This window comes from Pristiophorus japonicus, chromosome 6 (genome assembly GCF_044704955.1).
Source record: "Pristiophorus japonicus isolate sPriJap1 chromosome 6, sPriJap1.hap1, whole genome shotgun sequence".
Lineage (NCBI taxonomy): Eukaryota > Metazoa > Chordata > Chondrichthyes > Pristiophoridae > Pristiophorus > Pristiophorus japonicus.
In genome coordinates this window covers 102,275,467-102,404,905 of record NC_091982.1, presented here as the reverse complement: position 1 = coordinate 102,404,905, position 129,439 = coordinate 102,275,467, and the positions used below count along the sequence as shown (strand labels likewise).

The 129,439-nt window shown below is 46.4% G+C and overlaps 1 protein-coding gene across 1 annotated transcript; it reads right to left on the bottom strand.

The window, feature by feature from the left end:
- Positions 1-29,818: 29,818 nt before the first annotated feature.
- LOC139265192 (fatty-acid amide hydrolase 2-like) lies at positions 29,819-100,520 on the bottom strand. Its single transcript, XM_070882117.1, has 11 exons — positions 100,201-100,520; positions 89,816-89,898; positions 88,813-88,949; positions 83,916-84,125; positions 78,458-78,577; positions 76,397-76,532; positions 63,278-63,395; positions 62,117-62,236; positions 56,376-56,487; positions 33,043-33,237; positions 29,819-30,865 (listed from the first exon to the last, which is right to left on the bottom strand). The coding sequence occupies exons 1-11, from the start codon at positions 100,384-100,386 to the stop codon at positions 30,690-30,692; spliced, it is 1,593 nt and encodes a 530-aa protein (XP_070738218.1). The 5' UTR covers positions 100,387-100,520; the 3' UTR covers positions 29,819-30,689.
- Positions 100,521-129,439: the final 28,919 nt, after the last annotated feature.

Genomic DNA, 129,439 nt, shown 5'->3' with positions numbered 1-129,439 from the left:
AGAGAAAGATGCTAGTTCAGGGCTAGGGCAGGGGGGGACCTTTGGGGAAGTTTGTCCCGGTGGGCTCGGGGAAGGGAGGGAAGCAGCAGACGCAGCTGAACGAACAGTCTCAATCTTAGTGACAAAGAAGTCCATGATGTCCTCGCATTTGTTGGAGATGAGGGTTTAAGGGTCAGGGGAGAGGGGTTTCAGAAGATGGTTTGTAGTGGAGGGGAAAAGCTGGGGGTTATCTTTGCATTCCAGGATGATCCTGGAATAGTGAGCAGTTTTGGCAGAGAGGCAGAAGGGACAAGGGTATCAAAGGTGAAGGTAAGTGCTGGGCTGTAGGCTAGACAAAGTTACCTTAAAACTTAAGCAACTGAATAGCAGATCAGAAACACAGCAGCTGAGCTTTACACATTCAGCAGGACTGCCTGCATGGTGCTGGAAGTATCACTTCATGAAGAAGAAAGCTGAAGTGAAGCTTGCTCAATGCCAATGATGAAGGTGCTAAACGAGCAACGCTTCGGTGGAACTTTGCATCCTCCTACAACAACACAAACTTTTAAGATTCACCACCCACTAATCAAAACCTTGAGGTGGTCAGTTAAAATCTTTCCCCACACAAATTTGGAGTTCTTAATCTTCCGATCTCTTGCAATTGCACATATGATGGTAAATACTCCACTTCTGTGCCCCAGTGTACACTGGGAATCGTGTGAAAGGAGCCACAATTTTCTGTCAATAATAGGGAGAAAATCGTGGCCTAGGCATGTGATTTCTTGAAATGGGTTTTCGGCAGGAAAGGCTCTGCACCAGATAAGTACAAAAATGTATCCTATCATTTCTAACTTCCCGTCTGAGCCGGAATGCAAACATTCTACTCCTTGGGTTCACAGGGGCACCAAGTGTCAACCAGTGGATTGAAAACACTATTATATTTGTTGATTTTTTTAAAAATACTTGTACAGGACACAACCTATCACATAAACCAGGGGTTCCTAATTACACTGGGACAACATCCAGTTACCTTAGTCATTGATCTTACCAAGGTGCAGAGGAGGTACGACCTCACTCCATGTATTGACATACATGCAAGCAGCAGCTTTTTGACCCACGTGTCCGCTTGTTAGCGTTTGACAAAAACAATCAACGTCTTTTACACACCAGGATTGGAAGATGTTATTATCAATCAATCAGATCAGTTGAAAGTGAGACGAGTCAGATTGGTTGGAGATTGGGACCGAAGGCTGTTATAACCAGTTATTGGCATTACATTCTCCCAATGTTGGTTGCACATAAACTTGAAGCAAAAACAGCTTTAAGATGAGCTGATCATTTTGGAGAGTTCCAGTTACATGTGTGTTTATTTATTGTTTGCTTCCCCCCAAAAAATAACCTGCAAAAATTGAGCATTTTTTTTTTAAAGTTTTTTTCTTCCTCAAAGGAACTTTCTGAGACATGCCAAATATTAGATTTACGGGAAAGTTTATTTTGTTCCAAGACTAGTTTAGCTACGTTTTTGAGATCAGGAAGATGCTTCCTGGTGTGAATGCATTAACTGGCTTTACTTAAGCATTCCCGCAACTGCACTTTTGGAATTACAGGGTCTGGAAATAAGATGGGGAGTAGAATTGGAAATGAACTTTACTTAATATTTTTAAATTACACTGATATTGTCATAATTGAGATTTTGGTACAGTGTAAATGGGCCATTGGCTTAGTTGTGGTGAGATGTAATGCCTGCTTGTATTCTGCAATTTTGAAAGCTATTTTCAGTTTGTTTACTTGTTCATAGCGGAAGCCTTTTTGTTACCAGGAAGAAATTGGGGCGAAACACACAAAATTTGCATTGGAGTGGTCAATGCTCATGAGGAAATGGGAAGACTAAAATCTTCAGACTAAAATAGATTGTAAACCCAAGTCTGCCAGCTGCAGCTGAGAGCAGAATATTTAGCTTCTGGTGACTGTTGGTTTAAACCACAATTTCGTGCACATTATCTGGATGATTGCCGTGTCTAATCATTTTTATTTTCAACACTAGAAAATAAACCTTTTTGACAGGGCCAAATAAACCTTTTTGCTTTGGCCCTGAAAAACCCATGTCCTACTGCACTCTCAGTCTAACTCCTTGTCTTCACATAAAATAAGAGTTTTATTTAGATTGTTTTGATGTCAGTTTTTTGGGGCTGTGTCAGGTTTTTTTTTTAAGCACTATTAGTTTTTTTTTTAGAGTGACACTTGTATTCCTGGGGTAAATAGAAACACTTTCATTTACTTGATTACTGTGCTTGTATCTTTCTTTCTCTTACTCTGTTTTTCTCTGTTGCTCTGCATCACACTGTTTTTCTCTCTCTGTGGGACTGAAATTTCTTTGTTCACTAACTCAGCCAATAAATATGCAAGTGTAACGCAATGTTCTCTCCGGAAAAGACAGGAAATTTCAGGACAACCACTCCGCGATCCCCATATCCCTTTGTTATTCTCTCCCTTCCTACATCGCTTCCTTTTTCTCTTGGATTCTCCACTCGCTCTCTTTCTCTGTTATGCTATCCCTATTTCTCTCTCTGTACCTTCTTCCATTCGAGAACACATCATGGTGTTCAATCACAGGAAGTTGCTTTTGAGCTGTCCAATTTGGGATGTCAGTCTGTCTCAAAACATGAGACAATTTAGCTACACGTTGAGTTAAGCTCTGATTGGATATCTATCTTTAATGGCTTTATTAAGCCAAATGACCATTTGAAAAAGGTCAGGAAAACTAATTCAGTGAAACGGGGACCTCATTAGCATTTATTTTAATCATTTGTATTTTTAAAACAACATGGCTGTAAGAATTTTTTTTTCCTGCATTCTAAGTATTCTCACTTTAATATCAATAGCAAAATCCCCACTGGTACAAACACAAGTATATTTTTCCTACGTAAAGTACCCAAACAAAAAAGGTTTGATAGATTTTTAAATTTGATACATTTACATTTCATAAAATCAGACCGCACAGAAGGAGGCCATTTGGCCCATTGTCCTGTGCGCACCTTGAATATTGTGTACAGTTTTGGTCTCCTAATCTGAGGAAGGACATTCTTGCTATTGAAGGAGTGCAGCGAAGGTTCACCAGACTGATTCCCGGGATGGCAGGACTGACATATGAAGAAAGACTGGATCGACTAGGCTTATATTCACTGGAATTTAGAAGAATGATGGGGATCTCATAGAAACATATAAAATTCTGACAGGACTGGACAGGTTAGATACAGGAAGAATGGTCCCGATATTAGGGAAGTCCAGAACCAGGGGTCACAGTCTAAGGATAAGGGGTAACCATTTAGGACCGAGATGAGGAGAAACTTCTTCATTCGGAGAATTGTGAACCTGTGGAATTCTCTACCACAGAAAGTTGTTGAGGCCAGTTCGTTAGATATATTCAAAAGGAGTTGGATGTGGCCCTTATGGCTAAAGGGATCAAGGGGTATGGAGAGAAAGCAGGAGTGGGTGACTGAAGTTGCATGATCAGCCATGGTCATATTGAATGGTGGTGCAGGCTCGAAGGGCTGAATGGCCTACTCCTGCACCTATTTTCTATGTTTCTATGTGCTGGCTATCCAATTAGTTCCACTTCCCTGCAAATTTTTCCTTTTCAAGTTTTTATCCAATTCCCTTTTGAAAGTTACTGTTGAATATGCTCCCACCGCCCTTTCAGGCAGTGCATTCCAGATCATAACAACCCGCTGCTTAAAAGATTCCTCCTCATCTCCCCTCTGGTTCTTTTGTTAATGATCTTAAATCTCTGTCCTCTGGTTATCGAACCTCCTGCCATTGGAAACAGTTTCTCCTAATTCACACCATCAAAACCTTATATAATTTTGAACGTGTCTATTAAATTTCCCCTCCGCCTTCTCTATTCATATTTATGTATCTATCATAAAACCCAAGTGAAAAAAGATCTAGGGGTCGAAATTTGGTTTCATACGCTGCCTGTTACCGCCGGAGAGGTGCGGCTAACGGGCGGCTAAGTACTTACCATCGGCGGTGACCGTCTGTCGGAAAATTTAGCTGGGCGGTGGGAGCAGTGGCAAGATGTACCGTTGCGCGCTCGGCCACCACCCACGCTGTGACGTCATCGAGCGTGCAACACCCTTGCCGCCACCGCTGGGAAACTAGCTAAGTACGATGGCCTTACCGGCAGGTGTCCGTTCAGCCCGGGAAAGATGGAGGAACATCGGGGATCCCGGGCTAGTAGCATCCAGGGATCAAGGAAAGTGTATACGTTTATTTTTTTTTAGCATTTACATATTAATGGGAGCAGTGGGAAAGTGTGGGTGAGGGAAAGTGTGGGTGAGGGAAAATGTGGGTGTGGGTGAGGGAAAGTGTGGGGAAACTTTTTTTTTCCAACTCGCAGCGTACCATCGGGAAATTCAGTAGGCCTCCTGAGCTGCTGCACTGTGGTCGCCCGAGGATGCGTGTGCACTGTCACTTTTAGCACTGCTCTCACCTTTGGGTGGCAAAACTGCATTTTTTAGTTTGAGGCGGCACCTACCGCCTGGCATTAAAATCAGGTGACATCGTGTCAAAAGCAGTGGGACCGAATTTCGACCCCAGAGAGTGCATCCCATCTAGCAAAATATAGGAAATAGTGCTGTGCACAATGTAATGTACATCACAATGCTTCCCGATCTTGATGGCAAGCTATTCAGAAAAAACCCTGAAGTGTATTACTCAAGTTCTCAAGTAGCTGCTGCGTTTTCAATCTCTTCTCTTCGCAACATTACTATCAAAGGGCGATCACACAAGAATTTCACTATGACAACAGGTACCCACAGAGACATCTGACGCTGGTTTAAAAATAAAAGAATCGGTAGGCTGGCTTACCTATTGTGTGAAATGATAAACAAGGGCAAGCATTTAAATGCTGACGTGCAACATTCAGGAGCTCCGATATCCAGAAGAATAAATGCCACGTTGCCTATGATGACAATCCTTGATAAGACTATCATTCTTCCCTCAAAATCCCACAGTAGCCTTTTCTTTGAGATGGAAAAATTGCTATTAATCTTATTTCGGGCTATACTATTTTGCAAGGCCTGTTTTTATAAAGTGAGAGCAATTTGGTACTAGTTAAGTGAAATATCATACAGTAAAATGCAAAAAATACACAGTCCATAAAACATGATACAATGTAAAGAAATAACTTGCATTTAATATAGTGCATTTCCTCAGGACATCACAAAGTGTTTTACAGCCAATTAAGTACTTTTGAAGTGTAGTCACTGTCGTAATGTGGAGAAATGCAACAGCCAAATTTAGAATCCGAATACACCCCAACAATCAATATGGAATTAGCAAAGTGTATAATATTCAGATAACAGCATACTTCGCTGTACTTCATTGACTGTAAAACGCTTTGGGACAACCCGATGTAGTGAAAGGCACTATATAAATGTAATGTATTATCAGATGGTTTGGTATGAGCATGCTCAGTCTGCTCTGGCCGAATAAACAAGCACATGGAATAGCAGCTCATCGTGTCGCTGTCCTTCTTTTGTTCGACCCACGTATATTACATTTTAGCGATGAAGATGGGATTACAAAGCCATTTTTAGGGATCACGGAAGGACACAGGGTTCAACATCCGAGTGGACAAGTTTAAGGTGAATTTGTGACTGCTAAACTGAATTTTTTTGAGATGTTTTACCGTTAATGCTCATGAACCAATCAGTTCTTGCATTGAGTGGATGGAGATGTTTTTAAGGCCAATAACATGATTGAGACCAAAGGTGCAGGTGAGAATGTTTAAGCTCAAAATAAAGTAATTTGTGAACAGAAGAAAGCAATTTTCCTAGTGGAGATTGGGTCAGATATCTGTGGAACGTTGACAAACCTACTCGTGAAGGATGCGTCATTTGAAGACATTGTCGAGAAACTCGAAGACCATTTTGATCCAAAGCCATCAGAAATAGCAGAGATTTATGAGTTTAATACCAGAAACCAAAAACAAAGTGAAACCATCAGTGAGTACATGTAGCTCTTAAGAACCTGGAGCCAAAATTGTCCCTTTCCAAAAGCTCCGTTGGTGTCTCCGGTAGGGGTTAACGGGACGCGAATGAATTACCGCCCGGGGGCTGGAAACGGAAGCAACCCATCTGGAATTGCCCCCGGAATACCGCAGGCGAAAACAGGGTATTGTTGTGCCCCGTACTTTTTCTCCCAGGCAGGGGCACACGCCGATGCAATCGTCGGCCCCTTTGCGCCCCGCGGGGGAAATTGCCCTTAAAGGGGAGGGCCTTGCATCGCCGCCGGCATCTTCTTTTGTCGGCCAAATTTGCAGTTGGCCCGACAACAGCAGCTGCTGGTTCGGCTGCGCCACCCACATGCAGTCCGACACTCCCGATGCGGCATTTCTGCATCACGTTGACATCATCAGCGCCCCACTAACGAGCGTCGCGCCATACTTCCACCTCTCTATCGCTCCGCTACCACCCCATGGAGGTGAATTACGCCTCCGATACCGCCCTGTAGATTTCTTTGATTCAAAGTCCCCAATTCCAGGACATTTAGCTGACAATCTCATCGGGTGCTAAATTTTCATTTGATTCAAATCGTGCGCCCCAAATGGTGCACGGTGCAATTTTGCCCCCCACCCCACCATAGATGGGCATTGTGTACGGATTGTTAACAGCTTTATTGGGATGAAGTGAATAGTGTAGTGACTTCTGGATTTCATCCACTCCAACGATATCCCTTGTAGGGGGTTGCAACAACGTAATCCGTCTTCCCTAAGTTCCCTCTCTCCCCTCCGATCCCCCCCCACCCGTGTCTCTCTCTTCTCCCCCCTCCGTTCCCCCCACCCGTGTCTCTCTCTTCTCCCCCCACACTCTTCCTCCCTCCCTCCATCCCCCGCCAGGCTTTCTCTCTTTCCCCCACCCCCCCTTCCAGACTCTCTTACTCTCTTTCTCTCTCCCACCCCAGGCTTTCTCTCCCCCCCCGCCGGCCCCTCCCCACCCCACCCCACCCCCAGGCTATCCCTCTCCCCATCCCCAGGCTCTCCATCCCACCCCCAGGCTCTCCCTCTCCCCTCTCCCCCCCCCCCCCCAGGCTCTCCCTCTCCCCTCTTCCCCCAGGCTCTCCCTCTCCCACCCCCACCCCCAGGCTCTCCCTCTCCCCCCCCAGGCTCTCCCTCTCCCACCCCCAGGCTCTCCCTCTCCCACCCTCAGGCTCTCCCCTCTCCCCAGGCTTCCATCTTCCCCGAGGTTCTCCCTCACCCCCCAGGCTCTCCCTCTCTTCCCACCCCCAGGCTCTCCCTCTCCCCCTCCATCACCCCCAGGCTCTCCCTCCCAGGCTCTCGCTCTCTCCCCCCACCCCCAGGCTCTCCCTCTCTCCCCCCACCCCCAGGCTCTCCCTCTCCCCCTCCATCACCCCCAGGCTCTCCCTCCCAGGCTCTCGCTCTCTCCCCCCACCCCCAGGCTCTCCCTCTCTCCCCCCACCCCCAGGCTCTCCCTCTCTCCCCCCACCCCCAGGCGCTCCCTCTCCCCCCCCCCACCCCCAGGCTCTCCCTCTCTCCCACCCCCAGGCTCTCCCTCTCTCCCCCTCCCCCCAGGCTCTTCCCCCTCCCAGGCTCTCCCTCTTCCCCCCCCACTCCCAGACTCTCCCTCTCCCCCCACCCCCAGGCTCTCCCTCTTCCCCACCCCCAGGCTCTCCCTCTTCCCCCCCCCCCACGCTCTCCCTCTTCCCCCCCCCCCCACGCTCTCCCTCTCGCCCCCCCCCCACACTCTCCCTCCCACCCCCAGGCTCTCCCTCTCCCCTCTCCCCTCTCCCCCCCCCAGGCTCTCCCTCTCCCCTCTTCCCCCCCACCCCCAGGCTCTCCCTCTCCCACCCCCAGGCTCTCCCTCTCCCACCCTCAGGCTCTCCCCTCTCCCCAGGCTTCCATCTTCCCCGAGGTTCTCCCTCACCCCCCAGGCTCTCCCTCTCTTCCCACCCCCAGGCTCTCCCTCTCCCCCTCCATCACCCCCAGGCTCTCCCTCCCAGGCTCTCGCTCTCTCCCCCCACCCCCAGGCTCTCCCTCTCTCCCCCCACCCCCAGGCTCTCCCTCTCCCCCTCCATCACCCCCAGGCTCTCCCTCCCAGGCTCTCGCTCTCTCCCCCCACCCCCAGGCTCTCCCTCTCTCCCCCCACCCCCAGGCGCTCCCTCTCCCCCCCCCCACCCCCAGGCTCTCCCTCTCTCCCACCCCCAGGCTCTCCCTCTCTCCCCCTCCCCCCAGGCTCTTCCCCCTCCCAGGCTCTCCCTCTTCCCCCCCCACTCCCAGACTCTCCCTCTCCCCCCACCCCCAGGCTCTCCCTCTTCCCCACCCCCAGGCTCTCCCTCTTCCCCCCCCCCCCACGCTCTCCCTCTTCCCCCCCCCCCCACGCTCTCCCTCTCGCCCCCCCCACACTCTCCCTCCCACCCCCAGGCTCTCCCTCTCCCCTCTCCCCTCTCCCCCCCCCAGGCTCTCCCTCTCCCCTCTTCCCCCCCACCCCCAGGCTCTCCCTCTCCCACCCCCACCCCCAGGCTCTCCATCCCACCCCCAGGCTCTCCCTCTCCCACCCCCACCCCCAGGCTCTCCCTCTCCCCCCCAGGCTCTCCCTCTCCCACCCCCAGGCTCTTCCTCTCCCACCCTCAGGCTCTCCCCTCTCCCCAGGCTTCCATCTTCCCCGAGGTTCTCCCTCACCCCCAGGCTCTCCCTCTCCCACCCTTAGGCTCTCCCCCAGGCTCCCCCTCTCCCCGTCTATCACCCCCAGGCTCTCCCTCCCAGGCTCTCCCTCTCTCCCCCCACCCCCAGGCTCTCCCTCTCTCCCCCCACCCCCAGGCTCTCCCTCTTCCCCCCCCCCCCACCCACCCCCAGGCTCTCCCTCTCTCCCACCCCCAGGCTCTCCCTCTCTCCCCCTCCCCCCAGGCTCTCCCTCTCCCCCCCCCCCCCCCACTCCCAGACTCTCCCTCTCCCCCCACCCCCAGGCTCTCCCTCTTCTCCCACCCCCAGGCTCTCCCTCTTCCCCACCCCCAGGCTCTCCCTCTTCCCCCCCCCCCCCACGCTCTCCCTCTCGCCCCCCCCACACTCTCCCTCACACCCCCAGGCTCTCCCTCTCTCCCCCCACCCCCAGGCTCTCCCTCTTCCCCCCACCCCCAGGCTCTCCCTCTCCCACTCCCAGGCTCTCCCTCTCTCCCCCCACCCCCAGGCTCTCCCTCTCCCACTCCCAGGCTCTCCCTCTCCCACTCCCAGGCTCTCCCTCTCTCCCCCCACCCCCAGGCTCTCCCTCTCCCCCCCCCCCCACCCCCAGGCTCTCCCTCTCTCCCACCCCCAGGCTCTCCCTCTCTCCCCCTCCCCCCAGGCTCTCCCCCTCCCAGGCTCTCCCTCTCTCCCTCTCTCCCCCCCCCCCCACTCCCAGACTCTCCCTCTCCCCCCCACCCCCAGGCTCTCCCTCTTCTCCCACCCCCAGGCTCTCCCTCTTCCCCAACCCCAGGCTCTCCCTCTCCCCCCCCCCCCCCACGCTCTCCTCTCGCCCCCCCCCCACACTCTCCCTCCCACCCCCAGGCTCTCCCTCTTCCCCCCACCCCCAGGCTCTCCCTCTCCCCCTCCCCCTCAGGCTCTCCCTCTCCCCTCCCCCCAGGCTCTCCCTCTTCACCAGCCCCAGGCTCTCCCTCTCCCCCCCCCCCCAGGCTCTCGCTCTCCCTCTACCCCCCCCACTCCCAGGCTCTCCCTCCCCCCCCCCCCACTCCCAGGCTCTCCCTCTTCCCCCAGGCTCTCCCTCTCTCCCCCACCCCCAGGCTCTCCCTCTCCCCCCCAGGCTCTCGCTCTCCCTCTTCCCCCCCCACTCCCAGGCTCTCCCCCCCACCCCCCCCCCCACTCCCAGGCTCTCCCTCTTCACCACCCCCAGGCTCTCCCTCTTCCCCCCACCACCCCCAGGCTCTCCCTCTCCTCGCCCCCCCCACCCCCAGGCTCTCCCTCTCTCCCTCTCTCCCTCTCTCCTCCCAGGCTCTCCCCCCCCCTCCCCCACTCCCAACCCCAGGCTCTCCCTCTCTTTCCCCCCCACCCCCAGGCTCTCCCTCCCCCCCACCCCCAGGCTCTCCCTCTCCTCCCCAGGCTCTCGCTCTCCCTCTACCCCCCCCACTCCCAGGCTCTCCCTCCCCCCCCCCCCACTCCCAGGCTCTCCCTCTTCCCCCAGGCTCTCCCTCTCTCCCCCACCCCCAGGCTCTCCCTCTCCCCCCCAGGCTCTCGCTCTCCCTCTTCCCCCCCCACTCCCAGGCTCTCCCCCCCACCCCCCCCCCCACTCCCAGGCTCTCCCTCTTCACCACCCCCAGGCTCTCCCTCTTCCCCCCACCACCCCCAGGCTCTCCCTCTCCTCGCCCCCCCCCCACCCCCAGGCTCTCCCTCTCTCCCTCTCTCCCTCTCTCCTCCCAGGCTCTCCCCCCCCCTCCCCCACTCCCAACCCCAGGCTCTCCCTCTCTTTCCCCCCCACCCCCAGGCTCTCCCTCCCCCCCACCCCCAGGCTCTCCCTCTCCTCCCCAGGCTCTCGCTCTCCCTCTTCCCCCCCCACTCCCAGGCTCTCCCCCCCCCCCCACTCCCAGGCTCTCCCTCTTCACCACCGCCAGGCTCTCCCTCTTCCCCCCACCACCCCCAGGCTCTCCCTCTCCTCGCCCCCCCCACCCCCAGGCTCTCCCTCTCTCCCTCTCTCCTCCCAGGCTCTCCCCCCCCCTCCCCCACTCCCAACCCCAGGCTCTCCCTCTCTTTCCCCCCCCACCCCCAGGCTCTCCCTCCCCCCCACCCCCAGGCTCTCCCTCTCTCCCCCTCCCCACACCCTCAGGCTCTCCCTCTCTCCCCCTCCCCACTCTCAGGCTCTCCCTCTCTCCTCCCCCTCCTTCCCCCCCCCCCCCCCCCAGGCTTTCTCTTTCTTTCTCTCCCTTCCCCCCCGCCAGGCTTTCTCTCTCTCAAAGCTCCCCTCCCCGGCTCTCTCTCCTCTCACCACCCAGTCTCTTCCCCCCCCCCCCCCAAGACTTTCTCTCACTCTCCTCTACCCCAGACCCACCGTCCCACTCCATGCTCTCTCTTTATCCGCCCCCCCGCAGGATCTCCCTTCCACCCCAGGCTTTCTCTGCACCCCTCCCACCCCAGGCTCTCTCTTCCCCCCCCCCCCTCCCTCCCTCCCACCCCAGGCTCTCCACCCCCCCCCCCCCCCCCAGGCTCTCCACTACCCCCCCCCCCCCACAGGATCTCTGCCCCTCCCCCCACAAACTCTCTCCCACCCCAGGCTCTCTCCCCCACCCCCCCTAATAATTTTTTTAATGACACAAACTGTAAAAGCACAGCCTGCTTGAAGCGTCACGTTGGGTGAGCAGTACTTTATTGGCATATCCCATCGGCAGGTCCGCGGCACATGTCCGGGGTCTGGCACCAGGTGGCAGTGTTGTGGAAAGGATTGACTACTGTCAAGAGATTCCCAGGAAAATAGGTATCCGGGAGGCACAGCAACCAGATTATTTGGGAAATGATCGGGAGCCACAGCAACCAGATCATTTGGGAAATGGTTACCTCCCGCAGACTTGAGCCAGACAATGCTGTTTTTTGAACTAAGAAAACGTACTCTTGTTTCCCGCTGTAATTGGCTTAAGTCCGAACCACAATCCATGTTACTGCATTGTTGCAAATATGATACCGTATGAGTACAGAAAGATTTAACATTATTTTTTAAACTGTGACAACAGTCTACTCCTGATAATTCAAAGTCCTTTTTTACACTAATTGTGAGTTATCCAATAATTTGAATCAAAGATAAATAACGACGGTAGGCATTTAGTGCTAATGACGTGAATGATTTGAATTAATCAACTTTGAATAAAAAGTAGATAGCACACAATGCCACTTCTCAAAGGGAGTCCGTCCAAATTGGGCAAAAAATAGCTTTCCTCAAATGTATTCTAATTTGGCATAATTTTAAAGAGATTCCTAAATAAATTCTGGATACGAGCGTCCCATATGTGATTGTAATTGTGTTCAAAATATAATGACATGAAAAGACAGCTATTGAGAAAAGTTGGGTGCATTTGAAAGAATGTAAGTAAGAAAACAATATTTTTTATTTTTCTACTTTTCTTTATTTCTTCCTCAAATTCTTTCAAAAATCACCCAATATTCCTCATTACCTGTCATTTTTGGTTTAAAAAGACTTGGAACGCCGAAACTCTCTTAAAGGTACTCGGTGTCAGATTTCCCAATGGACAGACGAACACGAGTGTCCCCCTCCTCAGTTGCACCTTACCTTTAAATCCAGCATATCCATTCTAGCAAACAGTGTCCGATCGCTCTCTTTGGCCGAGCCGGTGTCGATTTCGGCAGAGCCTGGTCCTTAAGGTGCCCTAGTCTCATCGTTCTGCATTTCCGTGAAGCGGCCTCCGCCTTTGTGCGTGTTGTTTATGTTCCTGGATACCAATCAGAAGGTTCAAGCTCAACTCCAAAATACCTGGAGGCGGCACCCTGTAGTGCAGTTGACAATTGATTCTCATTATTGGCCCATCCTATGTATAGAAAATATTACGGCTCAAGGTCACTCTTGTGGTGTTTCAATAAAGTAACTTTTTTAAAGCTAAAATCCACATACCCCTCATCACAGACGGGTTTGTATTTCTCTCTCACATATACCTCTGAATTATTGAGTACAACAAGTTCAACCACTTTATAGTGGGTGCGGATATACGCGCTTTGAATGTTATAGTTGTATTCAACTGAAATGCCGAGAATGTTGTTTAGGGCTGGCCTTTAGTTGTTGCTGTAATGCAATGCCCAGAGGGCTTAGGGTAATTACAGATGTAATGAAAGAACATGCATTATGTAGAACGGTATCTCATTCTCAGGACATCCCTAACCACTTTTTAATTGCAGTCATTTCTGTTGTTAAGGCAAAGTGTCTGCATTTTTCTGTTGGCACTGTTATACTCTTGTCTTGCAGATAGAGATTGTGGATTTAATCCTTACTTACTCCAGGATTTGTGTGTATAACCACACTAAGTTCCGTGCAGCATTGAAGGAGGGTTCAGTGTCAAAGGTGCTGTCTTTTGGATGACACATTAAACTTATTTAATGTGATATGATCTGGCACCAAGCTTAAGGTTGACAGGACTGTAGTGATACCCGCCCTCCTGTATGGCTCAGAGACGTGGACCATATACAGTAGGCATCTCAAATTGCTGGAGAAATACCACCAACAATGTCTCCTCAAGATCCTGCAAATCCCCTGGGTGGATAGACGCACCAACGTCAGTGTTCTTGACCAGGCTAACATCACCGGCATCGAAGCACTGACCACACTCGACCAGCTCTGTTGGGCAGGCCACAATGTCTGCATATCCAACACAAGACTCTCTCAGCAAGCACTCTACTCGGAACTCCTACATGACAAACAAGTCCCAGGTGGGCAGAGGAAATGTTACAAAAACACCCTCAAAGCCTCCTTGAAAAAGTGCAACATCTCCATCGACACCTGGGAATCCCTGGCCCAAGACCGCCCTAAGTGGAGGAAGAGAATCCGGGAGGGCATTGAGCACCTTGAGTCTCAATGCCGAGAGCATGCAGAAAACAAGCGAAGACAGAGGAAGGAGCATGCGGCAAACCAGACTCCCCACCCACCCTTTCCTTCAACCACTTTCTGTCCCACCTATGACAGAGACTGTAATTCCCGTATTGTAATTCCCGTTCAGTCACCTGAGAACTCACGTTTAGAGTGGAAGCAAGTCTTCCTGGATCTCGAGGGACTGCCTATGATGATGATGACATTAAACTGAAGCTTTGTCTGCCTGTTCAGTTGGATTTCAAAAAATTATTTGAAGAAGATCTCATGGGACCTACAGATTTTCTATAGCAGGGCATCTAACAGCATTTGCCGTTGGTTAGATGTGCCCCTGCACTCTTCAGCTCAAAAAATGTTGTCCACTAATTTGTTGAAAGTGCAAGCGGATAACAGTGCAATGACAAAAACAGGGCATCTGGAACCTGAGTGAACAGGGCAACCAACGGGGTATTTCCCTAACCAATGAAATTTAAAGATTGAGAAATAAACAGCGGAAGGACTGAGAAAGGGTGAGCTCAATATCAAATCAGGTACAGAAAGAGAAAGAGAGGGAAAGGAAGATTGCATTAAGAGAGAGAGAGAGAGAGAGAGAAAAGAGACAGAAAGGAAAAGTAAGAAAGAAATTAAATTAAAAATTTGTCACTTTAAAATCTCCAAGAGCAATTCACAATCTGAAGTCATGGAAACCCACACATATAATAGTGAATTTTCAGTGCCAGAGAGGTTGATTGGCAGTAACTAATCATTATCACGTTGTTAAAAGATTACTTACACTTGTAATTATGAGCCATAAATATCTGTGTGGATTTAGTTTGTATCTACCACACAAATCCAGCAACATCACAACATTCAATGCATGTCAATGATGAGGGAGACAGCAAAATACCTTTTTTGCAAAGCAACTCAGCCAGCAACTTTTGGATATTCACATTTAACTGCGGATCTGTCCCTTGCCTGAAGTTGCTATACCATTTATACATAAATAACGGCGAGCGCCATTAGCTTCACAGATATTTTGACAGTGAAATCTGTCCCATGGTGTGTGCCAGAAAGCAGTTGTAAATGTATACGTTGCCACTTGGGAAGATGATTTCCTCTTAGTGTGGCTTTCAACAACTAGAGAGCGTTCGATCATTGCATAGGAAATGTCCAAGCAAAGCACCAGAGAAAATAATATTTGTGCTGTTCCAAATTTAGCTTTCACTTCCAAAAAGCAATCTAAACCCCAATGAAAATCATTACAAAATACAGACAAAAGGAAATTTAGGCCATGTCAATGGCCAATTACCTGATAACATTGCATTTTACTGTGAAACTAAATGTTTTTGAGATAGGGATGATATTTAAGCATGCTTGATGATAATTTCACCAGAGCACTGCAAGGTGAGGGTACTACAGAATATATAGAAACATAGAAATCTACAGTGCAGGAGGCCATTTCGGCCCATCGTGTCCGCGCTGGCCGACAAAGAGCCACACGGCCCTTGGTCAACAGCCCTGAAGGTTACATATAAACCTATGAATAATGAACAATGACGGAAAGGCAAAGGGCATCCGGCCCAATCAGTCCGCCCCAAACAACTGCGATACCCCATGCATCGCAAAACTTTACACTCTACCCCAACGGGAGCCATGCGATCTCCTAGGAGAGGCAAAAAAAGATAAAAACCCAGGCCAAATGGAGAAAAAAAATCTGGGAAAATTCCTCTCCAACCCATCCAGGTGATCGAAACTAGTCCAGGAGATCACTCTGGCTGTATTCGATTCCCTGAATTACTTACCATCGTATCTGTGCAAGCCAACAAGAGTTAGCCAGTCTAATCCCACTTACCACCTCTAGGTCTGTAACCCTGCAGGTTATGGCACTTCAAGTGCCCATCCAAGCACCTTTTAAATGTGGTGAGGGTTTCTGGCTCTACCACCCATCCAGGCAGTGAGTTCCAAACCCCCAGAACCCGCTGCATCAAGAAGCTTCCCCTCTAAATCACCTCAAAACCTTCTACCAACTACTTTAAAACTATGTCCCTTCGTAATTGACCCCTCCACCAAGGGAAATAGGCCCCTGCTATCCACTATATCCAGGCCCCTCAAAATGTTATACATCTCAATGAGGTCTGCTCTCAGCCTCCACTGTTCCAAGGAGAACAAACCCAGCCTATATAATTTGTTCTCATAGCTAAGATTCTCCATTCCAGGCAGTATCCTCGTAAATCTCCTCTGCACCCTTTCCAGTGCAATCACGTCCTTCCTATAATATGGCGACCAGAGCTGCACGCAGTATTCCAGCTGTGGCCTAACCAAAGTATTATGCAATTTAAGCATAACCTTCCTGCTCTTGTATTCTAAGACTCGGCCAATAAACACAAGCATTTCATATGCCTTCTTAACCACCTTATCCACCTGGCCTGCTAATTTCAGGATCTGTGGACAAGCACTCCAAGGTCGCTTTGTTCATCTACACTTCTAAGAGGCCTAAAATTTAATGTGTATACCTTTCCCTTATTAGCCCTCCCCAAGTACATTACCTCATACTTCTCCGAATTAAATTTCATTTGCCACTGTTCTGCCCACCTGACCAGTAGATTGATATCCTCCTGCAGTCCATGACTTTTCTCTTTATTATCAGTCACACAGTCAATTTTAGTTTCATCTGCAAACATTTTAATCATACTCCCTAAATCTAGATCATTGATGTATACCACAAAAAGCAAGGGTCCGAGTACTGAGCCCTGTGGAACGCCCCCTGGAAACATCCTTCCAGTCACAAAAACATCCAGCAACCCTTTGCTTCCTACCTCTGAGCCAATTTTAAATCCAACTTGCCACTTTGCCCTGGATCCCATGGGCTTTAACCATAGTGACCCGTCTGCCATGTGGGACTTTATCAAAAGCTTTGCTAAAGTCCATGCACTATCCTGGTTACCTCCTCAAAAAATTCAATCAGTTTAGTGAAACACGGTCTTCTCTTAACAAATCCGTGCTGACTGTCCCTGATTAATCCTTGCCTTTCTAAATGCAGATTCATCCTGTCCTTCAGGATTTTTTCCAATAATTTTTCCACCACTGAGGTGAGGCTGACAGGTCTGTAATCACTCAGCCTATCCCTTTCTCCCTTCTTAAACAAGGGTACCACATTAGCAGTCCTCCAGAATCAGGCCTGAATCCAAAGAGGACTGGAAAATGATGATCAAGGCCTCTGCTATTTCCTCTTTTGCCTCGCTCAGCAGCCTGGGATGCATTCCATCTGGGCCTGGGGACTTATCCACTTTCAAAGCTGCTAAACCCCTTAATACCTCCTCTCTCACTATGTTTATTTCATCCAGAATTTCACACTCCTCCACAATAGCAGTATCTGCATTGCCCCTTTCCTTTGTGAAAACATACGCAAAGTAATCATTAATAACCATACCAACATCTTCCACGATGCCATGTATCTTACATTATTATATATATAACCGTATCCTAACATGCTATACATGACTGTAATAAGATATGACCTGTAGCCACCAGCATACCTTACCACCAGGGGTGCACTTGCAAGAGACAGGTATATAAGGACAGGTCTCAGGCAAGTTCAGCATTCCAGAGCGGTGAAATAAAGGTGCAGGTCAAGAGTGACCTTGACTTCACTACATGCCTCATGTGAATCTATACTGAGGGGACAGGACTTTACAGTGGCGACGAGTTACGGGATTACAGAATCCACAGAATGGCGAACAATGGATCAGATGAAAAAATACAATGCTGGAGACAATTGGGAGGACTTTATAGAAAGGCTCCAGCAAAGCTTTGTAACCAAAGACTGGTTAGGAGACGACAAAGCAGACAAAAGAAGAGCCCATCTCTTGACCAGCTGTGGCTCGAAAACATACGCTTTACTGAAGGATCTGCTGGCACCTGAGAAACCAGCAAGCAAGTCGTTTGAAGAATTGAGCACACTGGTAAGAGACCACCTGAAGCCAGTGAGCAGCCTACACATGGCCAGACACAGGTTCTACAACTACAGACGCTGTGTGGGCCAGAGCATACCCGACTTCGTGGCGGAACTTCGGAGGTTGGCTAGTTTATGTGAGTTCTCCGATGAACTGAGGAGAGAAATGCTGAGACACTTTTTCATTGAAGGAATAGGCCACGCAGGCATATTCCGAAAGCTCATAGAGACCAAGAACCTGACCTTAGAGGCAGCAGCACTGGTTGCACAGACATTCTTGGTAGGGGAAGAAGAAACAAGGTTGATTTACAATGCAGGTACGACAACTAACGAACAAGAAGTTCACAGCATTAAACAAGCTGCAACCCTTACACAGAGACAAAACTGAGAGAACAGGCTCTCGACAGCAGGCAGTCACGCCAGAAGCCATCAAGGGCCACAGGAACGGCCGTTCACACCTCATCAACCCACAAAGCGAGCAATCAACTACAAACTGAGAGAAGCTCAAGAGAGATCAGCCAGACGCAGCTCATTCTTTGCAAGCAGTCTGTGTTGGAGGTGTGGGGGTGGGCACTTGTCAAGGGGATGTCGATTTCAGCAGGTTGTTTGCAGGATCTGTGAATATACAGGGCATTTGGCCCGCATGTGCAAAAAAACGGCAGCTCGGCTGGTATACGAATCGGATGGGTCGGAAAGCGGACCAGAAGACGATGGGGACAGTACCCGGGACACCGATGTACAGCGGGTCAACACGTTCAATGGCCGCTGCTCCTACAATAGGACGCCTCCTATAATGATGAGGGTCCTACTCAACGGGATACCTGTCAACATGGAGCTGGATTCTGGAGCGAGTCACTCTCTCATGGGCGTTCAACAATTTGAACAAGAGACAGACCAAAACTCACAAGGGTCGAAACTACACTAAGGACCTATACCAAAGAAATCGTACCAGTCCTCGGCAGCGCCATGCACTCTGTCACACACAAAGGGACAGTGAACCGACTTCCCCTGTGGATTGTCCCCGGAGACCCCCCAGCACTGCTGGGGAAAAGCTGGCTGGCAAAACTAAACTGGAAATGGGATGATGTCCATGCCATGTCATTAGAGGAACGGACCTCCTGCTCAACAGTTATAAAGCGATTTGAACATCTTTTTTAGCCAGGTGTGGGCACTTTCAAAGGGGCCAAAGTCAAAATCTACATCACACAGGATGCTAGACAGGTCCATCACAAGGCCAGAGCTGTACCCTATGTGAAGAGGGAAAAGATTGAACATGAACTAGACAGGCTTCTGCAGGAAGGCATTACATCACCTGTGGAATTTAGCGACTGGGCAAGTCCCATCATCCCAGTCATGAAGCCTGATGGATCCGTACGAATCTGTGGGGACTACAAATCTACCATAAACAGAGTCTCCCTACAGGACCAGTACCCGCTGCCCAGAGCGGAGGACTTATTTGACATATTGGCTGGAGGTAAACTTTTCTCAAAACTAGATCTCACATCTGCGTATATGACGCAAGAACTGACCGAAGATTCTAAGCTACTCACCACCATCAACACACATCAAGGCCTTTTCATGTACAATCGATGCCCATTCGGCATCAGGTCAGCAGCTGCCATATTCCAGCACAACATGGAGAGTCTACTCAAATCCATCTCGGGGACGGTTGTATTTCAAGACGACATACTTATCACGGGCAGGGACACCGACTCCCATCTCCGTAATTTGGAGGAAATACTAAAGCAGTTGCATCGGGTAGGCCCATGAGTCAAGAAATCCAAGTGCCTGTTTCTCACACCCGAGGTTCAATTTTTGGGCAGAAGGATTGCCGCTGATGGAATCCGCCCAACAGAGTCCAAAACAGAAGCAATTCGCCTGGCACCCAGGTCCCAGAATGTCTCAGAACTGCGCGCCTTTCTCGGGCTACTCAATTACTTTGGAAACTTTATGCAGAACTTAAGCACGCTGCTGGAGCCTCTCCACGTGCGACTCAGGAAGAGGTGCGATTGATTTTGGGGGGACGCCCAGGAACGCGCCTTCAATAAGGCACGCAACCTTCTGTGTTCCAACAGTGTTTTGACTTTCTTTGATCCGGTAAAAAGCTAGTTCTCACATGCGATGCGTCAGCGTATGGGGTCGGGTGTGTTTTGCAACATGTCAATAGTGCGGGCAAATTACAACTCTTAGCTTATGCCTCCAGGTCACTTTCGCGGGCAGAGCGCAGGTACGGAATGGTAGAGAAGGAGGCACTCGCGTGCGTGTACGGTGTCAAAAAGATGCACCAATACCTTTTCGGGGCCAAGTTCGCGTTAGAAACTGACTACAAGCCCATCACATCCCTCCTATCCGAGAGCAAGGCAATAAACACCAACGCCTCGGCGCAAATTCAACGGTGGGCACTCATGCTGGCGTCCTACGACTACACAATAAGGCACAGACCAGGCACAGACAATTGTGCCGATGCGCTCAGCAGGCTACCCCCGGCGACCACGGAAGGGTCTGACGAACAGGACTGTGAGATAGTCATGGCAATCAATGCCTTTGAGTCCACAGGTTCGCCCATGACGGCTCGCCAAATCAGAGCCTGGACGGCCAGCGACCCCACGTTATCCTGAGTAAAAAGATGTGTCCTAACCGGTGACTGGGCAGAGGCTCGCGATGCCTGCCCCGAGGAATTAAAACCCTTTCACAGGCGCATGCATGAGCTATCACTACAAGCAGCCTGCCTGATGTGGGGCAGCCGAGTAGTCATGCCTCTGTGAGGCAGGGAGGCATTTGTCCGGGAGCTCCACCGAGAGCACCCGGAGATCGTTCTCATGAAGGCCATAGCCAGATCCCATGTCTGGTGGCCTGGTATTGACGCGGACTTGGAGCTCTGCGTCCGAAGGTGCACCATTTGTGCCCAAATCAGCAATGCCCCCAGGGAGGCTCCCAAGCCCCTGGCCCTGGCCTACCAAACCGTGGTCGTAGGTGCACGTAGACTATGCAGGCCCATTCATGGGCAAAATGTTCCTCGTAGTTGTCGATGCATTTTCAAAGTGGATCAAATGCACCATTTTAAACTCGAGCACCACCTCCACCACTGTGGAGAGCCTCGCAACCATGTTTGCAACGCACGGAATCCCTGACATATTGGTCAGTGACAAGGGTCCGTGCTTCACCAGCGCAGAATTCTAAGATTTAATAATTGACCACGGCATAAATCACATCAAGACAGCACCGTTCAAGCCGGCCTCCAACGGCCAGGCGGAGAGAGCAGTGCAAATCATTAAACAAGGCATGCTTAAAATCCAAGGTCCCATGCTGCAGGGTCGCCTGTCGCGACTGCTGCTGGCATACAGATCTCGTCCACACTCACTGACTGGGATCCCCCCCCGCGCAACTGTTGATGAAAAGGACTTTAAAGACAAGGCTCTCATTAATCCTCCCAGACATGTACAAAATCGTTGAGGCAAAGCGCCGTAAGCTGACTGAGTACCATGAATGAAATTTGAGGGGGAGATGGAATGAGATAGGGGACAAAGTGTTTGTACTAAACTATGGCAGGGGTCCCAAATGGCTTGCAGGAACAGTAACGGGCAAGGAAGGAAACAGGCTACTGGTAGTACAAATGGACAATGGCAAAACCTGCCGGAGGCATGTAGACCAAGTCAAAAGCAGATTTACCAACAACACTGCGGAACCAGAGGCAGACTTCAATGTGGAACTCGCACCACACCTGGTGGACAGACAGAGGGAACAACCTGAGGAAAGGGCAATCTCAACAGACAGCCCAGACGAGTCAACAACAATCACACCAATCGAAACAGACAGCCCAGGCGAGATACCAGCAACCACACCCAAAGAAAAACAGACACCAAGGCAAACAACTGAACCACAACTCAGACGCTCCACGCGAGAGCGTAGACCACCTGAGAGACTGAACCGATAAAGACAATAAGACTTTGGGGGAGGGTGATGTCATGTATCTTACATTATTATATATAACTGTATTCTAACATGCTATACATGACTGTAATAAGATATGACCTGTAACCACCAGCATACCTTACCACCAGGGGTGCACTTGCAAGAGACAGGTATATAAGGACAGGTCTCAGGCAAGTGCAGCATTCCAGAGCGGTGAAATAAAGGTGCAGGTCCAGAGTGACCTTGACTTCACTACATACCTCGTGTGAATCTGTACTGAGGGGACAGGACTTTACACACCTCCACAAAGAAATTACTCTCATGGTCTCTAATAGGCCCTACCCTTTCTTTAGTTATCCTCTTACTCTTAATATATTTATTGAACATCTTTGGGTTTTCGTTAATGTTACTTGCCAAGAATTTTTCATGCTCTCTCTTAGCATTCCTAATATCCTTTTTAATGTTAACTCTGAACTTTCTATATTCCTGCAGAGATTCTATAGTATTTAGCTGTCGGTATATGACATCCAGGGGGCTCTGGAATTGTTATTACCACCCATTTTCTTTAAGGGCACATGTTTAGCCTGAGCCCTCCGGATTTCCTCCTTGAATGCCTCCCACTGTTTCGACACTGATTTACGTACAAGTAACTGTTTCCAGTCCATTGTGGCCAAATCACTTCTCAACTTAGCAAAGTTAGTTTTTCCCCAACGTGCCAATTTTATCCCTGGTCTATCCTTGTCCTTATCCAGAAGTACCTTGAATCTGACTGAAATATGGTCACTGGCACCCAAGTGCTCTCCCACTGATACCCCTTCCACCAGCCCAGCTTCATCCCCAAAACTAAATCCAAAACCGTCCCCTCCCGTGTTGGGCTTGTTACATACTGACTAAAAAGTTCTCTTGAACGCATTTTAAGAATTCCACACCCTTCACACTATATTTGTCCCAATCAATATTAGGATAGTTGAAATCCCCTATTACTGCCCTATGGTTTTTGGACTTCACAGCAATTTGCCTACATATTTGCTCCTCTATCTCCCTCCCACTGTTTGGGAGTCTATATTACACGTCCAGCAGTGTGATTGCCCCTTTTTTATTTTTCAGTTCGATCCATATGGCCTCATTTGATGATCCCTCTAATATATCATCCCTCCTTACGGCTGTATTAGTTTCTTTAATCAATACCACGATCCCCCCTCCCTTTTTAACCCCACTCTCTTGTCTAAAAATCCTGTAACCAGGAATATTTAGCTGCCAAACCTGCCCCTCTTTCAGCCATGTTTCTGTAATGGCTATAATGTCATACTCCCAAGTGTCTACCTGTGCTCTTAGCTCATCCACCTATTCCCCTAATTATTGAATCCCCTACCAATACAGCTTTAATTCTTTGTCCCTCCCCACTGTACAGCTGAACCACCCGTGGTGCCTTGGACTTGGCTCTGGCTGCACTCCCCAGAGGCACCATCGTCCTCATCGGTGCTCAGAAGAGAATATCAGTTTGAAAGCGAGATGGACTCACAGGGGAACGCCTGCACTACCTGCCTAGCGTTCTTCTTCCGTCAGGTGTTCACCCACTTCCCCTCTACCTGCATGCTTTTAAGCTGTGGGGTGATCATCTCCTGAAACGTACTACCCACGTAGTTCTCAGTCTCGCGGATGCACTGTATTGACTCCAACCGCCGCTCAAGCTCCGAAACGTGGAGCTCGAGTAGTTGAAGCTGGAGACACCTCCTGCACACATGGTTGTCTAGGCTGCACGAAGCAGCTAGGACTTCCCATATGCCACAGGATATGCACTCCACAGAACTGAGCTGCCCTGCCATCCCTCTAATTAGACTTAATTAATTATAAAAGAGAACGAGAGATACTTACCAATCAAACAGCCAATCACTTACCTGCCCGGACGAGGGCTGTGAGCTCCTCGTCAGAAATGAACTCCTCGCTGACCTCTGGGCCTCCTAATCCTCGGACTCCTGACCTCCCGAACTTTCAGACCTCCGGGCCTCCCGAACTCTCGGACCTCCCGAACTCTCGGACCTCCCATCATGCACTCACATCATGAGGAACTCACATCATACACAACTCACATCATACACATCCTCATGGTGCTGGGATTGTAGCTCAAGGGGATGGAGGAAGATGATGCCAATGGTGCAGGAGGCATGCCATGGCATATTAGGGGATATATTAGAATTGTACATGGGGTTCAAATATCTTGGCCTGACTGAGGTGCAATGTAGCAAGATGTTTAGCAGACATTGAGATGTGTGATTTCATAGTAGAGGCACAGTAGATTCTACAAGCCACATAGAAAGACTTGCATTTATATAAGCACCTTTCATGACCTCAGGACATTCCAAAGCACTTTAGAGCCAATAAAGTACTTTTGAATTGTAGTCCATGTTGTAAGTAGCCAATTTGCACACAGCAAGGTCCCATAAACAGAAATGTGATAACTAGATAATCTGTTTGTGATGTTGTAGCTCTGCCAGTAAAAGTATTCACTGCAATGAATTTCAATGTAACCAGTACAATTCAAACACCCGCAGGAACATTTCCTGCGTTATCCACTACGTGGTGCAATGCCAGGTAAAAGATGACACAGAAGTCCTCAAACGACATGTGGCAATGTATATCAATCCTAGCCTGAACCCAAACTAACAGTAGCAGCAAAAAATAATAAAATTTTTCCGAGTTGCTGAGACAATTGACACAGGTGGCACCCTGTTGCAAATTTGCAGGTTTTTTTGCAAATATATGCAAAAAAATGCAAATTTCAACCTTTCACAAGGAATTCCAATTTATTTTGGATTTTCTGAAGTCTCAGTAGCATCGGAGCACGAGACGCCAACAATTTTAACAATAAAGTTAAAACAAAGGAGGTCTCTATGGTATTACCCATTGGGCTAGACTTTCCCCGAGAGCCCCTCAACGCCCGATTGTCCGCCCAGAAAAACCGCTAACATTTTCTAAGTAACACTGGCGAAAATTTCTATTAAGTTAAAAATAATCGCCGGGCGAGAAAATGGATCTTGCACCATTATTCTTGGCAGTTAAAGGGGAAACTAAGTAAAACGAGCAGTTCTTACATTTTTTTTAAAATTTAGTCCGAGGCTACGGTTGGAGGGGGAAAAAATTTTTTTTTTTAAATTTCACAAAAAAAAAATTAAAAGTTAAAAAACATACCCAAGACACTTTTAAACCAAATCACCGTTTTACAATTTAAAAAAAAAAGAACCTTTAACTTACCTTTCTTTGCAGAGTATTCACCTACCGCCCTGTTTAAGCAGCTTTTACAAGGCGATTCTCTCGGCAATCTGGACAGGCTTCCATTGAGGCCAAACTTACGCCCTGGCGATTTTCTTGGCGGTGCACGTTAGTGGTTTGGCCCCGGCAGGCGTTTTGAGATTTGGGCAGTACCATTCAAAAAAACTAAGGGGAAACTTTCGCCGGGCGAAAAAATAGCTGTACCACGAAGAAAATCGCCGAGAACCCGCTGAAAATGAAGGTGAAAGTTTAGCCCATTGAGTTTGCTTTTCCTGTTTATCCTATGTTTAAAATATTTCATATAGTTTGGATTGCAGTAATCAGAGCAGTACTATTTGAAGCAATTTAAGGATAAACAGCTGTAAGTAATCTACAGGCTACATAGTGATGATCTTCACCTAATCTCAGCTGCTTACTTTAAATGCCTCCTTTATTGAGAAAACTACACAAATGCCAGTATTGCAGGTCACCAGTAGATTTGAAAAGAAAGAGAAGTAAATTAATAGATCGTGGCCCCAAGCTGGGCATTTAAAAACCTGAAAGTTGTTGGAGAAAATGAATCTCTAAGTTGCAGCATGCTTTGAATTATGAGTCAGTGTGATACTGTTTGGAAGCATGAGCTGATGAATAATTGGAAGCAAGTCATTCATTTCAGTTGTGGTAGTGAATCATGTTTTAATACATGTAAAATATATTCTGACATATTGAAGCGTCACGCAGCGGTGAGAATCATATTGCAGGTAGAGCAACATGTTTTACAAGCCTAGATATTTCTGATGCCAGTTGTAGCATGCAAGCATTCATGACGATCTAAAGAAATCAATCAATCAAGCCATGGGATCGTTTACATCCACCCGAGAGAGCAGTCGGGGCCTCGGTTTAACATCTCATCCGGAAGCCAGCACCGACTGAGTGCAGCACTCCTTCAGCACTGCACTGTTAGCCTAGATTTTTGTGCTCAAGTCCCTGGAGTGGGTCTTGAACTCATAACCTTCTCACTCAGAGGCAAGTGTGCTACCCACTGAGCCACAGCTGACACTCATGGGTTAATGCCACCACTGAAACAGGGAAAAATTATATAAACACATTAAGCATTTGTTGGCTAATATTGTCAACAATAATTCATAGGCTATAAAGACTTGAAAGGAAACTGCAATATTTTAAAATGGGTGAAAACAGATTTATGTTTAAAACCTTCAGGCATGTATTTGGAACAATATCGTGCTGTGTTGTAGAATCCAGTCTGTAGATGTAGGACATTATTCTGCTAATGACCAACACACAATAGTTTCCTGGATCGTTACTTTTATTTTTGCGACAGAAAACTGACATTCCCCTGGACAGACAGTCGTGAAAATAAATGTTATTCTTTAACTATACATCTACCAGAAAATAAAGTATTGAAAAAAATTCAGCCCATTGAACCTGCCTCCTCCAATGGAGCATGTACAATTTTCACCGCCAAATGCTCACATCTTATTAATATACTGAGGGAGGTGAATTACAAGTACAACTTCCATGAATACTAACATTTCAGTGACACCAAAGCCAATGGAATAAAAACTCAATTTCTTTCTGGTATTATATCTATTTTGTTTTGTGTACACTAGGTTCTCTGACAATAGGGTTGAATCAGAGGCAACTGTAGCAAGGAAGAGTTATGCTAGTGACTGAAAACCATGAAGGAAATTGTACTTGGTAGCAATGAGGTCACGTCAGATTTCCCATAACCTCTAACGCAGCTCCAGGGATCCTGGTTTAACTAGTGAATTTTCTTTTTAATTTAGAGGTAGAATTATAGGTGATAACAATCTACAAGTAGAAGTGGTAAGTGAAGCGTAAATGCTACTATTCATTATATATGACCATCTGGATAGATTCAGAATGCTATCTCTGCATTCCACAAATTACATTCTAAAAAACTTACATTTATATAACGCCTTTCGTGACCACTAAGCGTTCCAAAGCGCTTTACAGTGAAGAAATTTTGAAGTGTAGTCACTGTTGTAATGTAGGAAATATGGCAGCCAATTTGTGCTCAAGCTCCCAAACAGCAATGTGATAATTACCAGATAATCTATTTTTGTTATGTTGATTGAGGGATAAATATTGGCCAGGGCATCATAGAAAATAGGTGCAGGAGTAGGCCATTCGGCCCTTCGAGCCTGCACCACCATTCAATAAAATCATGGCTGATCATTCCCTCAGTACCCCTTTCTTGCTTTCTCTCCATATCCCTTGATCCCCTTACCCGTAAGGGCCATATCTAACTCCCTCTTGAATATATCCAATGAACTGGCATCAACAATTCTCTGCGGCAGGGAATTCCACAGGTTAACAACTCTGAGTGAAGAAGTTTCTCATCTCAAGTCCTAAATGGCCTACCTCTTATCCCAAGACTATGTCCCCTGGTCCTGGACTTCCCCAACATCGGGAACATTCTTCCCACATCGAACCTGTCCAGTCCCGTCAGAATCTTATACGTTTCTATGAGATCCCCTCTCATCCTTCTAAACTCCAGTGAATAAAGGCCCAGTTGATTCAGTCTGTTCTCATGACAGTCCAGCCATCTCTGGAATCAGTCTGGTGAACCTTTGCTGCACTCTCTCAATAGCAAGAACGTCCTTCCTCAGATTAGGAGACCAAAACTAAACACAATATTCCAGATGAGGCCTCACTAAGGTCCTGTACAACTGCAGTAAGACCTCCCTGCTGCTATACTCAAATCCCCTAGCCCATTTGCCTTCTTCAGCACCTGCATGCCAACTTTCAATGACTAATGAACTATGACACCCAGGTGTCATTGCACCTCCCCTTTTCCTAATCTGCCGCCATTCAGATAATATTCTGCCTTCGTGTTTTTGCCCCCAAAATGGATAATCTCACCTTTATAACTCCCCTGCTCTTCTTTGAAATAGTGCCATGGGTTCTTTTACATCCACCTGAGCAGATGGGGCCAGTTTAATGTCTCATCCAAAAGATGGCATCTCTGACAATGCAGCACTCCTTCAGTACTGCACTGGAGTGTTAGCTCAGATTTCTGTGCTTAAGTCTCTGGAGTGGGACTTGAACCCACCCCCTTCTGGGTCTATGCCAATTAACCCTTTCAAGTTCTGAAAGATTCGACTTGACCCTTATTGGTGACCGAGTATACTTTATTCAGTGTAAGCGAGACTTGATACATTACTAGTATCTGAGCAGTAGTTAATAAGGCACAATCAAGTGTTATATTACCAGTTATGTGCTGGGGAGAAAGGTTGCGATCTCCACGAGTAAACCCCCACCCTCATTAGACTCCTCGTACGGTCGGTGTCACACATGTGGGACTGGAATTTGCAATGGCTTACCACCCGGTTTCTGGCCAGTATTCCTTACCCGAGTTACGCCGGCGGTTTCAAGGTAGCGCTGGGGAGCGGACCGCCGGCATGCACCGTCCCGAGATCGCCCTGGCGCACTATCATATTTGGGTCAGAAGTGACCCGTGGCTGAGTTTTTTTAAAAAACTGCCCACGAGGATCAGTGGAGCTGGGCAGTAAGTTCAAGAAAAAGGTTAGTGATTGTTTTTTTTACAAATTATTTTTAAAATCTGTTGTGGTCAGAGTTTAAAAGTGTCTTGGGAATGTTGTTTTGATTTTTTAAAGTGATGTTTTTAAAAAATATATATTTTGTTTTTCTGCTGTTAGGCCCAACCCTCAGCCTTGAGGTAAATTTTTTATAGATTTTTTTTTATTTATCACCCATTTTGTTTCGGAACCGCCCAATGGCCCCGAAATTGCACTTTTTCGCCCAGAATGGGAGTGCAAGGCCCATGTTTTTCCACACGGCAGAATTTTTTAATTTTTTTGGGGGGCAGGGGGGAAGTTTTCACCGGCAATAATCTTCCCAGTCTTAGCGGTATTTTGGGCGGCAATTGGGCACTGGCAGACTGCTAGGACATTCTAGCCCATGGTCACTCTAGCAACCTGTCCCTCCTGGCCCATCTGTGAATAGCCCCAAGCCTTTCAGCCAAATACCTCTACCACCCTTATGTCGAAGAGACCCGATCTTATATCTCTTCTTCACAGCAAATTCTATGGGGATCAGTTAACCCAATCATGGCTGAATTTCATTTCCCAATTACAGGGACGCCACATACTCACTGATCCCGCCTGCACGTCACCCTCATGACCCCCTCCTCCTCCTGACGCTATCTGTGTTTCACTCCCTCACAGCATAATTCAATTTAAACAAGACATGTCCTTGTCCATCATTTATCGAGCCTGAGAAGTGAAGTGAAGAGTTATGATTTTGTTATGGCTTCGCTATGACTTAGTCTTTGTCCCTTATCAGGGTCTCCGGAATCTTGCCAGGCTGGCCTTGCATTACAGGCAGCTATTCTTTTGAAAAATGCTGAAATGGTCTTTTTAAATTGTGGTCAAAATCCACGAGCCTTTGTTTTCCTCCATCTTACCTCCAAAACTGGGGCTACCCGCATTTCACAACAGCTTTACAAGTATGATTATAAGTGCAACAATTACATAATGAAATCTGTAATCTACAATTAATAATATGAATTAATTATGTTTCAGGTTAGTTAGAATGTGAAGTGGAGACTTTGCCAGTATTCTCACAACCTTCTGACTCAGAGGCAAGGGTGCTACCAACTGAACCACTGGCTGACACAATAGAGCCTTCAGCTGTTTCATGGAGTATTTTATCATTTATGCCAAAACCTATAAAACAGATTATAGCAAGATATTTTTGTGAACTTTGGGACTGGCCAGATAGATCGCAATAAGCTTTTCCAATTTTATCTATCTTGTATATTTCTAAGTTTCTACCTTATCAATGTCTCTTCTGTTCACCCTTTATTACCTTTTTAAAAGGAGTTAATTAGGAGCGCAATACATTTATACAAAATATATTGTGTTATTTTGTATCTCTAGTATTGTGAAGGGAAACAGCATAGCAGGTAATGCAGAATACTGAGCAGTGACAACCAGCTGACCTTCTGTAATTGAGAAGTTTCATATAACCTTGCTCGTTAAACTTCCAAAAGTGTGGCTTAACGTCAAGTGTACCTCAATGTAAGACCTAGTTATGATTAACTGAGATTTCATCAAAGCAAGAATGCAGAAACACCTTTAACGCACGCCATTTAAAGTATCTTTATTGATTACAAATTATATAAACTGGCCATCCGAATATATATATATATATTAAAATTTACATTTCAAAACTTTGTTACACATCAGTGTATAGAGTTAATAGTGGAATGCCATGATGGTACATGCTCAAGATTTCCACAATTTCAATCAAGTAGTTTGTTCAATCGAATTATAATAGTGCACCTGCCCTAGATTTATTTAATCAGAAGGGACAACATCACTCACAATTTTACAACTATTATTGAGCCACAATGAAAAACAGCAGTGTGAAAAACACTTAGTTCTACTGAATTGCACAGGTTAATTACACAAAAAAAATACCCACTTGAAATTGATTACAGAAGTTGGTGGTTAAAGAAAAATGTGCACTTTTAAAAAAATGACAAATCAGCAGGAAATAATTTAGTACACCAGAAAAGGTAGAACAAATTATTCTAAAGTCACACATTCTTTCTCAGAAGGAAACTTTTGTTAAAACCTTGATCACGCTAGATTAATTTTATCTGCGTGTTATTCATAGAATTAAGCTAATGATTATACACAATTTTACACCATTAACAGTCAGAGAAATTGTTCTATATAATGTACAGACTTAATCAGTTAAATTGTTAATAAAAAAAAGTGCAAATATATTGGAGGGAAGTATAACTACAAGCAACAGTGCTATCTTTCAAAACTATATTTCACATTACTATGGATTGTTTGGAAAAAAAGTGATAATCTCCAAGAAATACTGCAACTTGGTGTATATACACACACACTTGAATCACAGCTCTCCATCATTAATTAAAAGTAACAGTGGATACAAAAGAAAAAGTCCTATATTTGTTGAAGCAGGAATCAGATTAATTTGAAATATATTCAGGGTGCTCCTGGATTTCGCCATCCACCGAAGGCACTCTCTAAATGTTGAGCCACACCTAGACAGAGATGGTCATTATGGTGATTAGCTACAAGCTGAATTCCAAGAGGCAGCCCATCTTTGCTCAACCCGAGGGGACACTGGGTCACTGGCAGTCCAATCACATTAAAAATAGCTGGAACATGAAGTTAAACATATTAAGTCATTATTAAATGGCTTGTAAATGAAGCTTACCCAGATTATTATTTCTTAATACACCCAGAAAATAGGATTGGAAAACAAATGGAAGTTAGTGAAAACCTAAAAATGTCTGCAATCATCAAACAAGGCAAAAAGAATGGCTCGAAAATTTCGGTCGAAGGCTTCCTGCGGCAGACGCCTCTGACAGGGATTGTTTTTCCAAGAGTACCTGGTGGTCCCGGAGAAACGTAGCCTTGCAGTCCGAGGCCTAGATGTGCAGTCCAGCGCAGGGGCCCACGCAGCCCAGGAACGTAAGCGCAACCTGGGATCACATGGACCTGGACCAATGAACATGGAGTATTCTCACTGATAATAATGGGAGCTCCATTTGTACGAGATCCCGTTACTATCAATGAGAAAACCTCCAAAAACACAAACACAAACACCTCACATATTTAAAATTAATTGAAATTGAATTTAATTAAATGTTTTAGAAAACAAAATATTTTAAAAAAATGTATGTTTCAATAGGGATAAAAATAAACTTAACTTAAATGGACAGGGTTTTTAAAATATAAAAATTAGTGCTAAAATTAATTTTTTCTATGTTTTAAAACTCTGACGCAGGTAAAAGTCAGCTATACGCCTGCTTTTACCAGGCGTAAGAGTTTGAAGTACATTCGCTGGGCAGGAGTTGGGCAAATAGCCCAAATCTCTGCGCGCAAATGTTCTTCTCCCGGGGATGCGTGCAACGACAGATCGCAAAATGCTGATTCTTGGCATGTGTGCATCGGGGAACTGGCATTTGGAGGCCTCTTCGGGTGCGCGTGCACATCGTATGCACCCGGAGAGGCCACAATTCATGACCCATTATAGATATTCAAAATACAACTAGATGCCATGATGGTGGAATTAATGCATTACAGAGATGACGTTTGATGTTGCCTTTTGGCCCTTTCTCATCCCTGACATTTATGTTAAGTTCTTAAACTTAAGAGTTTAAACATTACTACTAATACTTGTGCTACCAAATAATATTTATTAAATAGAATTATGTTAAGTATTACTAACACTGCTGACAAAAAGTTATGCCATCATAATTCAAGATGCCAACCCCCTTAGAAAACATTAATTTAAAGAACTATTTCAAGTTAAACTGCAACTACAGGACAAGGGAACATATGTGCAAACTGCTGAGAAGTTTAGGACCAGGAAGCACTTCAAGCAGAGAGCAAATATCACTTGGAATAACCTTCCAGATGGGGTACTGGATACAAAAGCTCTGGAATCATTCAAGAGGCTGCTCGATAATGAGAGGGGTAGGAGCACCATTGGCTTCTATAGAAAGATAACCTAGATGGGTTGAGTCGGCTCCTTCATCTATACTTATTTGTGTCAATGAGCCAGCATGTTCCTGTTAAATCCTCAATGGAAAGCTTTCAGGGTCAAAGACTATAACCAACTTCCACAGATATTACTGGGCTACCACTCTGTATCCAATAGTACAGACGAGTCATGAAATCAGGAAGTATTGATTCTAACGAACCAGGTTGAGTCAATTCAACAAGCTGAATTAGAGACTTCCCAAATTACCAATTTGGTGGCACATGTCTTTCAAAATGGCCTTTAAATGATCAAGGGTCACTCCGGACACTGAGAAGCTGATAGAAAGGATAAGGCAGGAAGTCACACTGTGCTTCAACTTGAAACATGGCAAAAACCAAGAATAGCTCATTGTGAAATATATTTTGGCACTTCGAGTAACGCTTGAATCCAAACATGATGCCAGCAAAATTAAAAATGTCAAATGTGCATAAAAATAATTATTTGACCAATGAAGGTGAACTACACAAGTTTGAAGTTGCCAATTTGCCAAATTAATTGCCTCAGTATCTGCCAATAGTATCTGTAGATTTTGAAGGAAGTTGTAAATTATGCACTGCACACTTTAAATTGACTTATTTCAGACCAAGTACAATAGATTCCTAAAGGGATGCTGAAGATCACAATAACTACCAAAACTTTTGAATTGTGTGTTTTAATTTGTTAATTGGCAAGTAAAGCTGTAAAAACACTTTTCTTTATAATAAAAGATTTAAAACATTTACGATTTAAGATTAATAATATTTAAGATTTAAGTTTAAAAAGTATTCAACTTTGTGTGCTACTTACCTGTGTATGCAAAGTTGAAAGGCATCAGTTTAGGGTGATGGTGTCTGGGTGCAATTTTTGGATGGGATGGGTATAAAAATACACCATCATCTCCGAGTAGACTGGAAAACTCAGCTTGAAGATTCTGACACATATTTATCAGCTTAGCATTACTACGGCGATTTACCTTGGCCAAATCCTCTACAATACCAAGACCTATATTAACAGAATAAACTGCATCAGGTATGTCCAGGCAATAGTATTTAATTAACTTACAGTACGATTTACAAGTTTATAAAGGATGTCAATGATACAAAATGTACGTTAAGACTACTATGCCCAATCATGTTGATAGTCTTGCAAGACCATATTATGCCTTATGTTCATGGATTCAGGCACAGAAAGTTCCTCTGCACAACTTCCCAATATTGCAAACTGAAAATACCACATTGTACTTTGTACTGGAGACAATGTCCAAAATCCAGAATCCTCAACCAAATCGTGCCGGGTTTTGATCGGCATGGTCTGAAATCCAGCAAAACCTGAAATCAGGCACGGATTCGGTTGAGAATTCCAGATTTCAGACGATTTTCTTGTCTGAAATCCAGAATCCTCGACCAAATCCGTGCCGGATTTTGCCTCAAAAATAACATAAGAAATCGGAGCAGGAGTCGGCCATTTGGCCCCTTGAGCCTGCTCCGCCATTCAATAAGATCATGGCTGATCTGATCATGGAATCAGCTCCACTTACCTGCCCGCTCCCCATAACCCTTTATTCCCTTATCGCTCAAAAATCTATCTCGGCCTTAAATATATTCAATGACTCAGCCTCCAGAGCTCTCTGGGGCAGAGAATTCCATAGATTTACAACCCTCAAGAAATTTCTTCTCATCTCAGAATAAGGGGCCGCCCATTTAAAACTAAGACCAAGTCCCCTAGTTTTACTTTCCCCTACGAGTGGAAAATTCTCTCTGCATCCACATTGGTGAGCCCCCTCATTATCTTCTAAGTTTCAATAAGATCACCTCTCATTCTTCTGAACTCCAATGTGTACAGGCCCAACCTATCCTCATAAGTCAACCCCCTCATCTCCGGAAGCAATCGAGTGAACCTTCTCTGAACAGTCTCCAATGCAAGTATGTCTTTCCTTAAATACAGAGACCAAAACTGTACGCAATACTCTAGGTGTGGCTTCACCAATACCCTGTACAGTTGTAGCAGGACTTCTCTGCTTTTATACTCTATCCCCCTTGCAATAAAGGCCAACATTCCATTTGCCTTCCTGATTACTTGCTGTCCTTGCATACTAACTGTGTGTGCTTCATGCACAAGGACACCCAGGTCTCTCTATACTGCAGCACTTTGCAATTTTTCTCCATTTAAATTATAATTTGCTTTTCTATTTCTGCCAAAGTGGATAACCTCACACTTTCCCACATTATACTCCATCTGCCAAATTTTTGCCCACTTACTTAGCCTGTCTATATCCCTTTGCCAATTGTGTCCTCCTCACATTTTGCTTTCCCACCCAACTTTACATCTGGTGTTCAGACAATAATTCCGGATTCCAGACGACTCCATCAGCTATGTGTAAAATGTCCGTTTTTTTGGACAATTCCAGTTTTCGGAGTTCCGGATTTGGTACGTTGCACCCATATAAAAAAAAACACTTCACAAGTGGACTCAATTGTTTTAACACAAGCAACAAACTCACTCACTCACCGAATTAGTGCTGTATTGTAACCTTACCAGGATGTGTGCGGCATTCTACTTATGCAAAAGCCAATTAAGGTTAGGTTATCTAAAATTGGTCCAGAGATATCTTTTCCAAGGCAATTTATCCTCCACATTCTTTAGTATAGGCCCATCGAGTCTGTTATGTATATATGTAAACCTCACCAAAATGTAAGACTTGCCACTAGGGGGCACACCTGTGGGAGACCCAAGGGTCACCTGTGCACCCTGGGGTAAGCAGGTATAAAAGGTGATTCACCATGCTGCTTCTCCACTCTGGAGTCTGAATAAAAAGACCAAGGTCACAAAGCTTGAGCTTGCGATACAGTCCTGTGGATTTAATCTGAAAGTAACAAATTGACGACGAGTAACTGATCACGAACTTTCACGTGGTAATGGCTGCCGTTGGTATTCTTGAGATTTGTTGAGGGTGATGATTGGAAGCGCCTCGTTGAGCGCCTCGACCAGTACTTCGTGGCCAATGAATTGGACAAGGCTGAGACGGCGATCAAGCGCAGGGCGATTCTCCTCACCGTATGTGGCCTGCTCAAAAATTTGCTGGCACCGGTCAAACCAACGGACAAGTCTTACACAAAGCTGTGTATGCTGGTTAGGGAACACCTCAAGCCAAAGGAGAGCATCTTAATGGCCAGGTATCGCTTTTAAACACACAATCGCTCCGAGGGCCAGAACGTGGCGAGTTTTGTCGCTGACCTAAGACGCCTTGCGGGACAGTGATTTTGCAGGATCCTTGGGGGAAATGTTGCGGGACTTTGTCGTGCTTGGAATTGGCCACGAGGTCATTCTTCGCAAACTGCTGTCTGCCGAATCCCTAGATCTGAGCAAAGCCATCACGATAGTCTAAGCCTTCATATCCACGAGCGATAACACGAAACAGATATCTTCACAGAATCGAAGCTCACCGGCAAGTACTGTGCATAAAATAATGTTTTCAGCAGGCAGAACGGTACAGGACAGGGCCCACACGACTGCAGAGGCCAGACCTAGGCTTAGAGTGACTCCTAGTCCGCCGTGGGGCGTGAATGCATATCCATTAGCACCATGTTGGCGCTGCGGGGGCAGTCATAGAGCTCATCAATGTCGATTCAAGCCCTGTGTGCAAGGGCTGTGGAACAATGGGTCACCTCCAGCGAATGTGCAAACTACCACTGACTCACCACGTGGCAGAATCAGGAGAGGACGACCGATCCAGCGAGGATCGCGCTGAACGAGCAGGAGGCGCAACTCAACCTGAGGATGAAGAAGTATATGGGATACACACCTTCACCACCAAAAGCCCTCCGATAATGTTAAAAGTTAAACTTAACGGCTCTCCAGTCTCCATGGAACTAGATACGGGGGCGAGTCAATCAGTTATGAGCCAGAAGGCATTCGAGGGGCTTTGGGGCGACAAAGCACAGCTAGCCAAGCTGATCCCAATTCAGGCAAAGCTGCGCACCTACACCAAGGAACTGATAACAGTTATTGGTAGTGCGGACAAAAGAGTATCCCATGAGGGAGTGGTGCACGACTTACCACTGTGGATTGTTTCAGGTGATGGGCCAACGCTGCTTGGTAGAAGGTGGATCGGGAAGATTCGATGGAACTGGGAAGACCTCTACGTACCTTCTCTGGCGAACGTCATCTCCCCTTCTCAAAGGCTGAGCAAACCCCCACCTTCAGCTGAACCAGGCATCAACGTGCAGATCCATTTGCAGATCCCCAAGGCACAGGCCACTCATCATGACCATGAGGTGAAGATCAACCGAGCAGCGGTACAGACGCGGTACCCACCACCCAAAGCCGACGACCTTTTCACGACAATGGAAGAGGCTCCAGGTCAACCATAGAGTGGGACTCCAGCCAAAACGATCCGAATGAGTCTCCCCGACGCCAGAGGCCAAATCCCTGGAGGGGGAGATCGTGGCAGTCGGCATCACGGACACGGACGAGGGCGTCCGGACCACGGGAGGTCACCGCAACGGAACGGGGGAATGTGTCGCCCAGCAAGGAAGACGACTGGGTTTGGGGCAAAGGTAAAGGGGCGACCACTGAGAAGGCCAAGAACCCACTACGTTCTAATAAGTTGTTTGCACTATGTAACCCATGAGCAGTCTTTCTCAGCCAATGATGTACTATTATATGGAGTCAGGGGATCTTACAAGCTAAAGTAGCGGGCGAACACCAACCAGTCGTATATGTATCTGACAAAGTACTTGTAACAAGTGATGTGCTTTCTCACAGGGTCGGGTGTGTTGCACAGCAAGCCAAAGTAGTGGGCGACCCCCAATCAGTTGTATGTGTACCTAACAAAGCATTCGTAGCAAGTGATGTTACACCGCATGGGGTCGGGAGTGTTGTGCAGCAAGCCAAAGTAGCGGGCGAGTCCCAAACGATTGAACATGTATCCAGCAGCCTGTATTCACGGGACAAAAGAGACGTACCAAAGAGTGTCCCAATATTTGCTTGGGTCAGACAAGCTGCCCATCCCAGTTTTGGGAGAGCAGAGGCACCATTATCGATGCGTTGTTTCAAGAATGTCTAACACTGTCTGTGCACTGTAACATGATCAGTCACGGGCCAGGCACTGAGAACAACGCTAATGCCCTCAGTTGGTTACCGTCGCTCACCATCGGGTGGAAACGGCGTAGCCTGCAGTCCCACTTGTGGTCGTGGAAGTGCTAGAAAGCAAGGGGTCAACCGTAACGACCCTCCAGTTTAGGACCTGGACCAGCCAAGATCCCACGTTACCACCTGCCAAAAGTGAACTGCTAAACGGCATGTTGCAACCTATCCGTCGCAAAACCGAAAGGTCCATCCCAATGTTGCAAAGTAAGGCAGGGCGGCTACACACAGTCGGTGGTCCGGGGCCCCCATACTATGGCCCAGGATCTACGGGGGCCACAAGACCTCCCATCATTACCAAAAGTCTCAAGGCCATTGCGGCCATCTTTGGGCTTGCCAGACCTTAGGGTCAGCGACAATAGCCCGGAGCAGGCAGCCCAAATCACAAAGCCAAGCGTGTCATGGTAGACTCCCTACAGACCCGGCTATCCCGGGTGCTACGCAGTCACCAGACAGAATCACTCAGAACCGAGCTGTCCGTATGCTATCAGCAGTGAATGTACCATGATTGCACGGCCCCTCCACGCGACATTAGAATAAGTGATGTAGACTATGTTCAGGGCCTCAGTTGGGCCGCTAGCACCATATTAGCCAAGGGGAGGAATGGAGTGTGTGAGATGAAAACGGAGAGTTTGATTGTGAAATCACGTACTGGGCTAACGCATAAAGCACTTGGACCAGACCAAACTGCGAACTACAGATAACCAGGAACCACTGTGAAAGGACCTGGGCCCCAGCGACCCACCAACACAATCAATCTCGCCGTCAACCACGAGGATGAAACCACCATGTCAAGACTTCAACCCAGGTGATCGATCCGGGGACACGGGGCGGGCAGGGGGAGGTGTGCGTGCGTGTAAACCTCACCAAAATGTAAGACTTGCCACTAGGGGGCACATCTGTGGGAGAACTAAGGGTTACCTGTGCACCCTGGGGCAAGCAGGTATAAAAGGTGATTCACCATGCTGCTTCACCACTCTGGAGACCGAATAAAGAGACCAAGGTCACAACAGTTTGAGCTTGCGATACAGTCCTGTGGATTTATTCTGAACATAACAGAGTCAAAGAAAAAAAAAAGTCACAAGAATGTCTTTTTCTTCCGTAAACTGCCACTTCGAGAATTTTCTCCAGGCTCCATATGTCAGGCAGCGTTTTCATTTTTCAGCATTGAGGTACTGAAACAAACCGTAATATTGCAATGATAAAGCTACTCAAAGCTGTTAAGAGCAGCTTCTACTTATTACACAACTATAAAGCGTGAAAAAGGTTTATTGGAAAAACCTTAAGCATTTCATGTCTGCTCACACCAAATTCTGTCGATCATTCTCTTGTTTTAGGACTTTAATTATAACCCCACCTCCAGATACCCATCCAATAGTTTTTTTCCCATAATACTTTCCATTCAAATGAGTTGAACATGTCTCTTACAATTCTTTCTGCATCATTCCAGCTCTCACTGTCTGACTGAAAATATCCATCATGACTCATTCACTGCATAAACAAACATAATGGCCTAATGACTTCTGAGACAGTTTCCCACAGCCATGGCACCTGGAATAAAAACTTATCTATACAGATAGTATACCAGGGATGGATTCAGAGAAGGATTAGCTTGACTGAAGCACAGGCTGGAACAATTATATTACTGTTCAGCTATATGCAGTTTATGTGCCCAATCTTTTGCCCTGGTCAACACAATGACCATAGAAAGCAAGAAGACAGCACTGTCAAGCGTGCATATGTGGAGGGAGATGGGGAGATAAAGGGGAGTGAGGGCAGAGCTGTCAAGAACATACTGGAAGAATTCTGCTCCAGTCAAATCCACCTAAACCCCCGGTACACAAGAGTATGCTTGAAAAACTACTATGGAAGCAGATTTAGCAAATGGCCTCACTAGAAGAACTAAGGTGCATGTTATGCTTTTGGATCATTTTGACCCTTCATACTCCAGATTTTTTGGATTTGCTAATATGCTACTTAAGACAGGGAAGCACTTTAGCACAGATGCTGATTTCAGACGAGCATGCATAGAGTGTGATCAGTCAGCAGGTGTGCTACACTGCTTACTGTGCCTCAGACTAAAGTCAGCAGCAAATTGGGCAGGGCTTCACTCCCCCATAGCTAACTTCTGATGCTATCAGTGTCTGAGTATCTGCTTTCCCTCAATATTAAAAGATTGAAAAATTAAAATCTCCAGGAGCTTCACTCCACTGCCAGAGTACTTTTAAAATCTTGGATGCTGCATGCATTCTACTTCAGTAAAAAAATCAAATTGGTACAAGACTACCTACTCAAGGAAACTCCACTTTTTGCTTCAATGCAGTCTAAAAAACTTTGCAATGGAATAAAATTAGCAGTATAATTGCACTTTAATACATCTATTTGGATGAAACGTAAATTATCTCATGGCACTATTTCGATGAAGAGCATGGGAGTTATCCCCAGTATCCTGGCCAATATTTATCCCTCAATCAACATAACAGACACAGATTAGCTGGTCATTATCACATTGTTGTTTGTGGGAGCTTACCGAGTGCAATTTGGCTGCCGCGGTTCCTACATTACAACAGTGACTACACTTCCCAAAGCGATTTACAGCCAATGAAATACTTTTTGATGTCCGGTGGTCATGAAAGGCGCTATATACATCATAAAATCATAGAATGGGTACAGCACAGGAGGCGGCCATTCGACCCGTCGAGCCCATGCCGGCTCTCTACAAGTCCCACTCCCCAGCCCTGCAAATATTTTTCCTTCAGGTACTTATCCAATTCCCTTTTGAAATCCACGATTGTATCTGCCTCCCAACACCCTTTCAGGCAGTACATTCCCGATCATAACCACGCGCTGCATAAAAAAGTTTTTCCTCATGTCGCCTTTGGTTCTTCTGCCAATCACCTTAAATCTGTGTCCTCTTTTAATGCCAGGGTCAGCAAAGTCACAGCCCTCTAGGCGGGGTGTGATTGGCTGCGAGGGGGTAGGGAAATCCAACTCCAGCGGTACCCTACTCCTGACAAAATGTCTAGAACACAAACATAGCACCTACACCCTGTTCCGCCAGAGGGACAAATACAAGGCATCGTGGCAACATCCTCACTCCAAACACTGGCACCTGCTCGACTATGTCATCATCCGAGCCAGGGATCGCAAGGATGTGCGCATCACCTGCGCCATGACAGGAGCTGATGACTGCTGGACGGACCATCGACTAATCCGATCCGTCATCAATATTAACATGGCCTAAAGCAGAGAGGACAGAAGCAGTGCCGCAAAAAAGTTAATACCGGGGCACTTAAAAACCCAGCTAAGAGAGCCCGATATAGCCAGCACCTCACAGCCATACTGGCGTGCATTGATGACCCTGAGATGCTCAATGCCCACAGCGCTTGGTCTGCCCTCCAGGCCTCCATGACCAGTGCCTGTGAAGAGACACTTGGTTACTCAACCAGAAAACACCAGGACTGGTTTGATGAAAACGATCAGGAGATCCAAGAGCTAATAGATCGTAAGTACAGAGCAATTCTGAACCTGAAACACTAACCCAATTCGGGAGCTACAAAGCAATATTACAGTCAGCTCAAGGCTAAGGTCCAACAAAAAATCCAGGACCGAAAGAACAGGTGGTGGATGGAGAAAGAACAGGAGATACAACAACTAGCCGACAGCCACAACACGCTAGGATTCTTCATTGCAGTCAAGGCCACCTACGGTTCAAACTCCCAAGGCCCCACCCCACTCCTGGCCAAGAACAGGGAAACACTATCAAGGACACCAAGGCCGTCAAGGCCCGCTGGAAGGAGCACTTTGAAGATCTCCTCAATCAAGACTCTGCCTTCGACTCGAGTGTTCTCAACTCCATCCCGCAGTATGCAACCCGCCATCACATCAGTGAAACCCCAACGCAGCATGAGGTAAGCAAAGCCATAAAACAGCTCAAAAATAACAAGGCTACGGGTGCGGATGGAATTCCTGCCGAGGCGCTAAAATATGGCGGAGAGGCGCTGATACATGACCTCATCTCTCTCATTTGGAGGGAGGAGAGCATTCCGGGAGATCTCAGAGATGTAGTGATTGTGTCCATTTTTTTTTTAAAAAGGGGAACAAATCCGATTGCGGCAACTACAGGGGAATCTCCCTGCTATCAACCACTGGGAAGGTTGTCGCTAGAGTTCTCCTCAACCGTCTTCTCCCTGTGGTGGAGGAGCTCCTCCCGGAGTCACAGTGCGGATTTCGTCCCCCAAGGAGAATAACGGACATGATCTTTGCAGCACGACAACTGCAGGAAAAATGCAGGGAGCAGCGCCAGCCCTTATACATGGCCTTTTTCGATCTTACAAAGGCCTTTGACACCGTCGACTGTGAGGGCTTATGGAGCGTCCTCCTCCGATTTGGATGCCCCCAAAAATGTCAACATCCTTTGCCTGCTCCACGACGACACGCAGGCCGTGATCCTTACCAGCGGATCCATTATAGACCCATATCACATTCGGACCGGGGTCAAACAGGGCTGCGTCATCGCTCCAACCCTCTTCACAATCTTCCTTGCCATCATGCTCCACCTCACTGTCAACATGCTCCCTGCTGGAGTGGAACTAAACTACAGAACCAGTGGGAAGTTGTTTAACCGACGCCGCCTCAAGACCAGGTCCAAGATCACCCCAAACCTATCATTGAACTGCAGTACGCGGACGACGCCTACGTCTGCGCACATTCTGAGGCTGAACTCCAGGATATAGTTAATGTATTCACCAAGGCATATGAAAGCATGGGCCTCATACTTAACATCCATAATGCAAAGGTCCTCCACCAGCCTGTCCTCACCACACAGCACCGCCCCCCAGTCATCAAGATTCACAGCGCGGCCCTCGACAGCATGGATCACTTCCCATACCTCAGGAGCCTCGTCAACAAAGGCAGACATTGATGCGGAGATTCAACATCGCGCCAGTGCAGCCTTCGGCCACCTGAGGAAAAGAGTGTTCGAAGACCAGGCCCTCAAATCTACCACCAAGCTCATGGTCTACAGGGCTGTAGTAATACCTGCCCTCCTGTATGGATCAATGGCATGGGCGATGTACAGAAGACACATCAAGTCGCTGGAGATATATCACCAACAATGTCTCCGCAAGATCCTGCAAATCCCCTGGGAGGACAGGCCAACATCCCCAGCATTGAAGCACTAACCACTCTCTATCAGCTTCGCTGGGCAGGCCACTTAGTTTGCATGCCAGACACGAGACTCCCCAAGCAATTGCTCTACGCGAAGGTCCTTCATGGCAAACGAGCCAAAGGTGGGCAGCGGAAATGTTACAAGGACACCCTCAAAGCCTCCCTGGTGAAGTGCGACATCACCACTGACATCTGGGAGAACCTAGCCGAAGAGCGCCTTAAGTGGAGAAAGTGTATCCAGGAGGGCGTTACGCTCCTCGAATCTCAACGCTGCGAGCGTGAAGGGGTCAGGCGCAGACAGCGGAAGGAGCGTGTGGTAAACCAGTTCCACCCCCCTCTTCTCCCGACGAATATCTGTCCCACCTGTGACAGGGTCTGTGGCTCTCATGTTGGACTGTTCAATCACCAAAGAACTCACTTCAGGAGTGCAAGCAATTCTTCCTCGATTCTGAGGGACTGCCTATGATGATGATGATGGTGTCCTCTGGTTCTCCACCCTTCTGCCAATGGGAACAGTTTCTCTGATCTACTCTGTCTAGGTCCCTCATAGAAACATAGAAAATAGGTGCAGGAGTAGGCCATTCAGCCCTTCGAGCCTGCACCACCATTCAATAAGATCATGGCTGATCATTTATCTCAGTACCCTTTTCCTGCTTTCTCTCCATACCCCTTGATCCCTTTAGCCGTAAGGGCCATATCTAACTCCCTCTTGAATATATCCAATGAACTGGCATCAACAACTCTCTGCGGTAGGGAATTCCACAAGTTAACAACTCAGTGAAGAAGTTTCTCCTCATCTCAGTCCTAAATAGCCTATCCCTTATCCTTAGACTATGTCCCCTGGTTCTGGACTTCAACATCGGGAACATTCTTCCTGCATCTAACCTGTCCAGTCCCTTCAGAATTTTATGTTTCTATGAGAGCCCCTCTTATCCTTTAAAACTCCAGTGAATAAAGGCCCAGTCGATCCAGTCTCTCCTCATATGTCAGTCCAGCCATCCCTGGAATCAGTCTGGTGAACCTTCGCTGCACTCCCTCAATAGCAAGAACGTCCTTCCTCAGATTAGAAGACCAATACTGAACACAATATTCTAGGTGAGGCCTCACCAAGGCCCTGTACAGATGCAAGACCTCCCTGCTCTTATACTCAAATCCCCTAGCTATGAAGGCCAACATACCATTTGCCTTCTTCACCGCCTGCTGCACCTGCATGCCAACTTTCAATGACTGATGTACCATGACACCCAGGTCTCGTTGCACCTCCCATTTTCCTAATCTGTCACCATTCAGATAATATTCTGCCTTTTTTATTTTTTCCCCCCCAAAGTGGATAACCTCACATTTATCCACATTATACTGCATCTGCCATGCATTTGTCCAATCACCTAACCTGTCCAAGTCACCCTGCAGCCTTAGTGTCATCTGCAATCTTGGAGATATTATACTCATTTCCTTCATCTAAATCATTAATGTATATTGTAAATAGCTGGGCTCCCAGCACTGAGCCTTGCGGCACTCCATTAATCACTGCCTGCCATTCTGAAAAGGACCCGTTTATCCCGACTCTGCTTCCTGTCTGCCAACCAGTTCTCTATCCGCGTCAGTACATTAGCCCCAATACCATGTGCTTTAATTTGGCACACCAATCTCTTGTGTGGGACCTTGTCAAAAGCCTTTTGAAAGTCCAAATACACCACATCCACTGGTTCTCCCTTGTCCACTCTACTAGTTGCATCCTCAAAAATTATAGAAGATTTGTCAAGCATGATTTCCCTTTCATAAATCCATGCTGACTTGGACCGATCCTGTCACCGCTTTCCAAATGTGCTGCTATTTCATCTTTAATAATTGATTCCAACATTTTCCTCACTACTGATGTCAGGCTAATTCCCTGTTTTCTCTCTCCCTCCTTTGTTAAAAAGTGGTGCTACATTAGCTACCCTCCAGTCCATAGGAACTGATCCAGAGTCGATAGACTGTTGGACAATGATGACCAATGCATCCACTATTTCTAGGGCCATTTCCTTAAGTACTCTGGGATGCAGACTATCAGACTCCGGGGATTTATCAGCCTTCATTCCCATCAATTTCACTAACACAATTTCCTGCCAAATAAGGATTTCCTTCAGTTCCTCCTTCTCGTTAGACCCTCGGTCCCCTAGTATTTCCGGAAGGTTATTTGTGTCTTCCTTCGTGAAGACAGAACCTAAGTATTTGTTCAACTGGTCTGCCATTTCTTTGTTCCCCATTATAAATTCACCTGAATCTGACTGCAAGGGACCTACGTTTGTCTTCACTAATCTTTTTCTCTTCACATATCTATAGAAGCTTTTGCAGTCAGTTTTTATGTTCCCAGCAAGCTTCCTCTCATACTCTTATCCCCCTCCTAATTAAACCCTTTGTTCTCCTCTGCTGAATTTTAAGTTTCTCCCAGTCCTCAGATTTGCTGCTTTTTCTGGCCAATTTATATGCCTCTTCCTTGGATTTAACATTATCCTTAATTTCCCTTGTTAGCCACTTTTCCCATTTTATTTTTATTCCAGACAGGGATGTACAATTGTTGAAGTTCATCCATGTGATCTTTAAATGTTTGCCATTGCCTATCCACCATCAACCCTTTAAGTATAATTTGCCAGTCTATTCTAGCCAATTCACGTCTCATACCATCAAAGTTACCTTTCCTTAAGTTCAGGGGCATAGTCTCTGAATTAACTGTGTCACTCTCCATCTGAATAAAGAATTCTACCATATTATGGTCACTGTTCCCAAAGGGGCCTCACACAACAAGATTGCTAATTATCCTTTCTCATTACACATCACCCAGTCCAGGATGGCCAGCCCACTAGTTGGTTCCTCGACATATTGGTCTAGAAAACCATCCCTAATACACTCCAGGAAATCCTCCTCCACCGCATTGCTACCAGTTTGGTTAGCCGAATCAATATATAGATTCAAGTCGCCCATGATAACTGCTGTACCTTTATTGCATGCATCCCTAATTTCTTGTTTGATACTGTGCCCAACCTCACTACTACTGTTTGGTGGTCTGTAAACAACTCCCACAAGCGTTTTCTGCCCTTTGGTATTCCGCAGCTCCACCCATACAGATTCCACATCATCCAAGCTAATGTCCTTCCTTACTATTGCATTAATTTCCTCTTTAACCAGCAAAGCCATCCCACCTCCTTTTCCTTTCTGTCTATCCTTCCTGAATGTTGAATACCCCTGGATGTTGAGTTCCCAGCCTTGATCACCCTGGAGTCATGTCTTCGTGATGCCAATTATATCATATTCATTAATTGCTGCCTGTGCAGTTAATTCGTCCACCTTATTATGAATACTCCTCGCATTGAGGCACAGAGCCTTCAGGCTTGTCTTTTTAATACACTTTGCCCCTTTAGAATTTTGCTGTAATGTGGCCCTTTTTGATTTTTGCCTTGGGTTTCTCTGCCCTCCACTTTTACTTTTCTTCTATCTTTTGCTTCTGCCCTCATTCTACTTCCCTCTGTCTCCCTGCATAGGTTCCCATCCCCCTGCCATATTAGTTTAACCCCTCCCAAACAGCACTAGCAAACACTCCCCCGAGGACATTGGTTCCGGTCCTGCCTAGGTGCAGACCGTCCGGTTTATACTGGTCGCACCTCCCCCAGAACCGGTTCCAATGTCCCAGGACTTTACAGTAGCATAGTGCAAATGTTACTGGACTAATAATGCAGAGGCCTGGACTAATGATCCAGAGACCTGGACTAATGATCCAGAGACGCAAGTTGAAATCCCACAACGGTAGCTGGGGAATTTAAATTCAGTTAATTAAATAAATCTGGAATAAAAAGCTAGCATGAAACTTTCGAATCGTCATAAAAATCCATCTGGTTCACTTATGAAGGAAATCTGCCGTCCTTACCTGGTCTGTCCTATACATGACTCCAGACCCACAGTAATGTGGTTGGCTCTTAAATGACCTCTGAAATGGCCTAACAAGCCATTCAGTTGTTAAAAAGCCACTACTGAAAACAAGAAGAATGAAATCGGACGGACCACCCGACATCGGCCTCGGCAACAGACACAACAACGACACACCCAACTCAGTCGGCCCTGCAAAGTCCTCCTCACAAACATCTGGGGACGTGCCAAAATTCGGAGAGCTGTCCCACAGACAAGCAACAGCCAGACATAGTCATACTCAGGGTCCTCAACATTGATTGTGGACCCCATGAAGTCTCCTGGCTTCAAGTAAAGCATGGGCAAGGAAACCTCCTGCTAATTACCACTTACCACCCTCCCTCAGCTAATGAATTAGTACTCTTCCATGTTGAACACCACTTGGAAAAAGCAAGGGCACAGAATGTACTCTGGGAATTAGTACTCCTCCATGTTGAACACCACTTGGAAAAAGCAAGGGCACAGAATGTACTCTGGGTGGTGGGCTTCAATGTCCATCACCAAGAGTGGCTCGGTAGCACCACTACGGACCAAGCTGGCAGAGTCCTGAAGGATATATCTGCCAGACTGGGACTGCGGCAGGTGGTGAGAGAACCAACACGAGGGAAAAACCTACCTGACCTCGTCCTCACCAATCTACCTGTCGCAGATGCATCTATCCATGACAGTATTGAATGCCACACAGTCATTGTCTTCACATTGAGGACACCCTCAATTGTGTTGTGTGCAAACTAGCACCTAAGTGGGATAGATTCAGAACAGATCGAGCAGCTCAAAACTGGGCATCCATGAGGCGCTGTGGCCCATCAGCAGCAGCAGCACTGTATTCTACCACAATCTGTAACTTCATAGTCTGGCATATCCCTCACTCTACCATTACCTTCAAGCAAGGAGACCAACCCTGGTTCAAAAAGGAATGCAGAAGAGCATGGCAGGAGCAGCACCAGGTGTACCTAAAAATGAGGTGCCAACCTGGGGAAGCTGCAACACAGGACTACATGCATGCTATAGACAGGGCAAAGCTCTACTTGGGATATACAACATAGAAACAGTCCATGCCAGCTTTTATACTCCACTCTGTAGACTACATCTATTACTGTGATTGATCCTTTATTATCTTTTATCCCTATCCATATGGATTCTATTTTTGTCTTGTCAATAGCTGCGTCACTTGTTTCTACTGCCATTATGTTATCCCTAATAAGTACAGCTACTCCATCTCCCTTTTTTCCCCCCTCTATCTTTTCTAAACATGTTATATCCTGCTCTGTTTAATTTGCAGTCCTGATTTTTCTGTAGCCATGTCTCAGTAATCTCTATGTCTGATTTCTCGCAACAAATGATTGCCTCCAGCTCCCCTGTTTTATTATGGACACTGTGTGCATTGCTTCTCAACCTCTCCTAAATCCCCGCTACCCGGCACCCTAACATGTCACACCTTCTCTTTGCTGAACCTGCGCTTTCCTCTGGTGTGTGACTATTATGGAAAAAAACTGTCCAGAAATTCTTCACCCTCTGCAGTCCTGCCATATCCAGTCATGAATGATGGTGGACCATTAAACAACTAACGGGAGGAGCAAGTTCCATGAATATCCCCATCCTCAATGATGGCAGAGCCCAGTATGAGTGTGCAAAAGACAAGGCTGAAGCATTTGCCAACCTCAGCCAAAAGTGCCGAGTGGATGATCCATATTGGCCTCCTCCCGAGGTCCCCACCATCACAGAAGCCAGTCTTCAGCCAATTCGATTCACTCCACGTGAAATCAAGAAATGGCTAAGTACACTGGATACAGCAAAGGCTGTGGGCCCAGACAACATCCCAGCTATCGTGCTGAAGATTTGTGCTCCAGAACTAGCCACACCTCTAACCAAACTTTTCCAGCACAACTACAATACTGGTATCTATCCGACAATGTGCAAAACTGCCCAGGTATGTCCTGCCCACAATGAGAAATCCAATCTGGCCAATTACCTCCCCATCAGTCTACTCTTGATCATCAGCAAAGTGATGGAAGGTATCATCGACAGTGCTATCAAGCAGCACTTACTCACCAATAACCTGCTCACCGATGCCCAGCTTGGGTTCCACCAAGACCACTCAACTCCAGACCTCATTACAAACTTGGTCCAAACATGGACAAAAGAACTGAATTCCAGAGGTGAGGTGAAAGTGGCTGCCCTCGACATCAAGGCAGCATTTGACTGAGTGTGGCATCAAGGAACCCTAGAAAAATTGAAGTTAATGGATATCAGAGGGTTAACTCTCCACTGGCTGGAGTCATACCGAGCACAAAGGAAGATGGTTGTGGAGGTTGGAGGTCAATCATCTCAGCCCCAGGATATCATTGCAGGAGTTCCTCAGGGCAGTGTCCTAGGCCCAAACATCTTCTGCTGCTTCCCTTCATTATAAAATCAGAAGTGGGAATTTCACTGATGACTGCACAGCGTTTAGTGCCATTCACAACCTCAGATAATGAAGCAGTGCAGCAAGACTTGGATGACATTCAGGCTTGGGCTGATAAGTGGCAAGTAACATGCGCGCCACTCAAGTGTCAGGCAATGATCTTCTCCAACAAGCGAGTCTAACCATCACACCTTGAACTTCAACAGCATTACCACCGTCAAATCCTCCACCATCAACATCCTGGGGTTCACCATTGACCAGAAACTTAAATGGACCAGCCACATAAATACTGTGGCTACAAGAGCAGGCCAGAGGCTGGGTATTCTGCGGCAAGTGTCTCACCTTCTGACTCCCCAAAGCCTTTCCACCATCTACAAGGCACAGTGATGGAATACTCGCCACTTGCTTGGATGAGTGCAGCTCCAACAATCAAGAAACTCAACACCATCCAGGACAAAGCAACCCGCTTGACTGGCATCCCATTAACTTAAACATTCACTCCCTCCACTAGCAGTGTACCGTGGCTGCAGTGAGCACCATCTACAAGCTGTGCGACAGCATCTCCCAAATCCACAATTCTACCACCTAGAAGGACCAGGGAAGCAGACACATGGGAATACCATCACCTGCATGCTCCTCTCTGTCATGTATGTAACCACAATGTAACACCACTGTATTACTGTATACACTCAACCTAGATGCACACCTTGACCACAAGGGGTGAACTTGTGGGAGACACTCTTTACCTGATCACACAGGTATAAAAAGGGAGGTCCCACGCAGGGTCATCGTCTTTGGAGTCCTGTGAATAAAGAGTTAAGGTCACAGAGTGATCTTGTCCCCAGAATGTGCCTCGTGTGGTTTCATACTGCAGAGTAAGGACTTTACATTGGCGACGAAAAACAGGAATTCACGACCCATGCGAATGGCCACCGGTAGCACAGAGGAACGTTACTGTGTTGGGCAAGACTGGGACGATTTTGTCGAGAGGCTTCAGCAAAGCTTCATTACGAAAGAATGGCTGGGGATGCAGCGGCCGACAAGCAAAGGGCTCATCTTTTGATCAGCTGCAGACCAAAGACTTACGCGCTAATGAAGGACTTACTCGCACCCAAAAAGCCGGCGGACAAAACCTTTAAAGAACTTAGCAAATTGATCGGGGAGCACCTCAAACCGGCGAATAGTATACATATGGCCCGACACAGATTCTACAACCACCAATGTCATGAAGGACAGAGCATACCAGACTTCGTAGCAGACCTCCGGCGTGTGGCCAGCCTCTAAGTTCACAGACGCCTGCAGGGGGGAGATGCTAAGGGACTTCTTTGTCGAGGGCATCGGTCATGCGGGAATTTTCCGCAAATTAATCGAGACCAAAGATTTGACTTTGGAAGCGGCGGCGTAGATAGCTCAAACTTTCATGGTGGGGGAGGAAGAGACGAAAATAATATACACCGCAATTCTGCCTCTAACGCGGCGATGGATCAGGGAGTCAATGCGACTCAGAGACCCGCAGGCAGGCAGGGGCAGTCCGACACTCCCCAGGTAGCAATAGACCCCAGAGTAGGACTTCAACAGAGACAATGGCAGGATGAACAGACATTCACACCATCGCAGTGGACAATGCGGCCTGGGATGGGGCCATTGACACCCACTAATAGGGTATTTAAGAACAGTCAAAGGGATAGTCAGTGCGGAATGCCTGGACATAGTCCCTTTGTTCCCAACAATGGACACTTTAACTCATGCTGGAGGTGTGGGGGAAAACACTCAGCTAGATCTTGCAGATTTAAACAGTTTGTCTGCAGGAACTGCAATTTCAGTGGCCACTTAGCTCGAATGTGCAGGAAGTCTGCAACCAGACTAATATATGAGGCGGATGGACCAGAAGAAGGTTCTTTGAGGCAGAATGACTTTTGGGGCAAATCGATGGACGCCGAGGTTCAGCGGGTCCATGTGGCGAATATTCACAGTTCATACACCAAAACGCCACCAATGATGTGAGTTTTATTAAATGGTATCCCAGTACACATGGAGCTGGACACTGGGGCCAGCCAGTCACTCATGGGCGTTCAGCAATTTGAGAAGCTATGGCCACTTAAAGCCAGTAGACCCAAATTAGCACGTATTGAGACACAATTACGGACTTACATCATTCCGGTGCTAGACAGTGCAATGTTGGCTGTCACACACAATGGGTTAGTGAATCAGCTACCACTCTGGATTGTCCCGGGCAATGGTCCCCCGCACTGTTGGGGAGGAGCTGGTTAGCCGAGATGAACTGGAAATGGGGGGGAATGTTCACGCAATGTCATCTGTGGAGCAAAGTTCGTGCTCACAAGTCCTACAACAATTCGATTCACTATTCCAACCAGGCGTCGGGACTTTCAAAGGCACTAAAGTAGTGATACACATCACCCCGGATGCCAGGCCAGTGCACCGCACCACAAAGCTAGAGCGGTGCCGTATGTGATGCGGGAAAAGATAGTGTGAATTGGACCGGCTGTTGAGAGGGCATCATCTCGCCTGTTGAATTCAGCGACTGGGCGAGCCCCAGCATTCCCATCCTAAAAGCGGATGGCTCTGTCAGGATCTGTGGCGACTACAAGGCCACCATCAATCGGGTGTCCCTACAAGATCAATACCCGCTCCCGCGAGCAGAGGACCGCTTCGCCACACTGGCAGGCAGCAAGCTATTCACCAAGTTGGACCTCATTTCAGCCTATATGACCCAGGAACTGGCCGACAAATCAAAACTACTGACCACCATCACCACGCACAAGGGACTGTTCATTTATAACAGGTGCCCGTTTGGCATTCGATCAGCGGCCGCGATTTTTCAACGAAACATGGAAAGCCTGCTTAAATCCATTCCTGGAACGATCGTATTCCAGGACGACATCCTCATCACGGGTTGAGACACCCAGGAACACCTCCACAACCTGGAGGAGGTGCTACGCCGACCGACGCAAGATGTGTGTTCTTAGCTCCTGAGGTTGAGTTTCTGGGCAGGAGGGTTGCTGCAGATGGGATTTGGCCCACCGAATCCAAAATAGAGGCGATTCGACAAGCTCCCAGGCCCTGCAACACATCGGAGTTGTGTTCATTCCTGGGACTGTTGAACTATTTCGGGAACTTTCTGCCGAACTTGAGTATGTTGTTGGAGCCGCTACATGTGCTCCTGCGTAAGGGCTGCGATTGGTTTTGGGGGGACTGTCAGGAACGGGCTTTTGATCGGGCGCGAAACCTACTTTGTTCAAACAAGTTGTTGACCCTGTACGACCTCTGTAAAAAATTGGTTCTGACATGCGATGCATCGTACTATGGGGTTGGGTGCGTGTTACAGCAGGGCAATGCTGACGGTGAACTACAACCTGTGGGTTATGCCTCCAGGTCGCTCTCTCAAGCAGAACGGGGATATGGGATGGTCGAGAAGGAAGCGCTTGCATGTGTCTATGGTGTAAAAAAAAATGCATCAGTACCTCTTTGGTAGGAAGTTTGAATTAGAGACAGACCACAAGCCATTAACATCCCTGTTGTCAGACAGCAAGGCTATCAATGTCAACGCATCAGCTCGCATACAGCGATGGGCTCTCACGCTGGCTGCTCATGACTACTCCATCCGACACCGGCCCAGCACTGAAAATTGCACTGACGTGCTCAGCAAGCTTCCACTGGCCACCACTGAGGGGGCAGCAGAGCAAAGCGCCGAGAAGGTCATGGCTGTCGATGCCTTTGACAGCGCAGGCCCTCCCATCACAGCCCGCCAGATCAAAATCTGGACAGAGATCCCCTTCTATCCCTGATTAAGAAATGTGTCCTGACTGGGGATTGGGCGCCCGCACACGGAGCATGCCCTGAGGTCAGACCGTTCCAGACGGATGGATGAGCTCTCCATCCAAGCCGACTGCCTACTATGGGGCAGCCGAGTAGTTATGCCCCAGAAGGGCAAGGAGGCCTTCATCAGGGAACTCCACAGCGAGCACTCAGGCATTGTGCTGATGAAGGCCATGCCCGGTCACACGTTTGGTGGCCTGGAATTAATTCAGACCTGGAACACTCTGTTCACAGGTGCACGACATGTGCCCAGCTGGGTAATGCCCCCAGGGAGGCCCCGCTCAGCCCGTGGCCCTGGCCCACCAGGCCATGGTCACGCATTCATGTTGACTACGCGGGCCCGTTCATGGGAACGATGTTCCTTATTGTGGTAGATGCGTACTTGAAATGGATCGAGTGCATAATTCTGAATTCATGCACGTCATCCACCACTGTGGAAAGCCTACATGCGATCTTTGCAACCCATGGCTTGCCGGACATCCTGGTTAGTGATAATGGCCCATGTTTCACAAGCCACGATTTCCAAGAGTTTATGTCGGGCAATGGTATCAATCACGTCAGGACTGCGCCGTTCAAGCTGGCCTCCAATGGCCAGGCGGAATGTGCGGTCCAAATCATTAAGCAAGGTATGCTCAGGATTCAAGGACCCTCCCTACAATGCCGCCTATCGCGTCTCCTGTTGGCCTATAGATCCCGACCGCACTCGCTCACGGGGGTCCCGCCCGCAGAGCTACGAATGAAATGGACACTCAAAACTCGGTTGTCCCTCATTCACCCAGTCCTCACCGACATAATTGAGGGCAAGCGCAAGTCACAAAACGAGTACCATCACCGTAATTCGAGGGGGAGATGTATAGAAATAAATGATCCTGAATTCGTCCTCAGTCACACCATAGGGCCCAAATGGCTTGAGGACACTGTAATTGACAAAGAGGGGAATAGGGTCATCGTGGTTAAACTCAACAATGGTCAGATATGCCGTAAGCATCTGGACCAAGTAAAAAAAGGTTAGCATCGACACGGAGGAACCTGAAGAAGACCATGAGATGGAGCTCACACCGCCAGTGAACGAGCAACAAGAGCAATCAGAAGCAGCACAGTCCCTGCAGTCAGTCCGGACAGGCCGGAATCACCACAGGGGACAGACACTCACGTCAGTGTCCAACAGCCAGAGCCCCAACTGCGGCGCTCCACGAGGGAGCGTAGACCACCTGAAAGACTAAACCTATGATCCCAATAAGACTTTGGGGGGGGGGGGGAAGGTGATGTAATGTATGTAACCACAATGTAACACCACTGTATTACTGTATACACTCAATCTAGATTGACCTTGGTCACAAGGGGTGAACTTGTGGGAGACACTCCTTACCTGATCTCACAGGTATAAAATGGGAGGTCCCACCAGGGTGATTGTCTTTGGAGTCCTGTGAAGAAAGAGTTAAGGTCACAGAGTGACCTTGTCCCTAGAATGTGCCTCGTGTGGTTTCATACTGTAGAGTAAGGACTTTACACTCTACAAGTTACACACCATCTTGACTGGCAGTATATCGTCGTTCCTTCATCGTCACTGGGTAAAAATCCTGGAACTCTCTCCCTAACAGCACTGTGGGAGTACCTTCACCACAGGGACTGCAGCGGTTCAAGGTGGCAGCTTACCACCAGCTTCTCAAGGGCATTTAGGGATTGTCAGTAAATGCTGGCCATACCAGAGATGCCAAAATCCCATCAACAATTTTTTTTTCAACCACCTCTATAGTTCTTGCACCTCTCCCTGCAAATCTGTTCCTCGATACCCTTCCCACTAGTTGGTAGCCTACAGAATACACCTAGTAATGTAATGGCACCTCGATTGTATCTTAACTCTCACCAAATAGATTCTGTCTTTGACCCCTCCAGGACATCCTCTCTTTCCAGCACTGTAATATTCTGCTTAATCAATACTGCCACCCATCTCCTTTCTTTCCTTCCCTGTCTTTCTTGAACACCTTACATCCAGGAATATTTAGTACCCAATCCTGCTCTTTTTTGAGCCAGGTCTCAGTTATTGGCACGACATCATATTTCCAAGTGGCTATTTGCACCCGCAGCTCACCAACTTTATTTACCATGCTGTGTGCATTGACACACATGCACTGTAAACCACTTAGACTTTCTTGTATTCTCTTAGTCTGACCACACCCAATACCTTACTATTTCTTACTCTAGTGTTATCTGTCTCTCCCAATCCTTTGTACACCTTGTTTCTCCTTTCTAATGCTACATCCTAGTGCCCATCCCTCTACCAAATTAGTTTATACCCACCCCAACAGCACTAGCATCCCCCCCCACCGGAGGGTATTGGTCCAGGCTCTGTTCAGATGCAAATCAGCCAGTCTGTACAAGTTCCACCTCCTCCAGAACCGGTCCCAATGTCCCAGAAATCAAAAGCCGTCCCTCCTACACCATCTCTCCAACCATGCATTCATCTGCTCCATCCTCCTATTTCTATACTCATTAGCTCGTGGCACCAGAAGCAATCCGGAGATAACTACCTTGTGAGATCCTGCTTACTAATCTCTTTCCTAACTCCCTAAAATTTGCTTGCAGGACCTCATCCCTCTTTCTACCTATTTCATTGATACCGATATGGACCACAATCTCTGGCTGCTCACTCTACCCCCTCAATGTTCTGCAGTCACTCAGTCACATCCTTGACCCGGGGAACATACCATCCCGGAATTGCGTCTGTGGTCGCAGAAACACCTGTTACCCTAACTACTGAATCCCCCATCACTATTGGTTTCCCTTCCATTCCCCCCCACCGCCCCTCCTCTACAGCTGAGCCACCTATGTTGCTGTGGACTTGGCTTGGATTGTACTCCCCAGAGGAACCATCGCCCTTTAACTAGAATTTAGTTCTAAATAATGGTGGAGTGAGATGCACTCAGGGGTCTCCTGCACTACCTGCCTGTCTGGTGGTCACCCATTCTCCTCTTTGCCTGCACACTCTTAAGCTGCGGGGTGACCACCCCCTGAAACATGCTATCCACATAGCTCTCAGCCTAACGGATGCACCACAGTGATACCAGCTGCTGTTCAAGCTGCTGACACTTCCTGCACATGTGTTTGTACAGGACACGGGAAGCATCCTGGAGTTCTCCTATTGCACAAGATGTGCATTCCACGGGACTGAGGTGCCCTGCCATGCCTCTATTTAATAGACTATTGCCTAACTTAACAGAAATAAACTAGAGACTTACAAAAAACAACCACCAGCTACTCACCAATCAGCATCTTCTCGTGCCAACATAACTTTCGTTTGTTTTAACCTCGCTCCCTGATGCTCGAGCTCTCTCGGGCCTACCTTTACCTCCGGTCGCTCCTCTCACTCTCCCACAGGTCCGCTCTCAGGCCTACCTTTAACCCTGCCCGCTCCCCCCTCGGTCTCTCCCACGGGTCCGCCCTTGGATCTACCTTTATCTTCGGCTGCTCCTCCCTCCCTTGGGCCTACCTTTATCTCCGGCCATTCCTCCCGCTCTCCCGCAGGTCCATTCTCGGGCCTACCTTTATCTCCGGCCCCTCCTCTTTCTCTCTCATAAATGCAAGTCTTTCTTTTTTTTTCTTTTAACACAGATGAAGTGCATTTTGCCAAAGTAGATTTTACCTATAGCAGGAAGTGTGTGTTGCGATAGTCCCAGAATTTTTTTCATCAGTTCCCACAGCGGCTTCATCTCCTTCCTACAGTCGCCCATCAAATCTTTGAAAGACTCGGGTTCCTGTTAAAATAATGTACACTATAAAAAATATATATAACTTCTGTTTCTCAGTTTACAATTTTGACCATTATGGGTCTAATTAAAAATTTAAATTAATGTTACCTACACAACAAAAATCTCCAAAAATTACAAAACCAAATTTAAAATTGCTTTGGTCAGAACTTGGCCAAGCTTTGCATAGTCAAATCTATTTATGTGCAAAATTTAAAAGGCTCAGTTGTGACTCGGGCACCTTTCTTGCCCGCCCACCCCGAGCCACAATTCATAAAGATGGTACTGTCTATCCTTACTGATGTTGGAGTTATTCAGTCCATCTAGATCACCCTTCAATAGAACAGACAATCTCTCCCCATCACAGCATCCAACTGCCTTGAGTTTTCACCTCCACTAGATAGGAACAGGAGTAGCCCATTCTGCCATTCTATTAAATCATGATTGATCTGTGCCTCAAAACCATTTACCCGCCTTTGCACCATAACCCTTGATTATAGCAACATTAAAACATAGGCTCCCAATCTTCTCACTTAGTGACACCTACATTAACTACAGATTTAATATGCAAATTAATGACCAGAAGTGTAGGCAAAATTCTCACCATCCCTCAAACTCCTCAATCCTGTATGACTCAGGGAATAAGTCCTTAGGTCTCTAACCTGCTTTCACCTTCCACCCAATTGATTTAGATAAGCTCTTTAAATAACAGTGCTAACCAAATCTGTTTACAACTTGGGCCTGCTTATGCATCAAGAATTTTACAGCAAGGACCATATTCCTTTGATAAAAACAGAAAATGCTGGAAATCTCAGTGGGTCAGGCAGCATCTGTGGCGAGAATCCGCAATATTTTGCTTCCATATTCCTTTGAGGTGTGTGAGCTGACCCCTGTAAGAAAGAGATCTGGTATGCAAGAGATGAAGTAATATTAAAGACTACCATTTTAGGGTATCTGTTACCTCTGATCTCAATTTTTTGTGATAAGCTATTATGTTGGGGAGTGCCGTATCAGACGGTTTCATCACAATGGTCTTACAAAGATCCTTGTGTTAACATGTCTGCTGCCATCAGTGCCAAGATTCATATCCAATGTCAAGCCTAAATTTTGAGATCAGAGCATCCAACCTGAATAACCTCGATATAGCCCTAGCCATAGTAAACTTATGCCTCAACTTGCCAGGAACTGCATCCTATTGGAGGAACAGTTCTGTACTTGTGTAATTGGGAGTTTTTCTTTCATTTGTAATATAACCCAGTCTCGACAGAAAACAGAACTGGTGTTGTACACTGCCCTTGGTATCCTCAGAAGTAGTTGTGATTAGCCAATCCATCGAGATAAGGAAATGCATGTATATGCCTTAATTGGTGAAGTGCTGATGTTACAGACTGATGCTTGATGAGCACCCTGAATGCCAAGTGAAATCCTGCCACTTTGAGCCTCAGTGATCTTTTCTGGGACTCTCAGAACCCAGTTATGAAAGTTTGCATCCTTGAAGCCAGAGCTGCTAGTCAGTCTTCCGGAAACATCAACCAACATTTCTGGGTTAGTGTGATTGGTTTGAACTCTTCCTGCAATTTGGAAGTCAGGACTCTTTCATCCAAGTTCATGGAATATAATCCTCCCAAACCTGCAGCAATGAACATTGCCTCAACATGGCCCTTCGCACAACCTGTGAAGGCAGCATTCTGTGCAACTCATTGGTTATGAGATTCTGAACTGCATACTCACTGCTCCCCTACCACCCCCAAAATCTTGGGAAAATCACAAAAGAGAACACAGCTTTCTTTTGATCTTACACCTACATCGAATCAGACAAGGTTCCACTTGCTTAAAAACTGGCATCATTCCAGTCTACTGTTTCATCCTGCTTTAGGATTTGTGCAGTGACCTTAAGTTATAATTGGGTTGTGAGGGGGGGTTGGTGAAGAGATATAGGGGAGGGGAAAGAGTAGAACATAAGAACATAAGAAATAGGAGCAGGAATAGGCCATTTGACCCCTCGAGCCTGCTTCACCATTTAATAAGATCATGGCTGATCTGAGGAGCACCATCACCTTCAAGTTCCCCTCCAAGTTACTCACCATCCTGACTTGGAAGTATATTGTCGTTCCTTCATCGTCGCTGGATCAAAATCCAGGAATTTCCCTTGCCTAACAGCACTGTGGGGGTACCTTCACCACAAGGACTGCAGTGGTTCAAGAAAGCGGCTCACCACCACCTTCTCAAGGGCAATAAATGTTAGCCTTGCCAGCAACTCCCACATCCCGGAACAATTTTTTTTAAAAAAAGCGGCAGAGGCCAAGTTCTTTCCCTCAGCCCCGTGCAATCCACCCTGTCTGCATCATCTGAATTTTATGGCAACGCTTCCTGATTCAAACCATGAGCTCTGTGACTTTCTTCAATTAAGAAACCGAAGTGAAGGCTTCAGAGTTAAATAAGTAAAAAGATGATAAGTCGAGATAAATCAAGAATTACAAGTGACACCAGGCATGAGTTTTAAAAGCCTAAAGATTGTTGGAGGAAAGAAAGAGTGAAATAATTAAGGAGCTCCATAGTTTTACGTGTCTGGGAGAAGAATGAGTGAGTGTAAAACTATGTAAAGTCTTGATTTCAATACAATGAGGATGTCAGGAAAAGCATGCAAAACAGCATATTTGCTGCTTCGGAGAAACAAAAGTGATAAGTTCAGGCCAAAGCAGTATCAATAAAATGGAGAGACAAGAAAAGTTGTAATGGAAAGAGACTTGGTGTCCATCAATGAACAAGCTTTTTTACTGTATACTGTCCTGAAGGACAAACAACTTTTTTTCCATTGTGTGTGTGTGGATTTTGACAGTAAGCATTGGCAAGCTGTTTTGACTGCAGGGAGCATCACAGACAAGCTAGATCGTATCTTCACGGATGTTTACATGTGCGCACTTCCTGCAGGGATCGCTGGATAGTAATTGGGATGTGATGCTATGTAATATTTTGAAAATCTAATATAAAAACATGAAATGAAAATGTCACAAAACAACAGTACAAAAACATATGTACATCTATTTTAGACTTTTAAGAGGGGGAAAAGTTTGATTGTTTTTAAACTGTAGGTTGTCAAACTTAAATACATTTCTTAGAAGTAGATACAAAATTCAAATCCAGACTTTCTGAAAGCACCAACTTTAAATCAGATTGAGCTAATGCTGGATGACAAAAGGGACCAGTTTTCAACCGAGGGACATGGAACCTGGCAGCTGCCCATCACTCAGGCAGCAAAAAGATGTACAATAATGAATGTAATCACCAATATGACATACATTTGAACCTGTATTGGAGTGGAAAATGCTGTAGGCCATTGATACAAAATGCCACTGTCCTATGCAGCTCAAAAAACTGCACAGGCCAATTTTCAAGACTTATTAAAATTGCAGAAAGCTGCACAAATTAACAAATCTATCAAAAATATTACTGAAATAATTGTAAATTTTAGAAATGTATTGGAAAAAAGTGATAAGAAAGAACCCTATACACAAGTCAATCGTGCCAAGTAAATTTAAGGAATAGCAATACAGGTTGAGCATCCAAATTCCAGAGTTCCGGAATCCAGAGTGTTCCGGAATCCAGAGTGTTCCGGAATCCGGACCGATTGGTGGCAGGGTCATCTGAAATCCGTAAAATGTTCCGGAATCCAGACCCACCGACCCTGAGCCTCACCTTGCCGCTGCCCGACCTCGGGCCTCACCTTGCCGCCGCTGACCTTACCCTGCCCTTACCTCGGGGCCTCCACACTGACCCGCCCGAACGGCTCCACGGCGGCGAGGCCCTGCCCGAACGGCTCCACGGCAGCGGGGCCCCGCCCAAAGACCTCCTGGACAGGGCCAGCGACCCGAATAGCTCCTTGGACAGCAACCCCTCCACCCTTCGGACGTTCCGAAATCCAGAAATACCTGAACCTGGGTTCGGGTGTTTCCACATTTCGGACATCAGAAACACGTTCCAAAGTCTGGAAAAGCATGAAAACCGGCGCGGCCTTGCTCGCGAGATTGCCAGATTCGGGACGCTCAACCTGTATAAATTAATATATAGGTAAACCACAGATGGTATAGCATTTCAAATGCATCAATGAATACATCAACAACTTGCATTCATATAGTGCCTTTAATGTAGTAAAAGGCTCCAAGGTGGTTTACAGAACCGTATTCAGACAAAATTGACACCAAGCCATAGGCTCAATTTTCCCTAATGATTTGCGCCATTTTTTTGGAGCACGCTGCTTTTTTTGGCCTATGTTTAAAAAAAAAAGTTTCCCCCAATCAATTTGCACCAGCATAACTCAGTTAGTTACAATTTTTTTAGGTTTGTTTTTTTTTTCAGCCAAAGGGGGTGTAGCTTGCCACCTGTGCCAATTCTGGCTATTTAGGCAAGTTTGGCCAGCTGAGAGTTACTCCAGTTCTGCTTAGGCCAGCATATGTGGTCTCTGCAGAAAAACCTTCTGGAGAGTTCATGAAATTGGAGCAGGTAAGTGCAGCAGATGCCCGGACAGCAAAAGGGAGAGAGAGAGCGAGCACAAGATGATATATATGTTTTTAAATTGATGCAATGTGTTTTAATGTGTTGGGAACTGGCTGTATGTTTGACTTTGCAGCCTCAGCTCACATTGTGTCCCTGGTTACCATGGCAGTCCGATCTTTTTAGCACAGATCAAGGCTCCACCCCGAAAGCTAAAGGATAGGACAGGCCATGTCAAAATGAAGAAATCCAACGGGGAAACTTCAAACATTTTTTTTCCGGCATACTTGGGCCCCCCAAAAAACGGGCGTAACTCCAAGTACGCCAAAAAAAAGCTTTGGGAAAAATTGAGCCCCATATTAGGGCAGATGAGCCAAAGCTTGTTCAAACAGGTAGGCTTTAAGGAGTGTCTTAAAGGAGGACAGATGGAGAGGCAGAGGTTTAGGGAGGGAATTCCAGAGATTAGAGTCTAGATAGCTGCAGGAATGGCTGCCAGTGGTGGAGTGAAGGAAGTGAACGATGTGCAAGAGGTCAGAGGTGGAGGAACACAGAGTTCCTAGCGGGGTGGAGAAGATTACAGAGATAGGGAGGAATAAGGCCATGGAGGGATTTGAATACTAAGATGAAAATTTTTAATTTGAAGCGTTGGTGGACTGTGAACAAACATAGCAGGGAGCACAGAGGTGAAGGGTAAACGGAACTTGGTGCGAGTTACAATATGGTTTTAGATGAGCAAGTTTATGGAGTCTGGAAGCTGGAGGCTGGCCAGGGAGCACGTAATAGTCGAATCTGGAATTAACAAAAGCATGGATGTGGGTTTTAGCAGCAAAGTTTTGAGATAAAAGCGCAGATGGGTGATATTATGGTGAAAGCAGGTGGTCTTTGTGATGGAGAGGATATGATGTCGGAATCTCACCTCCAGGTCAAATAGGATGCTGAGGTTGCAAATAGTCTGGTTCAGCCTGAGACAGTGGAATTGAGATCTAAGCTATAAACTACATTTTTATTTCTGACACCATCCAGATTACTGGAAAATCTTGTACTTAATTTTATATATGCACGAGCATAACTCATGGTTTCTTTTCTGGAGAAAGAGAGAAAATACTGTTAATTCCTTAAATGTCAGAAATAACCAATGCAACTGTACCTTGCCATCAGTCCCTGGGGATGACATCATTGCTGACCACATCTGAAAAGCATACTTCATCTTGTGAATCTTAACTTGTTGGACCTGAACACCAAACTGCACTTCAAGGTATTCAATTAACTGAAAAATGCCAACATACAACACCAAAACAGTAAATATGCAGTGTCAAGATTTACTTTATCACTTGATAATATTTAAGATAGCAAACAGAAACAGACAGTAAAAATATTTTTAGCCAATGGTATGGTATTTAAGGTACTGCAAGACTATTAATTTAAATTTTGGGATTGTTAGACAATTCAAACCCACCAATGCCCCTGTGATTAATTTCATTCAGACTTAGAGGTTTGTTAAGATAGAAAGGGGGGATATAATTGATAAAATAATCAAACTTTGTGAGGATAAAACCCCTGGTCCGGATGGATTGCATCCACACATATTAAAAGAAGCTAGGGAAGAGATAGCAGAGGCACTAATACACATATATAAAAAGTAAGAAGCAGCAATGGTGCCAGAGGACTGGCAAACAGTTAATGTGATTCCTATATATAAAAAGAGAGATATAACAAGTCCAAGGAACTATAGACCAATTAGCTTAACCTCAGTGGTAGGAAAGATAATGGAATCCTTACTAAAAGATGTAATAGAAAAACATCTACAAACTGAAAATATATAACAGTCAGCACGGTTTCCAAAACAGAATGTCATGCTTGACCAACCCGATTCAATTATTTGAGGAAGTAACAGAAAGGGTGGATAAGGGTAATCCAGTAGGTGCTATATATTTGGTTTTCCAAAAAGTTTTTGATAAGGTATCGCATAGTCAGGGATACGTAGCAGAACAGTAGACAAGCTGGCTACCAAACAGAAAGAGTATAGGTGTTAAAGGTACTTACTCAGATTGGCAAATGGTGGGAAGTGGTGTTCCACAAGGATCAGTACTGGGACCACTTTTGACTCGGAAATCGGAAGTACAATTCCAAAATTTACGGATTAACAGTCACTACATTTCAAAATATTTAACTGAACGTAAAACACTTTGGGATGTTTAAGATACAAAGTGCTACATAAATCATTTTTTTTAAATATAAAAAGATAAGGACATGGATTGAAAGTACAAGCAGCAGTTAAATAACTTTAGGAATAAATATTTCAACCTACCCTTCTATGAGCATGAATCAGTTCGTTGTCCACTTTGGACACGATTGGAGATCCTCCATCATGTTCCATGGAATAGAATTTCACTTTCCTGATGAAAACTTCTTCATCAAGCTTCACCCTTTTTAAATACAAAAATTACAAGACAACTGAATATGCATTATTCCAAAAACAGAGCCCTGACAAGCTACTGTTTCTTAGAACCAAATGCAGTGCTGTAATAAATAAACCCTATTGAAACCTCTGTGGAGTTAGGTTACAGGTTTTTACAGGTGTCAGCACACATGTACTTTTCCAGACAGCAAAGTAGGGTTACCAACTTCATTGTGAGACTCCAGGTGAGGACATGTGACAGCATTCCAGGTTACAAATAGTTAGAACTACATTGGGCATTTGAAGTCAGTCAGCTATGTATAATCTCTCTGTACAGTAAGGGAGAAATATTATGATCTGTGCTCCAGTGTTAAAATCATAACATTTATTTTTACATACTTAAGCCTCAAAGAGATGAAGACTTGTGTTTTTCAGTGATACAGTTTTTAAAAAATAAACTGTTGATTTGTTTGAAGTTCTTGTTGTCAGAGTGGTGCAAAATCGTATAACGATATTTCTATTTAATACTCTACTGTATTTAATCGAGATAGGTGAGGTAATATGACCGTCCATTTAAAAAGGAAAATATTGTGACAGGAGATTCAAAATAACAATCTAAAACAAGCACATAAAAACATCCAAGCCTGCCATATATACAAACATACGCAGGGGCATTGCACGAGTGAGTTCTTTCAAGTCATACCTACAAAACTTCCTTTGTTGTATACTCATGTCCAGCTCCAAACACATACAAATGCAACATGGCTATAGATGTACAACAGGTACATACATGGGAAATGCACATTATTTGTTCTGCTGCATCCAAGGCACTAGGCAAATACCATATAGAAGTAGATTATTTACCACAGCTATAGTCTTCCTCATTCTTTGATTAAAGATTGACCTCCACATATAAATAGGAATTCCTTCCAACTTTTGGCGGGAGGGGGAGAGCGACAGAGAATTGGGACAATCCTCAGCTCTGCTGATTCATAAACTCACTGAGGCAGACTCAGTTCTTTGTGCTTAAGCTCCAATTAAATGACATTATTGACATTCTAACTTGTGATTAAAATACCATTGTAATAATCATAAAGCATTAACACATGCAAAACTACAGAATACCAAATAAATACACAGGACGTTAGTGTGATAAGCGAATAATTTGAAGCTGTATGCTCAAAGGGAGAAGAGGAGTTGATTAATAATCGGAGTGCAGCAGCTCAGAGTGGGAAACCCGAGTTTGGTAAGTGGGAGAGTTCGGTGAGGTGGGGGTGGGAGTTGTTGCTTTGCCTTGTTTTTCCTAACTTTTTCCGTAGAGCGGCGACATACCTAAGTGGGAGCAGACCGAGGCCCGAGAGTGGGGATAACAGCCACAGCAGACCTGCAACGTCAAGGATACTAACACAGCCAGTGTGATCCCCTGGACTAGTTTCGGTTGGGTCGGAGAGGAATTTTCCCAGATTTTTTCCCCAATTGGCCTGGGTTTTTGCCTCTCCCAGAAGATCACACAGCTCCGGGTGGGGAGAACTCTGCAGTGTGACATGACAGGTAAGGCAGGTAAGTGATTGGCAGTGATTGTGGGCTAAGTTTTTTTTTTAAATTAACATATAGCATATAACTAAATTCTAAAAACTAACCTTTAGTTGTTTAACTAATTTAATAAACTCTATAGGGTAAATACTTTGATTAACACTAAATTAATTAATTAAATAAAATAATGGGAAAACAGGAGATGTGTTGCTGCTGCAATATGTGGGAGCTTCTGGACGGTTTGGTCCAGGGCGACGACATCTGCGCTAAGTGTCTGCGGCTCAACGAACTTCGGCTCAGAGTTGAGGAGCTGGAGTCTGAGCTGCAGACATTGAGACACATCAGGGAGGGAGAAAGTTACCTGGACCTTTTGCTCCAGGAGGCAGCCACACCCTCTAGATTAAATACTTTAGAATTGAAAGTGGTCAGGTACTGGAGGGTGTGACTGCAAGTGAGGCAGTTACGGGGATCCAGGAAGTAGTATTGCAGGAGCCTCAGTCACTGCTCTTTTCCGATGGATTTGAAGTTCTTGCAACCCTTGAGGACTAGTGTGCAGACTGCAGGGTGGATGAGCAGACTGACCAAGGCACCATGGTGCAGAAAGCCATTCAAGTGGGGGGAGTAAAGAGGAAGGTGGCTGTATTAGGGGACAGTGTAGTTAGGGGGATAGATAGGGTTCTCTGCAGCCGAGAGCGTGGGTCTCGAAGGCTGTGTTGCCGACCTGGTGTCAGGGTAAAGGACATCTCCTCCGAGCTGGAGAAGAACTTGGGAGTGAGAGGGGGAGGATCCAGTTGTCGTTGTAGACCTAGGTACCAATGACATCGGTAGGAGCAAGAAAGAGGTTCTACTGAGAGAGTTTGAACAGCTAGGGACTAATTTGAAAAGCAGAACCACAAAGGTAATAATCTCTACATTATTACCTGAGCCACGAGCAAATTGGCATAGGGTCAATAGAAACAGGGAGATGAATGCGTGGCTCAGAGATTGGTGTGGGAGAAGTGGGTTTTGATTCGTGGAGCACTGGCACCAATACTCGGGAGAGAGCTGTTTCGTGGGGACAGACTACAGCTGAACCATGCTGGGACCAGAATTCTAGCAAATCGAATAGCTAGGGAGGTGGACAGGACTTTAAACTAAATAAGCAGGGGGGGGAGGGGAGGTGGGCGGTGGACGGTCCCAGTGGAGAGAAATCTAGAATGCTAAAGAAAAAAGAAAATGAAGCAATGCAGGAAAGTGATTGTAGTAAGGATAACCAGATGATGTCAGGAAGGGACAGAGCATACAAATAAGAGCTCACAAACAAATAGGGTCCAGGCAAGAAAAAAAAATAGCGATAAGACAAACAGGGCTTATAGTACAAAACAATGTTAAGAGGTCTAATAATGTTAAAAAGACAAATCAAAAAGCACTGAATCTGAATGCACGAAGCATCTGTAATAAGGTAGACAAATCAACAATGCAAATAGATGTAAACGGATACGATATCGTTGCAATTACAGAGACACTGTTGCAGGGTGACCAGGTTTGGGAACTGAATATCCAAGGATGTTCGATATTTAGGAAGGACAGGCAAAAAGGAAAAGGGGGTGGTGTGGCGTTGTTAGTAAAGGATGAAATCCAAGCAATAGTGAGAAAGAATATGGGCTCAGAAAATCAAGATGTAGAAACAGTCTGGGCAGAGCTAAGGAGCACCAATGGGCAGAAAACATTGGTGGGCGTTGTCTTTCGGCCTCCAAACAGTCGAGGTAATGTAGGGGACGGCATCAAACAAGAAATTAGAGATGCATGTAACAAGGATACTATAGGTGACTTTAATCTACATATAGACTGGTTAAACCAAATTAGTAATAATACTGTGGAAGATGAATTCCTAGAGAGTGTACAAGATGGTTTTTTAGACCAGTATGTTGAGGAGCCTACTAGGGAACAAGCTATCGTAGATTGGATATTGTGCAATGAGAAGGGGTTAATTAACAGTCTTTCTGTGCGGGGTCCTTTAGGGAAGAGTCACCATAATTTGATTAATTCTTTAAGATGGAAAGTGAATTAGTCCAGTCCAATCCAAAACTAGGGTCCTAAATCTAAACAAAGGAAACTACACAGGTAAGAGGAATGAATTGGCTATGATCGATAGGGAAGATTCATTAAAAGGCATGACGGTGGATAGGCAATGGCTAACATTTAAGGAACGAATGCATGAATTACAACAGTTATACATTCCTTTCAGGCGTAAAAACACAAAAGGAAAAGTGGCCCAATCATGGCTAGCAAAAGAAATTAAGGACAGTATTAGATCCAAAGAGGAGTTATACAAAGTTGCCAGAAAAAGTAGCAAGCCTGAGGTTTGGAAGCAGTTTAGAATTCAGCAAAAAAGGACCAAGAGATTGATCAAGAGGGGAAAACTAGAGTGAGAATAAAATTGCAAGGAACATAAAAACCGACTACAAAAGTTTCTACAAGTACGTAAAAAGAAAAAGATTAGTGAAGACAAATGTAGGTCCTTTACAGTCAGAAACAGGAGAATTTATAATGGGGAACAAGGAAATGGCAGAATTAAATAAATACTTTGGTTCTGTCTTCACAGAAGAGGATACAAATAACGTCCCAGAAATGCGAGGGAACCAAGGGTCAAGTGAGCAAGAGGAATTAAAGGAAATGATTATTAGTAAGCAAATAGTGCTGGAGAAACTAATGGGACTGAAGACAGATAAATCCCCAGGGCCTGATGATCTGCATCCCAGAGTACTGAGAGGTAGCCATGGAATAGTGGATGCATTGGTTGTCATCTTCCAAAATTCTATAGATCATGGAACAGTTCCTGCAGATTAGAGCATGACAAATATAACCCCACTATTTAAAAAAGGAGGGAGAGAGAACACAGGGAACTACAGACCGGTTAGCCTAACATCAGTAGTAGGGGAAATGCTGGAGTCTATTATAAAGGATGTGATAACAGCACACTTGGATAAGATCAACAGGATTAGACAAAGTCAACATGGATTTATGAAAGGAAAATCGTGTTTGACAAACCTACTGGAGTTTTTTGAGGATATAACTGATAGAATAGGTAAGGGCGAACCAATAGATGTAGTGTATTTGGATTTTCAGAAGGCCTTTAATAAAGTGCCACACAAGAAGTTAGTGTGCAAAATTAAAGCACGGAGGATTGGGGATAATATACTGGCATGGATTGAAAATTGGTTAACTGACAGGAAACAGAGAGTAGGAATAAACGGGTCTTTTTCAGGGTGGCGGGCAGTGACTAGTGGGGTACCACAGGGATCAGTGATTGGGCTCCAGTTATTCATAATATATGTAAATAAGTTGGATGAGGGAACCAAATGTAATATTTCCAAGTTTGCTGACGACACAAAACTAAGTAGGATTGTGAGTTGTGAGGAGAATGCAAAGATGCTGCAAGGTGATTTAAAAAGGTTGAGTGAGTGAGCAAACACATGGCAGATGCAGTATAACATGGAAAAATGTGAAGTTATCCACTTTGGTAGGAAAAACCTAAAGACAAAGTATTATTTAAATGGTGATAGCTTGGGAAATGTTGATGTACAAAAGGACCTTTCAATGACTGGTGTCCTTGTACACCATAAAGCCTGCAAATAATAAACAGTACAATTGGCAATGCACTTTAAACATAAAACTCTAAACAATATACAAAATAACCACAGTGCACTGTATGGGCGGGGGGGGGGGGGGGGGGCAGGCTGAATGAGGTTTCATGGGCACAGAGCTGCTTGCTTATTTATTAATAAACAGTTATACGCCTCTCGGCAATAAAGCGTCTGCACGCAGTGACCCTGCTGGGAGGAATACTTTGTACTTCCACATCCGAAGGCAATATACTAGTGCAAGTGGGTGCAAGACTATTGCAGAACTGCTGTGCAAAAAAAAAGTAAAATAGCTATCGACTCTCTTCCCTGCAGTCTCCTGTCTTTTTTTTTTAAGCTTTAAACAGTACATTGCTACCTGACTGACTTTGTGACTGTTTAATTTTTTTTATAAAAAGCCTGCCCATAATCAAAACTGACTAGCCTCCCTCTACTTCCCCCACAATAAAAAGCATAGTCCACCAGCCTACCTTGCAATCGCCATATATATTTTAAATGAATCGGGTTGTTCTAGCAACATTGAATGGACGCTTGAATGTCAAACTGTCTTTTATTGTTCCCAGGCTGTGGGAAACCTAATACACACTTGCCAGTCCTACTCTCCTGTGAAGCAAGCTTTAACATATCACAATTTAAATTAACTAATTTCTAGATCCTTTCCTTGGAACAAGGTCAAAATATCCTAAGAAGTGACACGTATAGAAAGTGTACAGTATCGGGAAGAGTTGATCTATTAAGCGGAATTAGGTGTAGGGGAAGAAGGGGCGAAAATAGAGTGGATGGTAGAAAGCAAATCGAGTTTGGATGGGGGGGGGGGGAATACTGTTTGGCAGACAGAATGTTACAATGGGAGAGAAAAAAAAATAGTGGATGGATGGAAGCAGAGTCATGGTTGATTGACTGGCAGAGTTTGCATTATATAGAAAGTAAGTGGCTTTACAGGTAAGTGGTCCATGTGATTATCTGAAATGGTTTTGATCATCTGAGGTGGTGAGAGGAATGTGTGTTCCCCCTCCCCCTTATTGGCCCTGGATTTTTCACTTTTTTTTGCCTCTCCCAGGAGGTTACATGCCTTACCAGGGTCCTCTTCAGCCTCCCCCCCCCCTCCCGCCCCCCATCCTCCTCCCCTCACAGGCGGAGGCAGAGAGAGAGGGGCGCTTGCAGAGCACGGCTGACAGAAACACCTTCCCTTCACATAAAGGTAGAACTTTTATTTTTTATTTGTTTTTGATTGGTTGCTTATTACTTTAGTCTTGGTGCTTTAGGTGTAGGGTTCCTTCTATTTTTTATTTGTTAATTAATTGCTTATTACTTTTTTGCTTCTATTTTAGTGGTTGGTGCTTTAAATGTACTGCCTTGTTTAATGCTTTAAATGTACTTATGCTTCTTTATTGTTTTGTGAAGGTGTTTAGTGCTTTGAAAAATCCTCCAACTTCCCTTCCCCCCCCACCCCGTTGATGTTGATGTGTCCTGTGTGTTTAATGCTTTCCATCCCGTCTCTGGCTGTGCCTGCACTGAACTGAACTTAACTCTAGCTAAGGTTTTTCAGCACTTACAAAAGTAGACATTTACTCCATTCTAAGTTAGTTTGGAGTAAGTTTTCGCTGCCTAAACTTGCAAAACAGGCCTAAGTGGCTGGACACACCCCCTTTTGAAAAAAAAACTGAACTAAAATGAAACTAAACTAACTTATGAGAACTGGAGCAAACTAAATGCCAAGAATTGCAATTTCTAAGATACTCCAAACTAAACTAATTGCTCTTGGAGCAACCCCACTCGAAACTTGAGCCCATATGTTTTTTAATAGGAACTGTGTCTATAGAAATTACATTTCAAATAAGGAAGACTTTATGATTACATTCTTCCTCATACATTCAACCTTCACATGCAACCAGAAAGTATACCACAGTGGAACAAAGCACGATGTAGTGAGGGCTTGTATTTTCATGTTATCTTGGCATAGAGCAACATTGTCCCAAACAGTTAATTAAAGTCACTAATCCTTTGAAAAAGTAGGGTCAATGCACCAGGTAGCCGTATTACAGCTAGGAACCAAAATTGAGCCCCACCCCAAACAGGTTGCACCTACAGTTTAAAAAAAAAATTTATCCGCCCCTCCAGAGAAATTTGCCTGTGATTTTTTTTTCTGGTCAGGGTGGATGTTGTGGCGGCTGCGGTGCAGAAGTGCCCTTGCAGCGGGTCGGCTGCCTCAACCAGTCATCAGCACGTCGCACAGTCATGTCACAACGTCCCTCCCCTTCAGTTAAAGGGGAGGATCGCTGCAATCTCTGCAGAGTTATCAGTTCGGTCCACTGGTCCACCAGGGAGGGTTTTGGTTAGGCCAGCGGACTGGCACAAGAGGTGGTGCCAGACTGCCTGTTGGCGGCCTGGCCGAACCCGTGGGCATAATTGTCAGCCCGACCTGGCAGTCAGCCGACAATAAAAAAATAACGGAGTCGCAGCTGTGCGACCTCCCCTTTAACAGCCGGGGAAAGCTGTCAGTGGCACCGACCAGCGATGGCACCACTCTCACGGAGCAATCTTGCACGGGACAATTTCCCGAAGGGGTCGGAAAGGGGGTTCGCTGCCGGTCAGTAAGGGATCAGCGCGTGCCGAACGCGGCGGGAAAACAGGGAGCGCGAAAACCCGTTCCCACCACTTCCAGCCCGGGTGGGGGGGGGGTCATTTCAGTCGGGTCGGCCTATCCGTCTGTCCCCGGTCGGTAAGGCCTCGCCACTCCATTTGCGCCTCTTAGAGGTGAAGGGGAGGACGAAAACCCCTCATTTTATAAAACAGAAGGCCAGTATCCTGGAAGGAACAGAGAACCCAGATCCAGGCATGGGTTGCGACCGAGACAATGTGGCCTTGGCAGAGCAGTGATTGGATGGGGGAGGACACCGGAGGGCCAATGTTGGGAGAGAGTTATCCCAAAGCAAGGGGCTTCAAGCCAATGGGAGAGCACTTGCTCAAAAACTGTGGGACTGACTCATCACCATTATTGGGCTATTGTCTTCCCCATGTTTACACCATTATCGGGAAATTATGCAGATCTTCAGAAAACTAGGGAACCCAAAACAAACCAAGGGCCTACACCCTGCCAACCCAATCAACACCTACTCAACCCTTGAGTAGGTTAACATCTGAATGGTCAGTGGAAAAAAACCCGCAAAATCTAAATGCTGCATTTTTCTAAATCACAAAGCCCACCAATGGGAAGGATCGATTTCAGCACGAGGGGCAGACTGGATATCTGGCTATAAGAAGGGGGTTCTGACCCAGTGTGTGCGTGTGTTCTGCTCTCGTGATCCAGCAACCAGCAAGCCTCTCGACACAGAAGGAAGACCATGTCCGAAGACACCGAAGACAGAAGAAACAAACCACCAGACTGCAAAAGGCACAGTAGTGAGTACTACCTTTGGTCCCCAGAACTCCCAACTCATTTAGGTCAGGAAAGGTGGGAGGTTGGGCATTGTACTGCTAATACTTGTGTAAAAATTTTCGTTGTGTCCGTTTAGTGATATTTAGGGGGATTGTTTTGATGGTGTATTGCTGTTTGTTGAGATACACCTTGTCAAATAAATTGGAAGCTTAAAGTTCCTCTTGGAATCGCCTCGTCTCAGTTCTGTTGTATTACATCTCCTGATTGTGAGTCTTGTGTCAGAACAGTGCAAGGGAAGCCAGGAGCACCTCGAAAATGCTCAACTGTGTGCCACAGGCTAGGGAAGAAAGGAGTTAGGAGTGTTTGACACTCACAGGTGCCTCACAGGCTAGTCATAAGCTGTGGGGACGCACGAGTCTCAAAACCCCCTTCATAAGCTGTGGACACAGTCTCTCCAGGAGTGCTCTTGCAGCAATCGGGGTACTTCACAGGCCAAGCATAAGATGTGAGGGCAGAAGCCCAGAGAGAGACACCCAAGGCACAACACTCCCCAGAACCTGAGGCAGTAATGGAGCATATGAAGGGGGGAAATTTCGGCCCCGTAATCTCTAGAGCAACTCTTCCTCTGTTTCAAATACTTGTCCAAATTTCTTTGAAAGATACTGTCACATTTAAGAGTTTTTTGGCCATTTTTCTACAGAAAGGATTTGGAAAAAGTTACTTGTACTGTGTTTTAAAAGCATTGTCTAATACTGAAAGAAAAAAGAGAGAGGGGAATTTGAGACGTTAGGGAGTTAAGATGATAATTAAATAGTTTTAAAGTTGTTTCCTCAGACTGTAAATAAGCAACTTGTTGGCTTATCTCTATCTTTGATGAACACCTCACACACCCATTGTATTAGAAAGTTGTTGATATCTTTCCAAGTGTGCAAAATCAAGAAATGAAGCAGAATATCAGAAAGCAGTCTGGTTTTTGCAATAGAGGGTAATTTGAGGTAAAGAGGCAGGCTCATGGATACAATGGAGTTGGTCTTTTTAAGTCATGCAAGAAAACGAGTGGACAATCGAATGCATGCATTATGTTCGTGAGATCTTGTGGACATAATTAGTATTGATTGAATTAAGTGAATCTTATCATAGCTATTGTTATGTACATTCACCTAAAGGAGTTGAATGATTCGCACTACATTTCATCTCATCTCGTGTTAACAGAAACTGTGCAAAAGTCCCGGATATCCAGTTCAGGTCACAAGGGGGTTTCATTGTTACACCACCCCACCCCCCAAATCTCACTATCATACAAGTAAATATAGATGTCTCAACAAAAGTAAGAAGCTCAGACCGCTTACAGGAGCGACTGAAGCCAGTATTTGAGGCAGTATCAACAAGAGCAAAATCATAACCGATGCAATAACCTCTCTCTCTCAACTACTCCTGCCAAAGCATTCCAGCCTCCAACAATCCTTTATGCAAAGAGATTTCTCCAAACATCTCATTCCCAGTGATAATTTTGAAATGGTGGCCCCCACTTATTTCCTAACTAGAGTAAATCGTTTTTCCTTATTCACTATCAAAACTCTTCATAATCTTAAACACCTTATTAAATCTCCCTTTAGCCTTCTTTGCTCCAGGGAAAATAATCCTAGTATCTTAAGTCTATACTCATAACTGTAGTTTCTCATTCTTGGCATCATCCTAGTGAATCTTTGCTCTACACACACTATGCTTCTTCTTTAATGAAGCACCTAAAATGGCAGACAATACTCTATATACTGGAAGCACTGGCCCAGAAAATGGCCCTGGGGATACAGGACAAGCTCCTACTTTCAAATATGGTCCCACCATAGAAGCTCAAAACTGGGAATCCATGAGGCAATGTGGAACATCAGCTGCAAAGTTGTTTTACATCACAATCCGTAACATCATTGCCTGGCACATCCCTCACTCCTTGATCATTAAGCACAAAACCAAGCCTGATGCAGTGCAGGTTGTAAAGGGCATGTCAGGAACAGCACCAGACATAACTTAGGATGAGGTTCGAACCTAGTGAAGCTACAGCACAGAGCAAACCTGCAACATGCTAAACAACAAAAGCAACAAACTATAGACAGAGCTAAATGATCCTACAACCAACAGATAAGAGCAAAACACTGTAGTCCTACCACACCAGTTGAGAATGATGGCAGACAAGTAAGAGGCTCCAGGAACATACCTAGCATCAACCATGGTGGAGGCTAGCACGTTGAGTGCAAGATACGAGACTGAAGTGTTTGTGCGTCTTCAGCAAAGTGAATGTCCTACTCAGTCCCTTCCCAAAGTCCCCACCAATGTCCAGGTAATTTAGTTTACTCAATATATCAAGTGGTTGAATGCACAGGATACAGCAAAAGGTATGAGCGCTGAAAACATCCCAGCTATAATGCTGTGCACCAAATTAAGTGCTTCCATAGAAAAGTTGTTCCAGTATAGTTATGACACTGGCAGCTACCCAAAAATATGGAAGATTGCCCAAGGGATGTCCTATCCACAAAAAATAGGTTAAATCTAAGACAGCCAAACACTGCCCGGACAGCCTCCTCTGAATCAGGAGTAAAACGATGGAAGGCGTGATCAATAGTACTATCAAGCCATACATACTCACTGACTCACCAACACAGTTCAAGTTCTGATAAAACCACTTGGCTGCAGACTTCATGACAGCCTTGATCCAAAATGGACGTAAGGGCTGAATGCAGGAGAAGCAAAAATAGCTAAGCTCATTAACTACGCAGCATTTGACGGAGTATGGCATCAAGGAGTCATAGCAAAACTGAAGTCAATGGGTGTCAGAGAAAACCTTTCAATTACTGAAGTCACACCTGATGCAAAGGCTGTGTTATCAGAGGCCAATCATCACAGCTTCAGGACATCACTGCAGGGGTTCCCCAAAGATCTGTCCTCGGCTCAACCATCTTTAGCTGTTTCATCAGTGACATTCCCTCCATAAGATCAGAATGGTGATAGTTGCTGATGATTTCACAACACCTCTGAAAATGAAGCAGCCCTACAGCAGGACCAAGATAACATCCAGGCTTTGGCTGACAAGTGGCAGATAACACTCGTGCCACATTAACGCCAGATAATGACCATCTCATACAAGAGGAAGCTCAGCCATCTTCCTCTTGACCTTAAACGGCAGCACCATTGCCAAGTCCTCCACCAACATCTTGAGAGTCACCACTGATCAAAAGCTGAAATGAACAAGCCACATTAACACTATGGCTGCAAAAGCAGAGTAGAGTAGAGATTGACAAGTAAGCTCACTTCCTGACCAATATTCCCTTCAATTTTTTTGGTTTGCAAAGCCAATTCGAAATACCACGCATGTACGGTTTTTCCCATTTAAAAGCTGGGTGAGCCGGCTGTGTGGGAGCTCCAGAGCACTCAGTGGCCGCGCAGCTTATAGGGAACATTGTTCCTGACCCCTCAAAATCTTTCCACCATCTAAGAGGCTCGTCAGAAGTGGGATGGAATACTCACCTGGATGGGTACAGCACAAACAACACTCAAGAAGCTCAACACCATCAAGGAAGTTTTCTTGATCAAAGCTCCCAACATTGGACTCAATATCCAACCCCACCACTGATACAATGTGGCTACAGTATGTATGATCTACTTTGACAGCACCTCCCTTGCCTGCCACTTGTACCACCGAAAAGGATTGACTTTTATATGGAAGAAACCGCATACGCGTGAAAATTTGAATAGGCTACGCAGCCAGTTAAAAGGACTGCCCACAGAAAAAAGAGAGAACCTTGATGAGAACATAATCACCTTAAAGACTCAACACACCATCCTGACTTTGGCATATATTGCTGTTCCTTCTTTGTTGCTGGGTCAATATCCTACAATCCCCTACCGAACACATCATTGTGGAAGCACCATTCACACAAGGATTGCAACAGCTCAAAGAGATCCACAAACACCTTCTTTGGTCAATTAGGGAAGGACAAAAAAAAAAGGTCTCTTGCACAAGATCTTCCTCTTCTCCCTTGATTCTCTCCTCACCCACGTTCCTGGTACCTATACTTGCTGACATTGAAAACATCTTACGCAGGCACCACTCTCCTCCAGCATCATCAGCTCCCTCTTCAAAAAGCCCAGCAGAGATACAATGATCCAAATGGCATCTTACTATGCAGTAACTTTTGTGTGGTTATAATGTCCTCTGACTTTGGCATCCCCCCCACCCCCATCCATTCTACCATTGGTGGCAGAACCTTCAGCTAGCTCTGCCTTACTCTCTGGAATTCCTTCCACAAAACCTACCATACCTCTATTCATCTTAAAGCCTTCTGAAAACCCATCTCTTGACCAAGCTTTCAAACACCTCTTCTAAATCTCCTACAAGATTTTCCATTTGCTCCTTTCTTCCTGTGAAGCACTTATGTTTTGCTCACATTAAAGGCGGTATGTCCTTGAAAGTAATGATTACGGTTTGAGCTTTGTCCTTACTTGGAGATATTTGGACCAGCCATGACTTTGAACATTGGAATGAGATCCTCAGCATAACGACACATGGGACCAGTACAGAGAAATTCCATTCTTAGACCTGTTGCATCTGGAAACTGACCACCATTAGGTATCAAACCTGAAAACACAAAGTTAAAAAATATTTCTAATATTACAGGGACATACAAAAGATATTTAATAAATAGTGCAGTCAACTTCAGATAGGTACATAATGATTTATTCACAATTGTGGTCCACGTACTTTCTAACCATTTTACAGAGTATTTAAATCACAAAAAGATCCAGAATACAAAATCCTAATTCAAGACAATTGTTCCTACTTTATTCAAGTGTTCACATTTTTATTGAAACCTTCACCTACATACATTTATCAGGCTTAGGTTTTGTGGTTTTAAAATGCCACATGCAAAACGAAACTAAATCTTCAGGTAAGGAGGGAATTGTTTTCTAACAGATTCTTGCATTTTGATCTGCACTATAACTTTTGGGGAATCGATGAAGCTTTGCTGGCCACATTTTAAAAAAAATGAAATGCAGACTTTAATATTGGTGGCATAGGTTAAAAATTACACTTCTGCCTTTGAAACGTGGAATGAAATCTACCCAGAGCAATAGGATAAAATTGCCTCTTCGCACAGAAACCCATAGGGCCTAAAGTGAAATGAATCAAAACAATTTGAATCCAGCATCAGAAGAGTACAAAACTTTTCATAATTCAGCACTAAAGTAGCAGCCTGAGAGAGACAATAGTTGTCTGGGAAATGAAAGTGTTGCATGGGATGATTTTTCAAGGCCAGAGTTAAGGCACAATGTTGGGCAATGTAAAGGAAGGTTTACCCTCCAAGTACCGTATGCTATACTTGAGCTGGAGTGCTTAATGCCAACACTGGATGCAAAAAATGTGGGGGGGGGGGGGGGGGAATCCATGCTCAACTATTGTATCCCCGAACAGACAATGCAGTTTGATCATACTTTTCTTATAAGTGAAGGCTAATAAGTTGTAATTTAAGTACATATTCTATATCCCTGGAAGCAATCACTGATCATAGGTTCTTATTATAGGCTTTTATACTAACTATAGTCCAGAATTTGCTTATAACTTACACCATAGTATTGGTGCATTTATGTCAATGGCACAGAAATTCCAGAAAATTATGGCTTGAATGACTTATGCCATTACTTATGTCACACCATAATTTCCTGGGACTTTTGTAGCGTTCCAAAGAGACCCTCACAAACAATTCTAATAGCTCTGCACTTCCCATAAAAATAAATGGCGATTGCGAATTTGCTTAATTAATGCTACTTTGATCTAAGATCTTTACTTACTTTTACTTTTACTTTTACTGAGATGGCTACTGGCTAATGCAAAGGATGCTCAAAAACCAAAGGATGTTCTACAGCAACACTCTGTGGTCAGAGCCTGCAACTGCATGCAGACTGAGGCAGGTTGTTTGATGTCGACTCTTATAATGCAATGTAGGACCCTCAAAACAGACTCCTTCCCTGTTTGGTCAATGCTAGGTTCCCTACTAGGAAATCTACATTGAGTCCTATGCATGGATTTGTAAAATTGGGTATTTCCAGAGCAAGTCAGGCCAATTTGAAGTCACCCATCCATTCCATTCCTTATGACACCCAATGTTATTTATAAAATTAAAGATCTTAGGCAGGGAAAAAAGGCTACTATAGCACACTGTACCTGTATAGAGAACCAGGGTTTGTATGTCTCAGGAAATGTAATATAGTTACTGTACCAAGTGCTTGCATTATTTACTCTATAACAGAGCCAACAGGCAATTTAATGGGTCAAAGCTTTAAATTATTGGATTAACAATTAAAGGAAAGCACTAAAGTGGTATATTAGAACACCAGAGCTGCCTTAATAAATCAGTTATTCCTCAAATCTAAACTTGCACTAAAATAATTAAGTCGCAACAAACACAAGACCATACAAGTCACAATATCATATTTAGAAGGCAAAATCATGCAAATATGATGTACTACCATAAAACCAGTGCAGAGTTTAAAGATAATTCTAACCTGTTGTAGGCTTGTGTCCAAAAATTCCATTGAAGAAGGCAGGCATTCGAATACTCCCACCAATGTCAGAACCCACGCCCATTACTGACCCGGCTGCAGCAATAATGCTTCCCTCACCACCTGCAGAAATAAAGCCAAAACGCAAACTGAACTTTTTTTCTACTTTGTTTATGAACACCTTCCCATCCTAAAATAGTGAAATTGCTGTTCTACAAGATAGGACAAAGAAAGGCAATACCATAAATTACATCCTTCAAGATAGGACACAAAAAAAAGAAAACTTGAAATACTGTCCAGCTTGGGGGTGGGATTTTTATCTTATTCAGATAGGTTTTTTTTTTAACACACTTGCCCCATCCAATCCATAGATGCCCAGTAAGTTGTCTAGATAGGTTATGTTTAGTACCGTACTACGTTTAGTACCGTACCGTTGTTTTACTTTTGTGAATGTGGCTTCAAGGTGAAGAATGTTAGTTCTGGGAAAGCCTTCCATTTCAGATGTTGACGGGTCAAGTTTCGGCCTGAATTGCTCCTATTTTTTTTTTGGAGCACCTGGTTTAGAATGGAGTATCTTAGAAATTGCAATTCTCGGCATTTAGTTTGCTCCAGTTCTAGTCAGTTAGAACAGTTTCATTTTGGAAGAGATTTTTTTCCCCCCCAAAAGTGCCCAGCCACTTACGCCTGTTTTGAAAGTTTAGGCATTGAAAATTTACTCCAGACTAACTGACAGCAACCGAAGACACAGCAAGCAGCCTTCAAGCTGCGAGGGAGACTGAGGCCATTCGGCCACGGGATAGGGGCGGCGGCAGTGGCTGACGGCAGCCAAAGACACAGCAAGCAGCCTTCGAGCTGCGAGGGTAACTGAGGCCATTCAGCCAGGGACAGGGAGAGGCAGCCAGATAGAAACTTAAATTTGCAGAATGGGTGCTGCATTGTCAACACCACGGATTATGCAATGGTTCACTGATTAGAGCTCATCGCACCAGGAACATCTTAGCCCGTAGGCTGATGGACAGGAGACCTTACCCACGTCGGCAATATCGAGCCAGGCGCTCGTACCTGGACATGAGCAAGGTTGATTGTGTCAAAAGGCTGCGTTTCCGCAGAGAAGTTGTCGCTGAGATCCGTGATATGCTGAGAGCAGATTTGCAGTCCATAAGCAGAACGCCAACTGCCTTGTCTGTTGAAGTGAAGCTAACAGCTGCACTTGCCTTCTATGCCTCGGGATCGTTTCAGGCGACAACTGGATGTGACGGCTGCACTGTATGTGCGGAGGTTTGACTTCATCAATTTCCCAATGACCACACAAGCGATCCATGAGAGGGCTGTGGGCTTCTTCAGGATTGCCGGCTTCCCAAAGGTACAGGGCTGCATTGATTGTACCCTCATAACCTTGCAAGCACCTGTGGAGGATTCCGAGCAGTACAGCAATAATAAAGGTTTCCACTCCATCAATGTGCAGCTCGTGTGTGACGACAAGCTGCGCATCATGTCAGTCAATGCGAGATACCCTGGCAGCACCCATCCTACGCGTTATATTTGGCATGTTTGAGTAGCAGCCAGAAGGGCAGAGCTGGCTACTGGGAGACATAGGGTACGGCCTGACTACCTGGCTCATGACGCCCCTACGCGTGATACAGACAGAAGCTGACCATCAATACAACATGACGCACATTGCGACGCGCATCATTGAGTGGACCATTGGCATATTGAAACAGCATTTCCGATGCCTGGACCATTCCGGAGGCCACTTGCAATACTCTCATCTCCTCAGATTGTCGGTCACTTCACTGTTGTGTGCTGCATGCTCCATAACTTAGCCATCATGAGGCAGCAGGAGCTGGTAGTGGAACCAGAAGACCGTGAGGGTCCAGTGCATGATGATAGTATTACGGAAGAGCAGGATGTGGATGATTACGAAGATCAGGAAAGCATGCAAGTGACTGATGCCGGAGCACGAAGTCGGAGGAGGGCCGTCCATTGTGCACCTTTAACGATTGCTTGAGCCTTGCGCCAGCAGCTCATCCGTGAACGCTTCAATTACTGATGCCTGAGGGCTCTGTGACCATTGTTGCGCATGGACATGTTTATTCTTTGCAGTTGTTCCTATGTTGTGTTGTGTTAACGGAAGATGATTCAGTTTTAATGAAAAATATATTATTGAAAAGTTAACGTCACTGTAATAAAATATTTGTTGTATCAAACTTTACTTTTTAATATGACTCTTGAAGATCACTTAGACTTTAAGATCACTTATAAACTTGTAAAGTTACAAAAGTTACAAAACAAGTTCAATGTGAAAAATATTACATTCTTAAGATCACTTAAACTTCAAGATCACTTTTTAGATGCAAAATTAAATAAGTTACAAAATGTGAGAGTATTTACACTACAAGATCACTTATAAGTTGCAAAGTTACAAAACTTAAAAAACAATTTCAATTTGAAAAACGCCACTACAGCTACATCAAGAACAAGAACAGCAAAGAAAGGCTGCAACCATCTCATCCACATCTCAGTGAATGTTCACTTCTTCATGGGGGTGTCATTTGATTGGTCGGGCTGTGTGCCCTTATTGCAGCAGCTACCTCCGTGATGGCCAGTGCCGTCACTTGCATGCCCTCCCTGACGGCCTGTGCCGTCGATTGCACTCCCTCAGACATTCCCTCCCTAAGTTCCCGTGTCATTACTGCTATTTCTCCCGTCAGGACCATCACCTCTTCACCCACTGCACTGACGCTACCGATGAGTGATTGGGTAAGCTCATTGGTCTCCATACCCAATGCCACAACTTGAGCCGCATCTGTTGCATGCTGTGTCTCCAATCTCCTTCTCCTCTGCCTGGGTCTGCCTCGTGGCACCACTACACTGAAAGGCACGGGCACAGACGGTGGGACGCTCGGTGTTCCAGATGGCAGTACCAGAGAGAGGCGCTGGGACGCTCAGTGCTCCAGACGACAGCACTCGAGTGGGAGGCGCAGGCTCGGACAGTGGTGCACTGGCTGTAAACTGCTCCATTATATCACCAGCACCACTGGGACCCGCAACATCGGAATCAAAACCATGGAAGGTGGAACCAGAACCTATGCAAGGGGTTGAAACTCTGATGCCCATTAATTTGGAAGCTCTCCCCTGTAGACATTTTAGTCATCGCTGCCATCATCCAGTCTGGATCGTCTGCATCTGGTTGTACTGGTTCTTGTTCTGTATCTTCAGGATCGGCAGCATCATGTTCTGCAAAATACATCAGAACAGTCAAATGTTTAACAGCAAGGGAGGGGGCAGGATGGGTGGCATGAGTACTCTCACACATAGCAGGCCAGGCAGTAGGTTGGTTTGAAGGGCCACGATGCATTTTCAGGACTTGCCCTCTTCCTCGCGTGCAGGCCCAGGTTGTGCTGTACTGATTGCTTTTCTCCATGTACGACTCATCATAGCAGCTACCCTCTGTTCCAAGGGTGTCAGTGGATGCAGATTGGGCGTGCCTCCTCCTGTTCGAGTTGCTTCCCTTTTGTTGTGGGCCAATTTCTTCTGCAAAGGGTAAAATATAACTTTTTAGAGTGCGTCTTTCTGCAGGGTGGGACATACAGATAGTTACATTACAATTACATTAAAAATGGAAAATATTACTTACACCAACTACTTGACCAAGGTCGTGCCATTTCTTTTTACACTGGCTTCCAGATTTCATGGTATGCACACTGCGCAGTAATCTTCTGCAACTTGGTTCCAGTGTTTCTTCATTTCTTTAGGTGGCACTTTTATGTGACCTCTGTTGCTGGTATCTAGCTCCTGCCATCTCTGCTCAATGACATTGACAAATATCTCCACTTCCTCATGCAAGAATTCTTTGTTCTTGGTGGACGTTGTTCCATTGCTGTATTGAATTGACACTCTTATTTTTCAAAACACACAGTCCTTAATTTGCATACACCAATGCAGCACCTGTTCTGGAAGTTTAGCAGTGAAAAGCAGCACTCACTGATTTCGGCAGGTGATTTATTCAACAGTGCTGCTAAAAGCACTCCTTCAGACACAAAACAATCACCAAAATTCAATCCCAAGCCTTTCCAGGGGTCCACGAGACAAATCAACACTTTTCCTTAAATCCCTTTAAAAATGGCCGAGTGCCAATGTTTCTGGGCAGGGCTGCTGTCACGACATTGCCTCATTTAAACTTAGCCCCGCTCCGCTCCACTTGCAGAAACGGCGCGACTCCGTGGCTCCGCCCCCCCCCGCTGCTGTGTGCACGCTGTGCCGAGCTCCCAGGGACCAGCAAGGAGCCGGAGAATTAAGAGGTATTTTTCTGTCGCATTTTTAGGCGCGAATAATGGGCGCCCAGGTCGGGGCTGCGCCGTTCTAGGCGTGGCCCGAAACTTGACCCCCGAGTGTCCGCATCAAGGACTCCCAGATCAGGCTCAACATTGCTTGTTCATCATCATAGGCGGTCCCTCATATCGAGGATGACTTGCTTCCACGCCAAATGCGAATGAGTTCACATGTGTTTCAATGAAGGACCTAATATTCCAGGTCCTGAACTATGTGTTGAAGGGTGGACGATGCCTGTGCGTGGGTTTTTTTAAAAACTTGTGATGGCCATTGAACACCAGCCACCACACGGGCTTGACAGAGCTAGGTCTTGGTCCAGTGTCAAGGATTAACCAAGACAACTGGAGACCAGCTCTGCTGCACGGACCTAGTGCGCACACATATCGGTGTGTGCTGCCCCTGGACCCTCGCCTCTTCTAGGCCCTGAACTCACGTTTCTCCTGGACCCCGATCACGTCGCACCACAATCTCTCGCCGCTCCTGCTGCACCTGCCCAAGCTCCAATCAGCGATCTGGATTTTGGTGACGTCCAATCCACAGCCCTCTTCACAGCCGCTGCTTTCCAGCACGTGCTGTACCTTGCAGCAGCATGCTGCTTTGAACGCCCCGACCTGTTGATGGTCCTTGCAGGTCAGGGCCGCCACGCCGAAACAGAGCAAGGGACCCTCCATTTCCAACATTTTCAAACTGGAAATCATGGACACTTGGGGGGTCTGCAAGGAGGAATCATAACCAGAAATCTGAATTTTCTGACCATGCATCTGTAATTCTTGCATTTCAAGCATAAGAATTCTGTTGTTAGTTTTTTTTTTACAAATATTTTCTACATTCAGAGCACTGATTGATTATCTTTGGGCCACTGGCTATGTCTTTTCAAAGTTTTACAACAAGTGGTCGGAAGGCGTGTGAATATTTGTGTTGGGTTCCCACACTGGAACGTTTCAAACCCTCTGCTCCACTCTGCTAAATTCCTCTTGCCAATAATAATAATGAAAATGTTGGCGTGTATTGCGTTAGTGTGATATTTCCATTTCAGACATCAGCCATCCTGTGATCACTTGAGTGAAACTGCCAATTGTAGATTTTATTTGTACTGTGAGATCGTCACGAGGATTTGGATAATGCTCACCTGAGCTTCCACCAGCAATACGATCCACATTGTATGGGTTTCTGGTTGTCCCGTATAAATGGTTACTAGATTCATACCACATACACAGTTCGCTGCAGTTTGTAACACCTAATGGGATGGCACCAGCTTTTCGGAGATTAGTCACAACAGCAGCATCCGTTAGGGCAATCACATTCTTACGGCTTACAAGACCAGCTGAATTGGGTGAACCTGGGGGGAAAGTGTAAAATAAGTTATTACATAAAAACAATGTCACCAATAGACTTCATAAGTTTAGATGGATAACCACTTTGACGAGTACAATACTGCACTGCGGATAGCAGGGTGTCGGTTTTCCCAAATTTCAAAAAGTTTACTTCTTTAGACTTCCTTTCAAGTTGTTTTTAATAAACTCTCATCATGCCAGATGGTAGCATGCTCCTGTGCCACATAGCAGCACCATCTTGTTTGTAAAACAGTTAGAAAGACAACTAGAACACTACCAAATACCCTTCCCTGCTATACCAGAGAGCCTGATGAATGCAGTGTATATGATGGATGCCTACTTGAAGAAGAGAATGCTATAGAAGGCAAGTCATTTTTCTTTCTTTCTCATTTGGCATCCTCCATACACAACTAGAGACGGTCCTAGCAGAAGTCAGGATGAGATGGAGGGAGTCCTAGAAAGGGAAGGGGGAGGACGAAAAAGAGCAGAGTGTGTTTCGGATTCCAGCCAAGCGAGATCAGCCAAAACCAACATTACCCACCTCTGCAAAGTTCAAATCATGTTTTCTGGTCAAAGGATGCATTTCTCAAAATAGCATGTTTATGTACACTTGTTTTAAGCAAACAGCCATGTAATGGGAGAAACATAGAAAATAGGTGCAGGAGTCAGCCATTTGTCCCTTCGAGCCTGCATCACCATTCAAGAAGATCATGGCTGATCATTCCCTCAGTACCCCATTCACGCTTTCTCTCCATACCCCTTGATCCCTTTAGCCGTAAGGGCCATATCCAACTCCTTCGTGAATATATCCAATGAACTGGCATCAACACTCTGCGGCAGGGAATTCCACAGGTTAACAACTGAGTGAAGAAGTTTCTCCTCATCTCAGTCCTAAATGGCCTATACCTTATCCTAAGACTGTGTCCCTGGTTCTGGACTTTCCCAACATCGAGAACATTCTTCCTGCATCTAACCTGTCCAGTGCCATCAGAATCTTATACGTTTCTATGCGATCCCCTCTAATCCTTCTAAACACCAGTGTATAAAGGTCCAGTTGATCCCCTTTTCCTAATCTGCCGCCATTCAGATAATATTCTGCCTTCGTGTTTTGCCCCCAAAGTGGATAACCTCACATTTATGCACATTATACTGCATCTGCCATGCATTGGCCCACTCACCTAACCTGTCCAAGTCACCCTGCAGCCTTTTAGCATCCTCCTCACAGCTCACACCGCTACCCAGATTAGTGTCATCTGCAAACTTGGAGATATTACACTCAATTCCTTCATCTAAGTCATTAATGTATATTGTAAAGAGCTGGGGTCCCAGCACTGAGCCCTGCAGAACTCCATTAGTCACTGCCTGCCATTCTGAAAAGGACCCATTTATCCCGACTCTCTGCTTCCTATCGGCCAACCAGTTCTCTATCAACGTCAATACATTACCCCCAATACCATGCACTTTGATTTTGCACACCAATCTCTTGTGTGGGACCTTGTCAAAAGCCTTTTGAAAGTCCAAATACACCACATCCACTGGTTCTCCCTTGTCCACTCTCCTAGTTACATCCTCAAAAAATTCCAGAAGATTTGTCTAGCATGATTTCACCTTTATAAATCCATGCTGACTTGGACCAATCCTGTCACTGCTTTCCAAATGCATTGCTATTTCATCCTTAGTGATTGATTCCAACATTTTCCCCACTACTGATGTCAGGCTAACCGGTGTATAATTACCCGTTTTCTCTCCCTCCTTTTTTAAAAAGTGGTGTTACATTAGCTACCCTCCAGTCCATAGGAACTGATCCAGAGTCGATTGACTGATGGAAAATGATCACCAATCCACTATTTCTAGGGCCACTTCCTTAAGTACTCTGGGATGCAGACTATCAGGTCCTGGGGATTTATCAGCCTTCAATCCCATCAATTTCCCGAACACAATTTCCCACCTGATAAGGATATCTTTCAATTCCTCCTTCTCACTAGACCCTCGGTCCCCTAGTATATCCGGAAGGTTATTTGTGTCTTCCTTCGAGAAGACAGAACCGAAGTATTTGTTCAATTGGTCTGCAATTTCTTTGTACCCCATTCTAAATTCACCTGAATCCGACTGCAAGGGACCTACGTATGTCTTCAACAATCTTTTTCTCTTCACATATCTATAGAAGCTTTTGCAGTCAGTTTTTATGTTCCCGGAAAGCTTCCTCTCATACTCTATTTCCCCCCCTCTTAATTAAACCCTTTGTCCTCCTCTGCTGAATTCTAAATTTCTCCCAGTCCTCAGGTTTGCTGCTTTTTCTGGCCAATTTACATGCCTCTTCCTTGGATTTAACACTATCCTTAATTTCCCTTGTTAGCCACGGTTGAGCCACCTTCCCAGTTTTATTTTTACGCCAAACAGGGATGTACAAATGTTGAAGTTCATCCATGTGATCTTTAAATGTCTGCCATTGCCTATCCACTGTCAACCCTTTATGTATCATTCGCCAGTCTATCCTAGCCAATTCACGCCTCATACCGTCGAAGTTACCTTTCCTTAAGTTCAGGACCCTAGTCTCTGAATTAACTATCACTCTCCATCTTAATAAAGAATTCTACGATATTATGGTCACACTTCCCCAAGTGGCCTCGCACAACAAGATTGCTAATTAGTCCCTTCTCATTACACATCACCCAGTCAAGGATGGCCAGCTCTCTAGTTGGTTCCTCGACATATTGGTCTAGAAAACCATCCCTAATACACTCCAGGAAATCCTCCTCCACCAGTTACCAGTTTGGTTAGCCCAATCAATATGTAGATTGAAGTCACCCATGATAACTGCTGTACCTTTATTGCACACATCCCTTATTTCATGCTGTCCCCAACCTCACTACTACTGTTTGGTGGTCTGTACACAACTCCCACTAGCGTTTTCTGCCCTTTGGTATTCCGCAGCTCCACTCATACCGATTCCACATCATCCAGGCTAATGTTCCTCCTTACTATTGCATTAATTTCCTCTTTAACCAGCAACGCCACCCCACTTCCTTTTCTTTTCTGTCTATGCTTCCAAAATGTTGAATACCCCTGGATATTGAGTTCTCAGCCTTGGTCACTCTGGAGCCATGTCTCCATGATGCCAATTACATCATCTCTGTTAACTGCTATCTGCGCAGTTAATTCGTCCATCTTATTCCAATTACTCCTCGCATTGAGGTACAGAGCCTTCAGGCTTGTCTTTCGAACACACTTTGCCCCTTTAGAATTTTGCTGTAATGTGGCCCTTGTTTTTTGCCTTGGGTTTCTCTGCCCTCCACTTTTACTATTCTCCTTTCTATCTTTTGCTTCTGCCCCCATTTTACTTCCCTGTCTCCCTGCATATGTTCCCATACCCCTGCCATATTAATTTAACTCCTCCCCAACAGCACTAGCAAACACTCCCCCTAGGACATTGGTTCCGGTCCTGCCCAGGTGCAGACTGTCCGGTTTGTACTGGTCCCACCTCCCCCAGAACCGGTTCCAATGTCCCAGGAATTTGAATCCCTCCCTTCTGCACCACTCCTCAAGCCACTTAATTCATCTGAGCTATCCTGCGATTCCTACTCTGACTAGCACGTGGCACTGGTAGCAATCCTGAGATTACTACTTTCAAAGTCCTACTTTTAAAATTTAGCTCCTAGCTCCCCAAATTCATCTCGTAGGACCTCATCCCATTTTTTACCTATATCGTTGGTACCAATATGTACCACAACAACTGGCTGTTCACCCTTCCTTTTCAGAATGTTCTGCACCCGCTCCAAGACATCCTTGACCCTTGCACCAGGGAGGCAACAAATCATCCTGGAATCTCGGTTGCGGCCGCAGAAACGCCTATCTATTCCCCTTACAATTGAATCCCCTACCACTACAGCTCTCCCACTCTTTTTCCTGCCCTCCTGTACAGCAGAGCCACTCACGGTGCCATGAACTTGGCTGCTGCTGCTCTCCCCTGATGAGTTATCCCCCTCAACAGTACCCAAAGTGGTGTATCTGTTTTGCAGGGGGATGACCGCAGGGGACTCCTGCACTACCTTCCTTCCACTGCTCTCCCTGTTGGTCACCCATTGTCTATCTGGCTGTGTACCCTTCACCTGCGGTAAGACCAACTCGCTAAACGTGCTATTCACGTCATCCTCAGCATCGTGGATGCTCGAGTGAATCCACCCACAACTCCAGTGCCGCAATGCGGTCCGTCAGGTGCTGCAGGCGGATGCACTTCCCACAGACGTAGTCGTCAGGGACACTGGAAGCGTCCCTGGCTTCGCACATATTACAGGAGTATAACACGTGTCCGAGCTGTCCTGCCATAACTTAACGATTAATTTAATTTGGCAACAATGCTAAAGGTTACTTACTGATAACGAAAGAGTAGCCTTTTGCAGAGCTGGCAGGCTTCCCATAGAGGTGGTAACAATGGGGTACACATTCCACTATCAAGTCATTTTTTTAGACTTCTTTGCCAATGAATTGTGGACTATACTGCTGGATCTGATGGAATAACTTGGTTCAATCCATATAAAAGGCAGCACTCGAAGTATTCAGAACAGAAGTGGCATTCCAGCTCAGATTACAAAGTAGAGGATAAAGTGAAGGGATCATGATTTCTTAACTTAAAGAAAATATCCATTATGTGTGACAGGAAACCCAGGTGACCATTCAAGTGTACTGACATACCTTCTAATGCAAATGCTTCTTTGACTGTAAAAGGAACACCGAGGTAAGGAACGCTCTCCTCCAGAGATTTCTCATCTTCACTCCCTTCAGCAAGCCTGTTATCCACCTGCTGGGCCTCTTTCAAGGCAGCTGCAAACCTAGAGTAACAATGAATAGCATTTTGGGAAAATGAAGGAAATTAAAATACAATGCTAAAGCTTTGTGACATGGAAGTCAAAATCATAGCATTGCAGAACTTTGAGGAAAATAATCTTTGGGGCAAAATATAATCCTCAAGGTGAGAAAGATTAATGTACATATCAGTTTAAGTCAGTACGTCATTTTTTCCTTGAATCAAATACAAGAACCACCCTCCATTGTTTAACAGCTTTACAAAAGTTGTGATTATAAATTACACATTTTACCTGGGGTCCCAATTTGTAAGGGAGCCTAGAAACATTGGGAAGGGTGGTAAGCTAGACTCTGGAAGAACTTGAATGGAGGGGATATAGTCTGAGGCATAGGAGTTCTCAACGGGTTGAGTTTTGAGAGCATTCAGACAGAGGGCGCGAAGTCTGAAAGCTCAGAAGGGCATAATGGGATAGGAGAGCAGCTTAGTCAAAGGTGGAGAGAGAAGAAATGGACCCTGGTTGTGTCAACTGAAAGACAGTAACCGATCTGGTGTGTTATTTGATCATTTTTTTCTCCCCTCCCTTTCTGAAAACAATGATCCTTTGCTAAGATATCAGTACTGATCCAAGTGATCGCTCCATGAGCTGTAACAGTGAGCATCAGCAAGCTATTTCTTTACAAGAGGCATCACAGCTAATTCTGGTCTCATCAGCACCCAGAGTTCTAACAGAGGGCATAGAAGCAGTGCCTGTTTTTCTCCTCCCCTACATGTGGATGCCAAGGTTAATTACAGCACCTCTACCATTGATGTTTTAAGATACTCCGATTATAATCATAGGCTTAACAATATTGTGTCATCTTTAGCAAATTGTACACACAATGAACTCCTTACCTCTCTGCAACAAGAGCATTGACTATAGGATTGACATCTTTGATTCTGCTGATATACGCCTCTATTACATCTACACACTTTACCTAAAATAAATGCGAGAAATGATTTGTTAAATAAAGTTAAACTGGACATAGTTCATGACATTAACTCTCACCAAATGTCATAAATACTGAAATTATAACAGATCTAAACAGAGAAAGATCTTGATCAGCTATTTTCCCCTGCTTATGATGGAGGGGGAGGACATAGAATGTTACAGCAAAGAAACAGGCCATTTGGCCCACTATGTTTGTGCTAGGGGTTTTCTCCACAAACCACCAAGTCTAAACACACATGCCATACTCTTAATTTCTCTTTTTCGTGACTACCTAATTCTTTTTTTTTTTTAAATGGTGGACTTTTCAACAATGATGCGGCAGATAATTCCATCCAAGTATATTAATTCCCCACTCCACTATATGTACCATAGAATAGCAAGACAGCTAAAATGCGTAAGCAAAGGAGCAATAGGACTATGAACTGTTCTGCCAACACTCTCTCCCTTTCACTGCTGACCATACACTCTCAGACTGCCATTTTGACATAAATGATAATAAATCATGAGTTAAAAGCTAATAAAGCAGCAGTATTAATGATCCAAAACCAGTGAGGATCAAGTGCCTTTGTGGATCAACAAAATTAATTTGTAAAATGAGTTCGTCCACTGGTCATGTTTTCGGGTTTTTACGCTAGATATTTTCTTGGGGGTCACAGGTCGCTCCCATAAGTAGATCTTTTGTCTTCTACAATCTGGAGTGCACCCTTTTCCTGCCCAATATCTAGGAAAATAAGAGAAACACTCAGGGATCTGATAATAGTCCTCCTCTCCTCAAAAGCCAGACTGGATGTACACTTACTAAACTGAGACACAGGATTTGGACTAACAAATGGTTTTATTCAAAGAAGATAAAAGGAACAGTTTCACAGTAATGTATGTATTTCTCTACCCTCAACACAGAACACACACACAACTTGCTTCTCCAAATGTAGACTTTAAGCAAAAGTTTACTTTAATTTCAAAGTAGCCTAACCTCTCGTTAGATTGGCACTGAAACTATTAAAAACACCAAGCCATCTGGTTGTGCCTACAATGTTAAAAGACAAACACTGTCCGCATTGTAAATTCTATTGAAAAAGGCTCTGGCCATCAAACTCCCATCAACAAGGACTCCATCCAATCAATGACCCCGACTCTTTCACAAAGGTCGCAGACTGAGCTGGTAATCAAAGACATTATCCCAAGCTGGGGCCAGATGACACAACCAGCCCAACAACCACTTGAAACCAAAGTCAGTAGACAGCATCATTAAATTACAATGATAAGCTTTAGGAATATGAATGCAGAGAGTCTAAGCAAAACAAAACTGCAAAGGCTAGGCACCTGGAAAAAAAACAGAAAATTCTGGAAACACTCAAAAGCATTCAGCATCTATAGAGAAAAGACGGGTTAACCCAGGGGAAAGGATCGCACCTGAAATGTTAACTACAACTGTTCTCTCCACAGATGCTGACCGACCTGCTAAGTGCTTTCAGTGCTTTTCTTTTTCTGTTTGAAAACTCAACGCATGCTTGCTTACATCATCATCATAGGCAGTCCCTCGAAATCCAATGTGGGAATTACAGTCTCTGTCACAGGTGGGACAGACAGAAGGAAAGGGTGGGTGGGGAGCCTGGTTTGCCGCACACTCGTTCCGCTGTCTGCGCTTGGTTTCTGCATGCTCTCGGTGACGCCCTCCCGGATGCTCTTCATCCACTTTGGGCGGTCTTGGGCCAGGGATTCCCAGGTGTCAGTGGGGATGTTGCACTTTATCAAGGAGGCTTTGAGGGTGTCCTTGAAACATTTCCTCTGCCCACCTGGGGATCGCTGCTATGTAGGAGTTCAGAGCAGAGCGCTTGCTTAGGGAGTCTTGCGTCGGGCATGCGGACTATGTGGCCCGCCCAACAGAGCTGGTTGAGCCTAGTCAGTGCTTCAATTCTGGGGATGTTGGCCTGAGCGAGAACACAGACATTGGTGCGTCTATCCTCCCAGTGGATTTGCAGAATCTTGCAGAGGCAGAGCTGGTGATACTTCTTCAGCACTTTGAGATGTCTGCTGTATATAGTTCACGTCTCTGAGCCAAATATGAGGGCGGGTATCACTACTGCCCTGTAGACCATAAAAGCTTGGTCCTAGATTTGAAGTTCTGGTCTTCAAACACTCTTCCTCAGGCGACTGAAGGCTGCGCTGGCACACTGGAGGCGGTGTTGGACCTCGTCATCGATGTCTGCCCTTGCTGATAGTAGGTTCCGAAGGTATGGAAAATGGTCCACGTTGTCCAAGGCTGCACCGTGGATTTTGATGACCTGGAGCGGGGCTGTGTGGCAGGGTCAAGTTGGTGGAGGATCTTTGTTTTATAGATGTTTAATGCAAGGCCCATGCTTTTGTACGCCTCCATGATGATGGCTTGGAGTTCGGCCACTGAGTGTAGGCAGACAAGTGTCGTCTACGTACTATAGTTCGACGACAGAGGATGGGATGACATTTTTCTGTTTGAAAACTCAAATGCATGCTTGCTTACACAAAAGTAACATTAAATAAATGCATCTTCCACTTTTGGTTTAAAGATGTGTAACTCATTTAAGCACAACTTTGAAAAGGCTGACTGCGATCAGCCTCACTCTTCCGGGTCCTAAATCTTACCAATAGTTTCCAAGACATTATCTTAGAAAACAAATCAAATATTAAAACTAATAAAATGTTTTGGCCAATTTCAAAAGAAACATTTATATCAAATTATGGCCATATGACCATAAAGAACAATTATATACTGCCTTTCACGCGTCCCAAAATGCTTTACAGTCAATGATGTACTTTTGAAATGTAGTCACTATTGTATTGTTGCAACATCTGAGACTACGTGGCCCTGGAGCAGCACAGCATAGACCAGCAGCGGGGTCTTGGCCCAGGAGCGGCATGGGCCAACAGCAAGTTAGTCCTATGAAACCCAGGGAGAGGGGTCCTGCAAGAAGGAGAAAAGAGGACAGTAGGAGCAGGTGTGTTTGTATGTACTAGACCCATTCAGTGGAGCCTGGTTTCCCGTCATCTTGGATCCCCTTGCCACTGGACCAAGACCTTGCTCTATCAAGCCCATGTGTGCAACGGCCACCCCACGTTAAAAGAACTCATGCACAGGCATCTTCCACACTTTAAGATGAAATTTGGGACCTGGAACGTCAGGACCTTCATGGACAACCCAATAGCAACAGACTGGAACGCCGCACCGCTACCGTTGTCCAAAAACTCAGCCACTTCGACAGACATCGCCACCCTAAGCGAGACCTGGCGGGCAGGGGAAAACCAGCTCAAAAAACAAGGTAGTAGCTACAACTTCTTCTAGAAAGGAAAAGCAGAAGTAGAATGCCGCCTCCACAGGGTAGGCTTCATCATAAAAAAACGAGCTTGTGGACCATCTCAGAGACTCCCCTTACGGGATAAATGAACACCTCATGACTCTTCGGTTCACCCTAGCCAGGAACCAGTGCGCTACAGTCTTCGGCGCATAAACCCCAACACTGGAAGCTACAGACGAGATCAAAAAGGAATTCTACTCCAGCCTTGAACAATCCCTGTCTCGAGTCCCAACGGGCGACAAGCTGATCCTCCTTGGCGACTTCAAACGCCAGCGTTGGAAACGACACTGACCTCTGGGGAGGTGTGATTGGCAGAGAGGGGGGGTAGGGAAAGCCAACTCCAATGGCACCTACCTCCTGAAGAAATGCTAAGAACACGGCCTCGGCATAACCAATACCCTGCTCCGTCAGAAGGATAAATATAAAGCTTCATGGCAACACCCTCGCTCCAAGCACTGGCATCTGCTAGACTAAGTCATCGTCCGAGCGAGGGACCGCAATGACATGCGCATCACCCATGTCACGACAGGAGCGGACGACTGCTGGACGGACCACTGCTTAATTCGCTCTGTCATCACCATCAACATTGCCCCACAGTGACAGAAACAGAAACAATGCCGCTGGAAAATCAACGCCGGAGCACTCAAAGATCCTGCTAAGCCCTATTCAGCCAGCGCCTCGCTACCAACCTGACGACTCCCAGTGACCCAGAGATGCAGAGTGTCCAGTGCCTGGACTGCCCTCAAGGCTTCCATAATTAGCAGCTGCAAAGAGACGCTTGGTCACTTGACCAGGAAACATCAAGACTGGTTCGACGAGAACGACCAGGAGATCTAGGAGCTAATATGCACAAGTGCAAGGCATTCTTGGACTGGAAACAGCAACACCACTCGAGGGCAAGAAAGCAGCTCTACAGACGCCTGAAGGCCGAGGTCCAACAGAAAACCTGCGATCTAAAGAACAGACGGTGGGTGGAGAAAGCACAAGAAACCCAGCAGCTAGCCGACAACCACGACGTGTGAGAATTCTTCAGCACAGTCAAGGCGACCTACGGCCCAAGCCCACTGCTGGCCAAGAACGGAGAGGTGCTCATCAAGGACAGAGGCAGTCAGTGCCCACTAGAAGGAGCACTTTGAGGATCTCCTTAACCGAGACTCTGCCTTCGATGTGAGAGTGTCCTCAACTCCATCCCATATAGCATGTCACCTGCTACCATCTCAGCACAACCCCAGCCCGTCTCGAGGATGAAAAGGTCATCCGACCAGAACAAGGCATCAGGAACAGATGGAATCCCCGCCGAAGTACTAAAACATGGCGGAGAAGCACTACTTATCTGGAAGGAGGACATCATGCCAGGAGATCTCAGATGTTGTAATTGTGACCATCTTCAAGAAAGGTGACACATCTGACTGGGGTAACTGGAGGAATCTCCATGCTGTCGACCTCCCGGAAAGTCATCACAAGAATCCTCCTTAATCGCGTTGACCATGTGGCTGAAAAGCTCTTCCCAAAGTCGCAATGCGGATTACGCCCACTAAGGGGCACAATGGAGATGATCTTCACCACGCGGCAGATACAAGAGAAATGCAGGGAACAGCACCAACCCTCGTACAAGGCCTTCTTTGATCTCACAAAAGACTTCGACACGGTCAGCAGTGAGGGATTATGGAGCATCCTCCTCAGATTCAGCTGCCCTCAAAGTTTGTCACCATACTCCACGATGACAAGCAAGCCGTGATCCTGACCAATGGATTGACCACAGACCCATTCCACGTTCAGACTCGGGTTAAGCAAGGCTATGTCATCGAGCGACCGCTCTTCTTGATCTTCCTTGCTGCAATGCTCCATCTCACCCTCTGCAAGTTCCCCAGCTGGAGTGGAGCTAAATTACAGTACAAATGGGAATCTGTTCAACCTCCGCCGCCTCCAGGCCAGATCCAAGGTCGTCCCATCCTCAGTCATCGAATTACAGTATGCAGACAATGTTTGCATCTGTGCACATTCAGAGGCCGAACTCCAAGCCATCGTCAACACCTTCACCGAGGTGTATGAGGGCACTGACCTTACACTAAACATCAGTAAGACAAAGGTCCTCTCGTAACCTGCCCCCGCCACACAGCACTGCCCCCCTATTATCAAAATCCAGGACGTGGCCTTGGACAACGTGGACCATATTCCATACCTCGGGAGCCTACTGTCAACAAGGGCAGACATCGATGATTACGTCCAACACCGCCTTCAGTGTTTCAGTGCAGCCTTCGTTCGCCTGAGCAAGATAGTATTTGAAGACCAAGACCTCAAACCCGGCACCAAGCTCATGGTCATTAGAGCCGTAGTGATACCCGCCCTCCTACATGGCTCAGAGACATGGACTTTACAGCAGGCACCTCAAAACACTGAAGTCCCACCAACATTGCCTCCAGAAGATCCTGCAAATCCATTGGCAGGATAGGTCAGTGTTCTTACTCAGGCCAACATCCCCAGCATCGAAGCAGTGACCACACTTGATCAGTTCCGCTGGAACGGCCACATCGTCCACATGCCTGACAGGAGACTCCCAAAACAAGCACTCTACTCAGAGCCCCGACACAGCAAGCAAGCCTCAGGTGGGCAGAGGAAACGCTTCAAGGACATCGTCAAAGCCTCCTTGAAAAAGTGCAACATTCTCATCGACACCTGGGAATCCCTGGCCCAAGACCACCCAAAGTGGAGGAAAAGCATCTGGGAAGGCGCTGAACACCTAGAGTCTCTTCACCGAGAGCAAGCTGAAGCCAAGCGTCGACAGCAGAAGGAGCGCGCAGCAACCCAGGCATCCCAACCTCCCGTTCCTCCAACCACCGTCTTCCCCACCTGTGACAGAGACTACAGGGTCCGTATTGGATTTTTCAATCACCTGAGAACTCAAGTCATCCTCGACTCCGAGGGACTGCCTAATAAGAAAGAGAAGTTGCAACATCTGAGATTATGTACTAAAGTCTCGGGAGTGTGGCAGCTAATTTGCACAGAACAAGATCCTACAAAAAGCAATGAAACAAATAACCAGATATATGAGGGATAAATATTGGTTAGGACACCGGGGAGAACAGTCCTGCTCTTTGAATATTGAAATGGGTCTTTAGCTGCAACTGAAAGAACAGGCCTTAGTTTAACATCTCACCCAAAAGACGACACTTCCATACTGCGCTGAAATGTCAGCCTAGATTTTGTGCTCTAGGGCCGGAATTTGCTGCAGCAGGGCATCTCATACCCGGTTAATTTTTAACTTTTTCCTGCAGCTTTCAGCTCAAAAATGTTTTGCCCTGTAAGTTGTTGGAAGTGCGAGCTGATAACAGCATGGCAAGGGCAACAGGTCTTCTGGGACATTGGTGAACTACAGGACCAATGGTGTATCTCCTTGGCCAATAAGATTTATGAATTGAGAAATAAATGAAGGAAGGACTCAGAAGCAGGGTGCATTAGAGTGGATGGATTCAATGTCAAAGCAGGTACAGAAAAAGGAGAGGGAAAGAAAGATTGGATTAAGAGAAAAGAGAAGAGACAGAAAGGAAAAGAAAGAAAAAAAGTGTCATTTTTTAAATCTCCAACAATTTACTGCATGAAGGAATGAAACTTCACACTTAAAACTGTTCACTTTCTGGAGGTTGATTGGCAATCATTAAAAATTACATCATTAAAAGAGTGCTTCCGCTATTAATTACTTGACTTAACTTACTGTGGTGTGTTTAATGTGAATTAAACTTGTATCACTCTCGACCCATATCCCCTGCCCCCTCCCAAACCCACTTATTTCGGAGTACGCCCCAGAAAAAAATGTCTCCCTCAAAACCCTTACACTGCACTTTCACATTCCCAACTATCCAGCCGTTGGCCAACAACTCTTTATGACATTTCTGCAGCTACTGATTTGCTAAGTCACACCCTCTCCACCACCTTTGATGCCCTTATCCCCACTAAAACCATTATGCTCTCTCACCCTAATCGTATCCCCGGTATACTACTTATTTCTGCTCCCTTAAGTCCAAAGGACGCAGACATGAACATCCTTGGCAGACAACTAGTTTAACCATGGATCATATAAAGCATCATCAGGTCCTGTTGACCACTCTTCCTGGTTCCCATATTAGTTGATATTGTTAACAGTTCTCTCTCCTCAGGTACTGTCTGTCCCCTCTCCTTCAAATCTGCCGTCTTCATTCCCTCCTCAACAAAAAAAATAATCCTGACCCCTTCGTCCTTGCAAACTATTGCCTCATCTCCAACCTCCCTTTCCTCTCCAAAGTCCTTGAACGTGCTGTGTCCTCCAAAATCAATGCCCATCTTTCCTGAACCCCTCCAATCAGGTTTACACCCCCGACAATACCGAAATGGCTTTTACCAAGGTCACAAATGACATCCAACTTGAGTGTGAGAAAGGTAAACTATCCTTCCTCATCCTTATCTACTTGTTGGCTGCCTTTGACACGGGTGACCACACAATTCTGCTCCAACGCCTCTCCACCGTCATCCAGTTGGGTAGGACTGTCGCTTGGTTCCATTCATATCTTTCTTGCCTTAGCCAGAGAATCACGTGCAATGGCTTCTCTTCCTGCTTCCGCACTGTTATCTCTGGTGTCGCCCATGGATCTATCCTTGGCCCTTTCCTATTTCTCATCTACATGCTGCCACTCGGTGACATTATCCAGCGACACAAATCAAGTTTTCACATGTATGCTGACGATACTCGACTCTACCTCTTCTCCACCTCTCTCGACCCCTCAACTGTCTCTAAATAGTCAACTACATGTCCGACATCCAGTACTGGATAAGTAGAAATTTCCTCCAATTAAATATCGGGAAAACCTGCATCATTGCCTTCATTCCAATGTCACAAACTCCGTTTGCTTACCACCGATACCCTCCCTCTGGCAACTGTCTGAAACCGACGCAGACGCTTCACAAGCTTGGTATATTTGATCATGAGATGAGCTCCCTACCTCATATCCACAACATCGCTATGACCGCCCATTTCATAGAAACATAGAAAATAGGTGCAGAAGTAGGCCATTCGGCCCTTCAAGCCTGCACCGCCATTCAATGAGTTCATGGCTGAACATGCAACTTCAGTACCCCATTCCTGCTTTCTCGCCATACCCCTTGATCCCCCTAGTAGTAAGGACTACATCTAACTCCTTTTTGAATATATTTAATGAATTGGCCTCAACAACTTCCTGTGGTAGAGAATTCCACACGTTCACCACTCTCTGGGTGAAGAGGTTTTTCCTCATCTCAGTCCTAAATGGCTTACCCCTTATCCTTAGACTGTGACCCCTGGTTCTGGACTTCCCCAACATTGGGAACATTCTTCCTGCATCTAACCTGTCTAAACCCATCAGAATTTTAAACGTTGCTATGAGATCCCCTCTCATTCTTCTGAACTCCAGTGAATACAAGCCCAGTTGATCCAGTCTTTCTTGATATGTCAGTCCCGCCATCACAGGAATCAGTCTGGTGAACCTTCGCTGCACTCCCTCAATAGCAAGAATGTCCTTCCTCACATTAGGAGACCAACACTGTATTCAATACTCCAGGTGTGGCCTCACTAAGGCCTTGTACAACTGTAGTAACACCTCCCTGCCCCTGTACTCAAATCCCCTCGCTATGAAGGCCAACATACCATTTGCTTTCTTAACCGCCTGCTGTACCTGCATGCCCAACCTTCAATGACTGATGTACCATGACACCCAGATCTCGTTGCACTCCCCTTTTCCTAATCTGTCACCATTCAAATAGTCTATCTCTCTGTTTTTACCACCAAAGTGGATAACCTCACATTTATCCACATTATACTTCATCTGCTATGCATTTGTCCACTCACCTAACCTATCCAAGTCACTCTGCAGCCTCATAGCATCCTCCTCGCAGATCACACCGCCACCCAACTTAGTGTCATCCACAAATTTGGAGATACTACATTTAATCCCCTCGTCTAAATCATTAATGTACAATGTAAACAGCTGGGGCCCCAGCTCAAAACCTTGCAGTACCCCACTAGTCACTGCCTGCCATTCTGAAAAGTACCCATTTACTCCTACTCTCTGCTTCCTGTCTGCCAACCAGTTCTTAATCCACGTCAGCACACTACCCCCAATCCCATGTGCTTTAACTTTGCACATTAATCTCTTGTGTGGGACCTTGTCGAAAGCCTGCTGAAAGTCTAAATACACCACATCAACTGGTTCTCCCTTGTCCACTCTACTGGAAACATCCTCAAAAAATTCCAGAAAATTTGTCAAGCATGATTTCCCTTTCACAAATCTATGCTGACTTAGACCTATCATGTCACCTCTTTCCAAATGCGCTGCTATGACATCCTTAATAATTGACTCCATCATTTTACCCAGTACCGATGTCAGGCTGACCGGTCTATAATTCAGTTTTCTCTCTCCCTCCCTCCGTAACATTTTGTTTGATAACGCTCCTGTGAAATGCCGTGGGACACTTTACTATGTTAAAGGCGACATATAAATGCAAGTAACATGCAAATGCAGCAACTTCATGAAACTCACAGGACGGTTAAGGGAGAGATGCCATTTTTACAAAGCAACTTGCGGCGATTCGCGAGGAATCTGCGGACAATGTTTCCACGCTATTACTTTGTTCAACAAGTCCTGGCCCAACCCAGAACCTTCGGATTGGACAGGCGAGTGTCCGGCCACGGCTGACAACATACTGTAGGTTCGCTAAGGCAATGAAGACACTAATTTAGTAAGTACCAACATTTGGCACATCGGAGCAAACGCAGACAGTGCAACTCAGTATTTAGATGCGCCTTTCTGCATTTTGCAAAGAATGGTCAGTTTAGTTGGTCATTGATATTGATTTCCGCGTTGAGTGCCGGTCCCTCCCTCTCCCTCCCTCTCCCCTCCTCCTCCCCTCCTCCCCCTCATCCGGCCCCCGGGACGAAGCTCCTTCTGTACCTGTCTCCGCCGAATCCTGCGGGCCAGCTCCAGCCCGGAGAGCAGGAGCAGCGGCCGGACGGCTGGCGGCACGGGCCGCCAATTGCGGGGGCGGAAGGGCTGGAAGAGCGCGAGTAGGACGAGTAAGAGGCGCGACACGGCGCGCAGCAGCAGCGCCAGGCAGCGCTCGAGCACCGGCCTGGCCATGTCTCGCGGCCGGACGCTGGCAATCAAAACCCAACGATTGCTGAGGCAGCCCGAGCGAGCGGTCAGTCACAGCGCGCACTGAGAAGGCAGGGCTACCGCTACAGGCGTGCGCTGAGAAGTCGGGACCGGGGCCAGGGGGCGGAGCCCGGGAGAGCGAGGGGCGGGGCGGTGAGGCAAGGCGTCCCATTGGACCATCGCTGAGGATCCCAGCACTTGCTCCAGGTCATGGATATTGCATGAATAGTGTTGCGTTGACTCCTCACAATTACATCGGATTCATCATCATCATAGGCGGTCCCTCGAAACCAGGATGACTTGCTTCCGCCAAAAAGGGATGAGTTCACAGGTGTTCTAATATAGGACCTGATATTCCAGATCCCGAACTGCATGTTGAAGGGTGGAAGATGCCTGTGCGTGGATTTTTTTTGACTTGGGGTGACCGTTGCACACCAGTTACCACACGGGCTTGACAGAGCTAGGTCTTGATCCAGTAGCAAGGATTACCCAAGATGACTGGAGACCTGCTCTGCTGCACGGACCTAGTGCACACACATATTGCAGTGTGGGCTGGCCCGTGCTTCCCCTGGGCCCTCGGCTCTTCTGGGCCCCGAACTCACGTCTCTCCTGGGCCCCGATTACATTGCTCCACAATCACTCGCCGCTCCTGCGCCCCAATCTCGGCACTCCTGCTGTACATCGGATTACATAGGATATACGGCACAGAAATAGGCCATTCTGCTCAACCAGTCCATGCTGGTTTATGCTTCATTTGAGTCTCCTCCCATCTTTCCTCTTCTACCTGTCAGCATAACCTTCCATTCCCTTCTCCCTCATGCTTATCTAACCTCCCTTTAAATGCATCTATACTATTCACTTCCACCACTCTCCCAGTAGCGAGTTCCACATTCTCACCACTCTCTTGAATAAAGAAGTTACTTCCAAATTCCCTGTTTGATTTCCTTGTGACTATCTTATATTGGTGGCCTCTAGTTTTGTCATGGGGAAGGGGGTGGGCTCGAATAAGTCAGGCACTAAAACCAATGCTGTTCTTAAGCATCTGGATGTCTTGATGCCTCACTGAGAAAGGAGGAACCTGCATTTATAGTGCACCTTCCGCAACCTCAGGACGTCCCAAAGCATTTTACACCCAATGAAGTACCAGCAATGACCAACCACACCATCCCATAAATCTTGAGACAAACTTAAAAATCATAAGATTTGATAAGAAATCCTGAGTTGGTAATTTTTCATTTACTAACCTTATTAGAGGCTTAGGTCACAGCTCTTTACAAAAACAATATTACTGTATCAGAAAATACTTTACAAAAAACTTTTAAAAAATCTTACCCATCAGCATCAGCCTTCGCGAATTGGAATACATTTTCATTAAAAATTGTGTTTCTCGCAATTAATTTGTGAGAGTTGACCTTACTGATCCTGCTCTGTCACATCTGCTACCGATCAGCACTCTGCTTCACATGATTAAAAACAATTTTTTTAATTACTTTTCCTTTTAGATTATAATTTAGTTTTTTTTAATTTCTGGGATTTGGGTGTTGAAAGCCAGCATTTATTGCCCATCCCTAATTGCCCTTGAGAAGGTGGTGGTGAACTGCAGTCCCTATGGTGAAGGTACTCCCATAGTGCTGTTAGGGAGGGAGTTCCAGGATTTTGATCCAGTGACAATGAAGGAACCGGGAAATACTTCCAAGTCAGGATGGTGTGTGACTTGGAGGGGAACTTGGAGGTGATGGTGTTCCCAAGCGCCTGCTGCCCTTGTCCTTCGAGGTAGAGGTTGCGGGTTTGAGGGGTGCTGTCGAAGAAGCCTTGGCGATCCGCAGAATACCCAGCCTCTGACCTGCTCTTGTTGCCACAGCATTTATGTGCCTAATCCAGTTAAGTTTCTGGTCAATGTTTACTCACAGGATATTAATGGTGGGAGATTCAACTATGGTAATGCTGTTGAATGTCATGGGGTGGTGGTTAGGTGCTCTCTTGTTGTAGATAGTCATTGCCTGGAACTTGTGTGGTGCAAATGTTAGTTGCCACTTATCAGCCCAAGACTGAATGTTGTCCAGGACTTGTTGCTTGCGGGCACAGATTGCTTCATTATCTGAAGAGTTGCGAATGGAACTGAACACTGTCCAATCATCTGCGAACATCTGCACATCTATCCTTATGATGGAGGGAACATCATTGATGAAGCAACTGAAGATGGTTGGGCCTAGAACACTGCCCAGAGGAATTCCTGCAGCGATGTCCTGGGGCTGTGATGATTGGCCTCCAACCACCACAACCATCTTCCTTTCTGCTAGATATGACTCCAGCCAGTGAAGAGTTTTCCCTTAATTCCGATTGATTTCAGTTTTACTAAGGCTCCTTGATGCCACACTCAGTCAAATGCTGCCTTGCTGTCCAGGGCAGTCACTCTCACCTCACCTGTGGAATTCGGCTCTGTTGTTCATATTTGGACCAAGTCTGTAATGAGGTCTGGAGCCAAGTGGTCCTGGCAGAACCCAAACTGAGCTTCAGTGAGCAGGCTATTGGTGAGTAAGTGCCGCTTGATAGCACTGTCTATGACGCCTTCCATCACTTTGCTGATGATTGAGAATAGACTGATGGGACGGTAATTGGCTGGATTGGATATTTCCTGCTTTTTGTGGACAGGATATACCGGGTAGATGCCAGTGTTGTAGCTGTACTGGAGGGAGTGAGCCTTTGATGCAGTGGTAGCATTCCTGCCTCTGGGCCAAAAAGTGAAGATTTCGAACACCAATCCAGACAGTCCCGGCGAGTGGAGTCAGAGCTCCAGCTTTGAATTCTGGGTTGACATCCAGGAGGATACACATGTCCGGTGGGTGTGTGTGTGGGTGTGGGTGCGGGTGCCACCCCTCCCCCACCCATCATCGTACGGGTTGTGGAAGCACATAAAACCCTCCTGCCTTATAGGACTAACTACCCTATCGGTTGGTATAAAGATGATTACAGCCATGGAAGAAGTATTAACACAGCCAGTCAGACTGTTAATCAACCTGCAAATGCTTCCACTACTTCACACTGTTCCCCAAAGGGAACAGCGAGAAGACAGAAGAAGAAAAAGCTGCACTGGAACAGCTTGGCTAGAGGCGTGGCTAGTTCTGGAACACAAATCTTCAGCACAACGGCGAGGATATTGTCGGGACCCGTAGACTTTGCTGCATCAAATGTGTTCAGCCTTTTCTTGATATCACGTGGAGTGAATTGAATTTGTTGAAGACTGGCTTCTGTGATGGAGGAGGCCGAGATGGACCATTCACTTTGCACTTCTGGCTGAAGATGGTTGCAAACGCTTCAACCTTGTCTTTTGCACTCTCCGCCTCTATCATCATTGAGGATGGGGACGTTCATGGAGCCTCCTCCTTCCGTTAGTTGTTTAATTGTTCACCAACATTCACGACTGGATGTGGCAGGACTGCAGAGCTTTGTACTGATCCGTTGGTTGTGGGATTGCTTAGCTCTCCCTGGGTCTTCCTTAGTGAAGACAGAACAAATACTTGGGTTCTGTCTTCACAAAGGAAGACACAAATAACCTTCCAGAAATACTAGGAGACCGAGGGTCTAGCGAGAAGGAGGAACTGAAGGAAATCCTTATTAGTCAGGAAATTGTTTTAGGGAAATTGATGGGATTGAAGGCCGATAAATCCCCAGGGCCTGATAGTCTGCATCCCAGAGTACTTAAGGAAGTGGCCGTAGAAATAGTGAACGCATTGGTGGTCGTTTGCCAACATTTTATCGACTCTGGATCAGTTCCTATGGATTGGAGGGTAGCTAATGTAACACCACTTTTTTAAAAAGGAGGGAGAGAGAAAACAGGGAATTATAGACCAGTTAGCATGACATCGGTAGAGGGGAAAATGTTGGAATCAATGATTAAAGATGTAATAGCAGTGCATTTGGAAAGCAGTGACAGGATCGGTCCAAGTCAGCATGGATTTATGAAGGGGAAATCATGCTTGACAAATCTTCTGGAATTTTTTGAGGATGTAACTAGCAGAGTGGACAAGGGAGAACCAGTGGATGTGGTGTATTTGGACTTTCAAAAGGCTTTTGACAAGGTCCCACACAAGAGATTAGTGTGCAAAATTAAAGCACATGGTATTGGGGATAATGTATTTACATGGATAAAGAACTGGTTGGCAGACGGGAAGCAGAGAGTAAAAATAGACGGGTCCTTTTCAGAATGGCAGACAGTGACTAGTGGGTTGCCGCAGGGTTCAGTGCTGGAATCCCAGCTATTTACAATATACATGAATGATTTAGACAAAGGAATTGAATGTAATATCTCCAAGTTTGCAGATGACACTAAGCTGGGTGGCAGTGTGAGCTGTGAGGAGGATGCTAAGAGGCTGCAGGGTGACTTGGACAGGTTAGGTGAGTGGGCACATGTATGGCAGATGCAGTATAATGTAAATAAATGTGAGCTTATCCACTTTGGTGGCAAAAACAAGAAGGCAGAATATTATCTGAATGGTGACAGATTAGGAAAATGGGAGGTGCAACAAGACCTGGGTATCATGGTACATCAGTCAATGAAAGTTGGCATGCAGATACAGCAGGCGGTGAAGAAGGTAAATGGCATGTTGGCCTTCATAGCGAGAGGATTTGAGTATAGGAGCAGGGAGGTCGTACTGCAGTTGTACAGGGCCTTGGTGAGGCCACACCTTGAATATTGTGTGCAGTTTTGGTCTCCTAATCTGAGAAAGGACATTCTTGCTATTGAGGGAGTGCAGCAAAGGTTCACCAGACTGATTCCCGGGATGGCAGGACTGACATGTGAAGAAAGACTGGATCAACTAGGCTTATATTCACTGGAATTTAGAAGAATGAGAGGGGATCTCATAGAAACATATAAAATTCTGGCGGGACTGGACAGGTTAGATGCAGGAAGAATGTTCCCGATGTTGGGGGAGTCCAGAACCAGGGGTCACAGTTTAAGGATAAGGGGTAAGCCATTTAGGACCGAGATGAGGAGAAACTTCTTCACTCAGAGAATTGTGAACCTGTGGAATTCGCTACCACAGAAAGTTGTTGAAGCCAGTTCATTAGATATATTCAAAAGGAGTTAGATGTAGCCCCTCCGGCTAAAGGGATCAAGGGGTATGGAGATAAAGCAGGAATGGGGTACTGAAGTTGCATGATCATCCATGATTATATTGAATGGTGATGCAGGCTCGAAGGGCCGAATGGCCGACTCCTGCACCTATTTCCTATGTTTCTATAGCATGCTGCTTCCATTGTTTAGCATGCATATATTTATTTTGTTGCTTCCCCAGGTTGACCTGGTACTACTCTTGTGGTATGCTCTTCTATACTCCTCATTGAACCTGGATTGGTCTCTTGGCTTGATGGTAATGATAGAGTGAAGGATATGCCGGGCCATGAGGTTACAGATTGTTGTGAAGTACAATTCTGCTGCTGTTGATGGCCCTCGGCACCTCATGGATGCCCAGTTTTGAGTTGCTAGATCTGTTCTGAATCTATCCCATTTAGCACGGTGATAGTGCCACACAACACAATGGAGAGTGTCCTCAGTGTGAAGACAGGACTTCATCTCTACAAGGTCTGTGCGGTGGTCACTGCTACCAATACTGTTATGGACAGATGTATTTGCGACAAGTAGATTGGTGAGGACGAGGTTGGTTCTCTTTGACCAAAAGCATTCCAAGGTATTTTTTAATTTCCTGATCTGGAGCCTGGTCCTTTGAATTGAGTTTAGTTTGATAAAAGACCCTTTAAATCAAAAGATTTCCTTGCAGTTTGTGCAGATAAATCAGACAACAAATTTATTCCGGTCTGTTTGCCTCATTTATTCCATGTTATAATTCAGGCAGAGTCAGTTAGAAATACTTTCATCCCTTGCAGTAATCCAACCAGAATATCACTGAAAATTAAACTATATAAAAGGCTCTGCAGTGGTCTCTCCTCTCCGGTATATTCCAGGGTCCCAGATATCACTTCAGCGCGAGCCCCAGGGAGAGGCGAACTTTTCAAATAAACAAATTGCAAACTAAAACTTCGGCTGGACAAAGAGCGGAGAGGGGACACCCTGGAGATAGCAACATTAAAATTACATTGCAATCACATTATTATTTTTGCAACTTAAAAAAAAATCCCAAGTAAAGGTCTCTCAGAACCTTTCTTTTGCAACAAAAGCAGCTTTGCTTTTCCAGTTCAGATTTTTTGATAGCTCAGAGAGGAGGGGAAGCCTTGTTTTGATAGATTTAGTCACTGAACTCCTTGACTCACAAATCTCTATGATTACATGCTGCCTGCCTTGGGTTTGGTCCTTGACTGTCACAAGACCACAGAGATCTGGTCCTTGCCCGTGTGCCCAGAAGTCTAGTTTTGATTGGCTATCTTTTTTTGCCCCTTCCTCCTATTGGTCCGCGCTAACTCATGATTTCAATGCTCGTGCGGGATCAGTTGCATTCAAAGCTGAAGCTCGGTTCAAAATCCTCCCTTTGCTGCAAAAAGGAACATCATGATATTTTATAGTTGACTCGCGAGATCGCGAGTTGGGACAATGTTTTATTAAAAATCACGTGTCTCGCGATTAAATTGCGGAAGTACTGTTGTGAAGTGCACTCACTGTCGTACAGTAGGGCTATGATTCTCAAACCATTTTGGTTGAAGGACCCCTTTTCAAATCATAGAATCATAGAAATTTACAGCACAGAAGGAGCCACTTCAGCCCATCGTGTCCGCGCCAGCCAACAAAGAGCTATCCAGCCTAATTCCACTTTCCAGCTCTTGGTTCACAGCCTTGTAGGTTACGGCACTTCAAATGCATGTCCAAGTACTTTTTAAATGAGGTGAGGGTTTCTGCCTCTACCAGGCAGTGAGTTCCAGACCCCCACCACCCTCTGGGTGAAAACCTTTCCCCTCAAACCCCCTCTAAAACTGCTATCAATTATTCTAAATCTATGTCCCCTGGTTGTTGACCCCTCTGCTAAGAGAAATAGGTCCTTCCTATCCACTCTATCTAGGCCCCTCATAATTTTATACACCTCATTGAGGTCTCCCCTCAACTTCCTCTGATCCAAAGAAAACAACCCCAGCCTATCCAATCTTTCCTCATAGCTAAAATTTTCCAGTCCAGGCAACATCCTCTTAAAACTCCTCTGTACCCTCTCTAGTGCAATCACATATTCCCTGTAATGTGATGACCAGAACTGCACGCAGTACTCTAGCTGTGGCCTAACTAGTGTTTTATACAGTTCAAGCATAACCCCCCCTGCTCTTGTATCCTATGCCTCGGCTAATAAAGGCAAGCATTCCACATGGCTTCTTAACCACCTTATCTACCTGGCCTGCTACCTTCAGGGATCTGTGGACATGCACTCCAAGGTCCATTTGTTCCTCGACACTTTTCAGAGTTCGACCATTTAAGGTGTATTCCCTTGCCTTAGAAATATAGAAAATAGGTGCAGGGGTAGGCCATTCGGCCCTTCGAGCCTGCACCACCATTCAATGAGTTCATGGCTAAACATGCAACCTCAGTACCCCATTCCTGCTTTCTCGCCATACCACTTGATCCCCCGAGTAGTAAGGACTATATCTAACTCCTTTTTGAATATATTTAGTGAATTGGCCTCAACAACTTTCTGTGGTAGAGAATTCCACAGGTTCACCACTCTCTGGGTGAAGAAGTTTCTCCTCATCTCAGTCCTAAATGGCTTACCCCTTATCCTTAGACTGTGACCCCTGGTTCTGGACTTCCCCAACATTGGGAACATTCTTCCTGCATCTAACCTGTCTCAACCCGTCAGAATTTTAAACGTTTCTATGAGATCCCCTCTCATTCTTCTGAACTCCAGTGAATACAAGCCAAGTTGATCCAGTCTTTCTTGATATGTCAGTCCCGCCATCCCGGGAATCAGTCTGGTGAACCTTCGCTGCACTCCCTCAATAGCAAGAATGTCCTTCCTCAAGTTAGGAGACCAAAACTGTACACAATACTCCAAGTGTGGCCTCACCAAGGCCCTGTACAACTGTAGCAACACCTCCCTGCCCCTGTACTCAAATCCCCTCGCTATGAAGGCCAACATGCCATTTGCTTTCTTAACCGCCTGCTGTACCTGCATGCCAACCTTCAATGACTGATGTACCATGACACCCAGGTCTCGTTGCACCTCCCCTTTTCCTAATCTGTCACCATTCAGATAATAGTCTGTCTCTCTGTTTTTACCACCAAAGTGGATAACCTCACATTTATCCACATTATACTTCATCTGCCATGCATTTGCCCACTCACCTAACCTATCCAAGTCACTCTGCAGCCTCATAGCATCCTCCTCGCAGATCACACTGCCACCCAACTTAGTGTCATCCACAAATTTGGAGATACTACATTTAATCCCCTCGTCCAAATCATTAATGTACAATGTAAACAGCTGGGGCCCCAGCACAGAACCTTGCGGTACCCCACAAGTCACTGCCTGCCATTCTGAAAAGTACCCATTTACTCCTACTCTTTGCTTCCTGTCTGACAACCAGTTCTCAATCCATGTCAGCACACTACCCCCAATTCCATGTGCTTTAACTTTGCACATTAATCTTGTGTGGGACCTTGTCGAAAGACTTCTGAAAGTCCAAATATACCACATCAACTGGTTCTCCCTTGTCCACTCTACTGGAAACATCCTCAAAAAATTCCAGTAGATTTGTGAAGCATGATTTCCCTTTCACAAATCCATGCTGACTTTGACCTATCATGTCACCTCTTTCCAAATGCGCTGCTATGACATCCTTAATAATTGATTCCATCATTTTACCCACTACTGATGTCAGGCTGACCGGTCTATAATTCCCTGTTTTCTCTCTCCCTCCTTTTTTAAAAAGTGGGGTTACATTGGCTACCCTCCACTCGATAGGAACTGATCCAGAGTCAATGGAATGTTGGAAAATGACTGTCAATGCATCCGCTATTTCCAAGGCCACCTCCTTAAGTACTCTGGGATGCAGTCCATCAGGCCCTGGAGATTTATCGGCCTTCAATCCCATCAATTTCCCCAACACAATTTCTCGACTAATAAGGATTTCCCTCAGTTCCTCCTTCTTACTAGACCCTCTGATCCCTTTTATATCCAGAAGGTTGTTTGTGTCCTCCTTAGTGAATACCGAACGAAAGTACTTGTTCAATTGGTCCGCCATTTCTTTGTTCCCCGTTATGACTTCCCCTGATTCTGACTGCAGGGGATCTACGTTTGTCTTTACTAACCTTTTTCTCTTTACATATCTATAGAAACTTTTGCAGTCCGTTGCAAGCTTCCTCTCGTACTCTATTTTCCCTGCCCTAATCAAACCCTTTGTCCTCCTCTGCTGAGTTCTAAATTTCTCCCAGTCCCCAGGTTCACTGCTATTTCTGGCCAATTTGTATGCCACTTCCTTGGCTTTAATAATATCCCTGATTTCGCTTGATAGCCACGGTTGAGCCATCTTCCCTTTTGTATTTTTACGCCAGACAGGGATGTACAATTGTTGTAGTTCATCCATGCGGTCTCTAAATGTCTGCCATTGCCATCCACTGTCAACCACTTAAGTATCATTCGCCAATCTATCCTAGCCAATTCACGCCTCATACCTTCAAAGTTACCCTTCTTTAAGTTCTGGACCATGGTCTCTGAATTAACTGTTTCATTCTCCATCCTAATGTAGAATTCCACCATATTATGGTCACTCTGCCCCAAGGGGCCTCGCACAACAAGATTACTAATTAATCCTCTCTCATTACACAGCACCCAGTCTAAGATGGCCTCCCCCCGAGTTGGTTCCTCGACATATTGGTCTAGAAAACCATCCCTTATGCACTCCAGGAAATCCTCCTCCACCGTATTGCTTCCAGTTTGGTTAGCCCAATCTATATGCATATTAAAGTCGCCCATGATAACTGCTGCACTTTTATTGCATGCACCCCTAATTTCCTGTTTGATGCCCTCCCCAACATCACTACTACTGTTTGGAGGTCTGTACACAACTCCCGCTAACGTTTTTTGCCCTTTGGTGTTTTGCAGCTCTACCCATATAGATTCCACATCATCCAAGCTAATGTCCTTCCTAACTGTTGCATTAATCTCCTCTTTAACCAGCAATGCTACCCCACCTTCTTTTCCTTTTATTCTATCCTTCCTGAATGTTGAATACCCATGGATGTTGAGTTTCCAGCCCTGATCATCCTGGAGCCACGTCTCCGTAATCCCAATCACATCATATCCGTTAACATCTATTTGCACAGTTAATTCATCCACCTTATTACGGATACTCCTTGCATTAAGACACAAAGCCTTCAGGCTTGTTTTTTTAACACCCTTTGTCTTTTTAGAATTATGATGTAGTGTGGCCCTTTTTGTTTCTTGCCTTTGTTTCCTCAGCCTTCCATTATTGCTTTTTACCTTTCTACCATCTGTTTCTGACTCCATATTACTTCGCCCTATCTCGCTGCATAGGTTCCCATCCCCCTGCCATATTCGTTTAAACACTCCCGAACTGCATTAGCAAATGTTACCCTTAGGACATCAGTTCCATTCCTGCCCAAGTGCAGTCCGTCCCTTTTGTACAGGTCCCACTTCCCCCAGAACTGGTTCCAATGTCCCAGGAATTTGAATCCCTCCCTCTTGCACCACTGCTCAAGCCACGTATTTTTTCTAACTATCCTGCTCCCTCTACTCTGATTAGCACGTGGCACTGGTAGCAATCCAGAGATTACTACCTTTGAGGTCCTACTTTTTAATTTAACTCCTAGCTCCCTAAATTCAGCTTATAGGACCTCTTCCTGCTTCTTACCTATATCGTTGGTACCTACATGTATCACGACAACTGGCTGTTCATCCTCCCTCTCCAGAATGCTCTGCAGCCGCTCCGAGACATCCTTGACCCTTGCACCAGGGAGGCAACATACCATCCTGGAGTCTCGGTTGCGGCCGCAGAAACTCCTATCTATTCCCCTTACAATAGAGTCCCCTATCACTATAGCTCTCCCACTCTTTTACCCACCCTTCTGTGCAGCAGAGCCAGCCAAGATGCCATGAACTTGGCTGCTGCTGCCCTCCCCTGATGAGTCATCCTCCTCAACAGTACCCAAAGCGGTGTATCTGTTTTGCAGAGGGATGACCGCAGGGGACCCCTGCACTACCTTCCTTGCACTGCTCTTCCTGCTGGTCTTCCATTCCCTAGCTGGCTGTGGACCCTTCACCTGCAGTAAGACCAACTCGCTGCACGTGCTACTCACGTCATTCTCAGCATCATGGATGCTCCAGAGTAAATCTACCCTCAGCTCCAACTCCGCAATGCGGTCTGTCAGGAGCTGGAGGCGGATACACTTCCCGCACACGTAGTCGTCAGGGACACCGGAAGTGTCCCTGAGTTCCTACATGGTACAGGAGGAGCATAACACGTGACCGAGCTCTCCTGTCATGACTTAACCCTTAAATTAACTTAAATTGGCAACAACAATGCTAAAGTTTACTCACTCTTATGGAAGAAAAAAAAGAAAAGCTACTTACCAATCAACAGCCAATCATTTACCCACTTGGCTGTGATGTCACCTTTCTGTTTCTTTCTACTTCTTTTTTGCCCTCTCACTGTTGCTGCACCGGCTGGGCCTTTTGTAGGCCTCTCGCCGACCCCGGACTCACGTCTCTCCACGCGCCTCTCGCGGCCTTTTGTAGGCCTCTCGCCGACCCCGGACTCACGTCTCTCCACGCGCCTCTCGCGGCCTTTTGTAGGCCTCTCGCCGACCCTGGACTCACATCTCTCCACGCACCTCCCGACGCCTCTCGCGGCCTTTTGTAGGCCTCTCGCCGACCCCGGACTCACGTCTCTCCACGCACCTCCCGACGCCTCTCGCGGCCTTTTGTAGGCCTCTCGCCGACCCCGGACTCACGTCTCTCCACGCGCCTCTCGCGGCCTTTTGTAGGCCTCTCGCCGACCCCGGACTCACGTCTCTCCACGCACCTCCCGACGCCTCTCACGGCCTTTTGCAGGCCTGTCGCCGACCCCGGACTCACGTCTCTCCACGCACTTCCCGACGCCTCTCGCGTGCAGGCCTCTCGCCGACCCCGGACTCACGTCTCTCCACGCACCTCCCGACGCCTCTCGCGGCCTTTTGCAGGCCTGTCGCCGACCCCGGACTCACGTCTCTCCACGCACCTCCCGACGCCTCTCGCGGCCTTTTGCAGGCCTGTCGCCGACCCCGGACTCACGTCTCTCCACGCACCTCCCGACGCCTCTCGCGTGCAGGCCTCTCGCCGACCCCGGACTCATGTCTCTCCACGCACCTCCTGACGCCTCTCGCGGCCTTTTGCAGGCCTCTCGCCGACCCCGGACTCACGTCTCTCCACGCACCTCCCGACGCCTCTCGCGGCCTTTTGTAGGCCTCTCGCTGACCCGGACTCACGTCTCCCTACGCACCTCCCGACGCCTCTCGCGGCCTTTTGTAGGCCTCTCGCTGACCCCGGACTCACGTCTCTCCTTTGTTAGAGACTTTGAAATAAGAGGAGGAGCAGGAAGAGCAGCATCATGAGCCTGAAGGTCCAAGTGTATGTGTGTGTAATGTTAGCCCTCCCCAAATGCATTAATGCACAATTCTCCGGATTGAATCCCATTTGCCACTATTCTGCCCACCTGACCAGTTCATTGATATCTTCTTGCAGTTTATAGCTTTCTTCTTCATTTTCAACCACACAGCCAATTTTTGTATCATCTGCAAACTTCTTAATCATACCCCCTATATTCAAGACTAAATCATTGATGTGTACCACAAAAAGCAAGGGACCTAATACTGAGCCCTGCGGAACCCCACTAGAAACAATCTTCCAGTTACAAAAACACCCATCAACCATTACATTTTGCTTCTTGCCTCTGAGACAATTTTGGATCCCGTGCACTTTTACTTTCGTGACCAGTCTGCCATACGGGACCTTATCACAACGCCTTGCTAAAATCCATATACACGACATCAAATGCACTATCCTCATCGACCCTCCTTGCTACTTCCTCAAAAAATGAAATCAAGTTAGTCAGACGCGACCTTCCCTTAACAAATCCGTGCTGACTGTCCCTGATTAATCCGTGTCTTTTTAAATGAAGATTTATCCTGTCCCTCAGAATTTTCTCCAATAATTTTCCCACCACGTAGGTTAGGCTGACTGGCCTGTAATTACTCGGTCTATCCCTTTCTCCCTTTTTAAACAAGGTTTCAATGTTAGCAGTCCTCCAGTCCTCTGGCACCACACCTACAGCCAGAGAAGATTGGAAAATGATGGTCAGAGCCTCTGCTATTTCCTCTTTTGCTTCTCTTAACAGCCTGGGATACATTTCATCCGGGCCTGGTGATTTATCCACTTTCAAAGCTCTAAATACTTCCTCTCTCACTATGGTTATTTCATCTAATATTTCACACGCCTCCTCCCTGATTGCAGTGTCTGTATCACCCTCTTTTGTGAAAACAGACGCAAAGTATTCATTAAGAACCATACCTACATCTTCCACCTGCACGCACAAATTACCTTTATGTTCTCTAATAGGCCATACTCTTTCTTTAGTTATCCTCTTGCTCTTAATGTATTTATAAAACATCTTTGGGTTTTCCTTGATTTTACTTGCCAAAATGTTTTCATGCTCTCTCTTTGCTTTCCTAATTTCCTTTTTAATTTCACCCCTGCACTCCCTGTACTCCTCTCGGCTTTCTGCAGTATTGAGCCCTCAGTATCTGTCATAAGCTTTCCTTTTTTTCTTTATCCTACCCTGTATCCCCCTTGACATCCAGGGGGCTCTAGATTTGTTAGTCCCACCCTTTTTGTTTAAGGGAACATACTTGCCTGAACCCTCAGGATCTCCTCCTTGAACACTTCCCACTGCACTGACACTGATTTACCTTCAAGTAGCTGTTTCCAGTCCACTTTGGCTAATTCACCTCTCAGCTTGGTAAAATTGGCTTTCCCCCAGTTGAGAATTTTTATTCTTGATCTATCTTTGTCCTTTTCCATAACTACCCTAAATCCAACTCAATGATGATCACTAGCATCAAAATGCACTCCCATTGATTCCTATTTAGCTGCCCAGCTTCATTCCCGAAAACTAAGTCCAGAACCGCCCCCTCTCTTGTTGGGTTTACTACAAACTGGCTAAAAAAGTTCTCCTGAATACATTTTAGGAATTCTGCACCCTCTATATCTTTCACACTAACTCTATCCTAGTTAATATTAGAGTAGTTGAAATCCCCTATTACTGCCTTATAGTTGTTGCACTTCTCAGATTAGTAATCACAGATCCTCCATCTAAATTATGTTATACTATATAATATTTATCATATGAAAATGCTGCATGTAAAGAGTGTTTTAATAATACTTTTAAGAAAACAGGTATTTACTCACAGATATCAGTGAGATGGCTGTGTCACACTATCATCGATCAACTTTTTGCCGCCCACCACCAGCCTTGGTAGCTGAAGATCTACCTGGCGATCTTCATAATACTCTCAGTGCTCCTCCATTCACGCTCCCCCCTAGGTGAGACAGCCAGCGCACTCGGTGCTGCATATTTGGCGGCCATACTCTGGTCCCCCGCTCCCGGCTCGCACCAAGCCTCCGGCTGCGCTCGTTCGCTTACTCTCGACCATGGTGTCCACCGTCCCCATAAGGCCAGCCCTGCTCGGTCCTCCCATTATTTCGCAGACCCCAGTTTGAGAACCACAGCTGTAGGGAACACAGCAGCCAATTTGCGCACAGCAAGATCTCACAATCTGCGGTGAGATACTGACCAGATAATCTGTTTTTCTTTGTGTCATGTATTCAACTATCATTGTAACGCATGTATAAGCTGACCTAAGTTGTACACCTTGAGAACATTGACCACAAGGGGGTGAACTTGTGGGAGACACTCCTAACCTGGACTTTCAGGCATGAAAGGGGAAGCTCCACCCACCTTCATCACTTGAGGTCTTGGTAATAAAGGTAACTGGTCACAGAGTGACCTTCTCTCAAGTATGGGCTTCATGTGCATTTATGCTGTATAGTAAGGACATATCATTGGCGACGAGAAACTGGGATTTAAACCACGCGAGTGTGGCCAGTAGCAGCACAGAAGAGAGGTACTGTGTTGGTGATGATTGGGACGACTTTATTGAGAGACTACAGCAAAGTTTTGTCACTAAGGAATGGTTGGGACAGGATTTGGCCGACAAACGCAGGGCTCATCTGACGGTTTGTGGATCCAGAACGTACTCCCTGATGAAGGACCTTCTAGCGCCAGAGAAGCCGGCGGACAATTCGTTCGAAGAGCTCAGTAAGTTGATCGGGCAACATCTTAAACCGGCGAGCAACATGCACATGGCGAGACACCGGTTTTACATGCACTGGCGGCGCGAAGGGCAAAGCGTTCCTGACTTCGTGGCAGATGACTGGCAAGCCTATGTAAGTTCACAGATGCATGCAGAGCAGAGGTGCTGCGAGACTTTTTTATTGAGGGCATCGGGCACGCTGGGGTTTTCAGGAAACTGATTGAGACCAAAGACTTGACCTTGGAAGCGGCGGCTCTGATAGCCCAGACATTTATCTCAGGGGAGGAAGAGACCAGAATGATGTATGACAAAAATCTTGGCTCAAATGCAGCAAATGACCAGGGAGTCAACATTGATAACGTGGCACACAGTTCTCTCGGCAGACAAGAGCAATCGGACATGCCCCAGCATATCGTCAAACCCAAAGGGGGAATTCAACAGAGACAATGGCTAGCTGAACGGCGATTCATGCCATCGCAATGGACAATGCGGCCAGTAATGGGGCCATCAACGCCTGTTAATGGTGCGCTTAAGGACAGTTACAGAGACAGAGATGATAGACTGGTAATGGACCTTGTGTTTCCAACAACGGGGCCTCCAGCTCATGCTGGAGGTGTGGAGCCAAACACCCAGCCAGAGTTTGCAGGTATCAGCAATATACCTGCAGAAACTGCAACGCAGCGTATGTGCAGGAAGCCTGCAGCCAGGTTGATGTACGAGGAAGTCGGGCCCGATGTCAGCCCTACGAGGTCAAATGAATACTGGGGGAAATCGCTGGAAGCTGAAGTTCAGCAAGTTCATGTGGAGCACCTATACAGTTCATATACCAGGACGCCACCGATAATGATGAAAGTGCTCCTCAATGGCATCCCAGTATTAGTGGAGCTAGACACGGGGGCCAGCCAGTCCCTGATGAGTATCAAACAGTTTGAAAGGTTGTGGGTGTGCAAGGCCAGGAGGCCAAAATTATTGCCGATTGACGCACAGCTACGGACATATACAAAGGAGATCATTCTGGTGCTAGGCAGCACCACGGTAGTCATGACCCACAAAGATTCGGAGAACAGGTTGCCACTCTGGATTGTCCCGGGGGACGGTCCCGCACTACTGGGGAGGAGTTGGCTTGCTGTCATGAACTGGAAATGGGGTGATGTCAGTGCAATTTCTTCTGTGGAGTGAGTATCATGCTCACAGGTCCTCGCCAAATTTGACTCATTATTTCAACCCGGCATTGGCACTTTCATGGGGGCCAAGGTAGTGATTCACATCAACCCGGACGCCAGGCCAGTACAGCACAAGGCCAGAGCGGTGCCATACGTGATGCGGGAAAAGATAGAATGCGAATTGGACCGCCTGCTGAGGAAAGGCATCATCTCGCCAGTCGAATTCAGTGACTGGGTGAGCCCGATCGTGCCGGTGCTCAAGGCGGATGGGTCGGTCAGGATATGTGGCCATTACAAGGCCACCATCAATCGGGTGTCACTCCAGGACCAGTACCCACTACTGAGAGCGGAGGACCTCTTTGCGATGATATCCGGTGGCAAACTTTTTTCAAAATTGGACCTGACCTCAGCTTACATGACCCAGGAGCTGGCGAGTGAGTCGAAGAAGCTGACCACCATCACGACACACAAGGGTTGTTTGAATATAACAGATGTCCGTTCGGGATTCGTTCAGCCGCCACGATCTTTCAGCGAAATATGGAAAGCCTCCTCAAGTCGATTCGAAGGATGTGGTTTTTCAAGACGACATCCTCGTCACGGGTCGCGATACTGAAGTACACCTCTGTCATGTATCTCACACCACTGTATATAACTGTATCTTACCATGCTATACATGACTGTAACAAGATATGACCTGTAACCACAAGCATACCTTACCATCAGGGGTGCACTTGTAGGAGACACTGCACACCTGTCCCACACAGGTATATAAAGGCAGGTCTCAGGCAAGTGTGGCATTTGAGAGCTGTAAAATAAAGGTGCAGGTCCTGAGTGACCTTGACTTCAGCATGTGCCTCGTGTAAGTCTGTACTGCAGGGTCAGGACTTTACAATGGCGACGAGTTGCGGGATCACAGAATCCACAGAATGGCTACCAACGGCTCAGATGAGAAATACAATGCTGGAGATAATTGGGAGGACTTTATAGAAAGGCTCCAGCAAAGCTTTGTAACCAAAGACTGGTTGGGCGATGATAAGACAGACAAGAGAAGAGCCCATCTCTTGACCAGCTGTGGCTCGAAAACATATGCCTTAATGAAGGACCTGCTGTCACCCGAGAAACCAGCAAGCAAGTCATTTGAAGAGTTGAGCACACTGGTGAGAGACCACCTGAAGCCAGCGAGCAGCCTACACATGACCAGACACAGGTTCTACAACTACAGACGCTGTGTGGGCCAGAGCATACCCGACTTTGTGGTGGAACTTCGGAGGCTGGCTAGTTCATGTGAGTTCCCCGATGAACTAAGGAGAGAAGTACTGAGAGACTTTTTTATTGAAGGAATAGGCCACGCAGGCATATTCCGAAAGCTCATATAGACAAAGAACTTGACCCTAGAGGCAGCAGCACTGGTCGCACAGACAATCTTGGCAGGAGAAGAAGAAACGAGGTTGATCTATACTGCGGGTACGACAACTAACGAAACATCAGAAAAGGGGTTCACAGCATGAAACAAGCCGCTACCCCCACACACAGACAAAGGCAGGAGAGCAGGCCTTCAACAGCAGGCAGTGGCGCCAGAAGCCATCAAGGGCCACATGAATGGCTGTTCACACCTCATCAAGCCACAATGCGAGCAATCAACGACAAACTGAGAGAAGCTCAAGAGAGATCAGCCAGACGCAGCTCATCCTTCGGAAAAAATGGAAGCGGTCTGTGCTGGAGATGTGGGGGAAGGCACTCATCAAGGGGGTGTCGATTTCAGCATGCCGTTTGCAGAAACTGCAACTATACAGGGCATCTGGCCCGCATGTGCAGAAAAACAGCAGCTCGGCTGGTATACAAATCGGAAGGGATGGAAAGCGGACCAGAAGACGGTGGGGACAGTGCCCGGGACACCGAGGTACAGCGGGTCAACACGATCAATGTCCAATGTTCTTACAACAAGACGCCATCAATAATGATGAGGGCCCTGTTCAACGGGATACCCGTCAACATGGAACTGGACACTGGAATGAGTCAATCTCTCATGAGCGTCCAACAATTTGAAAAGCTGTGGCCGCACACAAGCAACAGACCAAAACTCACAAGGGTCAACACCAAACTAAGGACCTATACCAAAGAAATCGTCCCAGTCCTTGGCAGCGCCATGCTCTCAGTCACACACAAAGGGACGGTGAACCAACTCCCCCTGTGGATTGTCCCTGGAGATCTCCCAGAACTGTTGGGGAAAAGCTGGCTGGCAAAACTAAATTGGAAATGGGATGATGTTCACGCCATGTCGTCAGAGGAACGGACCTCCTGCTCAACAGTTCTAAGTTGATTTGAACATCTCTTTCAGCCAGGTGTGGGCACCTTCAAAGGGGCTAAAGTTAAAATCTACATCGCACAGGATGCCAGACCGGTCCATCACAAGGCTAGAGCTGTGCCTTATGTGATGAGGGAAAAAATTGAACATGAACTGGACCGGCTTCTGCTGGAAGACATTATCTCACCTGTGGAATTTAGTGACTGGGCAAGTCCCATCGTCCCCGTCATGAAGCCTGATGGATCCGTACGAATCTGTGGGGATTACAAATCGACCATAAACAGAGTCTCCCTACAGTACCAATACCCGCTGCCCAGAGCGAAGGACCTATTTGCCACATTGGCTGGAGGAAAACTTTTCTTGAAACTAGATCTCACATCTGCGTATATGACGCAAGAACTGACCAAAGAGTCTAAGCTACTCACCACCATCAACACACATCGAGGCCTTTTCAGGTACAATCGATGCCCATTCGGCATCAGGTCGGCAGCTGCTATATTCCAGCGCAACATGGAGAGTCTGCTCAAGTCCATCCCAGGGACGGGTGTATTTCAAGACGATATACTCATCACAGGCAGGGACACCGACTCCCATCTCCGCAATTTGGAGGAAGTACTAAGTCGACTGGATCGGGTAGGCCTAAGAGTTAAGAAATCCAAGTGTCTGTTTCTCGCGCCCGAGGTTGAATTTTTGGGCAGAAGGATTGCCGCTGATGGAATCCGCCCAACAGAATCCAAAACTGAAGCAATTCGTCTGGCACCCAGACCCCGGAATGTCTCGGAACTGCGCGCCTTTCTCGGGCTACTCAATTACTTTGGCAACTTTATGCAGAACTTGAGCACGCTGCTGGAGCCTCTCCACATGCTGCTCAGAAAGGGGTGCGATTGATTTTGGGGGGACGCCCAAGAACGCGCCTTCAATAAGGCACGCAACCTTCTATGTTCCAACAGTGTTTTGACTTTTTTTGACCCAGGTAAAAAGCTAGTTCTTACATGTGATGCATCAGCGTACGGGGTCGGGTGCGTTTTACAGCATGTCAATGGTGCGGATAAATTACAAGCCATTGCTTATGCCTCCAGGTCACTTTCGCGAGTGGAGTGCGGGTACGGTATGGTGGAGAAGGAGGCGCTCGCGTGCATGTACGGTGTGAAAAAGATGCACCAATACCTTTTCGGGGAAAGTTCGCATTAGAAACCGACCACAAGCCCCTCACATCCCTGCTATCCGAGAGCAAGGCAATAAACGCCAACGCCTCGGCGCGCATTCAACAGAGGCCACTCATGCTGGCGTCTTACAACTACACAATAAGGCACAGACCAGGCACAGACAACTGTGCCGACGCGCTTAGCAGGCTACCCCTGACGACCACGGAAGGGTCCGACGAACAGGACTGTGAGATGGTCATGGCAATCAATGCCTTTGAGTCCACAGGTTCGCCCATGACAGCTCGCCAAATCAGAGCCTGGACGACCAGCGACCCCACGTTATCCTTAGTCAAAAGATGTGTTTTAACTGGTGACTGGGCAGAGGCTCGCGATGCCTGCCCCGAGGAGATCAAACCTTTCCATAGGCGCATTCATGAACTATCACTGCAGGCAGACTGCCTGATGTGGGGCAGCCGAGTAGTTATGCCTTTTCGAGGCAGAGAGGTGTTTGTCCGGGAGCTCCGCCGCGAGCACTCGGGGATCGTTCTCATGAAGGTCATAGCCAGATCCCACGTCTGGTGGCCTGGCATTGACGCGGACTTGGAGCGCCTCGTCTGACGGTGCACCATTTGTGCCCAACTCAGCAATGCCCCCAGGGAGGCCCCCCTGAGCCCCTGACTCTGGCCCACCAAACTGTGGTCGTGGTGCATGTAGACTATGCGGGCCTATTCATGGGCAAAATGCTCCTCGTAGTCGTCGATGCATTTTCAAAGTGGATCGAATGTACCATTTTAAACTCGAGCACCACCTCCACCACTGTGGAGAACCTTAGAACCATGTTTGCAACGCACGGCATTCCTGACATATTGGTCAGTGATAATGGTCCGTGCTTCACCAGCGCAGCATTCCAAGATTTTATAGTTAACCATGGCATAAATCACGTTAAGACGGCACCGTCCAAGCCGGCCTCCAATGGCCAGGCGGAGCGAGCAGTGCAAATCATTAAACAAGGCATGCTTAAAATCCAAGGCCCCACACTGCAGAGCCGCATGTCGCGACTGCTGCTGGCATACAGATCTCGTCCGCATTCGTTGACTGGGGTTCCCCCCGCGCAACTATTGATGAAACGGACCTTAAAGACCAGGCTCTCGTTAATCCTGCCAGACATGCATGAAATTGTTGAGGCAAAGCGCCGGAAGCTAACTGAGTACCATGACCGAAATTCGAGGCGGAGGTGGAATGAGATAGGGGACAAAGTGTTTGTGCTAAACTATGGCAGGGGTCCCAAATGGCTTGCAGGGACAGTAACAGGCAAGGAAGGAAACAGGCGACTGGTTGTACAAATGGACAATGGCCAAATCTGCCGGAGGCATGTAGACCAAGTAAAAAGCAGATTCACCAACAACACTGCAGAACCAGAGGCAGACTATAATGTGGAACTCACACCACACCTGGTGGACAAACAGCGGGAACAACCTGAGGAAAGGGCAGTCTCAACAGACAGCCCAGGCGAGATACCAGCAATCATACTGAACGAAACAGACAGCCCAGGCGAGATACCAGCAACCACACCGCAAGAAAAACAGGCATCAAGACAAACAACTGAACCACAACTAAGACACTCCACACGAGAGCGTAGACCATCTGAGAGACTGAATCTATGAAGACAATAAGACCTCGAGGGAGGGTGATGTCATGTATCTCACACCACTGTATATAACTGTATCTTACCATGCTATACATGACTGTAACTAGATATGACCTGTAACCACAAGCATACCTTACCACCAGGGATTCACTTGCAGGAGACACTGCACACCTGTCCCACACAGGTATTTAAAGGCTGGTCTCAGGCATGTGTGGCATTCGAGAGCTGTGAAATAAAGGTGCAGGCCCTGAGTGACCTTCAGCATGTGCCTCGTGTAAGTCTGTACTGCAGGGTCAGGACTTTACAACCTCCACAACCAGGAGGAGGTGCTACGCAGACTGGACCGGGTAGGGTTGCAACTGAACTGCATCTTCTTAGCTCCAGAGGTAGAATTCTTGGGGAGGAGGGTAGCAGGAGACGGGATCAGTCCCACTGCATCCAAAACGGGAGCGATCCAGAGACCCCATAACACGACGGAGCTGCGTTCTTTCCTGGGGCTCCTGAACTATTTTGGTAACTTTCTTCCTAAATTGAGCACACTGTTAGTGCCGCTACACGTGCTCCTATACAAAGGTCGTGATTGGGTCTGGGGGGACAGCCAGGAAAGGGCTTTTGATAGAGCACGCAACTTGTTATGCTCCAACAAACTGTTAATGTTATATGACCCATGCAAGAAACTTGTTCTAACGTGCGATGCGTTGTCCTATGGGGTCGGGTGTGTGTTGCAGCATGTGAATGCCAATGGTCAGTTACAACCGGTAGCTTATGCATCCAGAAGTCTGTCCCAGGCAGAAAGGGGCTACGGGATGGTAGAAAAGGAAGCGCTAACATGTGTATGTGCAGTAAAAAAAATGCACCAGTACCTGTTTGGCAGGAAATTTGAGCTGGAGACAGATCACAAACCCCAAACGTCCCTTTTGGCCGACAACAAGGCCATAAACACGAATGCATCAGCCCGCATACAGAGGTGGGCACTTATGTTAGCCGCCTATGACTACACAATTCGGCACAGACCGGGCACTGAAAACTGCGCCGATGCATTCAGCAGGCTCCCACTAGCCACCACTGAGAGGGCAACTGAGCATGATGCTGAGATGGTCATGGCTGTTGAAGCTTTCAAAAGCGAAGGCTCACCTGTGACAGCCCGTCAGATTAAAGTCTGGACAAATAAAGACCTGCTACTGTCTTTAGTTGAGAAATGTGTCCTGAATGGGGACTGGGCAGCCACGTACAGGGCATGCCCTAAGGAATTTAAACCGTTTCATAGGCGCAAGGATGAACTCTCGATTCAGGCCGATTGCCTACTATGGGGAAACCGAGTAGTCATGCCCCAGAGGGGCAGAGAGGTGTTTATCAGAGAACTTCACAATGAGCACCCGGGCATTGTCATGATGAAGGCAATTGCCAGGTCACATGTTTGGTGGCCAGGGATAGATGCAGACCTGGAACTTTGTGTTCGCAGGTGCAACACGTGTGCTCAACTGGGCAATGCACCCAGGGAAGCCCCCCTTAACCCCTGGTCCTGGCCCGCCAAGCCATGGTCACGCATCCATGTGGACTACGCAGGTCCTTTCATGGGAAAAATGTTTTTGGTTGTCATAGACGCCAACTCCAAATGGATCGAGTGTGACATTTTAAATTCAAGCACATCCTCTGCCACGGTAGAAAGTCTACAGGCAGTGTTCGCCGTCCATGGTCTATCGGATGTCTTGGTCAGCGACCATGGCCCGTGCTTCACAAGCACTGAATTCTCGGACTTCATGGCAGGCAATGGAATCAACCATGTCAGAACGGCACCGTTCAAGCCAGCCTCAAACGGCCAGGTGGAACGAGCAGTGCAGATAATCAAACAGGAGATGCTCAGAATCCAAGGGGGTTCCCTACAAAACCGCTTATCACGCCTCCTGTTGACCAATAGAGCCCGACCACACTCACTCACAGGGGTTCAAACCGCAGAGCTGCAAATGAAAAGGACGCTCAAAACCAGGTTATCCCTTATACACCCTACTATGAAAGAAATTGCTGAGAGCAGGCATCAGTCACAATGACTACCATGACAGGAATGCGAGGGCGCAATGTACTGATGTCAGTGACCCTGTTTCTGTCCTTAATTATGCTGCAGGGCCCAAATGGCTTGCAGGCACAGTGGTTGCCAAAGAGGGGAATAGGGTTTTGGTCGTTAAACTTACCAATGGACAAATCTGCCGCAAACACGTGGATCAAACTAAAAGGAGGTTCAGCAACCCCAAAGAAGAAGCAGAGGAAGAACACGACATAGAGTTTATTCCACCACAGGTGACCGAACATTGGAACCAAGTGGAGGAGAGCCCAGTCACTGTGGGCAGTCTGGACAGGCCTGAGGCACTGCAAACAGCAGACACTCAGGCCAGCGCCCAACAACCGGAGCCCCAACTCAGGCGCTCTACAAGGGAGCATAAACCACCAGAGAGACTTAACCTGTGATCCCAATAAGACTTTGGGGGGGAGGTGATGTCATGTATTCAACTATCATGGTAACCCATGTATAAGCTGACCTAAGTTGTACACCTTGGGAACATTGATCACAAGGGGTGAACTTGTGGGAAACACTTCTAACCTGGACTTTCAGGCATAAAAAGGGTAAGCTCCACCCACCTTCATCACTTGAGGTCTTGGTAATAAAGGTAACTGGTCACAGAGTGACCTTCTTTCAAGTATGGGCCTCATGTGCATTTATACTGTATAGTAAGGACATATTACTTTGGATGGTGGTTAAGAGGGACTTGATCCCACAACCTTCTGACTCAGAGGCAAGTACTACCACTGAGCCATGGCTGATACCAAACTGACAAAGGATAACCTCTCCCAACACTAGAGCACCTTCTTACCCAAAACCACTCTCACATCACTTTATCTGCCAGAAGGGTTTCTGCTGGATTGCAGGGACACTTCAATTAAAGGGGGCAAGGCACCTGCATCATTGTCTTCCCTCCTTCCAAAAGAAAAACAGCATTTAACTAGTGCCGCAGAAGGGCAATCGGAGGAGGACCACCATCACTGAAAAGCTTGAGTCCATAGGAAGAAATGGTGTCAGACGTAATAAGCATATGTACAAGAGAGCCTGTACGAGAGGGCAAGGCTGGACAAGGATCATCATATGTAGTTCCAGCTTCATGTGATTTCTCAAAAGTATTCAATGCCCTTGCAGTCACTTCCTATTTCTTAAAAGGCAAATATCACTGTATGAGTAGCTAAACAAGCTCTTCTGTCTTTCACATCACGGTGGTGCATTGGAGGAATCGGCCAGCCACAACAATAACTGCCTGGGCACTTCCAGACCTGCAGCTGCTGTCATGTCCTCACCACCTCTTGTCAATGCTTGAGTCACTGAACACGAGTAAGAATGAGGGCCTGGGAGTGGAAGAGAGAGTGCTGTTACTGCACAAAACCCACTCTTCAACAGAATGATGATTCGGGAACATCGATCTCATGTGGAGGCAGTGCATGAGCAAAGTGACTTTATTCGGTGAGTCAACCTTTATTTATCATCGGTTCAGGACTATCAGTTGTGCTCTCCTTGCTCTGCCAGATGACTTCCGGCTTTCCTGTTCCACTTCTTGTGCACCCTCCTCATGCTATGGGAATGAGTAAGACCTGCTTGGACTTTGCAACCTGGTGTATCATTGTCAATGTGTAGGGAACAGATACCATCGATGATGCCTCACTCCAAGAGCCTCCAACCTAGCCTCTCCATATCTTTATCTTCCTCTTCATAATATCAAGATAATGTACTCCCACTGAGAAATCCGCGTCTCGAGTGTAAATCTGTACCTTGAGCAAAGCTGAGTAAAAGTAGCAGCAAACTTCCTGAGTCAATCCTCCCAAATTACCAGAAAGTCTGCTAGGTGGCAAAGAAATAACAATCTTCAATGGCAGCACACAAAATGTCCTCCTCAGTGTCGTATTGCCTTAGGAATAACATGCAGCAGCTCATACTGTCACTGATACTGCCACTTTTTCCTGATAGCAGAGTAAGCTGGGGAGACCTCACGGAAACCCCATTATTTACTGTGGTCCAGAAGTCTGCTTACCTGAAGCTCGGAGCAAAGAGCAAAACAACGTATGTCTTTTGGAGCCTGAAAAGCTACCAATGCTTTCAGCTTGTTATAAACAGGCCTCAATGACAATGTCAAACAAAAATTATTTTCTCCCTCAGGAACAGAAGAAAATTGTGGCAGTAGTTTTTTTGGGGGCAATGAATTGCCAGTGTTTATCTCTGCCACCTTTTAATACAAAACAACAACAACTTGTATTTATATAGCAACTTTAACGTAATAAAAAATCCCAAAGTGCTTCACAGGAGCATTATCAAACAAAATTTGACACTGGGCCACAGATATTAGGGCAGGTGACCAAAAGCTTGGTCAAAGAGGTAGGTTTTAAGGAGCGTCTTAAAAGAGGAAAGAGATAGAGAGGTTTAGCGAGGCAATTCCAGAGTTTAAGGTCTCGGCAGCTGAAGCACGGCTGCCAATGGTGGAGCAAAAATCGGGGCTGCACAAGGGGCCAGAATTAGAGGAGCACAAATATCTCAGACTGTTGCAGGCAATATTTCCCCAATTTATTTGCAGAGCCCATTCACAGTTTCGCGCAACACGAAACTTAACATAGGTCGCGCAGCTTATAGGGAACGCTGGTTGTCGGGCTAGAGGAGGTTACAGAGATAGGGAGGGGGGCGGTTATGGTGGGATTTGAAAAGAAGGATGAGAATTGTTAAATTGAGGCATTGCTTAACTGGGAGCCAATGTACGTCAGCGAGCATAGGGGTGATGGGTAAACGGGATTTGGTGCGAGTTAGGACACAGATATTTTGGATGACCTCAAGTTTACGGAGGGTAGAATATGGGAGGCCGGCCAGGACCGTTGGAACAGTCGAGTCTATTGATAACAAAGGCATGGATGAGGGTTTCAGCAGCGGATGAGCTGAGGCAGGGTGGAGTTGGACGATATTACAGAGGTGGAAATAGGCAGTCTGAGAGATGGTGCGGATATGTGGTCATAAACTTATCTCAGTACTGGATGTCGGATAAGCAGTCAGACAATTTAGAGACAGTGGAGGGGTTAAAAGAGGTAAAGCTGGGTGTTGTCAGCATATTTGTGGCAACTGATGCCGTGTTTCCCGATGATGTCACTAAGGGGCAGTATGTAAATGAGAGATATGAGGGGGGCAAGGATATATCCTGATTGGAAGGATTCAAACATGAAGTTCCGGAAAAGATAGGCACAAATTTGGGAGGCGACATTCAAGGACTTTGGAGAGGGAAGGGATCTTGGAGATGGGGCCGTAATTTGGAAGGACCGAGAGGTCAAGGGTTGCTTTTTTGAGGAGAGGGGCGATGATAGCACAGTTGAAGGAGGGGAGGGGCAGTCTGAGGAGAGCGAACTGTATAGCTAACATGGGGGCCAGGAAGGAAAGTTACGTGGCCAACAGTTTAGTAGGAATAGGGTCAAGAGAGCAGGAGGTGGGTCTCATGGTGTTATGTATTAATGCTTGGGGGTCACCAGACACCAAAGGGCACCGCGGTCGGAGGTCATCGGGCTGTACGCATGTGGCATGTGTGCCTGGTCTCCTGTATATAAGCTGGGTGTCTTTGTCACGCTGGCACTCTCAGGCTGGAATAAAGATGGATCAGGTTGCACCTGAGTGAGTTTACAGTAACCAGACTCTTGAGTCATTACAACTGGCAACGAGATAATTTAAGAACCTTCGCATGCACAGTGGGCACTGTTAGAATCCTGGAGAGATTCATGGAGGGCGAGGATTGGGCGGATTTTGTCGACTGCCTGGATCAGTATTTTGTGGCCAACGACATGGAGGCAGAGGCCTACGCAGTAAAGCACAGGACAGTTCTCCTCACGGTTTCTGGTCTAAAAATTTATGGCCTTATGAAGAATCTCTCGCCTGTACGTCCGGCAGAAAAAGGGTACGAGGAATTGCGTATGTTGGTGGGTAACCATCTGAAGCCAAACGAGGGGATCATCATATCACGCTACCATTTCTACAGGTATGTTCGTGCTGAGGGCCAGGATGTGTTGGGATTTGTCGCCAACCTGCGACGTCTTGCTGGGCCATGTAAGTTCGGGAACATGCTGGAAAACATGCTGCGTGATGTCTTCATGATAGACATCAGCCATGATGAGATCCTCAGGAAGCTGTTGGCTGCAGAGACGCTGGATTTGTAAAAGGCCATCGCGACTGCCCAGGTATGCATGATGACGGATGATAACTTGAGTCAGATATCATCGACGAGTCAGAGTTCCACGGCAAGTACTGTAAACAAGATGCCGTCGTTTTCGGGGAGAGCTGCTTACGCGAAACCTGCCGCTGCTCAGAGCCCGCAACTGGTTCAAACCAGATTTCGCCCTGTTGGTGCTGTGGGGGCAATCATTGGCCTCATCAGTGTCTGTTTAGACAATACTCATGTAATGGATGTTTGAAAGTGGGGCATCTTCACAGGATGTGTCCACAACGGAGCAACCCGAAGAGGAAGTGTATGGTTTGTATTCGTTCCTAAGCAAGTGCCAGCCGATAGTCGTTAATGTGAAGCTGAATGGCGTGCCAGTATCAATGGAGCTGGACACGGGTGCGAGCCAGTCGATAATGAGCCAAAGGACATTCGACAAGCTGTAGGACACTAAGGCTGTGAAACCGAAGCTGAATCCAGTCAATGCCAGGTTGCGTACTTACACTAAGGAACTCATACTGGTGCTCGGCAATGCAGCAATCGAGGTGTCATATGACGGTGTGGTTCACGAGCTACCATTATGGATCATCCCAGATGATGGTCCAACGCTGTTTGGCAGGAATTGGCTCGAGAAAATCAAGCTGAACTGGAATGATGTCAAGATGTTGTCCTCGGTGGATGATACTTCGTGTGCCCAAGTATTGAAAAAAATTTCCTTCTTTGTTTGAACCGGGCATTGGTAATTTTACGGGAGCCAAGGTGCAGATTCACCTGGACTCCAATGCAAGGCCTGTCGATCACAAAGCTCAGTCTGTTCCATACATGATGAGGGAGAAGGTTGAAATTGAGCTTGACAGACTCCAGCGCGATGGGATCATATCACCGGTCGAGTTTAACAAGTGGGCTCGTCTCATTGTTCTGTGTTGAAGAGTGATAGCACTGTCAAAATTTGTGGAGACTACAAGGTTACGATTAACCGATTTTCGAAACAGGATCAGTATCCGTTACTGAGGGCTGATGACCTGTTCGCCATGCTAGCGGTGGAAATTCGTTCACGAAACTGGATCTGATGTCGGCCTGTATGATCCAGGAGCTTGTTGACACTTTGAAGAAACTCACCTGCATCAATACCCATAAAGGATTGTTCGTCCACAAAAAATGTCCTTTTGGGATTCGTTCGGCTGCAGCCATATTTCAGAGGAATATGGAGAGTTTACTGAAGTCCATTCCTAGAACTGTTGTGTTTCAAGATGAC

Excerpts from the sequence above, each read along its gene's own strand:
- LOC139265192 (XM_070882117.1), bottom strand. The coding sequence starts at position 100,386 with ATGGCCAGGCCGGTGCTCGAGCGCTGCCTGGCGCTGCTGCTGCGCGCC. Across the intron at positions 84,126-88,812 it reads AGAAGCATTTGCATTAGAAG|GTTCACCCAATTCAGCTGGT; the intron begins GTATGTCAGTAC and ends CTTTCCCCCCAG. Across the intron at positions 63,396-76,396 it reads GCTGGTCCAAATATCTCCAA|GGTGAAGCTTGATGAAGAAG; the intron begins GTAAGGACAAAG and ends GTATTTAAAAAG.